Source organism: Brachyistius frenatus, unplaced genomic scaffold (assembly GCF_029030835.1).
Source record: "Brachyistius frenatus isolate BFR_SWC_R1_liver_20210118 unplaced genomic scaffold, ASM2903083v1 Contig_160, whole genome shotgun sequence".
NCBI classification, from domain to species: Eukaryota; Metazoa; Chordata; class Actinopteri; family Embiotocidae; genus Brachyistius; species Brachyistius frenatus.
In genome coordinates, this window is record NW_027210759.1 from 776,735 (window position 1) to 913,922 (window position 137,188).

The 137,188-nt window shown below is 41.4% G+C and overlaps 4 protein-coding genes across 5 annotated transcripts in view; all 4 read right to left on the reverse strand.

Moving 5' to 3' along the window:
* The window catches only part of LOC138631595 (dehydrogenase/reductase SDR family member 13-like), a 5,390-nt gene extending 2,742 nt beyond the window's left edge, over positions 1 to 2,648 (reverse strand). The window contains exons 1-3 of the mRNA XM_069716628.1: positions 2,419 to 2,648; positions 1,148 to 1,998; positions 88 to 206 (exon numbers count right to left, since the gene is read on the reverse strand). Of these exons, the coding sequence (XP_069572729.1) occupies positions 88 to 206; positions 1,148 to 1,274 (246 nt within the window). The 5' untranslated portion in view covers positions 1,275 to 1,998; positions 2,419 to 2,648. The remainder of the gene's footprint in view (positions 1 to 87; positions 207 to 1,147; positions 1,999 to 2,418) is intronic.
* A 10,324-nt stretch (positions 2,649 to 12,972) lies between these two features.
* Positions 12,973 to 15,598, reverse strand: LOC138631600 (dehydrogenase/reductase SDR family member 13-like). The gene is made up of 5 exons (XM_069716636.1): positions 15,426 to 15,598; positions 15,198 to 15,316; positions 14,822 to 14,945; positions 14,117 to 14,443; positions 12,973 to 13,829 (listed from the first exon to the last, which is right to left on the reverse strand). The coding sequence occupies exons 1-5, from the start codon at positions 15,550 to 15,552 to the stop codon at positions 13,570 to 13,572; spliced, it is 957 nt and encodes a 318-aa protein (XP_069572737.1). The 5' UTR covers positions 15,553 to 15,598; the 3' UTR covers positions 12,973 to 13,569.
* Positions 15,599 to 18,386: 2,788 nt separating this feature from the next.
* Positions 18,387 to 30,448, reverse strand: LOC138631592 (PHD finger protein 12-like). 2 transcript variants are annotated; one of them, XM_069716627.1, is made up of 15 exons: positions 29,599 to 30,448; positions 29,104 to 29,285; positions 27,358 to 27,430; positions 26,746 to 27,199; positions 26,400 to 26,520; positions 26,173 to 26,305; positions 25,871 to 26,035; positions 25,259 to 25,402; positions 23,821 to 24,538; positions 22,069 to 22,170; positions 21,837 to 21,983; positions 21,608 to 21,703; positions 21,192 to 21,274; positions 20,922 to 21,060; positions 18,387 to 19,617 (listed from the first exon to the last, which is right to left on the reverse strand). In XM_069716627.1, exons 1-15 carry the CDS (start codon positions 29,662 to 29,664, stop codon positions 19,193 to 19,195), a joined length of 3,048 nt encoding a protein of 1,015 aa, XP_069572728.1. In that variant the 5' UTR covers positions 29,665 to 30,448; the 3' UTR covers positions 18,387 to 19,192. The 2 variants fall into 2 exon arrangements, with proteins under 2 accessions (XP_069572728.1, XP_069572727.1); XM_069716626.1 differs by having other exon boundaries at positions 26,746 to 27,202.
* A 7,023-nt stretch (positions 30,449 to 37,471) lies between these two features.
* On the reverse strand, positions 37,472 to 121,329 carry LOC138631596 (seizure protein 6 homolog). The gene is made up of 15 exons (XM_069716629.1): positions 121,303 to 121,329; positions 121,007 to 121,196; positions 96,778 to 96,963; positions 93,106 to 93,274; positions 83,226 to 83,392; positions 79,003 to 79,197; positions 73,419 to 73,557; positions 57,541 to 57,737; positions 52,775 to 52,969; positions 49,694 to 49,885; positions 46,395 to 46,589; positions 41,483 to 41,518; positions 40,399 to 40,507; positions 39,420 to 39,519; positions 37,472 to 37,513 (listed from the first exon to the last, which is right to left on the reverse strand). The coding sequence occupies exons 1-15, from the start codon at positions 121,327 to 121,329 to the stop codon at positions 37,472 to 37,474; spliced, it is 2,139 nt and encodes a 712-aa protein (XP_069572730.1).
* Between the last annotated feature and the right edge of the window lie 15,859 nt (positions 121,330 to 137,188).

Here is a 137,188-nt window from a genome sequence, read left to right on the forward strand (position 1 = left end):
TCAGTGTACTAATCAGTGTTCTGTGAACTCTCAGTGGTCTTCATGGACTGTAGTACAGCAGTGAGACTGCTGTGAAAGCCTGCTCACCCTGCGGATGTCGTAAACAGCAGCCTCAGCTCTCTCCTTGTTGCGGCAGGCCAGAATCACCCTGGCGCCTCTCTTGGCCAGATCCAGAGCCGTGGACCTGCCGATGCCAGTGTTGCTGCCTGTGAAATGAGTCACAAACATCAAACTTCCACACCAACACACAAACCAAGTCAAAGACACCAACCTGTCAGTCAAAAGCGGAACAGATCAGTGATGCCTTCACTGAACAGCCAACACAGCTTGTAAAACAACAGATTAGTGCAACAGTGTAAACAGAGCGCTGCTCTTCCTGTGAATTTGATAGATAATACAAGTAACATTTGATCTTAATACAAAGCCCAAAATACACAATCAATATCTTCCAACACATTCTAATTTGTAGTAAGATGACATCATGTAAACATTTACTACTATTTAGTCAAATATTCCTTCTGTTGCAGCAGAAGTCAAATCAATGTTACAACGTAACAAACGTAATTAAACGTGCTCACGTGGCTATCAAAACAATACAAATGGATTAGCAATCAGACACTGTGGACTTGCAGCGGAGAGGAATATATTTATCGTAAAGGTCCTATGAAATCTATACTTGAATCTGTTCATGTTTTTCATATTTCAACTTTTATCGCTCAATAAATATTCAATTTTAAAAGTCCATTTTTCTCATGAAATATAGCAGTAAAATAAAACGTTCCGTTGGGTTCAATGAGTGCACAATAATACACACTTCAAAAATATCATCACTTCAGAATATCTGAATCTAAAAGCAAATAAATATCAAGCCTGAAGAGTTCATGTTTTGATTCTTAAGTAGGATGAAATAAATACCACTTAAACGCTGCAGCATTTCATGAGTACTTTTACAGAAGTGTGTATGTATATTTTGTGTTGAAAGAATGTGCTTATGTGCACGTTGTTCTGTGTATCTGTATGTTTAATGTTCTGGGTTTTTCAAACGTCGCCGGTTCGTTTGCTTTTTCACAAAAACACCTGTTAGCTCCGGGACCCCGATGTTCGCTATCACGCACGAGGCCCGTGTGGAGCTTCCGGTCGGAGGTACCTGTAACAGCCGCCGTCTTCCCCTCCAGCTGCACCGAACTGGAGCATCTCGCTCCTCTGAACACGCCGTAGTAAACCAGCACATACAACCAAACAGCTCCTGCTGTAAAGTAAAGCAACGCCGACATCACTGCACCGGACAGAAACCAAACAACGTCAAATTCGCCAGAGTTACCCTCCCCTTCCGGTTACGACTTTCTTTCAAAATAAAGTCTTTGTGTATTGTATATACGGTCTGTGGTGCGAACCAAGCATGTTGTTTTGTTGTTTTTTTGTGATTGTATGATCCGAATATAGCCCAAATAAATAGGTTTAAGGAGAGTGTCGCAAATAGAGCTTTTCTTTAACATGGCAAATTGATGTATTTTGAAAATCGTAAATAATAATGAGGAATTTGCATTAACAGTTTAAGCAGCTTCCGGTACAGCTTCCTGGTTTTATCGGTTTTTTTCCCCTCCATATGGCGACGGGATGATTTGCCTTAAAGTAACTCCCCTGGTATTAATTAAACCCCTAAAACGTATTCTTCTTTCATTAAATGTATATATTACAAAAAAGATGTTTCCCCTCAGGCCTTGAAATGGCCTAAATGTAACTTGGCAGCTTCGCCCCCATTGAGTTGGTAAAGATAGGCAATATGAATATGCAATTGGTCCCCACCTCCGACAACCACATAACAACAATTGTTACGACATAATTTGGAGGATGAATGTTTTGGTTTTTGGTTTTTTTAACAATTAAAACACAGCAAGCTGAAAAAACGCTGTAGGCTACAGTACAAATTTAGAAATAAACAACGCTAAACATAAAGTCCACACTGGGCCCGCCGTGCTGCTGCACCCTCCCCACCACCTGCACCCGCCGTGCTGCTGCACCCTCCCCACCACCTGCACCTGCCGTGCTGCTGCACCCTCCCCACCACCTGCACCCGCTGTGCTGCTGCACCCTCCCCACCACCTGCACCCGCCGTGCTGCTGCACCCTCCCCACCACCTGCACCCGCCGTGCTGCTGCACCCTCCCCACCACCTGCACCTGCTGTGCTGCTGCACCCTCCCCACCACCTGCACCCGCTGTACTGCTGCACCCTCCCCACCACCTGCACCCGCTGTGCTGCTGCACCCTCCCCACCACCTGCACCCGCTGTACTGCTGCACCCTCCCCACCACCTGCACCCGCTGTGCTGCTGCACCCTCCCCACCACCTGCACCTGCTGTACTGCTGCACCCTCCCCACCACCTGCACCCGCCGTGCTGCTGCACCCTCCCCACCACCTGCACCTGCTGTACTGCTGCCTGCCTTGATTTCACTTCCGTCCTGTCCTTACCGCTGGTGCCAACTTCTTCACTACTCCACTCTTGCATTAGCACATTTACATTTCTCTGTTAGGCCCCGTCCAGACGATGCTGCGCTACTGAGGCACCCCCCAACCACTTCCTAGTATGTGAACTAATCAGTCTCTCCAGCCTTTCTGTCTTACAAAGTGAACACTCATATAGTGTCATCGGCCACATCACCGTTGGAAACAGCCCAAACTGTAGAAAGCACAGTTTAAGCTTTCTAAACTTTCAGTAACGTCTCTTCTAAACCGCTCAACCTGCTAAACATCTGTACACACCCACATCTGTACACACCCACAATTACCCTACTTGCTATGTTGTGGGAGGAAATTATTCTCGATAGATGGCAAAATATTTCATCCCCATCCGTGGTTTATGTTCTCCGCCCAAGGAAACCCAATTTGTCTCTCACACACACACACACACACACACACACACACACACACACACACACACACACACACACACACACACACACACACACACACACACACACACACACACACACACACACCTCTTTTGGTTGGCTTATCCTGATATTCTTATTCTGGCAGCCAATCAACCTATTGTTAACAAGTTCCGCTTTCAGTACGAATTGGGAAGTGACGCTAAAGCTTTTGTGAACCAGCAATGTCGCCACATTTCTTTTTCAAAATAAAATGTATGCAGGACATTGTCTTTATTCTTGTTTTAAGTTTTCAAGTCATTATTTGTGGAAGATGGTGTGCTTCAGTTGTGTCCTGCAATATAATTGTTTATACATCATATCTTAATCTTTATCATAACTAAGTTTTTAGTTTAATGATACATTATAGATCATTGTTTTATAGATTATTTATGTTCTGTTGAAATGTATTTTTATTGTTACTTCCATGCAGCTTATTGTTATTCAGCCACCGTTCATGGACTTTGGGCCTTGGATGACAGTTGCCAACTCAAAATGACCAGTGCAAACAGGATAAAACAAGGGAAACATTAAAGCATATTATACAGTGTCCCAGTCAAATAGGAATAAAAAAAATAATAAAAAAAAAAACACAAGGACACCAACAATAAGTGGATGAATACCAGATGTAGCTTTAGTATATTTTATTTATATCTGATCTTTCTTAGCTGAACTTTAGGATGATTTGGGAGCCTTCCAAACAAGCCAGCTGTAAGAGTTAATGACTTGTAATCTAAAGAGCCTCTATGCACACATTCACAGCTCAGCATATGCTGGGTTCAGCTGATACCTGCTGGCCTCTGTTGTCCGATTTGCACATGCATATCTGTAAATATCTACCTTTTGTTAATGTGAGGTGCTCGTGAGATGTTTTTGAAGCACTTTATAACCTTGTGTGTGCTATATACAGTACATGCAGTTATTATTATTAGTATTATTAATGTAGAAGTGATGATTATTATTTTCATGATGGGGATTTATGAATGTCAAGAACAGTAAAAAACAACAACAACTTTGGTATGTTCCCCCTGATTGGGAATATCAGTGCGTAAACAAGTACATGCATATTAATAATTTCCTTAACTGCAAATGTCCAAACCTTTGACTGCTACTGTACATACTAACATCTATTTTTTTTTTTTTTTTTTTTTTTGTGCTTTGAAACTTGTTATTTAAAGTATAATTCATCATGTATGAGGTGCTAGGGTAGTTGGATATCTCCTATTCCACTGCCAGTTACACAGAAACAACTTGAACTATTACACACTTAGGTGATTGTGCAACTTTAGTGTGATATTGGATGGCAATTAGCATTATCTGACCAGAGCTGTAGCACCTCACACTGTCAGCATAATATATTGGATAAAATGAGCATAACCACACATGGCGAAAGCTGCCAAGTCATCATGACTCAAACAACGAGTTTGACTGGTCTTTTATCTTGTTGGGGGGAGAGTGGAGCTGCAGTGAAAGGGAGGGGTGTGATCCATGAAAAAGAAAAAAAAAAAATCATAATGCAATCTGACTAAAGACGAATGCACTGACTTTTTTTTGCCTGTTTTTTTCAGTTTAGTTAGTTTTTAATTACAAATCAGGAAATGCAGTACCCTACACTTCATCTTCAAAACAATAGTTATTGTAGTTTTGTTAGTTTTGTTGCGTACTGTACAAGTAATTTCCAAAGATCCCGCAGTTCATTAAAAGAAGTCCTCAGTAAACCTTGCCATCATTGAACCCCACACAGTGCTCCAATGATTTTATTTATTTATTTATTTATTTTTTATCCATTCCTTCTGGAAGACTTCGTTAGGATTTTTTTAATTTTTTTTTACAGATTGAGCTTTAAGCAGCTTTCTGTTTAGTTTAAAGAGGCAAAAAAATGTATCTTAATTTGAACAATGTTTGCTGGCTTCAATCTAAGCTTCACATTACCAACACTTGAAAACACAGAGTACAGCTCTTGATATTTTCAGATCATTCTGCCAGGCTTGAAGAGAAAGACACCGAACTCTGTTTTAACATGTCAGAATTATGCTGAAAAGCTTTTTATGGTATCTTTCAATTAGACCCCATAGAGTTCCCTCCAGCTGAAGAAGTAGTATTTTCTGAGAGGTTCAGAGAGCACAGTGCCGGTTGGTCTGACCTGCCTTAACAGGATTCCTACTGAAAGGCACTTGACAGATAACATGGCAACCTCACAGTAGTTGTGTGGGTGAGTCAGGCCGTGACAAACCAGCTCGATATGAACATCACTACTGTATTCTTGACATGGAAAGCTGTTGTTTTTTATGTAACTAACTGTTTTACAAAAAAAATAAATTGAAAAAATAAAAATGTCCCAGACATATCTGAACTTACTGAATCTTTAACAAAACACATTTTTGATTCATTCGTTTTATCTGGACAGCTAAAGAGGCAGACAAGAAAGAAGGGGGTTAAAACTGTTATGGTTGTGTGAGTGCCTGAAATATTTAAGAACCTAGACACGCTGGGACTGTATTATTAATTTATACCTTTGCACTTGTAAGACTGATATGTGAGGACATTTAAACTGTGTCAGGGTGCATTAAGGACAAAAGGGGGATTAGCAGATGATCCTTAACCAGTGGAACTGGTCTGTCTCCCTCACTCCTTACCTCACAGGTAAAGGGGCCCAGAGAGAGTGCATTGTTTCTGGGGCCTCTACTTTAACCAATGCCTCTGCAGCATTGTGGAAACATCTGCAGCTCATAACACTGACGATGGGTACGTTTAATTTAGATTTGCTTGTTAGTGAACATGGTAAACAATGCTCCCAAATCAGTCACTTATTTTCCAGTCATCAGCTGCTGCTGTCTTCTCCGTTGCATAAACTCTTTACACAGACTTCTTTCAGAAGCATGAAATAAAAATTGTTACAGCTACATAATGTCACTACAGTCCCTTCTTTGTTTTAGGACTTTTTCTTTCTGCTATATATTTAACTCCAGGGAAATGCGTTGTTGATGCCACATACGTATCATGTGCTGTGGAATTACATCATAGGTCAGTGGCTCATGATTGGCCAATCATGATGTTCTCTGGTGCATCCATGTCCCCATCAAGTCATTGTACTCTTTAGTCACCCAGTCTGTTCCTCTTATACCCCCAAAACACTCCAGTGTTGCAGTAACATTATCCCATCCCAGGACCTGCCATGGCCTCGAACCTTTTCAGCTCATCAGATGATTGTTGTTTTAGCCAACGGCTCAGATTTTCACCTCACGGTTGTCATGCTGTGGGTGGTTTTGTAGATTCACTGAGCCACGTCTGCAGCAGTCCCTGCAAAAAGAGAGGAAAGGAGAAAGTATGCCATGAGATGGTACACAACCCGTGGCTGGTTGAGAATAACAGGATTTCACATAGAGGATGTTGTTCAGTGTGTGATGCATCCTCCAGGGAAAAAGTCTCTTCATTGATATGCTGATTAGAATGATTCTCATTCATGCCACACTCGCAGACATTCACTCACCCAGTGAACACGTGTCAGAAGTCTAATCTGACATGCGATGTGTGCAGTCCCTGATCCCTGATCTGGGTCTGCAGGTCTGCACTGCACACAGTTACAGTACATGCTTGTCAACACCTGCTCACCGCTTGCTGGCTGCTGCTGCAATGTGGAGTTGAGTCCTGTGAAATCTAGCCTCAGTGAATGACCTCAGAGCAGGCAGGAGTCGTAGGACACACTCCCGAAGGCACCATTACAAACTCATTGGAGCACTGTGTGGGACTGTGTGGGGTTCAGTGATGGCAAGGTTTACTGAGGACTTCTTTCATTGAACTGCGGGATCTTTGGAAATTACTTGTACAGTACGCAACAAAACTAACAAAACTACAATAACTATTGTTTTGAAGATGAAGTGTAGGGTACTGCATTTCCTGATTTGTAATTAAAAACTAACTAAACTGAAAAAACAGGCCAAAAAAAAGTCAGTGCATTCGTCTTTAGTCAGATTGCATTATGATTTTTTTTTTTCTTTTTCATGGATCACACCCCTCCCTTTCACTGCAGCTCCACTCTCCCCCCAACAAGATAAAAGACCAGTCAAACTCGTTGTTTGAGTCATGATGACTTGGCAGCTTTCGCCATGTGTGGTTATGCTCATTTTATCCAATATATTATGCTGACAGTGTGAGGTGCTACAGCTCTGGTCAGATAATGCTAATTGCCATCCAATATCACACTAAAGTTGCACAATCACCTAAGTGTGTAATAGTTCAAGTTGTTTCTGTGTAACTGGCAGTGGAATAGGAGATATCCAACTACCCTAGCACCTCATACATGATGAATTATACTTTAAATAACAAGTTTCAAAGCAAATGTGGGCAGTGCATTCTTGGAATCAGGAAATGCAGTACCCTACACTTCATCTTCAAAACAATAGTTATTGTAGTTTTGTTAGTTTTGCTGCGTACTGTACAAGTAATTTCCAAAGATCCCGCAATTCAATGAAAGAAGTCCTCAGTAAACCTTGTCATCACTGTGTAAGATGAAGTGTAGGGTACTGCATTTCCTGATTTGTAATTAAAAACTAACTAAACTGAAAAAAACAGGCCAAAAAAAAGTCAGTGCATTCGTCTTTAGTCAGATTGCATTATGATTTTTTGTCTTTTTTGGATGTCTGCCTTTATTTTTGATAAGACAAACATGATAACTGTGTTTCACAAATCTGTGGATACCTGTTCTGTCAGTCTTCACAGATACTGCAGAGGTTCTGTTGTGCTGTCTTCCACTTTCTGTTAGCTGGGAAACACTTGTTTGGGTCATAGCTTCAACCTTTTTCTCCGGTAAAGCTTGTTGTGCGATTGCTGCGGTGTTTGGGTAAAAACTCAAAGTGCATCTGTAAATGTCCTCCCCTGTAAAGCTTTTACACTCCTGCTGATGACAAACCCACCTCCACTGTTGGCACTCTGCAAACACTGTGGTTCTGACCCGGTCCAAACATGCTTGATGCATCTCCAGACAAATTCCTGACAAATTTATCTGGTGACCAAGAATGCACTGCCCACATTCATCGGGCTTCTTTCCAAGTTCTTTTGGCAAACTTTCCTGTTTTTTGTTTCAGTTTTGTGCCATTGTGGGAACAGTTTCATGCGTCATCACGTGTGGTCTCAGGTAAACTTTAGGGCTTGGACTTGTATCCAACCTGTTTTTACTTGTGCATCAGATCAATCAATATCTTACCCTTTAACTTGAAATAATTTTAAAATAATATTTACAGGGGTGACTAAAAACAGAGAAATTAAGGACCAAACTACCAGTTGTGTGCATCAGGACCAGAAGGTATTGTATGTAATAATTTGGTGATATAATTAAAACTGAAAACAGATTACTTTTCTATGAAACCGTAATTATTTCAATAAGCAAAAATCAGGGTTCATCAACAGCTTTTTCAGGGCCTTTAAAAAAAAAAAAAGAATCGTGCAACAATAGCAACTTACTCAAATTGGGCATCAATGATTAAAGATACAGGCGCACACAAATAAAATCTTGGCTTTTATTACATTTTAACATAGTTACAAATTCAGACACAGCCTAACGCATCCAATCCATCCAATAATCAAAATAATCTTGAATATTTAAACTGTTCTTCAAAAACTCCTGAGTCATGGTGACAGTCCACCTTGTCAGACTGGTTGTTTTGTTTGTTGAAGGAGGAGAGGAGTGGTTGGGCAGTGAGGGATTGGCTCACCTCCCCGGACTCAACAAATCTGGAGCTGCCAACTAAACTCGTTATGAGTCAGGTAAAAACTTCAAGAATATCTGCCTGTAATTGTTATTCAATAGAAACAATAAGCACTCTGCCATTTCCATTTCCTGCCTGGGCGTGGCTGTGCTCTCGCTCATCAGGTGCTCGCTGGTTTTCCACCATGGATCTGGCCAGTGGGTACAACCAGGTTCCAGTGGCTGAGAAAGACAGACCCAAGACAGCATTCTGCACCCCATTTGGCTTGTTTGGGATCTGCAACGCTCCTAACACCTTCCAGAGATTAATGCAGCGTCTATTCAGCGATCAACAGTGCCAGTCATTACCTCTCTATCTTGATGAGATTGTGGTTTTCTCTTCCTCAGTAGAACAACATCTGGAGAGACTGCAGGTGGTGCTGGGTCGAGCTGAGGTCTTTTCTGAGGTTTGCCAGCTATTAGCATTGCTTTGTAGAGGGCTTTGCCAAGCTGGCAGCCCCTCTACACAAGCTTGTAGCAGAGCTGCGAGGCACAAAGGCCAAAAAGAGGGCAGGGCCGGGCATCCTTGGGAAGTGGAGGGGTGCCAGTGTAGCTTTGGCACATTAAAAGCCAATCTCACCACTGCACCTGTCCTGGCCAATGCCGACTTCTCCTTACCCTTCATCCTTGAGGTGGATGCGAGCCATGGTGGGCTAGGGGAGGTGCTTTCACAGGACCACAAAGGTAAAGTTAGACCGATAGCATATGCCAGTCGAGGTCTGAGACCCACTGAGTGCAATATGCAGAACCATAGCTGACATATAGGCTGACCCAATTATCCAGGAAGTCTTGTTGTTCTGAAGACAGAAGCAGTGTCCACCTGTTGGTGCTGCTCTGACAATGGGACCGCCTGGTTGAGCAGAACAGGGTCCTGTGTCGCCAGGTTTTCCGCCCTGATGGTGCAGAGGCAATGTTCCAACTGCTGCTGCCGGCTGTCTTAAAGAAAGAGGTTCAAACTGGGGTTCATCCGGAGCACCGCCATCAAGGTGTGGAGAGAACGTTGGAGCTCCTGCGAGCTCCTTGTTACTGGCCAGGTATGTCCTCTGAGGTGGCAGACTGGTGTCAGGCCTGTGAAGGACGCCGAGTAGCCAAAGACCCAGCCAGCTACTCGTAGCTACTTTGGGCATTTGTTGGCTTTATAGCCGAATGAGATTTTGGCCATTGATTATACTGTGTTGGAACCTGCCCATAATGGATTGGAAAATGTCCTGTGCCCTCTGACAAGGGAGGTTGACTTAGTCATTTTGTTTAAGTAAATTGGGTAACGTGAATTATTTAGGTTGGTTTGTTTTCTCTTTTGCTCTTGATTTATAGCCACAGGTTTATTTCCTTTCAGGTTGATTTTTGTTCTGATCAGAAGTTTATTTGGCTGATTAAGCCTGGCAATTAACACTTTTCTTTCAAAGAAGATTTAGTTTAATTGAGTTAATATTGCTTTGTGTAGTTTATTTTGTGGTTCATATTAAATTCACCCTTTAACAGCCGAGTGTGTGCTGGACAGTCTGCTTAGTTTCTTTTTGCCTTTTCTTATTTTTCTTTCTGTGAAGTGGAGCCTTGTTAATTCTGCTCCCTGTCTCTGTAGGAGCTGCAGGGCCTAAGGTGGTGGGTTGGTGCCTCCTGGAGCTGGTGTCTCCCTTCGTGTGCTGTGTGGTCTGGTGAACCCCTGGTTCTGAACCCTCACGTGTGCATGCGTGCACACTTGTGATCGGGGGTGCCTCTTCAGGACCGTTGCACTCTTCAAGTGCCTGAGTTTTTATTGGCTGGGATGCATGTCAACAACATGACAACATGTCAGGGGGCGTGTAAGGCTCACACTTGCCTAATGGTGGAAGGGACTGGCCAGGTTAATATAGCTGAGATCTTATCAGGGTCAGGTCTTACCCCAGCCTGGTCCACCACACGGCCCAAAAACTTCACTTCATGTTGAAGAAGCTTACACTTGTCCAGCTGCAGTTTCAACCCGTGCTACAGTCTTTGGAACACCTCATGTAAATGCTGCAGGTGGGAGGAGAAATCAGGAGAGTAAATAATAATGTCATCCAAATATACCAATAGGGACTCTGCCACCTGGCCACCTAAGCACTGTTGGATTAGCCGTTGAAATGTCGCAGGCGACCAAAAGGCTTGCGCTCGAACTCAAACAGTCCAAGTGGGGTGGTAAAGGTGGTTTTCTCTGTCTTGGGAGTCCATCTCGACCTGCTAGTAGCCACTAGCCAGGTCAATGGTGGAAAACCACTCCGCTCGGGTCAGGCTGGTCAGTGTCTCTTCGATCCTGGGCAGGGAGAATGCATCTTTATGGGTTACAGCATTAAGATTCCTGTAGTCCACACAGAACCTCCAGCTACCGTCCTTCTTCCTTACCAGGACTATGGGGATTTGATTTCCCTCATCAGTTCCTTGCATCTGGGATTTTTCATTCTCCATGATCTCTCGCTCGAGTGTTTCCTTCCAACTAGCTCCCTGAACTGAAGCGGGGGAGGCACGCGAGTTGTTCACAGAAACGCATGTTACCTCGGGCTGTGTGTTTCCAGTGGACTTCCATGCAGCCACAGCAGCAGCTGTTTCTGTAGAACGGCATGGGAGGGGGCATTGCCCGGGTCATGCTGCCGCAACCTGCAATACAGCTCTCTCAACCGCAATATAAAAGAGGGCACTTTCTCCCCTGATTTCTGTGTACAACTAACAACTGTGACCTTAAAACTGGGGTTAGGGTTCTATCTCCATAGAGGGAGTCTAAATAAAGGAAAATTGTCCAAACCTGGTCTCACTCATTGTCTTCAAGGACACTAACCTGCCGTTTAGCCTCACCTCCTAGCGCTCCCAACACAATAACTGCCTTCTCAGCCTCTGTTAATTCTTGGGAACCCAACAGTCCTTGAATCTGCTCCTTCCAATCCTTATACTTGAAATCATCACCTGACCCTTCAATTTTTAGTAGCCAACGAGCACCAGGATACACAGACATCATCATCACGGTATTCCTTTTGTCTTTAATCACCTCAGCTGCTCTCAAACCCTAACCATCCGATAACGCCAGAAAAGTTCCCCTGTCAGCCCAGTAGGGCAGGGGGTGTGTGTGTGTGTGTGTGGAGGGGGGGGGGAAATTAAATCATTTTAACAGACTAAAAGCTTTAAAATGACATAAATAGTAAATTAATATAAAGTTAAAAGGTTGCCTGACAACACCACCTAGTTTGAGGAGTCTAGGTCTCCATTTGAAACACAGGTTCTTTTAAAATATGGAGGGAGAGCAGCAGGGATCACAAAGACATAACAATTAAGGAATGGTAAAAATGTTTATTTAAAAATATAAAACCCATAAAATAGTAAAAAGTAACTGCACAATTAAGAGGTTAAAAGATTAAAAGTCCAGTGTCATTTCAATAAAAGAAGTTAAAAAAAAAAAAAAAGAGTTGGAAGTCCAGTTTAAAAAGGATCTACAAAAAGATTAAAAAAAACAAAATAAAAAAAGGTTCAACATCAGGTAAAAGCAAACATGCCACCAGGAGGGGAGTCAGGGTCTGGTTGTTACTTCTGGCTCTTCTACCCATCCTCTCCTGAGTTCCTCCAACCACCAGAAACACTGCCACCTGTCATCTTTGTGTCCTCCTCCCATTCCTGGCCACTTTTCTTGTTGCTCCCGTTGTTCCCGTTTCTCCCATTGTTCCCGTTGCTCCCGTTTCTCCCGTTGTTCCTGTTTCTCCCGTTGTTCCCGTTGCTCCCGTTTCTCCCGTTGTTCCCGTTTCTCCCATTGTTCCCGTTGCTCCCGTTTCTCCCGTTGCTCCCGTTTCTCCCGTTGTTCCTGTTTCTCCCGTTGTTCCCGTTGCTCTTGTTGTTCCCATTTCTCCCTTTGCTCCCGTTGTTCCTGTTTCTCCCGTTGTTCCCATTGTTCCCGTTGCTCTTGTTGTTCCCGTTTCTCCCGTTTCTCCTAACCCTTTTCTGATACAACCACTGGGTGGCGCTACAGTCATACTGCCCGCTTTACTCCCAGAAACTCTACTCAGCATGCACCAGTGTTGGAAAAGGTACACAACACATCACTAGGAAGAAACTGCCTTGATAAGTAAGTCAGTGATGTGAAATGACACAAAGACCACAGATAAAAGTGCAGGGACACGTCTGAAATGTCTGGACTCGTTAATCTACTGATTTTCATCCTCATGATAAAACATGTTTCAAGACTGTTTTGAACTGACTGTAAAACTTTGCATGATTTTTAGTCTCTTTAGATTATTGAGAGCTGGTTGCAGTGACTCCTCAGTGCTGAATATAAAAACTACACCAACAGGTCGGATGCTCGTTCACTGTTCCACGATTCTCCGAGCACTTTATTAACATCACCTGTACATTTACATAAACATGCTGTAATTCAGTCAGACAGTTATGTGGCAGCATAAAGTCCTGCAGAAAAAGCTCCGGAGCTTCAGTTAATGATCAGCGGCATAAAAATGTAAATCAAATTTAAAAAATCGACTTCAGTGATGGGTGTGGTAATGTCATTGTTTTTCTTTCAATGGAAATTCGCACTGATGTCAGTTCAACACCTTCCCACTCATCCAACCCCACCAAACCAGTAAAACCAGAAACCTTTCAAATAACCAAACTGGCTGTTTAAGATCGACGGTTTCTTTTTCAGGGCCTTTAAAAAAAAAATCATGCACCAATAGCAACTGCACTGCTTATTCAAAAAATTGGGCATCAATAATTAAAGATACGCAAATGCACAAATCAAATCTTGGATTTTATAACATTTCAACATACAGTTACAAAATCAGACACAGCCTAACGCATACAATACATACAATAATCAAAACTTCAAGAATATCTGCCTGTAATTGTTATTCAATAGAAACAATAAGAACTCTGTCATGAATTTAATGCAATGTTTTGGTTTTTTTTATGCGAGACCACACAGTCTCTCACTGAGCTCCCACAGCTTCTTGGCTGTGGCGTCATCCTTGGCTTTAGCGTAGGCTTCTCTCACAGTGCAGTTGGAGAAGTAACGTCCGCTGAGGGGTTCGATCGCCTCCTGGAGGGCGCAGTGCAGCGTGGTCTGGGCTCCCTGCACCGTGTTCTTGAAGAAAAACACAGTAATGAGCTTCAGGACCAGTTGAAACCATGAGCTGGCGTTCCTCGCCAGCTCAGAGTTGATAGCTCCTGTAAAAACAGAAAATAAAGTGGAATCAGTCTTTAGTTGATGTTGTCAAAATAAACAGGTAAACACAAATTATTGCCATTCTAGCATCCTTTAACAATTCCTGTCCTCCTCCTACTAGCAGGTTGGTATCAGAGGATTAATTAACTCATAAAGACTTTCAGTCTTCAGTTTCCACGTCAATCCTTCCTCAACATCCTCAAAATGCTTCAATGCTCAGGTCGGGTTCAGCATACGCTGCAGAATTCAGTATTTCTTTGCATGAGGTTGGCAGACTCTGACTACTGACCTGGATGGAGGGAGTAGCAGGTGACCATGGTTCCCTGCAGTCTCTTGGCCAGCTCGTGGGTGAAGAGGACATTGCACAGCTTGCTGTCCGAGTAGACCTTCAGGGTCTCATAGAACGAGGTCCCCACTCCCAGAGCTTTGTGGCTGTTCAGGCTGTCAAAATCAATCTTTCCAAAGTTGTGTGCGGTAGACGCCACGTTGACCACCCTGCTCGGTCCACAGTCCTTCAGCCGCTCCAGCAGCAGGTTGGTTAACAGGAAGTGACCGATGTGGTTGACGCCAAACATCATCCCCAGTCCGTCCGCTGTTCGACCCTGCATGTAAATACCTGGAACAAAACACGGGGGAAAGTTTAATCCTGTTTGGAGACACGTTAACATCAAAACAAACGAGGCTTCAAACCATCTCTGTACGAGAAACTTAGTTTCTTTGATGTGCACACAAGCATAAGACAAGATAATCTTCATTCCCCAGATCTCATGTCTTCTGCAGTATTACAGCAGACCTGAGTTGACTGCGACCCACTTTTTGCCCATATAAAATCCTTCTCTGTCATTTAACTGTTCAACGTACCTATGAAATTTAAAATGGCTGCTAAAATTAAACTACAAATGAGCCATGTAGACAGATATGGAGACATTGCTATAAAAAGTGCTTCCTACATCGCATGGGTTTCAGACATTAGGTGGAAACTGAACAATCGAACCTGCGTTGTTGATGAGGATGTCCAGTCTGGGTTCGGTCTTCAGAAAGGTTTCAGCAAAGCTGCGAACAGATTTCAGACTGCCCAGATCCATCTGCATGAAGACCACCTGGCTGCTGCCGCTCTCCTGTGGGACACATGGAGCACTGAATGAATCCTTCAACATGAAAGTAATGCAGATAACCGTCTACCTCTGCTCTAATGGAGCCTGCCATTTATGGAACAAACAAATGGCTAGTATTATAAACTTGTGGCACATAATAACAGGCAGAAAGCATCCGTCTGAGTCCTTAGAAGCTGCTGCAGGACATCAAGTCAGTTTAAACAGAAAACCCTCTCTTGTTCATGGAAGAAACAGACACAATAGATTTTTACTCACTCTCTTGACCTCCTCAAGAGCAGCTTCTCCTCTCTGCTTACTACGACAGGCCAGAATCACTCGGGCTCCTCTTTTAGCCAGATCAATAGCTGTGGTCTTCCCGATGCCCGTGTTGCTGCCTGGAGAGCAAAAGTACATTTTAATTCCACATCATGGATTCTGAATTTGCATCTGCATCAAAACAGACATCATTAAACACGGTCACTGGAAACTAGAAGCTTTACTTACCCGTCACAATCACGGTTTTTCCATGTAGCTTTACTTTGCTAGTGCAACTCTTCCCCTTCACCACAATCTCATGATAAACATAAGCAACTCCAACAATGACACCCACCACCAGCAGAACGGCAAACATTTTCCCAGCCTCACAGCCTCACAGCCGACTGCCTGCATCTAGGAAGTCCAAGCAGTTTGTGCTTTTTAGACTTCAACATTCAAACAAACACACCCATTTCCTGCCTGGGCGTGGCTGTGCTCTCTCTTATCAGGTTTCAGCAGAGCGGAAGAACAGGAATTCAGAAAAGGGCCCAGGACAGACCACGTGACATGTTGACAGGCCAGCTAACTGTGCTGGGGTAGAAACAGCTGGTATGTCTGTTGAAGCAAGTTAGGATGATCTATTTCAACAAATAGAAGAACACAGGCCACATTTTAGGTCAACGTCATGGACACAGAGAAGCTGGCTGTAAAATACTGGTGAGTTTAATCAAAATAAAAACAAGGATGAGCTCTTCTCCTCTGCAACCTCCAGCATGTACCATCCAACAGGATGCTGCACATGCAAAGCATTTCATAAAAAAAAAAAATTAAAAAAAATAGAAACCCCGTATACAGTGTTCTCACTGTCTCAGTATTGTTGTCTATGTTAGCATGCATTAGCTTCCATTAGCTTCTCATTTGCTGCACTTTAAACTTTCTTTCTGTGGTGATGATATTTGACTTTATCATTTTCAAGTCAACACACACACACACACACACACACACACACACACACACACCACCCATCCAGCCTTATCAGTAACAGCGGGGGTAGCAGGAGAGGGCAGAAACATACAAAATGGTGTCTTAGGAGTCCCACCAACTATACACTCTGCAGATACAACTCAGCAGCTTACTGTAGGACAACATGAGCAACAGAAACTAAAGGATGACCGCCCTGGAGGCTCTGGAGAACATCCTTCATCACGACAGTGACATAGAGGAGGATGTGTCTGAAGATGAAGACCATGTTTAGGTCAATTCAGATTATAATGGGACTGATTATGAACCATCAGATGAGGAAAGTGATACACCAGTTCCTCCAAGCGAGACATTCGTGTCAGAAAATCTTGAAATACAGCGGTCATCCTCACCCGATACACATCAGCCGAGACTGTCTGCTGAAAATATTGTAAAGACAGCGCCAGGCCCAACCAGGATGGTAGTGACTCGTGTCACAGACATCAAGTCAGCTTTTGAGCTGGTCATTCCAAACTCAATACAGAAAGTCATTGTAGAAATGACTAATCTAGAAGGGACACGTGTTTTGGGGGAGAAGTGGAAGGAGCTGGATGAAACGCATTTACATGCAAATGTGGGGCTCCTTATCCTTGCTGGGGTCTGACCCTGAACAGCAGAGGTGTCTCATCTCTATTTATCTACATCACCCCATGAAAAAAAGTTTCAAAATGCAAATAACATTTTGGAAAAAATACATGTTATGGTAGACTAATGCAATTTACATGTATGTTTTTCCAGTGTACCTAAAAAATAGTTTGAACATGTATTTTTCATGAAAACGAGTGAGTTATCCTCATTGAACTATGATCTATGGAGGGGTGAATAACTCCATTCCACTAAACACTGATTGAATTGTTAGTAATGGTGTTGGTGATGAGGTACAAGCTATATTTATTAGGATTGTTTGGTTTCTGACAACTTTTGGATGATTAAACATGCATCATTGCTGTACCTAAGAAACGAACATAGCAGGAGGGTCAAACATGCTGTAATTCAGTCAGACAGTTATGTGGCAGCATAAAGTCCTGCAGAAAAAGCTCTGTAGCTTCAGTTAATGATCACATCAAACATCAGAATGAAGGTTGGAATGTTCCTGAAACTGGACAGTTCGAGACTTGAACAACAGCCTGGCCTGATAAATGTTCATTTGTGCAGCGGCTGCTGCTGCTCGGCTGAGTTTTGGGGGTCAATGAACCCAACCTACCTCGTGTCAACAGTGCAGGCTGCTGCTGGTGTTTTTGTGAAGTGGGGAATGTCGCCACGGCACACTTTGGGCCCCTTCATACCGATCAATGACCATCTGAACGCCACAGTCTCTCTGAGCATTGCCTCCGACCGTGTCCATCCCTCTACAGCCAGTTCACCATCTTCTAAAGGCTTCTTCCAGCAGGATAAAACACCTTGTGACGAAGGAGAAGTCATGTAAAACCGGTGTCATGAACATGAGAGTGGGTTCAACAGATGTGAATCCAGTGGAGCATCTTTTGGATGTGGTAGAGCAGGAGGTTGGCAGCACTGAATGTGCAGCTGACAAATCTGCAGAAACGATGTGATGAATCAAGTCAACGTGAATCAGAATCTCAGAGGAAGGTTGACACCGAGAACGGATGCTGTCTGAGTGCAACGGGAGGCCTGGTCCATTAGTGCAGGCTTCAATGTCCTGAGGCATGCAAGAGAAAAGTTTATCATACATGTTCAGGATAAAGTTAAAGGTATCAATATACTGTATACTGCAAATCCTCTAATATGTGCAATATATATAGGATGTTATTCTAAAAACCTTTAAATGAATTATGGTAATCCTTTTTAGTGAGACGGATGTGAGGAGGAGCTGTAAGGAGTTCAACTGTTTGTTTTTCCAAAACTTACTTTAGTGTTGATGTGAAAATGAAACTTATTATTCTAATAACCTTTCATCACGACCTGCAAATCTATCTATTATTAAATCATTCAAGTCATTCTCAGAAGTTTGATACATTAAAGAACAAAATGTAGTCATCTACTGACACCCAGGTCCGATAACATGTAGTCAACATCAGTTTTGTGACCACGGCCGCCGTCAGTGAACTTTTTACAACTGCAATCCTTTCAGAACCACTTCAGGTCGTGGGTTCGAACCTTCACCGCAGCAGTGTGGAAAAAACACCCTACAAAGTCCAGAGGAGCCACAAAAAGGACAAATGCAGTGAGTTTGTTCTTAGAAAATCTTTCTGTATTTACAGGTTTGAACAGACAAGCAGATACAGACAAAGAGTGCTTATATACAGAGCAGCACAAGATGTTAAAATGAGTGCTAAAACTATACGGTATTTACAGATGGACTACGGAGGAAAGTACAGACTAAGAACAGTTTTATCACAAAACTTCTGGTACTCTACACAGTATCACAAATTCCATGAACTGTACAGTTAAAAACCAAAAAATGGTAAATCTACATGAAATCCAATGTTTCTCAAATTGAGAGGCACTGAATTATATATATTTACATGGTATATACATATAGTGTATAAGCATGTATGTTGTCATACATATATAGCTACCTGTGGTGCAAAAGCAGCAAAACAAATTAGAATGTATGGAATTCAATACTACAAAATAAAAGGTTTGTGCTAAATGGGCTGACTGACAAAGAAAGGTTACACCATACATAACTAATATACTGGCAAAAAGAAAAATTGAGCGCAAGTAAATAATGTTGGCTCAAAGTCCTAACGGTGTGAAGTGAACACAAGGTTACTGTCAGTCATTCACAAACAGAAGAGATTGTCAATAATACTTCAAGTTCATGCAAAGATATAAACCATTAAAAATGAAAAAATAAACTTTTCCCTGTTGACCAACCAGCTGTGCAGCTTTCCCTTCATTGTGTCTCAGAAGGTGCAAAACAAAAGGAGGAGGGAGGGGTGTGTGTGTGTGTGTGTGTGTGTGTGTGTGTGTGTGTGTGTGTGTGTGTGTGTGTGTGTGTGGGAAGGGGGGGTGGGGGCTTCCTGTGTGGGTTACGGAACCGAGTTGGAGCGCAGTACCGGCACTTGGTGGGGAGGGACAGTCTCGGTGTCGGCCTCATCCTGGCTGGAAGGGCTGCTCGCCGTGGCAGTGTTGGGCGGTGCTGAGGTGGTGCCGGCGCCGGCCGTGCTGCTGCTGGTGGGCGTGGCTGTCTGCTCCTCTTTGGGCTGCTTACTGGCGAACTCTGTGATGCTGAAGACGAACTGGAGGCAGCCCAGCTTGATGTAGCTGCCGTGGTGGAGCAGCGCCGTGCCCTCCCAGCCGGCCCCGCTGCCTCCGATCAGGCTGGAGCTGCTCGCCTTGCAGCTGCACACCGGCTCAGCGCCGCCCTGCGGCTGGCTGCTCATCACGCCGCCGGCCGGCAGCAAACCCACCACGGAGCTCGGACCCTCGTCCTCCTCCCGCTTCTTACTGCGACCTGCACACAGAACACGGACAGTAAGTTGGAGACGAGCAGGCTGCGACAGGCCGACACTCCAACCAACAACTCCCTCTGCTGCTCAACCTGCTGCACTGCAGTTATTACCATACAGTAACAGTGCATCTGCCAGTTTTGCTCTCCGACATTCTGATATATGGAATTAGAGCAGCGGTATCAAAGCAGCTGAGACAAACAACACACATGCAGGCTGCAGCTGAAAAACAGCAAAACAACCCGATGAGGTGATGAAACATTAACGTCACTTCCTGTTGAATATCTTTCATGCTGCTGCCAGAAGGAACGAGACAGTCGGAGGATTTTTATGACGTGGCTCCAACTAAATTCTCTTCTACATTATTCACGAGAGAAATCACTATTAATGTCATCAACCATTTTGTTTTCACCTCGAGATAAACACAGACAGTACACATGTTTTATTTATTTTTTATCAGTGGGTTTGGTCTACTAACGCTGACTGGGCTCTACAGTGATGGTGGCAGCTGAGGCCTCAATAAGCTTAGAAGATTTTTTTTTTTTTTTTTAAACATGACACTGAAATGTCACCGACAAAAACTAACAGAAATCACACGAGTGGACGAAAACACATTTTCATCAGAAGACTAAATCAGGTACCGACATGAACACCGACTGGAGAAGTTCCACTTTGCTTCAGTGCAGACAGATCGTAGTTTTGCCATTTAATGCACTGCTCGTCATGTTATATGAATTCAGCTGCATCACAAAGTAGAGGACAACGTCTCAAACTTAGGAGGCGCCTGGATATGATGATTAGATATGATATTAGATATGATGATTAGACTGAGTGACAGAAAACAAACAATCTTTTTTGCACTCATTTACTTGATAGAGAAGAAAATCAACAGCAGGTCAGCTGCAGTGATAATAAGGCTTCTAATGTGTATATTTGTTCATATTTATAGTTTTTGAAGCTTATTTTCTAAGTAATGACAAGATTATTTTTAGATGGGCCTCCAAAAATTAATAATAAGAAGTGACTTTCAAAACTTGTGGGGAAAAAAAATGGACTGAATTTCATGAGAAGTTGAATGTCTATGTAGCTGGAGGTTTCTTTGGTGCGACCTCTAGTGGCACTCAGTGGTATTGCAACTTAAGGCCTCGTTATTCAGACCTTCAGCTGCTAACACTTTTATATAAAGTCAATGATCCTGCGCCAGAGTTTGAGTGACAGCTTCCTCGCCGGCCCAAACAAACAGAGCAGAGGTAACGGTGACCAAGCCAAACGCGCTCGCTGGAAAAACACCGAAATAACATGCACTCACGGATGATGCCTTGGACTTTGGCCACCAGGCCACTGGGTGGCGACGGCGAGGCCTTTTCAGAGAAGTCACACGAGTAGAGCACGTTGTCGACCGTGGTGCCGTGCTCGCTGTAGTTCAGCAGCTCGTAATGCTTGGTATTCTAAAAAAACAACAACAACACACAACCCATTTACACCGTGTCCAACAACAGCAGCAGCGCTTTGGAGAATTATACAACAGACCAATAATACATGTACATTTAAGCAGTGCAACAATGCAAAAAGCTCATACCTCATCATAGAAAATGCAGGCATGTTTCCCCGATATAAAGTTGCAGTGACCATAGTTTGTAAGGCACACATCCATGTCAGCACCTTCACAAAAACACGAGGAAGGCAGTGAGTGGCATTGTTCTGGCAATTCTGATGCAATGCTACAAAAACACACATTTCTAATACATCGCTTGGAGTTTCAGTCTAATGTCGGTCCAAATGCTGCAAGATGTTTCTATTGAGAAGTTGGAAACTTAAGCAGGGCGTCTGAACATTTTAGAAAACATCACTTAATGCTTTTTAAGACCTCCACAAGGAACATTTAATACCCTTCGAATGAATCAGCACCCAACCTGCAGGGAGCAAAAGGACCTTTATTCATCTGCAGCTGCAGCAGTGGGACTCGTAGATAAACGTCAACTGTGCACGTCTTACCGGATCCGATGTATAACGTCCTATAGCACATGCTGACAGCTCCTCCTTTTCCTGTGAGCGGGTAGAAGACAGCTCGGGCTTGCACCTTCTTCTGACCTGTGAGGAGGAAGGTGCAGGTCTTAATCCTCAGAAACACAGACAGTGGATTTCCATTCAGCGGGAAAAAAAACACACAAAAAAAACATGCTGACGAACGGATGGAAGTGCGAGAGGTGAGTCGGTGTCTTACTGTCAGGGCGGGGTGACGGGGTTTTGAGGGAAGCGCCGGTGGCCGGGGGAGGGGGAGTGCTGGGAACCTTTGGAGGGAAGAGCTGCTGGATCCTTTGATAGGCCAGGAGCTTGATCATCTCTGCGTCCAGTTTGTCCAGCTCGATCCCTGCACACGCACACTCAACCGTTAGCAGGGAATCACCCAAGTGGTGTAATGTTGTCACATGTCAGTGCTGAGTCAGCACACTCACCCCCGTCCTCCTTCCCCTCCTTCATGCAGCTGGACAGGTTGGTGATGGAGGAGAGGGCGCTGGGCAGCAGTGAGTCCTTCAGTCCAGGACCAGCTTTTATATCTGTGGAGGAGAAACACAGCATGTCATTAACCAGCTGAGGACTGGATGGAAACAATCAGTCATTGAATGAATGACTGATTCATTGACATACTTAACTCCTCAAATGTGTTTTTAAAAACAGACTTGATTTGATACCCTTAAATAAGAAGTATTTGATGTCCTGCAGTATTTAATTTCAATATCTCAACTCTAGAATTCTCCTTTTATTCTGATGAATGCGTTTGGACCAGCTGGTGTCCCTTCGTACTGTTTCAGGTACCTTCCTGTCAGTATATCTGATGGTTGTGTGTGTGGTTTTAGTAACTATTGTGCTCCTTACACGCATAAAATCAAATCAACGGTGTCCCTTTTGCACCAGTTTGACACTGTCCAAACAATGTAATCCCAACCGGCACCCTAACTGACAACCGGTACCTGAAGTCCAGCAGCGCTGACGTCAGCACATCCTCACTAGACCAACGAGCATGAACACCATCTGCTGAACAATGTCTGAATCAACTTGGACGTCTCTGCCAGACCGTTCTCCACCGCATCTATACATCACGGTGCTGCAGGGGAAGAATCACTCGGACTGCTGCTGCACTTTAAACAAACCACAATCTTTGGCCAGAATGCAGCGACAGCACGAAAGAGTGTCGGGGGGGAATTTGCTTTGGTGGTAGGAGAATCAAAATGTCTTCATCCCCATTGAAGACATGAAAGAACGAAGCGGATCCAAATCTTTAAACAAATCTTGCCATTTTCAGTATGTAGGTTGTTGTTGTTTCCTGTTGTCATGGCGACTTTGAAAACAGGAGGAGAGTATCGAGTAAAACACAGCCGGCCAACGACAAGTCTTTACATCTGCAGAGTCAACTCAAAGAAGACTAAATGTTTTTACTGAACTGTAGACCGACCACCTCGGAGCAGTAAGAAGGTGCATGAACTTTCAAAGGATCATTCAACTTTAGAACAAACCCGTGTATGATGCAAGATCAGTTCAGGTGAGCGTGGAGGGTTCGTTAATACTCCTGCTTTCATGACCCGTTTGAGACATGCCGACCTTTCCATGGTGTTGGACAGCACAACATCACGATGTACGTAGGGTTTCTGTGACATCCGGCAGGTTTGAAGCCAAACACGAGGTGCTTTGGCTCTTTTGGATAACAACATAAGAGTTAAGGATTCTGTATCGCCCACATGTACTTTGAGATGTTTTGCTCTGCCTATGTGCTTCCATTGTGCTTCATAACTTTTCACATCAGCGGTTCCTGCAACTTTTTTTTGTTTTCTGTGGCTCCTGCGAGACATTTCTGTGTTACCTGAAATAACTCTTAAGAGAAAAGGGTATTTAATGAAAGCAAGACTAAAGCAGGACAAAGGGGGCGAAGATATAAGATAATACTACTTTGCATTGTTTTGTGGACTACAGTCACGTTCCTTTGCTTTGTCTCACTCTAAGCTCGTGTTTGGAGACACAGGTGGAGGACGAACAATTGGCGCTAGTGACAATTCTAAGTTTCAGTATTTAAAAATAAATCTTTTGTTGACTCACGACGAAGGCATACATCTATCAAAAATGTAATGCATCATAATATGCAGCCCTAGTGTGTGCATAAAGACTGCAGTGATGATATTGCTGCAGTTCCCAGAGAAGGTGAGGATGCGTACCTGGGGCGGGGGATGACGACCCCAGCTTGGTCAGGTCGCGTTCCTGGTTGCCTTTAGGTGCGTCTGAGCGGGAGCTGCTGGTGATGGAGTAGGGAGCTTTTTCATCGCAGCTAACACGCTCCTCCTGGGGCTGTGTCTGGCTCCTGTGGTTCTGCAGGCCGCCGTGGGGCCATATCGTCGGGGCCGAGGGGCAGTTTTTCTGAGCACAGGCCTCTGTAGTGCTCCCGGGCTCCTTTTTAACCGTTTCTGTTCCTATGTGGTTCACCAGCGGGGGGGAGGGAACCGAGTCTGGGGGGGCTGAGCACAGCTTCAGTCTGTGCTGCAGCTCAGCCTGCCTGCAGGAGTCCGAGGCACTGTTACAGTCCACGGGTCCGTTCGCTTTGGGGGGCTGAATCTCTGCTCGAGGTCCGTTGGGTTTCCTGCAGTTCTGACAAGGTGTCACGCTGCATTTACAAACACCCAGCTCTGCTGGGGGGTCCCTGGAGAGTGAGGCCCCCTTGGGGTCGACAGGTGTACTGCAGGGTTTGGAGCAGAGTTGAGGGTGGGAAGTCCTTCCTAAAGAGGCCTGAGTTTTCATGTCTTCAGATGTTATGCATGATTTGGTACTGGCTTTTTGCTCTGACTCCCAGTCTGCTGATGACACTGTGGAGGGGGCCTTCTGCTTGATGGAGATGTGTCGCATGATGCTGCACTGGAGCGCGATGACGTCTTGAAGCCACTGTTGAACACAGAAAAACTCGGATTTACCACCAAGATCAACCATCAGTTCACAGGATTCTAGTTAGTTAGACTGTGTGGGGGTTGGGGGGGGGGGGGGGGGGGCAGCTGTCTGACTAAAAACTAGGCAGTTTCACATCATTTTGCACTATTGTCATTACATCATGGATCGAAAAATAGATGGTCTGCTATGAAAACAATAATCACCAGCCGTTGATAAAACAAAGCTGATAGTAAAGCTATAGCTAGTTAGCTGCTGCGCTGTGTTGTAAAACCCTGTCCTGTCGAATGGACCATATTATAAACCAGAAGAATCATCATCAGGAATTTTCTTTTGTGGCAATGGTTTTAAATCTTAAATCTGGAATCATTTCTGAACACATTTGTGTACCTGAGTCAGGGAAAAGAAAAAAAAAGAAAATCATTATTTCTTGTTATGCCTGTTGATAGTTTTTCTGATAAACACGTCCAGTTTGTGTCAACATACTATTTAGTTGAACCAGTTTAAATCCAACGTGTCCTCAGACATCCATAATAAGAGCAAATGCCACTCGTCATTTAACACGCCAACGAGCTGCGGCGCTCATAATATCACATCTGATCAACTTGGGATGCATATTTTTGACACAGCGCATGCAAGTCAGTGGTGTGAGTGACTGTTATCAGACTAATTGAAGCAACATATCGGAGCAGCTGTGTAAGGTGCTGCTTCTCGTCCTACCTCCTGCTGCTCCGTCTCTGTGGTGAGGTGCTTGGAGGGCTTTCGGTCGGGAATGCCGCTACAAACCAGCTCCAACTGACGCACCCCCGCTGGAAGCAGCATGGGGGGAGGATTCTGGTACTGGGACTTGATGGCATCGGGCACCTGAGTAAAAACAACGATTATTTTAAGATAAGACTTCATTAATCACAGGGCGTCCAGGACACGGTAGAAAGATAAACACAGAAAAAAATACACATCCAATAAAAATAGAGTAGAAGAGGTGATCTAACGGCTGTAAATTTGAATTTTGTCATTTATTCTAATGCCTCTGAACAAACGGGGTATATTTCATACTCCTGATTTTGAGGTAACCTACAAAGGTAGGTTAATATCCGAGTACATTCTTGTTTGAAGTTAATTTCAGATGCAGACAAAGAATTGTTCAGTCAGCATGATATTTAACATGCAAAATTAATGCATAAGAATCCAGTTTTGAAATGCTGAATCAATGCACAACTGTAAAAGGCTCTTAGTTATTCAATGGATCAGTTTCCTTCCCGTCTATCTGTGCTCCAGCAGCCTGGACCAACACAAAAGGCTGACTACAGCGTGCTGCGGCAGCCGGACTACCTTGATGCTCTTCTTGCTGTGCTGGTGAGAGTTGCGCCGGTTCGGTGCGTTCTGCCGATGGACTCGACGCAGGAAGTCCAACTTGACGGCGTGCTGCGACATCCTGTCCTGGAAGTGGTCGAAGAGCTGACAGCGGTTGGACAGACTCAGGCTCCTCTGATTCAGCTGAACGGAACAGAAACAAGCGAGGTGAAAAAAAACCAATCGTTCGTATGCACCGTCAGACGTTTGTTTACGTCTGACGGTGCATACGAACGATTGGTTTTTTCAAACAAACAAACAAAAAACGTTGTTTAGCTTACCACTAAGTGCTCAACATGGTTTGGACACATCCATTTGCCAGCAGGTAAAGCTGTGAGAGGAGGGTCCAGACAGTCCATGTGGAACAGAAGGGGACAATAATCACACTGGATCAGTGGAGCCAACCTGCAACTCCTTCAAGGAGGAAATACAAGCAAATCAGTACAAGATGTGGGACGCTCACGGTCTGAGTGTAACTCTGTCACTGCTGTAAGCTGGCAGTTCTAACCTGTTGCATGAAAAGCAGACTTTGACTGGCAGGGGCACCAGACCATTGGGATCCAATTCGTGCTGAGGCCTCCTGAACGGCTTCCCGAGTAGCTCCTCCTTTCTCCTCCGTTTACTGCTCCCTGCAAATCCATACCGCACCACAACATTTCACAAGAAGTACAACCTGGATGCACTCACACCGTCACGTATCTAAAACTTTAAATGCTTAACAAAGGTACCTTGCGTTACTATGGCAACCTTACGTTATGTTACCTTAAAGTACCCACTCCCACTCACTCACTCTGAATGATGACGTATGAATTCTAGCAGATACAAATACAGCATCATTGGTCATTCGGACTGACCTGGCAGTGCAGTGGTGCAGGTGAGCTCACTGGGCAGCTGGAACTGAGTGGGATTTCTCTCCATAGCAGCTGCTATTAAAAGTTGAAAGGGCCTCTTCAGGAGGCGCGGCGTCGGAGCCGATAGCGTAGCACCCTCCAGCTCGGCGGCCTGAACTTCATCTTCAGGCTCCGCCGCCTCTTCCTCACCGTCGTTCTGCTCCTCTGAGGGCGTCGGGGTGGACGACGTGTTGGACGTTGGAGTCCCGGGCCGACTGCTCGGTCTGCTGCTGGTCCTGCGGTCCAAAAGGCGTACCTGGGCCACTCGAAGGCCGGGCCCCGCGGCACCGGCCCCCGGAGGAAGACCGTCGAGTCGCAGTGGGCCGGCGTTGAGCTCCAGCTCCACGGCCGGGGACGCCGACCGCTTTGACGAGGACCTCTCCGGTAGGCCGTTGGTCTGTTCGGATTTTTGCTCTCGCTTCTGGCAGCAGCAGCAGCAGCAAAAAAAAGAAAAAGAAAAAAAGACCAAAAACACAGATTTCTCAGTCCACACATCACACGGCTCTGCATTTCAACAGCGATGTGACAGGAACCTCGGTTCAGGATCGGGTACGTGACAAAGAAGAGCCGCCTCACCTTTTTTCGAACATTGCAGCGGTGACACATCCACTCCCCCGGAGGAAGCATCTCTTCACTCAGAGGTGGGTTGCTGTAGTGGAAAGATAAAACACCAATCATTAGTGAACAGGTTGATATCTAATGTCAGCAAATCAATTAAACCCATCATTCAACATCTGTCTATGCAGTCATGAAGTGATGTTTCACAATTAACTTGTCTTAATTTCATTCAAAGGACATTTTTGAGGTATTTAGTTCACATACAACATTACAAAAGAAAAACTATTTCTGAGAATAAAAGTAAACTGGCTCCCTCTGCCTCCATCTAGTGGATCAAAAACTGCACTCCAAAATAAAGTCTGCTCAAGGATGTGCAAGACTGTTCATAGTTCTATTAAAACAGCTGATAAGATTTTTTTTGGTATTTATTTCAGTTAATTGAAGATTCAAACTGTTCTAATCAACTGTACTTACCAACAACAATTAAACATTTCCAGTGAAGTGAGCACAGCAAATTCCACCATAATTCAAAGGTAAAACTGCTGAAGTTGAAAGAAATGGTGTAATTATGGTTGGAAGCACCCATGTGGGAAGTAGCTGACAGAACAACACGGAGTCAAAGAGAGCAGTGCAATGACTGATTGATAAAGTACAGAACTTTTATTCACAGCCTAAAATCTCCCATTCACAAGCAAAGACCGTGAAAAGTCCACATCTGCAGAACAAACTCAAACAGGAAACATGGCAGCAGCAATGCGCGCAGTTATTATAAAGATGATACCATCTGCAGGCCTGATCATATTTGGATAAACTATTTCTGTTTGGTGGTTTCCAGGTGACAGTCTGAACTGAACTCTTCCAAATGCCTCAGTTGAAATGATCGTGCAGGCAGATGTTGAGCAGAGCCGCTCCGGCACCGGACGAACGTCTGCGACACGTCCAGCAAACCGTCCCTCCGTGTCTTAAAGAAATCAAACCTGTCCGTGTCGTTTCTGAGCACCTTTCCCCACCGCTCACAGCGGAATATTAAAGCTTGGTAAGATGGCGGTGGAGAAGGGGAAAAAAAAAAAAAAAAGAGCAGGAGGTCGCCATATTGTAAACAGAGGCAGACTCGACTCCATTTTTAGCAGCAGCGGCTCCGCTGGCTGCAGCCGCGGCAGGAGGGGAGGACCGACTGCAGGCTAAATCCAGCCTTTATCAGACAGGCTACACGTATTCACTCCCTTCAGCCCCAGTACCGCGTTTTAAAATCAGTTTATGTTCTTTATAAACCTCCAAATAACGTGATAAAAGAGACACCGCATATATAAATGGCACACTTCCCTCTCAGTGAGGAAACACACCTGTTTTCCACGTTAGATTTAAATCGAGATAACATTTACACCTTGTTGTCTTTCCTCAGCCAATAAACCTCAACTATAAGGCACCGAAACTCAGCCGGAAATATATATAACTGTAAAAATGTGTTAATTGTGCGTACAGGTGAGTTAATATCCAACTGGTCAAAGTGCTGACGAGGCTAATCACCATCCGTTGGCTTGTGTGGGAGAACAATGTCAAAAACAAAGTTGGCATTTAACTGAAATAACCGCGGCTTTGTGTGCTGAATAATAACTGAGCTGGTCAAATATAATTCACATACTTTCCAATATATCTTATTCATTTCTGCACATGCAGCTGAAGGAGCCTCCAAGTTGTTGCATGCATAACTTGCCACTGTGCAACCAAGGCTTTTTTTGTATTATTCAAATGAGTGTAACATACCAGCACTGGAGGTGGAAGGCTGCAGGGCAGTGGTCGCAGCACAGCAGGTCGCCCCCCTCCCGGCAGCTGTCGCAGGTGTCGTGGTTGGTGGCCCTGCCGCTCCTCCGGACGTCTCGCACCAACTTCCGACTCCTCTTCTCCACCTCCTCGGACTTCGGGGGCGCCAGCAGCGTTTGGATTTGCTGTTAAAAAGTTGTTCAGCTGTTTAATGTTGACATTCTGTCTACTGATGTGTAAACTGTGTGCATACATGTTGGAGAACGTGCAGCTTAGTGCCCCGCTATGTCGGTTTCATGCGAAACGGAAAGACGAGCGGGGACGTTAACTTGTGGCCTCCATTACCGACCCGGACTACCGAGCGAGCTAGCGAGGCTAAGTCCTTGGCAGCAGGCTGCAGTGGTGATACATTCAGTTTAAGTTGTGGGAAATACATGAAAGCATCAGCACTGTGAGGATATCTGAATAAGTTAAGGCCCTCGAGCAGAGCAGGCTCACCTCCATTAAGCCCCCAGAGGTATCCAAATCGTACACAATCGTCGGGGTCTCCATTTTGTCCCACATTCATCCAGGAGCAGACGTTGCAAAAAGGAATTCGCAATAGAAGTGCCTTGGGGACACAACACCGGAGGGACGCCTGTGAGAAATGTCTTTTTCCAGAAATGTTTTGACCAGCGGATGGCTGGCCAAGCGGTGCTAGCTGGCGTTAGCTGGCTAAAAGGGGCTAACTACGAAGGCAAGACGTCAACCAGTCAAGGTTGTGAAGCAAGCGGGCTCGCTTAGCCTCCAAACAGACAACAAAAACTCAAAGTAATCGCGTAATTAAAACGCTGGCTCCTGAGCACCACGTTTTGGTGTGCGAGTTTCACGAACACGTACAGGATTTGATATCAAAAGACCGCTCCTCGTCGCTACAAAACCCATCTGCGGCCTAGCTGGCCAGCCATGATTCTTGTTTCTGCTCCTGCGAAAAGGAGCCTTGTAAATGTGCAAACCCCTCCGCTCCCATTGTCAACACAAGATGTAAGCAAACAAATATCGGCGGAAATTCGGCTCGTCGCAGTCCAAAGCACGGTTTCCGATAGCGTCCGGAATGTACAATCCTTAAATCGGGTATGTGGAGATGCAAATTCGGTTGATGTTATTGTTGTGAAAGGCTCTGCATCTACCAGGCTGCTAGCAACATCCTTTACCAGTTGGCGCAACCGCGAACCGCCGGACACGCATGCGCACTATAACGGATATAGATTACGAATATGCATAGATTGTAACGAGGAGCTATTAGCCGGTGTAAACTGCATCCGGCTGCTGTACTTTTCCCGGAATTACCCAAACAGATACCACTTGTCCGGTTACAGTCTGCCTCTTCTACTGCTGTCTGCTTACACCTGCTGCGGAGAGCGACGTGTCCCGCTGCTCGGGCTTTGTTTGGTACCGATAGCTCTTCCTCCGCTAGCAGTTGTGAAGGCAGCAACACGGGAAGCCCTCGCTGCTCCTCACTGCTCCTCGCTGCTAAATCACTCCACCTGCTTTTCTTTTGTTAAAGTTGTACTGCTCCTAAACTGCTCTCCTCCGTCCCAGTACGGCCGTTTTACTTCATCTATTAATCCAGTCTTGAGTAAAAAAACAAACATTTCTCCTCGATCTTTTTTTCTTTTTATTCTTTTTTTTTTTTTTTTTACGGCTGCAGAAAAACCAGGAAAGAAAAGTTGAAGGATGCCATTTAAAGCTTAATGCAAAAATAGTTTGACACATACATAAACAAACAAATAGCAGGCTATATAATGCCCTACTTGAACATTACTCAAGTCAGTGATCTTTTGATGTTGACTGAATGTCACCTGTGTGGAGGCACATACATATCTGTTCACGGCTCTTTCTCAGAAACAGATCTTAATGGTCCTTCTAGCTGACGGAGATATGTTTATGTGCATTTACCAATACACACCAGCAGAAAAACAATAATTTGGTTCATTTGGCTATGCAGCAAACTATACCAGGCTATGTTTCACATGTGGCATGACCACGGGATTTAAAACACCATCAGTTCTCTCAGCTTTTACTGCAGGTCGGTCGTTGGATTCAGGCCGTCTCAGTGTCTTCTGTCTCTTCATGTAAATCCATCACTGACCCCAGATCAGGACTCTGTCGAGGCAAACATCTGTTGTGGAGCTTCTTCTGGATGAAGATAGCTCTTTGTGAGTGGCTGTATAACAAAAGATGAAATTAGTGCACGATGGATGAAATTCTACAGAATTGAAAACATTCCTTGTGTATTAAAAGAAGAAAAAACAACCAGATGCCTCCCTGATTATATTATATGATTGATACAAATTTCAATATCTGAAGTAAGGGAAATGTTCTGCACAGCATGTGTATATAATATAGCTCAATCAGACAAATGGGAGACAGCCTACATCAAGTACAAATCACAAAAATCACTAGCAAATAGCAAAACACCTTGAAGTGTGCATATGAAGGGTGTGCAATTTCCATTCTTTGGGGGAAAAAAAGTAAGGACATTAAAGAGGGCTAATATTGGTGCCTATGGGGGGCGTGTGTGTGTGTGTGTGTGTGTGTGTGTGTGTGTGTGTGTGTGTGTGTGTGTGTGTGTGTGTGTGTGTGTGTGTGTATCTCATCAGGTATGTACTTTACAAACCTTTGAAGTGTATACAAGAACAAGAAAGATGATTAACAATAAGAAAACATTTGTTCCTTAGTCCGATCTTTGAGTCCTCCTGCTCATCAGACAACTAACACACAGTTCCTGGTGGGTTGCATTGCAGTGACAGCAAAACTTTTCCAAGTAAAAATCCCCAAAATGACGGTTTAAATTAAGATTCAATGCCATGTTGGTTCAGATAACACTTCCCTGAATAATCACCAGCAGAGGGAGGCATTGCTCTGTTGTGCTTGGAAGCATAAATGGACACATTTTTATATTTTAATGTTTGTTTTAATTTATTTGAATTCAAAAGTGTTATTAGCCCTCTTACACATGTGTCAAATGAAGGCCCACATACATCAAAGGTTCTCCTATTATAAGAAAAATCTGTTGGAAATACTGTAGATCACACTCTTAATTGAAGAAGGCTTTATGAATTGTTGACATTAATTTCAGTTTAAAGTAGCCCTGTAGAAGAGATAGGATTCACCACAGAGGAAGGGTTTCCGCATCCTACATGCAACATGTCTTTTGGATCCAGTAGTTACACTTTTGACATGAAAATAATTTCCATATTCATAGATTATGGGTTTTTCATTGAGGGAGGAAGCATAGATGTCAGATAACTAAACTTTTTTATTATTTTTTTTTACTAGGGACAAATTTTTACTCAATGCATTGTATTTTTACATTAGGAACTAGATGCAATCTGCACTCTTAATCACACCAATAATAATGCAATTTGCTGGGTTTATTGTCCAGACAGGGAAACATTAATCCACCAGCACAACACCTGACTGTCTTGAATTGTTGAAGAAAACCACTGATGTTGCCACTGATCCAGAGGTCTGGAACCAGGCTGGGCATGTTGAGCCATCTTCTGCTTCAATGCTCCCAACCATGTTCGGTTTGACGAGTGATGAGGTCGTTCACCTGCACAACAGTCAGACCTCCGGGATAATTCATGTTCAAACCGCAGTCATGTGTTCTACTGCAGGTTTACAGAGCATTTCTTTCACTGTTCTCTAAACTCTGTTAGAGACAAACATGGTGCATCATGTTGACCAGCAGATGCATCACCATGTGTTCACGTCACAACTTCATTACATTCATTTATGTTGTGGAGTCACAGAGGAGACTCGGTGAAACTTACTACCTTGGAAAACAGAGGAGTTCATGTTTAATTCTATCAACATTATATTACTTCTAAAATATGAAAGAAAAAGAAAAATCATGCATTATTTTAAATTCATTCATTCATGTGGTGTCTCATACTACTCTACCTTTGTGCACTTGTACCATAGTTTTCTTTTTAAACTTAACAAGTTAATTGTCTAAAGTGTCTTAAAGTATAACAAAATACAATTGTATCGTTCTTGTTATGGTTATTACTACTATTACAGAGCTGAGTAATTCAATATATCACTTTTTGTTAAAGACAAATAATTGTAAATAATTAAAAAATTTCTGTATTTGATTTGCTAATGTCTTCACATCATGCTAGAGGGAAGGAAGAAAAATGAGTGAAACCGAAAACCTGCATTTTTTAAAGTTTTATACAAACGCACACAAACCATTCACTCACAACACACATTGTCAAAGTTTTTTTTTGGAACAATAACCTTTATTGAAGATGTCTGTGAAGTAGCTTAATCCATACTTTATGTACAATGAATCAAAAATAGGTTAATTATTATCATTGTCGTCACACCAGCTTGCATGGATAAGTATTTTCATTGGACAACATATACCGTTTGTTTGAATGACAGTAGTGGTCTCAATCCAAACAGCCAGTGGCAACATGAGCTGCAGTTCCACTCGGTGTGCATGTTCCTTCAGCGTCAGAGAAAGTTTGATGCATGAAATATCAAAGTGTTCAAACTGAATTTGTGAGGCTGATCTAATGCTGACAAATCAAGTAATTCGGCATGTTATATACGAACATGTGGAATCAGTATTGTCATTTTAAAATGCCAATTGGAACATGTGATTTCCCATGGGATCTGCTTGTTGTTGAATGAAGTAACTGATAACATGATATACCGTCTAATCTTCATCTAAATGTTACCACTACTTTTTAAAGAAATGCCTCAACATCCTGTCAAATATGTTGTTTTGTATAGTATTTGATATCTTTGTCAGTGAGATGGACAGGTTGATACTAATTTCATGTCTGTGTTTCAGGTACAGAGCTAGAAACAGTCACGGTGAGCTTAGCTTAGCCTAAACAATTGAAAGCGGTGGGAAACAGCTAGCCTGGCTCTGTTGAAAGTGGCAAAACATGTCTACCAACTACTGTACATGGACAACATGACAGAAACCACTTCTCACTTCTGCTGACTCAGGTTGCAAACGACATCAGCAGTGGAAAATGGCAGCACCCATTTCTACAATATTTGGAGTTCACTTTTGTGAAGTGGGAGGAAGCATTAGCCATCTTTATACTAGATTGGATCATCAGAAGGGTCATTCTGTTTGTGATTGGTTGTGGGAAGTTTTTTTTGGATCATTCTTTTTTTTATCTCAACATAAAACATTGCGGAGTTTTTGTTACTTAACAGTGATGCACAAAGAATTTGGTCTTATTTTAATTGACCTTCACGGTTGCCATATTTTTTTCTTATTCATTATTATCTCTAAATGGGAAGGTTTAGGTTGGGGACAAGTTGACTGAAAGATAAACTGTCAATCAAGCAGTGAATACTTGACAATCAATCGCTGCTGGATAGAATTTTGGAGTCTTCCAGTTGATCCAATGCAGCTCCGACCATGTTCACACAGTGTATTATACTAACCAAGCAATTTGTAGACAATGAAGCCAGATGTGTAACTGGCTTCATATCTAAAAATGCAATTCCAATAAAGGCCACTAAATACTGGCTCCAAAAAAAAAAATCCCTGGCTGTAACTGACCCACCATAAAAAACAAAGAAACAACTTCTCTCATGAAATACTGAGTAAGCTATATTGAAGTAGTGATTATGGTCTTAGTCTGTAAATTCAGGCCTCTAATAAGTGTGCTCGTGGTCGTGTTGGAATTTATTAATCTGTTAATAAGGTGTGACTTTTAACATCTGCAATGTTTCCAGAGTGTGAAAGGCGACACCCCACACAGTGTCTTTGGGAGAGACACTGAGCCCCAAAGTGCTCCTGATGATGAGCACCAAGGGTGTGTGAGTGTGTGTTACAATGGGAAACATTGTAAAATGCTTCATAGACCCTCGAGGTAAAAGGCAGACCACTTACCAGTGAAGACCCACCAGAAGGAATCAGGGAGCTTGCTAGCAAACACTGTATAAAGATGCAACCTACAAACCACAAATTACTGCTTTTAAATTTTTCTGTTCATATAGAAGCAGTGTAAAGAAACAGGATGCCTGCTGCCCGTCATACTAAGCTGGGCTAACTAGTATGTCCTGACTCTATCTCTGTACTGAACATACATGAGAATGATCAATCTAAACACCTCACTCTCAGAGATATTTCTTTTAGGGCCTTTTATTTAAGGCACATTCTGATTCCTTTCTTCAAGAGGTTCGTCAGAAGAGCAACATTTTCAGGCGTAATCTGATGAAAGCTAATGCGGTTATTTTTCTGTGATATCAGATCTTATCTATCAATCCATAAGCATTATTCTTTTAATAGTGGCAGAAGAGATATAGTGTTTAATGTACATAACACAACCTAATGTCTGTGGTTATATGCACTTAATGGCACTAGTTTTGCATCGGTTCCCTCCGCTTTCTGAGATGGTACTTTGCACTGAAAGTTCTCAGGATGCGAGCACAGGATTAAAAACTGTACAAACTGCTGCTGCTGGACCGTTACTGTTGAGCTAGAAAAATAATCCGGTGGTCCCAGCTTCTCCAGGGGTGCTATGGTGTCCTCTGTTGAGTAAATAAAAGGGAGGCTCAAATTCAGTGTGCAGAGAACAGGGTGGAGGCGTCGAGAGAGTCACCAAAGGAGTGAGTGTGAGGGATGTTAAAAAGGCCAGCAGGCTTGTTATCTGTCCAGTCTGAAACACACACACACACACACACACACACACACACACACACACACACACACACACACACACACACACACACACACACACACACACACACACACACACACACACACACACACTGGCGTCTTCAGATTGAAACCTCGTATTCTCTTGTGTCCTGTGAAGACAATAAACACATTGGGATTCAAAACCTGTCAAATATGATCTTAAACCTGAAAATAGAAGGCCCACAAACAATACGACCCGATCTACGTAATAATGAAATGAATAATAGTAAAACTGAGTCATTCTCATTTTTGTAAGGGAGAGTGCACACTGGCACAAACTGACAGCACAGCATGACATATCAATGTCATGTCAAAGGTCATAGAAAAGACATCCTGATAAGAAATGGGACTTATCTTCCAACACAACACAGAAATGTGAATGATAAGACATTTCTGAAATGGTGGATGAAATATTCATATTTACGTCAGTAAAACTGCAAAATGCCACAATAAGTCGTTAGAGGTGAGTCTAGCATTTAAAATGTTACTTAAGTGAACATATGTAACTATAATCAACAATATGTTCTTTTAAGTATTAAAAGTAAAAGTTATTTATTATTATATTATGATTACTCATTCATTAACGTGTAGCTGGTTGCACTTTTATCCCTGAATTAAACGAGGGATTATTTGTATTATGGCTTAATCGGCTAACAATTCAAAGAATAGTAAACCATCGCAATTACTCAGAGCCAGAAGTGACCATAAAAAAATAAAATGAAATGATGACATAAAGCAGTAAATCAAAATGAGATATTTTAGGTAATTTTATGTAAAAAAAAAAAAAAGATACCAATTTACAAATTGTTAGAGCTCTATTTCTTTCTTCAAGTTTTTGTCCTCTGAGCTACTTTGACTAACTGAAAGTGAGTAGCTCTGGGAAACTGTAACATTTATTCACATTGCTGAACTCCACCAAACCAGCTGAACAAGTTTCTTTTATGTGAACAATAACAAAATGATACTCAACACACACATACCCAACAAGTAGCTTGCGAGGTACAGGTTGGAGACCCCTGATCGATAATAAAGCATCATACTTTGTATGTTTTTCATGTATGTTGTGTGAAAAAAAAAAAAATCTGTAAAGTAACTACAGCGGTCAGATAAATGTAGAGGATGAAGAACACCACTACAGGTGCCTTACATTTGTGCTTGAGAAAATGTACTTTGTTCCACACCTTTATCTCTGGGGCTTTCAGTCCTACGCCCACTGAATACATACATATTTATAATAAAAATGTCTAAAATAGCATCATACTGGTTGTCAACAAATTTTACTCAAACAGGAGGACATTTGCTGGGGACAATTTTCAGCAGTGGATTAATCCATAATTGGATTCAGAAATGCAATGTGTGTTCATGATAATAAAGGAACACGTGACCCGGTTTGTCAGTGGGACTCACTGATTTTTTTTTATATGTTTATGAGCTCGATGCTGCAGAGCAATATGATCTATCAGGCTATAACACGCACACACACACGCACGCACGCATGCACGCACGCACACACCCAAACACATATACAAACGCACACCCACCCACACATACAGACACCCCCCCCCCACTGACACCCCCCCCCCCCCCACACACACACACACTTGTATTTTAAGTCCATGACACTTGATACTTGAAAAGCTGTGTAATGGTTCACGTCGAAGTATTGACGACAGGACTACTCACCTCATTGTTCTTCGGGACGGCCAGCATGGAGGATAAAGAAAAAGCATAACTCAGCACACAGAAAGAACGTCATCAGTTGTAATGATGCTGAACTGTTACCAAGACCCACAGATTGGTAGTTAATTCTTAGATTCTTCAGCTTCTGTTCAAATAGTTGCTTTAGAGAACTTGTGCTTTACGGAGGTTGTGATCCAAATAAGATGTTTCCTGAACTTAACATGAAAAGGTTTGAGTGTGACAACATGTCAAAGTAATTTAAAGTAACTTTACTGTGTCCCAACATGCAAAGCTGTAGCTGCTGACAAAGGTACCTTTACTAAGTACTAAGAACAAATGCAAGGGTGCAAATATGGGATTTTACACTTTTTTGAAGATAAACCAGAATTATTGTTATAAATGTATTGTTAGAAGACTGCAGGCCTTAATGCTTCTTGTTGTCTCGTGGGGATTTTGGCCAAATATTGAACAATTAAGATAATTTCTACCTCTAAAAAGCAAAGTTTTGTCAGCAAAACAAGTTTAATGTTTGTCACGAAAGCTGACCTTCACATGGGTCCACCAGGAAAAGCCCCAGGGTTAAATAACTAGGATAATAGAAGGCTGTTGGGCCACTACTGACCATACCAACCTTCATTCCCATAAAGTATGATTCAAACTGCACCCGCTTCCTGACCCAATGTTCACTGTGCGTCAGTTAGTTTCTGGTAAATCTATTAATCACAAATTTGTTGACAAATATATGCCATGGCAGCAAAATATAAACTAAAATATTATTTTAAAACTAGATTTGGTCCCAGTGCCGACCCTGCACTGTAACCACAATGTACTTTAGTGGTGAATATACAGCATCAAATAGCATTTTTGCATGTGATCAGCCGATCAAAAATGCCTCTGGTGCTGGAAGTAAATGTCATTTCTCATGTTATGTGACACAGTTAGAGCATGTCTCTGGCTTGGATTGACAAGGAACCGCCCAAGTCCAATCATTAGTCAAACAGAACAAGTGTTCAAAATATCTGGGGTTTTTTTTATTTAAAAAAAAAAACGACAGTAAAAGCTTGTGTACATAAAATGATCAGACGGAAAATTAACATCCAATCACAGAGCTATAAATTCTGCCATGTGAGCTGCGAATGGCAGGCAAGAGATACATATTAAGTTAAGCAGCTACGGTGCCATGTTTTGTTCACAATGTGAAACAATAAGGTGTTTTGGATTCCAGAACACTCCAGTTACCACCTCAGACTGACTTGAACACTTCCTGAGGCTTATGGGTATTGTAGTATTTAGACTTATTACCAAAATAATGGACAAAGCCTAATTTTTCAGAAACAAAGTTGGATTAATTAAAACACCACATGGTGGATAATTGTGTCGGAGAGTCTGTTGTTTTGGTGGTAAGTGACAATAAAAACATTATTTAAAGAAAATAACTGAAATGGCAAAACAGAACAGAAGAAAAAAAAAAGACGTTTGGAAGCAGCACCTCCTTCACATCACAATTATATTGAGTTCAGTGAGGAAAAACTGGCACGACAAGCGCATCACAACAGGTTCAGCTTTATTAGCTGATCTTGGTCTACCTCCTGGAGAGAATATCTGTGTCAAAGTTGATTTCTCACACTTGCACTGTCTCAGGGCTGCCATGATAAAGAGATGTGTTTCTCTTATATACCCCACCCTCGTTGACATCAAATGGGGTAGACAAAATAATGTAAACATCAATGCGATGCAACAGCCTCAAAAACTGGAGCCTCCACAAATGACCACACAGTTGAACCAACAACTTTCTGAAACACTTCAGCAAAGACTGAACATCAGGACCTTCATGAAGTGAGGATTCATTACAGACTGTTGGATTCATCTGAGGCAGCTTTACCTAACAGGCCGACAACATGAGTGCATGTTGACTCACCGTTGTCTCATAAGCTGAGTTCTCCAGCGTGGATTCTCTGGTGATGTTTTCATATGGTAAGTTGGGGGACAAGGAGAGCCGCAGTGGTTTCCTCTGAAGCCTGAGCACACACCGAGAGCACACATTCACAGAAAATAAGTTGTAAGCAAGAAGGCTTCAGGTCACTGTCACTGTGGACTAATGGCACCAACATTTATTTAATGACTCAAGCTCAGGAGGACAACTCATTCGTGGACTGCACATCTCTGTGACGTCTCTATATGCTGCATGTTGACGCTGAATTACACTCATGCCTTTTATTTATCATCGCTGTGTGTAGAAATCATTGATCCTCATCCTGTCACGGCTATTTTAAAAATACAGTCAGTCCTTTCAGCTAAATATAGTTGCATTTAGCTTTTTCAGTTCATCCCTTTCAGACATAAGCTGTCGAAAACTGTCATGTTGTAACTTAAGGATCACGTGTAGTGGGTGGGAGTCTCAAGAGAGCCAGCAGAGTCAGCAAAACGGGATGTCTATTTATTGAATAGTTTAAAAGCCCGTTCTTTTTCTCACCATTGGACATGTGCACCTGCCGTAACCACTCACAATTATCCTGCTGATGTGGAACTTATATAAAGATGATTAAAACTGCATTGCTTGCAACCTTTACGAAGCATAGTAACAAGACCAAACGCACAAAAACAGGATTTCATTATTTCTGAATTTTTACACTCACTTGTAAAAGTCACAAATCAGTATTTGTTTAAAACAGGATGAATATTTTAGTGTACACTAAAATACCCGAATGTCTTCTTTTTTTTATACATTCTGTTACTTCTGCATATAAGCTTTGATAAGGAAGCTGATCTATAGTGTTGTGTCAGGGATTTATTATTATTTTTTTTTTAAGTACCTGAAGTGACATTATAGTTCTTTATAAAAAAATTAAAATGTCAAAAATTCTTCCGTTCTTCAACCAGAGGGGATTTGAACCTACCTTGAGAAGTAGAGGTAGATCCCAACGATGAGGGTGAGGAGGAGGATGACGGGGATGAAGACAGCAAATGCTACTTGGGCTCCCTCCATCCCAAAGCTTGCAGTATATACTGTTAGAGAAAGAAAGGGAACCGTTAGATACATTATGTACTGACAGGTAAAACGTGTTTACAACTCTTTAACTGTACAGCCAAAAGTCTGGACGTGCCTTCTTAGTCCAGAGGTTTGCTTGTATTTATTTGAAACAGTTGGACCATGAAGAGCTGATAGTCTTCTGCCAACAATTGATGTTGAGGTGTGTCTGTTGAACTCTGGGAAGCACTTCCTCTGCTGCAGAGGGAAGTCTTGGTGTTTCTTTCCCACAGCAGTCCTCAAGAGAGCCACTGTCATTACAGAGTTTGATGGTTTTTCATTTTTCTGGACTGACTGAACTTCATGTTTTAAATTAATGATGGACTGTTGTTTATGTTTTACTGAGGTGAGCGGTTCTTGTCATTTTTTGGATCACAATAGTTGTTGAATAAGGTTATTTTCTGTGTACTAGCTAATGCAGATGGTCTCAAACATATTAATAAGGCATGAGAATCCAGCAGTTATCTTATGACAGCCTGTTAACTGGACACTTTTCCAGGTGATGACCTGATGAAGCTGGTTACTGCCAACAGTCACATGGCTGTCATCAAGGCAAACAATGACAACTGAGACATCTAAGATATACTTATTCACTGCATTATTCAATATGTGTTATTCAATGTGGTAATGTGTTCATTTTTTGTTCTTCACTTTAGACAATAGTAAAAAAAAAAAAAAAAAAAAAAAAAACTTGAATGAGTGGGTAAATCCAGTTGTTGTTTTGACTATTGTACTGTATGCTTATCTTGGTTTTTACAAAAATAATTTCACTCCTCTTCATCAATTTTAAACAGGCAAAATGAAGTAAGTAAGTAAAGCTTTTAGCAATTGCTGAGATACTTTCTGGAAATTTGTCTTTCAGCAGCAACAAATACTGTCAGCACAAATCATCCATTAGAAGCTTGTGCTGATGCAGTTGGTACATTTATAATTACCATCTTGGCAAAACCTACTGTCTAATCTGTGCTCATCGTACTCTGCTGGGTGAGCTGAGGAGAAGACAAAGAGAGGATATGTTAAACACAATGACAGCTTGATAAAGAACATGTATGAAAACAAAAGAGAGAAAACTGTTTAAACCTCAGTTAAAACCATTTTGACTCTTTTAATTTGATTTAATTTAACCTAATCTGCTACTATCTGTGATAGCAAACTTCATCTCATGGATTTATTAAATGACCGCAATAAAGTATGATGTTAAAGTAATGTACAACTCCAGTCTCCAATATACTGAGTGAATATGAAGCATTTTCAGGACAGGAAAAGCCTTTAGAAGCAAATCAAATATATATTGTTGGGAAATGATCATGCATGTAACCCGTCCCACAGATCCACCTCCTACCTTTGTTCCGCTGTCCTGTTTTCCAAGAACCTGAAGTTCCCTGGTTCCTATTATCCCCAGCTACATATATATATATAATATATATACTCTCCCAGCTTCCTATGTTCCAAAGATCTGATGTTTCCAGAGTCCTATATCCCACCACTCAATATAGCACATATTGGAAACCTAGAAAAGTTGTTCAACAGCTGTGTTCACTTACAACCCTATTTCCAAAAAAGTTGTGACACTGTAAAATGAAAATAAATGATTTGGAAATCATGTAAACCCATATTTAATTGAAGATAGACCAAAGACAACATATCAGACGTTGAAACTGAGAAATGTAGTTTTATGAAAAATATATGCTCATTTTGAATTTGATGCCAGCAACATGTTTCAAAAAAAGTTGGGACAGGATCATGTTTACCACTGTGCTGCATCACCTCTTCTTTTTCTGCTCTTTAACCTGGAGGATGCAGCTTCCAAACAGAACCTCAGATTGTGATCCATCAGACCTCAGGACAGTTGTCCACTTCACCTCAGTCCATCTTTAATGATCTCGGTCCAGAGAAGGCGGCGGTGTTTCTGGATCATGTTTCTATCTGGTTTCTTCTTTGGAGAGTTTTAACAACATTTGTGGACGCAACGATGAACTGTGTTCACAGACGATGGTTTTCAGAAGTGTTCCTGAGCCCATGCAGTGATTTCCACTCCAGAATAGTGTGTTTTTAATGCAGTGCTGCCTGAGGGCCTGAAGATCACCACCATCCAATATTGGTTTCCAGCCGTGTCCCTTGTGTTCAGAGATTTCTCCAGATTCTCTGAATCATTTAATGATATCATACATTGATGAACATTATTGTTTATTGTTGCACTATTTTCCCACACAGTTTTTTACAGTGATAAACATCTCCCCATCTTCACTGCTGAGAGACTATTCCTCTCTGGGATGTTCTTTAAACCCAATCATGTTACTGATCTGTTGCCAAAGAACCTAATTAGTGGTGAGATTTTGATGAGGTGTTATTTGTTTGCTTTAAAAAACTTTTCCTGTCTTTTGTTGACACCAGCCCAACTTTTTTGATACGTGGTGCTGACATGAAAGTCAAAATAAGCATATACGGTATTTTTCATAAAATAATACAATTTCTCCATTTCAACATTTGATATGTTGTCTTTGGTCTATTTTCAATTAAATATGGGTTTATGTGATTTGCTCGTTGCATTCTGTTTTTAATTACATTTTACACAGTGTCCCAACTTTTTGGTAAACAGGGTTGTAATATGACACAGGCATTTGTGAGTTACGGTTGAACAGGGTAAGAAGGATGCGCTCCCCTAATAAAATGTGATGTACCACACTATCCAATGAAATGATATCTTCTGTTGACATGGCTGCATTGCTGGAGCCATAAGTTAGCTAACAATCAAACTACTGAGAGTGTTTACATGCCCACTGGTTGTAATAGACAGTGACATCCAGTGGAAGTGAAATGCGTCTCTTTAAAAACATTTTTTGTGTGTGTGAGATCACTGTGCTGATGCACGGTTGGGATGGACCTGTCATCGCTGCTATTCTGTCACATTTGTCCAATTGTCAAATGTCTAAGTGCTGTGATTCATTTCCTTTCTGCCGTTATTGAGTGGGAGATGTGAGCTATGAGGTCGACCACGGACATCATCCCTGCACACGATAATTTGTAGCGTTTCATGAACTCACTGTTATTGTTTGAAGAATATTTCTCCTACCACGTTGTACATCTGAAATTTTCTTCTCTACTTTAAATTAAAGGGGAAACTCTGAGAAAATGTCATAACTCCAAAATCGTTCTCAGATATTCATCACCAGGAGTAACTTTTTGTCCTGGGAAGCTTCATGAGTGTGTACCCTGATAGTTTCTGAACATTCTTTGTTGGTGGAGAAATAAAAACATGTGTACACAGATGACCAGGAACCTGCTTGTTCATGTAGAGGAATATAAATATCTGGATTTCAATGTAACCCCCATAAACCAGAATGAGACTCAAAACGACGACACTGAAATGCATGTATACACAGAGTGTTTAGATAGGTATGTTGCAACCTAATTCATAAAACTGGGGATGTTACTACAATGTTAGAAACTATTTAGGTGTGGTGTGCCTTTTCTCTCCCAGTACTTACTTATGTCCCCCCCAAAAAAAATCATTGTCAAGCTGAATGCAGGCAAAGCAGTGTATCAAAAATCCTCTATTCCAGTTTTAGAATTAACTGGTATTGTGGGACAGTGTAACAACAGGCAAGAATGCTCTTGGCTTTACAAGCACACAGCAAAAATATTGAGACAATTTTTTAACTTTGAGAAAATCTTTGTTGCTGTTTTTTATCCAATCTAATTTTCCGCTGCACGATTGTTTTCTCTACAAAACAAGTTACATACTAGCAGATCAACTTCCTGGCTTGAAATGTCCCATGATGCATTCAGGAACCAGTTGTGTTGTTTATGTTGGGATGCAGAGCAAAGCTCAAACAAAAGCACATTTCAAATGCAGAGCCCTGACAGGTGTCCCCTCCAGTCTGCTTGTTTTTCTGATGTGTCCTTGCTGCACCTCGTCTCCCTGAGGTGCCTCAATCAGGGTGCATGCTCAAACTAAAGGCCACTCTTTGTTATTTTAGCCTCTAGACAGGAACAACCTTCTTCAAAGTGTCAGGACAACCAAATCTATTATAAACCTTGAGCCTTTCACTTTGACTGATGTGTTACTCCTGCTTTTTTGAAACATGCTCAGTCATTCTTTCTTTTGCTTTTTATCTTGTTCTGTTAAATTAGCCTTTTCACTAAATAATAAATAAGGTTTGGGGAACCATGTGAATGTCCAAATAAGCCAAAAATCCAGATGTGTAGAGCTGTCAGGGCAGACTGGAATGACACACAGAAATAAAATGTTCGCAGTTCTCTTGATCTGCTCTCGTTTCCCCCCCTTGAGTTACTGAACTACACTATTAATAAAAACAAAACAAAAAAAACCACTGCTTTTCAGCAGACAGTAAACGTATGCATATTGTGGTAAAAATCCTCATCTCCCTCCACCTTTCCAAAAAACATATTTGAAAATTTATAAAATAGTTTTTCAAGCAGTTTTTCTAAACAAAGAAATTAGCCCGAAACTGACATTTTGCTAACTGCATTAGATAGATCGATCGATAGATCGATAGATCGATAGATCGATAGATAGATAGATCGATAGATAGATAGATAGATAGATAGATAGATAGATAGATAGATAGATAGATAGATAGATAGATAGATAGATAGATAGATAGATAGATAGATAGATAGATAGATAGATAGATAGATAGATAGATAGATAGATAGATAGATAGATAGATAGATAGATAGATAGATAGATAGATAGATAGATAGATAGATAGATAGATAGATAGATAGATAGATAGATAGATAGATAGATAGATAGATAGATAGATAGATAGATAGATAGATAGATAGATAGATAGATAGATAGATAGATAGATAGATAGATAGATAGATAGATAGATAGATAGATAGATAGATAGATAGTTACTTTATTAATCCACAAGGGGGAATTTTTTCGCTACAGCAGCATTTATAGATACAGGAAAGAAATAAAATAACAGTAATTAAGGATCCCAAACTACAACAACAGAATTTATGGCTTTGATAATAATTGCCATCCTGGAGATGGCACTTTCCAGTAAAAAAGCACAAGTGATTGTTTCCGTTCTGCCTGTAAGCAAAATTATAAAAACCATCAATTTCGTAGTTAAAGAATTGGCTCGATATCAAGCGAGGTATTGGTTTGCCTGGTGTCCCTAATGAAGAAGGGGAACTCCTCTCACTTGGTGTCTGTGTGTGGTGCATCAGTCAGTATCGGCGGCTCTGAAAACAGGGGCCTTTACAAAATAATGTAAATCTGTTGTAAAATGTCGACACCAAGAAGGTCACAGCTGTGCATCAACTGCCTGAGAGCTGCTGGGACGGCACAGAGGAGTGTTGAAGACGACCATCCTGACCAAAATGAAATGTTCATTCTGAACCCATTCAGTCGAGATGAAAGTGGGCATCTGCTCCCAGACATCAGGACCCAGAACCAGAACACTGGAGGCCCATGGCTGCTTAATCTAACCATGAATTACTACAATGAATCATTGAAACTCAACTCTCTGTAATAGTTTAGCATTTTCCTATTTCAGATTTTATTTCAGAATGGTAAAGTTCATAAGGTAATTTTTTGTTTGAGCAACTGGAACTGTTTAAAGAGTGAACTTTAATATTGTTCCAGATGGATGATGGTATTTGAATTCCAACATTAAGTATTCTGAACTGCAACCTGGCATTTGTGTGTTTATAAAATTAAAAATATCATGACCTTTTTGTTTCTAATACTTTCTTTAAACACTCCTCAATCAATTCAATGATGTACCGGATGTAAATGTATGTTAAAAAGCAGACCCTTGGACACTGTTTATAACTAATGTTGACTTGATAATGCAGAAATGAGATGCAGCTGCAGTTCCTTACCTTTACAGACAGGTGGCAGCCCACTCCACTGGGATGGGTGTCCAGGGACACAGTGGAGAACAGACTCACCCAGGAGCTGGTGGCCAGACAGGCAGGAATAGTGCAGGGTCTCTCCAGCCTGGAAGTTGAGCTTGTTGGAGCTGGGGATCCCGTAGGTTGGGGTTCCTGGGTGACTGCAGGGCACGAAGGTCTCGGCTAGAGGTAAAGAAAAATAGTTTATACTGACAAGTCTGCTGTCAATTAATATGTCTGAACAAAATGCTTTTTTCTGTCAGTGGAGTCAGTGGAAGATATTAACTGTCCACACTGTCATCGCACTAGGTTAGATATATGAGATCTGCAGAGAAGGAGTCCATCTTTCATCTTTCTAATAGCATGAATGTCCAATGAAAGTTAAAAGTGTCAAGAGTCATTAAAGGTGCTGAACACGCATCATGAGACGACGAACGTGGGCCAGTCAAATTTAAAACTCGGGAAATGATGTCCAGTGATAATTTAAAATATCGTGGTTTTCAGTACTTCATTGGAAACAGGTGAAAATATGTGATTGTACACCAAATGTCAGATTCAGATAACAAAACTGTAAAACTCCTGTCAATTGAAGTTCAGTGCCACACGCAATGAGTGCCTACTTTAACATCTTCACACATTAGCCTCTGCATACACTGGCTGTAATTGGTCACAGAGTGTGTATTAGTTTCAAACTGTGGCAGACCTGATCTACCCATTGAAAAATAGTCATGGAGAGACTGTTCAAACAATGTCAGAGGCCATGTATGAGGTGGCTTATGCAGTAGACAGGGACTACATGAAACAATTAGTAAGATTAGCAAACTAAAATGAAAAATTATTATAAAAATGATAATTTTATAAAAAAGCATATCCATATATGAGTGAACCTGAACACTATGATTAGAAATAGTTACATTAGTAAAGCAAAACTACCAGAATAATGGTTAAATAGCTAAAATGATTGTGTAAATGGTCGAAGTAGGTCAAAGTCATATAATTGATTAAATGCGTATGTGTATGTGTGTGCGTGTGTGTGTGTGTGTGTGTGTGTGTGTGTGTGTGTGTGTGTGTGTGTGTGTGTGTGTGTGTGTGTGTGTGTGTGTGTGTGTGTGTGTGTGTGTGTGGGACGGTTGGGGGGAGAAGGGGTGGGGGGTGGAGGATATGGAACCACTGGTCTGGATGTAATAAACTAGCTTTTCAGGCACATTAGCACAGTTTTAACTCATAAATCTTTGACCTGCCAAATCGCTGTAACCTATTATGAAGCTTCATTATTAAATCTACTTGTCAGAATCGGGATCTCAATTACAACAGCAATACGCCTGGAGGAAAATGAAATAATGTCATGTGTAGGCTACTTTAGGAGTGGAGAAAAAAATTGCATTAGAAAAGAAACCATGTCGGTGAAACAGTTCCACTTTCACTTCATGGCACATCTTTCTTTGCAGTCCTTCAGTCTTAAAGTTAAGGAGGATTTTAAGGAAATACAGTTTTCTTTATTTTTTACATGTCTTTTGCTGATTATTGTCTTTGTCTCATGCATAACAATGAACCGGCTTGTATCCTCCAAAGTAATTTCCGTTGGCCAGTTAAATTAATTATCAGTCATTGTCAGAGTACAGTATGTCTCCAACCAAAAAAAGTAGGTGAGGCAGAGGGTTAGACAATCTTGCAAATGAGGTTAATGCCTTCAAGGCTTTTTGAACCGGAAATTATATTTTAATCAGACTGATGTACTTCTAGCTTGTCAGCTTTATCAGGAATAAAGAAGTGGAAGGACATCATGCAATAGCAGATGGTAACTATTACCTTAAAATCACCAAAAGACAGAACATGTCTCCATCATAGTTACAGATTAAATCATAATCTGCAACATAATTACACAAACATTACCAAATAAATCTCAAACATTATGAAATTATAAAATCTCAGATCTTAGGTCGAAAAAAAATGTTTACACACAAGAATGTACAGTATATACTGAGATTTCTGTATTTGTTCACACATAGCTGAAGATAATAACAGCACAGGTTTGAACTGATATTCTATATATTTTAAGGTGAACATTGTATAATAAAACAAAGTTAAATTGCATGTGTTTAAAGTCACTTTATGTCATCTCATTTTGCATGTTAAAATGCTGTTAATGGGTTTTTAAATGTTTTTTTTTAATAGTTTTTTTTTATTATAAAAGAAAAAAAAAGAAGGTATTTTGGAAGTAAGTGTCTGCCTGGGTTTGATTGACAGCAGAAAGGCTGCAGGATTGTTGGTTTAACATCCACGTTGCCAAAGACATAAACAAAAAAAACAAAAATAACTGGTCCTGAAAAATCCGGAGCGCAGCAGCATCAAACCGGACCGAGTGGCATTTAACACCACATTTACATGCTGTTTCATGTGCTGCAGTGAGGACACTAATTTGTGACTATATTATAATAATATAAAATAATATTGTGACTGGAGTAAGAATACTTTTTTTGACATGCTCTTAGTGAAAGTGACACTTATAATGGCTGTCCAGAAGGCTTGAGCTCTTTTTCCAGTAATTCATTTGGGAACCGTCATCCACACATTTGGAGAATGTTTCAAGCTGTTTAGCAGAAAATCTGCACATTTCACACACGGCTCGCTCACCTGATTTGCAAACAATTAATCACTCTATTTTTGTACAATCCAGCATTGAAGTACCTGAAGTTCTCTTTGGCCACACGATCTACCAGTCTCTCTCTTGTTTTGTCTATAAGCAGATATGTTCCAACAAAACCTCTCCAAACCGTTGAATCCAGCAGGAGCACAGAGTGGCTGCTTTGGGGTTCTTCTGGCTCTGCTGGTTGCAGCATGTACAGAGTTGTCAGGGATGGAACATCTAATGTTTGCCTGCTTTATTTCACCGAAAGGGCCTTATTTTCATTACCGGCGCAGCGCAAATCCAGATGCATAGATATTTTGGTGCCATATAACGGGCTTGTTTCTGTGATAGTGCCACTTTGCAACGCTGAAAAAAAACGAGCTCAAACCAGGTCTAAGTCCGGCGCAGCCAGCGTAGAGCTGCTTTTGTAGCTTCAGTGTCTTTGTGAAGCCTCAGTGTTGTTTTAACTTTTACACACTTTTTCAGACATTGTCCTCATTAAAGGTGTCACAAGCACAGCAGTCGGGTAAAGAATGAAAAGAAAGAGCTTGTGAAAGAAGTAGAAACTTCTCTCACACCGCTGCACACCTGGCCATCCACTGCATAACATCCGACCAACAAATAAAGTGAGGAGTTAAAGAAACAGTTTGTTACGCACGCAGGCATCTCGGCAGCTTCTGGTTCCACCTGGGGCCTGAGGACCCGCGGTTGAAGCAGGTGAGCAGGCTGTTTCCAGACAGCGTGAAGCCCTCTTTGCAGATGTACTGGATGGTTGAACCCGCTGTGAAATGCGGACCTGACAGAACCCTCCGGCTGTGCTCCACCTTCCCAGGGTCAGCGCAAGACACCACTGGACAGCAAGAGAGAGAGAGACAGAGAGCTGATTACTGTCAACAGAAATGTTCTGTATTCTTTTATCTCACCTTCACAGAGAGACATTACTTTAAACTTACAACAATAAACTGCAGCTGTGGTGCAGTTGCTTTGCAATTTACAAAAGAAGTGAACATGTACCAGATTTTAAATATGCAGATAAGTATGGATGAGAGCAAACACGTGAGCATTATGAAGTATAAGGTAGGCTTGACTTTAATTTGAATAGTTTTACATCAGGAACTGTGTGGGTTATTCTGTATAGAGCCCAAAGTTTAGGTGTCCAAAATAATCACACATCATGTCTAACAAAACACTTTGTGGAAAACCATTTGCAGTCAGTGTCTCTCAGACATCAGCAGACACTTTTCCCACATTTCCACTGCAGACAGCTGCAGCTCTTGGTTGTTTTCAGCTCAGTCATATTGATTTCCGCTGAATTAATAAATGTAGTCCGTTGAGTTGACGATGCATTTGTGTGAATGCTCCTGTACACCTCTGCATTCATCCTGCTGCTTCATCAGTGGGAAATCATGAAGAAATGTTAGTGTGACAGTTCCATTGGCAGCCAAGCAGACGCAAACCGTTACAGATGCACCGCCATGTTTGACGGATGCAGTGGTACTCTGGGTCATGAGTTTCTTCCCTTTCCTGCACACCTTCCTCATGACACCATTTTGAAAGTTGATGATTTTATTTGTATCATTCCAGAGAACTTTGTTCCACAACTCTAGTGTTTTATTTAATTTACATTTTTTGGAAGTTTTTGTTAACTGCAGCCTGACCTCTGTTCTTCAGTTTTAGCAGCGATGTGCTGAATCCTCTTCTTTTACGAAGAAACATGCTTGACATGACTCTGTGCAGTCATGAAGGGCCTTTTCTTCACTGTGCTCATCCAGACTCCTGCTCCACACTCACCAGCTCATTGGGCATTTTCTAGTTTTCTTGTAAGCACCTGCTTTTGAATGAAAGCACACAACTGTTGATTTTGGCAAACCAACAACCTTCAATATGTCTGTGATTGGCTTTTGCTTTTTAAGTTTCATTATCTTGATTTGAAGACACCGCCACCTCAATCTGAATGAACTAACAGTGAAACGACACACACTTGTGGCACTACGTGTTGATAGGGCTTTATCTCCCACATAGTTCTTTGGATATGCATTTAAATTTACTCAAATTAAAGCACAGACTCTCACACGCTTTAAAGGACCACATCACACACATTCACCTTTTAGTGCAGTTACTAATAGTGATGTCTAGAAGTTATTTTAGTATGTCTTTAATGACACCGCTTGTAGTATATCTTGGTGCTTGTAGTATATCTTGGTGCTTACAGTGAAAGCATGGTGTGACCATATGCAGATTTTTTTTAAAGCATGCTGCAGCATTGATGATATTTTAATTACGTTGTTCCTCCCCTCCAGAATTTTTTTTTTTGTTCAATCCCATCGAACATATAAACTCACACCGTGAAGACTTAACAAGTGTCTGGGTGAGGAAAACATGCTGCAATATATTTAGCTTGTTTTTCTTTTTTCTTTTCTGTTTCCTCTTTGCCCTTCATGAAATCCTTGTTGAAACTATAAAGGGTCAGATGCCAAAAAATGCATCATATACTGTATGCTGAATGTGTATCATCTGACTAAGCTGATCTGAGTAGACAAAATACAAATTCTATAAACCAAGGGGACTGTGGGTAATATTTGTATACAACATGTAGATTTGGATCTTACATGGGAGCTTACCCGAAGTCAGTTCAGATCATTAAAATCCTTCCACTCTCTGTTTTTAAAGAGAATAACAGTCCCTCTGCTCCAGATTACAGGAGCCCACAGAAGCAGAATTTACAAATGAGTTGTGACTGTGCCGGCATCCAGTCAGCCTGGTTCTGGGCCCAGCCGTACAGGGGCCAGCTAGCCCAGAAACACAGGGTGGAAGTAAGCCATGCTGGAGCTGAGGCCTCCGTCTGCTCCCAGCGGGGCTGATTACTGGCACCACGGCAGAACTGCATGATGCTCCTGTATAATAGCTTAATGAAAAATGTTTTTTACTGTTCCAGTGAGGCCTGTTTTTCTGTTAGCTCTGTGTATCTATAAAATGTGATGCATTTTATTATCGAGTGCATGCTAAGGGGATTTTGGAAGGGACTGTGTCGTGGATGTAATTTATAATGATAATTTTTATAGTCTCAAAGGGTAAAAATGGCGTGCCAGCGAGCATAAAATTTATTACACACAGACTGCATCAAAAAGTCTGCATTGCATTTTCACCATTCCTGTCTTAGTTACTTGCGCAGGGTCAATTTGAAACTACATATATAATACAAAGCTCAAATCTGACATGGCTTTTCCACCAATCCATGAACTCTTCTCACTTATTCACTTCATAATCAGTTTTAGTTGAACTCTAAATATAGCACAACATCCAAGAGAGGGGACAGTGACCAAGACACATGAGTGGAGTGGGACGGACCATTATTTGTCATTTATCAAAATCAAAACTTAAAACACAATCACTATATTCAGTTAATATATATTTTGTGATATTTTAAAGTCTGTACAATCACTGGTGGATCAGATTTGATATATATTTGCAACCATACTGAATTGTTAAATTTTGACCTGGACTGGTACTATTTGCATGAGGAATTCTCCTGGTTTAATGTTTACATGTTGGAATCCCAGGTTATTGTAAAGACTAACTGACATGTGGTAGAAACCTCACAAATAAAGTTTGAATTTAGATTGACCTCCTGTGTTGGTGCTGAAAGCGAGGTGGACGCTGGTGCTGTGCTTGTTCCTCCTCTCTTCCCCATCTGAAGTGGATTGTGCAGTGGTGGTGGTGGTAATGCTTCTGTTCTCACCTCTTTCACAGCTCGGGAGGTCCCCGCTCCAGGTGAGGTCCCACTGGCACATGAGCAGCTCCGAGCCCATCACCTGGTAACCGGGGTAACACTGGTAGGTCACCACGGTGCCCTGAACCAGCTCAGGGTGAGAGGTGCTCTTCCAGCCATTAGAGATCTCCGGGAGCTCAGGGCAGGTGTCGTTACGAGCTACCTCTGCAGGAGTGGAAGCAGTGATCAGAGAGAGTGAGGGGAAAAGGACAACAAGAAATTAGATCAATGAGCTTTGAGTGATATGAGCTTAAAAAGGCAGATACAATTCTCTGGAGAGCTCATTAATATACTACTAATAATAATACATACATCAATAAGTATCTGTTTGTTCTACACTTTGGTTTGGAAAAAGACATCTTAACAGCTGGCTACCTGTGTAGGTTGTGTGTGAAGGAAATGTGATGTGGAGATGAAGAGAGAGAGACAGACTGAGGGAGGATGCTTGTGTTTGATCAGGCTGACCTCCGGACACATGAGCAGAGTTTGAAGTTCATAGTATATCTGTGCGAACGCAGCATTGCAGCATTTCTACACTTTAGGCTGCCGCTCAGGGGTCAATATGTTACAGCTTCTTAAACACCCAAGTCAAGCTTGCCACCAGCTGATTAAAGTTGTTGGGTTAACCCCAAAGTAAGAACCAGTTTGTTAGTCTAACGCTCACTTGAGGTGGACTGACCAGATATTCTGATTTGAAAGGTAATCTCAGTTAAGAAACGTCCAGCAGCTGAGTTCAGGTTAGTTTTTAATGTATGTTAAAACTGATCACATTCTTGTAAACTGTCACTGTGATGGTGACTGTCTTTGGTCTTCATAGTTTATTCTGACTTTGCTGTTGTAAACATTACGGTGCTGTTGTAGAAACTATATTTTGTCACATTATCACATTTATCCTTTCTAAAATGATGATACAACATTTGTTAGTAATGAAAAAGAGCCGATAAGAGCACTGACAAAACTGAGCAGATAAGAGTATGGACAAGATAAAAACACAATTTATTTATACCCGTTCCTTCAGCTGGGTAGTAAATACAGACTGACTACAGGGGGATTCGAAAACCGCAGTCAAAATCCATTCAGCTTTGTTTTACAAATGTTTTGTAATTAATGTTTTTATGGCACAGAGTGCTTTTTTAAATTATATGAGGTAATGATAAAAGTCCATAATTATGGGAAAATCAACCGTCTTTAAAATAATAACTGCCCACCACACAGCACCAAAGACAAGCCTCCTCTCAACCAGTTTATTCTGAACCATGATATCTTCCACTACTGTTATGCAGTCGGTCCCATAAATTCTCCAAGCTTACTTCACAGTAAGCTCGGCTGTCTGACCAAAAACACTGAGCGACCTGCCAGAAATCTTCCACTTATTTTGGATTCAGAACTTTGTTTTGATGCTCAAGTGAAAAATGTTATACTTTAATAATTACATGCATTTATTTTCTCCCACCTTCACTATTGTAATATACTTCATGCTGCCACCATTCAGCACTTCCTTCACTGACTCCTGGTAAACAATGCTGCTGTACAGATTCTAACGGGCACTAAAGAGACCGACCTATTACTCCAGTTCTTGCTCACTAACACTGGCTGCCGGTTACAATCCATTTTGACTCATAAAAGTCTATTTGTGTGCTATTACTATTTAAAGCATTTACTAGACTTGCTCCAAATTACATCAAGGCCTTATTAACCTGCTATGTGGCTATGCGTTCACTGAGATTGGTGGATGGGGCTCTGCTGGCCTTGAAAATGATGGAACAGTTTGCCTGAAGAGACGACACGACATCGTAGGTGTCTCTTCGCTGAACATTCTGTTATCGGAAAGCTTTCATGAAGGTCTGATATGTTGCAGTCTTTTATTATTGCACTTTTGACGGTTTATATTTTTGTGGTTCATTTGATCTATTCTGTTTAATGATGTCTGTTTGTTTTTCTTTTCCTTTTAAAAGCTATTTTTAGGTTATTTTTTCTTTCTCTTAAGGACGTTGTGACTTTGTTAAGAAAAGTGCTATATGAATGTTTTTTATATTATTTGTTTGTACATAATTAATAGCTTCATACAAGTGCCTCACAAGGTCTATTTCAACTGCTGGAACTTTACTGAGGGAGGAACCAGGGTCAAAATGAAGCTCTACCCGACAAAATTTCCCTGCACAGCAGCCTTAAGACATTTCATCAAAGATGTACCAAAGATAACATCCAGCCTCTGTTGTCATTTTTGCAGAGGATGTCATTTCTGGAAAATTTAGGACCATCTGATTGCAGCCATGGCCCTGCTGTGAAACCCCAAATCACAAAGTGCTGGAGGAACTTTTACCCCTGGTACATTTATTCGTTGGAAATAGAAGTGCGAGAGTGAATATTGGACTGCCGTCGCCAAAGGTCAAACTCGGCTGTTGGTCGACATGTCTCTGGATCACTGGTGCAGATTAAAGACCAGAGATTGGCCCACGTTACGGTTGTCGTCATTCTGGGTCAGTCTAAAAATCTTATGTAACAGGTTCTCGATGACTAAAAATGTCAAATGTAATACAGCAATAAGACATTAAAGAGAGCACAAGTTATCCATAGCCGTACATATGAAACCGAAGGATGCCGAAGCGATTCAAATGAGCTCTACTGTAGGGACAACGTAACCTGCCCGGCTCTTTGGCTCAGCTCAGCTCATTTCCAGGCAGGCAGCAGTGGGTTCAGGGCCTCTGCTTGGGAGTCTAATTTGGACAAACACACCAAAGTAATTGCGCCAGGGCACTAGACAAGCAAAACTCTCCAACACCTGCCCACGTTGCTGTCTTGTGTTTACATTCCACCAATGAGATTCATGAAGAGACTGTAATAAAAGCTATCCCTCTTTTTATCCCTCTTTGCTGATCATCTGTATTCTGTAGCCTTCCCTTCCCTCTGAATTCATTAGCTCTTATCAGATATTGTGTGCTGGATGTGGCGTGGTGCTTCGCTGATTGAAAGTCCCTGCCAACACTGGGGACAGCTTCTTATTGCTTCCATTTTTAAGTCTCATACCAGCAAAAACAAATGCCCTCCTCCTCTCTTTCATTTTACCTGACTTCTCTCCAATCTGCTGCTTTGCTGCCATTTTTCTTGTCTTCTCTGTAGCTGGTTATCAATGTTATTTTTCCTTTTTGTAATTTTGGGGTTTCTGACCCATCAGGACATTGTTAGACTATTTATTTTAGTATTAAAGATAAATGCTTTTCCCAGTGTGCTACATTTGTTTAATGTCTGAAAGCACAGTAGAGCTACAGAACTATGGGTCTGGATGTGGTTCTCCTGGCTCCGTTCGATGGACAGTGAGCTCCAGAAGTCGGAGACTACATTGAAAATCCATCCTATTTTCATGTATTCTTCAAAATTCAATTGCTATGATGAAGAATAGAGTGAATGAAGTGGGTTGAGAGAGCAGCAACACGCTTGCAGTCTGTTATTGATGTTGAGAACAACTGAAGGAACATTTTCAGAGAAAGACCTATTTTTATGTAATGTAGGCTATTAATTATACATAATTTTGCATTACATGTTTAGGAGCTGTATATTTTTAAACGGGGAGGAAACCCTGTTTTTGTATTTGACTTTGATCACGATCTGTTTTAATAAAAAGGGCTTGTGACATCTCACATGTGGCTTTAAATGAATGCTAAGCCCACTTCAGTCAGGATAAACAGGCTGGTCCAAAGGGCAGCTCTGTCCTGGACAGTCCTCTGGACTCCATAGAGGAGGTGGGTGAGAGGAGGATGTTCGCCAAGCTGACATCAATCATGGACAACACCTCTTACCCCTCCATGAGGCTGTGGGAGCTTTAAGCAGCTCCTTCAGACTGCTGCACCCTCAGAGCAGGAAAGAGCGCCACCTGCGGGTCGTTTGTTCCGGCTGTCAGACTGTTCAACACCAGCCTGTAATATCGTTGCACTGTTGATCTCATTTAGTTTCATAGCACCTGACACTTTTTTCCATTCATCCAAAACTGTATTTGCTTATTTTTATTTTATTTTATTTTATTTTTGTGTATATAGTCTGTGTGTGTGTATTTATTAATTGCTCTTATTTTTTCTTCTAAAATAATAATTTTGTATCTATCTTATTTCTTATATCTTATACGTATTTGTAAATGTTTTCATATTGTGTTCACTTTTTGGTTTTCTTTGCTGCTGTGACGACCAAATGTCCCCACTGTGGGATTAATAAAGTCTAATCTAATCTAATCTAATCTAATCTAATCTAATCTAATCTAATTTAATCTAATCTAATCTAATCTAATCTAATCTAATCTAATCTAATCTAATCTAATCTAATCTAATCTAATCTAATCTAATCTAATCTAATCTAATCTAATCTGATATAATTTTTGGGTTACCCAACTCTAATTCCAGTGAAGCTGCATTCAGAGGACGCTCAGCTGGACATGACTGATTTATCAGTGGTTCGTTCAAGTAAATCAACCTGCAGCCATTGTTCACCTGTGCATCACGTTTCCAGTGGAACATTGCTGATTAATTAGCATTGTGATAGCGGGAAACATCATAAGTGAAAGTGTTGAAAGTCAGATTGCAATTTTGAGCCAAGGGGAAATGTGTGTAAATATGCTCTCAGGACAGCTATAGGCATCTATCATTTAAATCACAATATATTTTTGATAATTGATAACATCCATTTATCAAAGCAGACCATGCCAAACATGAAGACTATAGAGCATGGCAGTGAGGTGTAAATCTTACCAAAGAAGTGGACGACGAAGCCATTGCCATAGCCGTAGACGTTGGTGGCCGGGTCCGACTGGAACTGGATGGTGACATCTGCAGTGGAGGTGTAGAGCTTAAAGCGGGACTTTGATCCTCCATACTGACCCAGAACTTTGGCTGTGAGGTCGTCTCCATCGTAAAAGGTCAACAGGTCATTTTTCCAGATGTTCAACCTGAAATAGGGAGCACACAGAATAGAGCTTGTATCGGGGTTTTACCTCAACAGGTAAATGGTGGTATTTGGGTTTTTCCCGTTTGTTAATCAGGTGGGAAATACTGTTGAAGCACTTCACTCCCTACTGTCTGCCACTGGCCTCACCTTTAAACCTTTCCCTGCTGTGAGGGTTGTGGTCACAACCCCTATATTATTGCGACAGCTCAAAACGTGTTCTTGAATTTTTAAAATGACAGATTAAAATTCGTAGAGGAACATAAATCAGACCAAGGTTACACATTACTAAGAGCCACTGTTACATCCTTTATGAGGGGCAGCATAGTTCCTGTTTCCTTGCTGCCGAGGGACGACATTATCAGGATATAAAAAGTCAGATCTGGGGATTACATGATTTTGTCTTTATGGAAAACAAGTTTGTTTTTCTGGCTTTTACTCAGATCGTTTTGTCTAATATACTGTAGCTCGTGGTCATAAACAGTTTTACTGGAGGTCTTTGGTGTAAGAAATCTCAGTTCAACAGAAAAAGTCTTTCCAACAACACAACTAAAAAGATTTGTGATACATTTTCACACTTCAAGCTTTTAACTGAATCTAAGGACTGAGAAGTAGAAATAACTACATTTCACAGTGCATTTAAATTACATTTATGCTTGCTACAATAAAAATGAACTTGCACCACCTCATTCCTGTTTTTGAAAAACTGTGAGGAGTGCAATGGGACAGAGACTCTGAGTGGACTGGCTACATTTATTGGGAGAATGAACTATTACAGATGTTGAACCTGGAGCAGATGGGTGCTTCGTGGGATGCGAGACTCATAGAACGATTGAATGACAAACAATATTCATCAATAACAGATGGTTGCCTAGCAAAGTAGACTTTTGAGTGGGCTAATGTTTGTTTGTGGGCAGCAGCTCGGGAGTTTATATTTTTTTAATACTTTTCACAAGTTTTGCTTTACTGACACTTTCTGTAATGAAACGGATGTTGATGTGTAAAATCACAGGAGTGATCTTTTACAATACAAATTCTGTTGCATGTAGGGTAGTCGGAGGCTATGCTTGCCTATACTTTCCCCACGTGAGCCCCTAATCAATACAAGAAAAGTATTAACCCTCGTGTTGTCCTTGGGTCAAAATGACCCGCAGCTGTGTTCAACCAAGTTCTATTTTATTTTCATATTTTTTGGGATCATTGGTGACAAGGAGGCTGTGAGGGTTTCTTTAAAGAATGATGACCAATGATCCCAAAACATATACAAATATAGAAATAAAATAGAACTTGGTTGAACACAGCTGTGGGTCATTTTGACCCAAGGACAACACGAGGGTTAAGTAGAATGTAAACATGACCAACAGTCAGAAAGGACAAACAAAACATTGTGATTTGGTGCTATATAAATAAATTAAATGAACATAAGAGAATCATTACATCACGTGAAAAAAAAGTGTAATTTCCTATATTTATATTAACATAATGATCCAGTTTACAGGTAATTCAGCTTGACGAGGAGCTCAAGAATCATGATGATAATAGTGATTAGTATATATTTCCCTCTATGAGGAGAATGACTTAATGTCATGCTGAATAACCACACTAAATGGTCACAGCTCATTGGCAAATGGCCATGCATATATGCCGATTTGGCCTACACAGCTGGATCTCTTGTGCACCCAGGGCTGTTTGAAAGTGTCACCTGGGGCTAAGCTATCTCTTTGTAGAGAGAAGATTTAGAGCATGAAAGAAATAGCTTAGCCAGAATAAAGCAGTGACATGCTCTTTGCTGTCGCTAATTAATCACCAGCGGCTCCTGATAAAACTCATTAGCCAGCCGGAGATTGAGCTATTAATCACTATGGGAATGCTGGAAAATCAAAGGTTCAAGAGGCGTAGAATGTATCGATACATGGCAAAGCCTGACAAAAGATAAAAAAAAATGTATTTTGGATTTTATTTCCTTTCCTTATCTTTTTTTCAAAAATGGAGAAAAAGAGGGAAATATGGGCGAGTTTGTGAATAGATGCGAACTAGAGTGGGGAGTGTTTGTTTTTCCAAAGGAGGAACCATTTATCTTCTGACAGCTGTACACACATTTAGCTACACACACGCTAACACTTCTAGTGGAAAAATGTGATTCTTAAACCCAACCTGCAACCCTCTTATCTGAGTGTATCCTCTTCATGGCCAAGGGCCCTATTTTCAACTGCCTGGACGCAGCGAATAGACCAAATAAACTCAAATACTTCAAAGTAAAATATGGATCACATCTCAAAAAAGTTGGGACAGGTGCATGTTTTGCATCACTTCTTTTTACAACATGTTGTAAATGTCTGGGAACTGAGGAGACCAGTTGTTGGAGTTTTGAAAGGGAAATGTGGTCCCATTGGCTCATTAAATGCAACCAAATTACAGGAATATGAAGGATTGACAGTATGGGCCCTATTTTCATCTGCCTGGATGGAGCGCAGTGTAAAACCCATTTGTTTGATATTTTGGTGAACACAAATGAAACGCACATCTGGTGCAACCCGGCACAGTGGGAACGTATGAGGAAGAGATCATTATAAGGTGTGTCACAGTCGACTTCAATCATGGCCAATCAAATTGGCTTCTTTCATTTCATTCAGGACTGCCGTGACACAACGGACTGTCAGTTTCCAATGAATGAAGGAGCCAACGGACAACCACCCAAACTTTACACTGAAGGAAAGTGACATAATTACCTGCAGGTTGAGCTTGTGAAGAAGTAACTAATTCTATAAATAACCCTTCTCCTTTCACTTTTTTGCTTCTGCTTCGTTCTTTAATGTCTATTTTTTTTCCCGTTTAAACTTTACAAATATGAATTCAAAAAGTAACTTGAGCAAATGGAGAACCTAGCAAGAGCCACCAGAGGGCAGTAAAAAGCTTGTTCTGTATTACATAGACTGCATGTAAATGTCCCTGGCCTCTGATTGGATCAATTCAGAGCTCCTTGCTGTTATCTGTAAATTAAATATATTCATTTTGATGAGGTGGCATTTTAGTTCTCCAGTTTCTTATAATTAAACATGCAGCAGTTAAAGTAAATGATGGAAAAAAATGCAAACAGAAGTCCTGCTAACGGTAGCTAGCTTATACGTTTTCTAAACTTGTGTGGGTTTTATGATAAGGACTTCTGTGTGAAAACAATGATCCCACAATGACATAAAATGAAACCATAACAGCCTTTTAGTTTGCTCTTTTCTGTCCAGCCTGAAATACATTTCATCCAAACTTCAGCCTTTGTGAGACAGATTGGAACTGCACAGCACAAAGCACTGACATACTGTATATCAGGATATACATCCAATACATTTTGCCTTTCATTTTCTTATGTGACAATTAAAGGAGTGTATCAATTTAAGAGTTGTTATTTCTGTGGCCATGTCTTTGTTGCTATTGTTCACTGATGTATCTGGAGAGCTGCCTGGTTGTAACATAAAAAGAAGACTTCTATCTTACAAAGCTCTGATTGCTGAACTGTTTCTTAGATCAGGGAAAACAGAAGTCGTTGTGCACAATGCCAGGTCTTTTCGACCCACTCAGCACATTGCAGATCTGAGTGGTGATTCTGAGTTCTGGACCAATAATGAATGCATTTTTCAGTGCAGAATAATTACTGGGAAATGCTTACTGTTGAAAAATGAGGAAAAATGATTCAAGTTTGACCTTTATAATTTCCTGTAAATACACACGGTCTTAATTCCTCCATTTGATTTACTTTGTAGTGTCACAAATGATCTAAATCAGTGTCCTTGTGGTTTTATTGTGCTCATTTCACAGTGACTCATGAAAAACTGAGATTTCTCCAACTAAATTCAATCTGATAGTTATTTTCTTTCTGAGTGTAAATGTTCCCCTCCCCCCTTTATAAATAACTCATTCATTCCTGTGAGACTAAAACTATTCCCACCCACAAACGTCTGTGCAAAGTGGGTGCTTGATGAAAGGAATCTGAAAATCAGACTTCACATGAACAGCTTGAACTCAATGTAAACCTGAAATCCCACTCTTCAACTCAGCATGAAAAAGTGAGACTGGCCTTAATAAAGCTCTCAATGTGCTCTTGAAGATGTACAGGTGGTCTTCACATCCTTAGTAAAACAAGTCTGCCTGCCTCCCAAACTCACAGTGATCCATGTTTATTTGATTAGGAGCAGATAAAGCCTCTCACCTGCTCGGAGAGAGAAGCAGATTGAGAAATATTGTTAGCTGGCGTCAAATTTGTTGTGATTAAGCAAAACAAGGCTTTGTGCGGCTCCGCGGTGCATCTGTGGAGAAAAATCAATCACAGCCTCTATTCCCTGACACTAATTTGATTTAGTTCAATTTGAAAAAACAGAGCTGAGCTTGGCCAGGCCCCCGGGAGAAGCTGCTTACACATTTCACCCCAACTATTCACTCCTGGTGTTTCTATTCCTCCAGAAGTCTGAAACACAGGTAGAAATCTGACGTACAACACCCATAGATGTATCATATAATGATACTAATATTCTAAGGTCATTGATATCAACTGGTTTTTAATAAGATTGCACATATACATTGGACAGATATTGTAAAACTCTGACTTATTTAAAGTGAAATTGTGTAAATCAGAGCTTTGTCCTGCAAAATAATCTTCATAATCAATCTTAATTTTCACGTTGCAATGAATGTGGAAATACAAAATCCGTTCTCAAGCAAAGGGATGGTGGTGTCACTTGAAATAGAATAAAAGAAAAGAAACTGTCATCAGCAAAGTGATCTTCATTTAATCCTCAAAAGGTCACATTGGACAAAGCTACTTGTTGAGTTTTTTGCTCAGTGATTTGTTGCTAGATGTCATGATCAGTTGTAAAATCAGTTCTAATCAAATATAAGGTCACTTTTAATTTTGGCTGCATTATAAGAGCAGTCGATTTAGCAATTTAGGCCTTCTAAGAGCGTCAGACTCCAGAAGGACTGTAAAATAAAGGATCAAAATCAGTGCAGCAGAGTCAAGGAGGTTACCTTTTTTGTTTCACTTCTTCCTTTACAAAACCCTCTCTCCATATTGCCCACAATGCAACTGGACTGCCAACAGCTCAGTCTGAGACTGAGACTCAGTAGTCAATAGCCAGTGATTGTAAAGTGTTTTTGCAGAACATTTTGATTTCACAAGTTGACATTTGAGTATAAAATGTCATCACTTCACCATGTTTTCTTATTAACCATTTATGTGAAATTTAGTTCTGATTACCTAACAAATTCTTAAGTTATGACCACAAATAAACTTTGTGAGGTATCAGTGACCTTTGACTTCACTTTATTTGAATCAAAGTGAATATTTATGTCAGATTTGAAGAAATTCCCTGAAAGATGTTCCTGACGGATCAAATTCACAACATTGGAACAGATGTAAGGTCGTAGCGAACTTGACCTTTGACCCACAATATCTAATCAATTCATCCTTTAGACTGGAAAGTTAACATATGTGCCAAATTTGAAGAAATTTCCTGAAAGCGTTCGAGAGATATTACAACACAAGAATGGGACAGATGTGAGGTAACAGTGACTTTGAGCTTTGACCCCCACCATCTAATCAGTTCATCCTTAAAGCCAAGTAAAGGTTTACGCCAAAATTCATGAAACCCTCTGAAAACATTTTTGGTAACGTGTTTCTGAAAGTGGGACAGATGGATAATAATATATTTATATTGCTTTGATTTAATAAAGTTAACAAGAGAATTGTGTTATTTCCAATGGCTGTTTTGCATTATGTATATATACATTTATCTAAATTTGTACTTCGCTGTGGTCTGCTGGGGGAGCAGCATTGGAGCCGGCGACACCAACAGACTTAACAAACTGGTTAAGAAGGCCGGCTCCATCATCGGCTACAAACTGGACAGTCTGGAAAAGGTGGTGGAGAGGAGGACACTGAACAAACTATTATTCATATTGGATAATCCTGACCACCCTCTCCACCACCTGCTGCAGGGACAGAGGAGGACGTTCTCCAAAAGACTCCTCCAGCTCTGCTGTCACAAGGACAGATACAGGAGATCATTCCAGATACAGGAGATCATTCCTGATACAGGAGATAGTTCCTGATACAGGAGATCATTCCTGATACAGGAGATCATTCCTGATACAGGAGATCATTCCTGATACAGGAGATAGTTCCTGATACAGGAGATCATTCCTGATACAGGAGATCATTCCAGATGCAGGAGATCATTCCTGATACAGGAGATCATTCCTGATACATGAGATCATTCCTGATACAGGAGATCATTCCTGATACAGGAGATCATTCCTGATACAGGAGATCATTCCTGATACAGGAGATCATTCCTGATACAGGAGATGGTTCCTGATACAGGAGATCATTCCTGATACAGGAGATCATTCCTGATACAGGAGATCATTCCTGATACAGGAGATCATTCCTGCCCACTGCAATAAGACTGTACAATAACTCACCTCTGGCAAAATCCATCACACAACAATAACACTGTTGTCTGTTGTCTGTTTTTCTTGGTTGTTTAAATAAAAAAAATAAAAAACAACAACAACAACTTTGCACTATTGTTTAGTTAGTTTTAATTTAATTATTCTATTTCATTTTATTCTATTTTATTGTATATACTGTGCATTTTTATATTTAATATTTTTTACTGTTATTTTATTTATTTCCTGTATCTATAAATGCTGCTGTAGCGAAAAAAAATGTCCCCTTGGGGATTAATAAAGTATCTATCTATCTATCTATCTATCTATCTATCTATCTATCTATCTATCTATCTATCTATCTATCTATCTATCTATCTATCTATCTATCTATCTATCTATCTATCTATCTATCTATCTATCTATCTATCTATCTATCTATCTATCTATCTATCTATCTATCTATCTATCTATCTATCTATCTATCTATCTATCTATCTATCTATCTATCTATCTATCTATCTATCTATCTATCTAAAGTGTGATTGTCCAACTTCAGTCACAACACGTTTCTGCAAATCTTTCACAATAAAAGCCTTTTTAAGATTTAAGGGGTTTCAGTCTAATATAACGCTAAAAGGCATTTCATTTGAAATAATACAGGAAGTGGTGAGTTTGTGTTGTCGCGTAAATGGAAGCGCATCAGAACAAGGCTTCAGGTTGATGTCGAGAATCAATTAATACATCTTAAATGTAATTATAACAAATTTGACCGTTCCATTTGTTTTCATTCGCTCTCTTGAATGATACGCTTTAGATTTTTAAACAATTAAAACATGTAAACAAATTTCAATCAGCTAAAAAAATATATAATTTTATTTCTTCACTTGAGGGAGCGTCGTTGCGATGCGCTCCGGCAGCACTACACCCCCGGGAGGGATGCCAGGTCATGGTATAAAAGAGGACATTCTGGTGTCCTGGAGAAGTGACACAGTTCAGATGATGTCTGCAACTATAATTTATGTTTTTCCTTGTTAGGAGGAGGCAGGTTGGGTGGATGGTTCAATACGACTGTGGATTTAGGTGCAGGAGACTGGTGTTTGTTTCTTGTTTCCAACCACATTTAGACAAATGATGGCAAGAGTTGCCAAACTTTAAGAAAGTGAAACTCTAAAACACAACATGGTTCATGTCACCATTCTACCCCGAACCGTTATTTGACTCTAATCTTAGCCAAGTGGTTCGGATTAAACATATTCAGTAATTCATGAGACTCCTGTGGGTCATATTTCAGGGTACGAACAAACAACCTCTAAGGTTTGGAGCACATCTTGAAAACTTCTGTGTGGCTGTGTGGGAGCTTTAGAGATCCACAATGACAATCATGAAGGACTTGTTAGAGTCACTTTTTTTCATATTTACAAAAACTTTTTCAGTTATGTGAATGGTTTTTGCCATCCCTGACACTTTAAGAGATATTATCATAAGCAGATGAGGCAGGTTAGACAGAAGAAGATAAAACAGCATATGAATGCACTCAAAATCAAACACTGACCTAATCTGAGGTGGATTATTTGCTTAATGAGGAGGTTTAATTAACACTTCAAAAGTTACTGTCATTTAAAAAGAAGCAGTGGACAGTGGTCGACATTTTGTTGGAGCGACGGTGGTTTCATTCATTTTACATCCCTCGAGTTCACTTTAATCACACCTTTCACTGCCTCCTCTTTCATTTGAAGGCCATCCATAAAAGTCATTTGATACAGCCTGGTGATAATGTCCCTCCTGCCATTACTCAGATGGAGCTGGAGATATGTATATACGCTGGTGTCCATGCAATGTGAGGAAGCAATACCCAGGGACCTTGTTAGAGGCTTCATACTATATATCTCTGTACACCGTCTAACCCCGAGGGCTCAGGGAGAACAGCTGCTATTGATAGGCATCACATAAATGCTCAGACACCTGCGAGGCACATGTTCAGACAATAAGGAGCTTTGTGCTCGATTAGAAGGCTTCTGTCCGTGGAAATCTCTGTTTTGGTATATTCCCTTGAGCACTTTCTGAGAATCTGGACTACAGTATGTGCTGACACCAAAGGTTTACTTTGAGCAACAGACTTTTTTCCAGCTTATCGAAGGGAACACACAGAGGTTTGCACACACAAGACTTATATTCAAAATCCCCACTAACAATCTCAAAGGATGCAATGTTTATTACATACCACTAAACAAAAATGAACAGCACACTGCTGACTTTACATTTATTTGTGCCTTTTCTCCAGGAAGGCTAATAATTAAATTTTGACCTCATGATGGTACAGAACAGACTGCACTAAGGCATAGGTTTAGCCCCAGAAGAGGAGGGGGAAAACAGGGTTTTGACATGTGTATATTCTTTACACTTGCCAGTACTTCAGCTTACATTTTATGTGCCGGGAAAAGCAAAGAGACAAACTGATTAAAACTGGCTGGTAAACATGGATGTAAAAATATTCTATCCTCCCAAAACATAAAGCTGGAGGATTAAAGCTGATAAATGTATTATTTATTTATTTAATTTTGCTTAACTTGTCTGTGTTGTTGAGTTTTATTTTTATCTTTTTACCTTGACAATTCATATATTCTGTATATCAACTGCATCACAGCAGGTGCAGGCACAAGAAATTATCTAGAAACAATGAAAGTAATGAAATCAAGATGCACAACTATTCACACTAGCAGACACCAAAACTCGAGTGACTTAACCAAACTGCAGCAGAGCTGGAAGTAGTGTTTATATTTCACATTGGAATTTCAAGGCGATAAGTGCAGGAATTAATATGGAAAACGATATTCATGAAAGCATGACACGATTTCAGGAGACAATTTAAAATATGAAACTTTCAACTCTCTAAGAAAACACTACCAGGTTTTTGTTTTCTCCAAGATTAGGAGCAATAAAAATATCACAAAGGTCACCAGCTCTGAGCAGGACACTACGATTGAGAGAATTTATATTAGAAAAGTAATTAGCATTTTAGCATTGCAATGTAAGATGACTTCAACTACAGTCAATATTATAATTTTAGATTTGCTTTCTTTCATTTGTGCTCACTTCCTTTTGATTTAACAGGTTGGCTAATTGAGGCAGGGAGCATTTTTCAAGATAGTTTTTTAAGTCTGAGATGAGCAAATCCAACCCCAAAAATAGCCAGACAGAAGTGTTTAAGACTCCAGATAATCAGGTGAGAAAAAGGGGGTGCATCTGAGCTCAACTGATGGCTAGAAATGTGTTTTACTGGAGTATTTGATGTGTACAGCCTTGTTGGACCAGGGACATGCTGAGTAAAATTAAAAGCACTCACCAATTCTAAAATCCCTGGCCCATGGCACTTTCAGCAAACTAAATATAAATCCTGAAACCTGCAGAGATACTACGCTGGGCAGATGTGACTGTAATCAAGGATAATATTTCAGAAAACTCACAGAGACAAAATGGGGTAATTTCTGTTCAAAGAGAAGGCCGGGAATTTGACAGAGCTAAAATTGCTGCAGAGATCAGTAGTTTTGTAGTCAGTGGAGCAAACTGAACAGAAATATTCCAAACCTTCTCAAACAGGCTGAGTAGTGCCGGATGAAATACACAATTTACCAAAGGTCTCAATGACTAAAATTGAATTTGATGTCCTTGATATCAGATTATTGTGGCTGAGTTCACAGTAAAAGAGCGAACAGACGAGTCAGGATGTGATGACAGTTGCTTTATGAACAGAAAAGCAGTGTCTATTGTGGGAGATGCAGAAAATGTGACACATCTGATAAGAGTCACTGAGTGTCATAATCTCCGCCTGTGTGTTGTGACATCCCTCATCATATGTAGTCAGGTATTAAGGAAAGTTAATGGCTACCTAATGGCAGAGTGAGCACACAGCCATGCTTGCTGGCCTGCATGGAGCTTCATTTCCCCACAAGCCCAAAACAAAGTGACGCGATCCACTGGTTTGTGATCTGCTGTTTTGTGGCCTCAAGTCTGGTATTTTGGCCGTTGTCATCTTGCATATTTGGAGCCAAATCGGACAATATTTGGACGAGTTTAGGAGGAACCTGTCTTGGTCTCAGAGGACGCTATTCCCAACTACCTACTGCAGAAACCTGACTGCACCACAGGGCTGCCATTCAAGCAGACGTGACGGCTTTCAGGCCTAATATCTAATTAATGATAAAATAATTTTCAGATGGACTGCCAGAAAATTAATTAGATGGAATGACTTTTTCAAGTTACATAATAATAACTTGTGGAAAACATTTATTGACTTTGTGTTTAATAAGAGTAATATAGGTCTATGAAGCAGCCAATCTCTATTGGCCCTCAGTGGTATTGCACTTTAAGACTTTTCCACACTGGCCTTGTTTTCCAGACCAGCAGGCGACGTCCACTTTTTTTATATAAAGTCTGTCCCCACCGGGAGTATTTAGAAGTAGAGCATTTTGTTGACTTCCTGATTTGGTTATTTTTTTTAGCCTTTAACCTCGTATACCCACTATGCAGCACTGGGTCTTTAAAAAAAAAAATATTGTCAGATTCTCTCTGCCAGTTTTCGGTCTGAACTCCTGTGGCTTGACGCGATCCTACACCGGTGTCAACTAGACTCCGTGCCCATTTTTAACAAAGCGCTGAACTGCCTCTGGAATGCTGCTGACACCACCACAGCGTGTCTGATGGAGTAACAGGCATCGTCTAGATGGCCGCAATTAGCTGTAGTGGCCCTGTCGGAGCCATAACACGACGCAGCCAATTCCGCTGAATAATTGCCTCGGGGCGGGTGAGAAGGTGAAGTGCTGGACTCAAACGCAGGAGTTGAGGAACTGAACTCTCTGGGATCATTTGTTCTTGGGTCTCCTGGGAACTGTGACAGATGCACTGTCCAGGAGACCAGCGGGTTTCTCAGAAGTATGTGATCGTCAGGGCTGAACAGTGGAATCTTAATCCTTCTTTTTATGGCTGCAACTGTATCTCCAAATGGTTTGTGGGCTCACTTTGGCCCGGACGGACGCTAGCTGTGACTCGGAGATCACTGAGTTTTTGAATAGACTGCAGCTCTAAGGTGACACAGGATGGTTGTTGTTTGTGTGACCCTAGCAGCGGTAACAACAAGACAGGTTGGTAAGACGTGTGCAGACTGTTATGAACGCAGCACTCATTCAGAAAGTGAGTGGCTGGTAGCTAACAGCAGCTAAAAGACAGATCAACTTAATGGAAGTCTGATCCACAGTGCATCCAGACACAGGGTGAGTTTGATCAGAACAAAATTACACAGACAGTCTCATTCAAAAAGTGGATTTCATCAAACCGAAGGCTGATGTGTTGATGATAAAAGTGAAAAAGGCAGAATTTGGGAATAGGTTTGAAAAATGAAAAATAATTGTGTCTCATCTCTTTATGTGCTTATGTTCACATTTTGTCCAATGAAATCACCAAAAACCAAGAGGATCCTCCTCTCGAAATGTGAATACACTGAGAAAATTGCGTTACATAGTATCTGATGTTGTCATGGTAACAGGATGTCATTTGTCATTTTTGATTGGTTGCCAAGCTTTGAGAGGTCTTTACCTAATAGGAGCCTGTCAGAGGACCGACGCCGGGATGAGAGAAGAGAAAAGGATGTAAGATAACAGGAGCAACTTTCTGTTGACACTGTGATGGACAATCGATGATTATATTTGAAGTGTTTTAGTTTCTCTCATCTTCTGTGTTTTTGTTTTGTCTTTTGTCCGTTTTTCACCTTTGTTTGACAGCAGATAATAAAGCTAAGAGTTGTAGCCTGTAATAACGAACTGTTCACAATGCAGCGATGTGGCATGCGTTGGAACCACTCGGCTAACCGAGACGCCGCAGCTTAAATCACTTTCCAAACTTAAATCATTTTCCAAAGGGACTACATTCAGAATGTAAAAATACTTTGAGCCTACTACGCCTTCTGACATACTTTTGAACTATAATAATCACATCAAATGCACCGTACTCTTTAATTTCATTTTCATTGAATTAACAATTGGCAATTTATTCAAATGGCAGAGCAGCCAAATGTAAGCCACTGAGGTGTGAACAGCTCTCTTTAAAACAATTCAGACTTTCTTTCACGTCTTGAAATTACAAAGGAACAAGCATTCGGGAATCCTTAATGGTTCCCTGAAGCTTAGAAATGTCTATTTACCCCAGGTTCACTTTACCCAAGACTTATGGATAAAGCAATAACGGCTGCTAACAATTACGTTCAAAATATATTTGATCCTTTTAAACTGGATGTGCATGGAATAGCTAACTACAAACCTGCTCAGGTCATTCACGGCCTGTTATACTGCACATTTCTTTGTGTCACATCTACAAGCACATAACACTAATAGGTCAATCTTATTTAAAAGCTCAGTATATTTAAAAGTTCGATACATTTAGTGCCTTTTGTCTAAAGTCATCAAGTTATGAATGTGTGTGTGAATGTTTTGACTTTTAAGCATTCCTCATAACAAATGTTAGCTTTTGAAAAAGTGACAGCTACACATGAAATCCAGTTAGTATTGATTACTTAACATGGAGCAGATCACAGAGACCTATTCTAAATATATTCAGGTTGTTAATAGGCTATCAACACAGCAGGGACCTATTTCACCAAAGTGATTTGCGAGCACTGCTTACATGCAGATCACACATTGTGCCAGCATCCTGTTTCAGAGATGACTGTCACTCCCAATTCTGGGAACTTTATTCCATCCAGCTGCTATTAAAGGTTCACGAGAGAGATGCTGATGTCGGCAGCTCAGTGTGCTCCAGCTGCAGCTGATGCGTGGTGTAATCAGGGTTCAGGGAGACGAGAGCAGCACAATCCTGTGTCTGTTAAACTCTGCAGAGACATGTGATGGCTGCTGCATGACTCATTTGTGTGCCAATATTGTTCCAGTGGAAAACTGCCCCTTTTGACAAGTGTCTTTGGAAAAGCTGGCGCTTGGTCCCGAAGGCCTTGATGTGTGCATACAGCAGCCTTGCCAAGGCATTCTCCCCATGCAGGCTACGCTTTGTTATGTCAACCAAAAAAGAAAAGTCTGCCAGCCGTACAGGATCTGACAGTTCTCGTATCAGTTGTCCCTTTTTTAGACAAACCAACGTCCCCTTGGAAGAGGAAACGCGATGCAGTGTGGACCGGCTGAACTGTCTCACGTTGCTACGTTGGACAACATCATCATCCACCTGGAGGTTTAACTGAAGTAGCAGCGGTACAAGGCTTTAGAGCGAATCAAGTTAACGGTCTGTAACACCAGTTTCACAACAAACTTCCAATGTTTGGACTTTATGGGAGATTATACAATGCAGTTCAGTGGTTTTGATTCCCTGTCCTAAGACTTTGTTGTCTGTGTGGATATTTAATTTCACTCACTATTCTTGCTTTCACTAACTTTAGTCCATAGCAGTTCACATCATCAGCAGTTGAACCGAGACAAATAAATCCACAATACATCTCTGACCTTTTAGACTTTGGAGGTCAACTATCTTCTGTAATGTCTAAGTCATCATCAGCTCCTCTCAAAGATAAGTAACTGAGCAGTGCCAGATTTATCTGTGCTTTCATGGCAAGCTAAAGAACAAAAATCCTCCCTCCTTCTTACCATCTTTCCTTCTCTGGGCCACAGTGATGTCAGCCGTACAACCGTACGACACGCAAAACTACAAGCAAACTTGTTTCTTTTTGGGGGCATTTGTTCTCCTCATTGTCTTAATCACATATATATATATAGATAGATAGATAGATAGATAGATAGATAGATAGATAGATAGATACTTTATTAATCCCGCAAGAGGACATTTTTTGATGCAGCAGCATTATAGATACAGGTACGATACAGTTCCATTAATCTATAAACAAAACAACCACAGAAGCTCAGGCGAAAAAACACAGTATTTTGTCTGGCTTGATGAAATAAAGTAACTGAACTGGAGGTACTAGCATTTGTTGTGACCTACTTTCTATATGATCACTTCACAATGCATAATGTTGATGAACAACAATGCATGTCGAGGTCTGCAATATTTCAGACAGTAAACAGTTGGTTTTCCTTGTCGACATGTTGGATATGAGGCAAACAGACACGTCTAAAGACCGAAGTGACTTTGACAAGGATCAAACTGTTTTAGCGGGATGTCTGGGTCGGGGCAATTTTTAAATTGCGCTTTGTTGGGTGTTTGAGATGGAGCTACAAACCACGAACACGGGACAGGATGTAAGGGCAGGTGCTAATGCTAACGTGTTGGTGCTGAAAACCACAGGGCATCTACGGAGGTCTGGTAGCATCAGTGCCTCCGCATGTCATAATTATGTGTATAATTTTACTTCCATTTTGGCACTACTTTTTAATGATAACATTACAAAAGATTGTAGAAGTTGTGAAGTCAAATTATAAAAGGTAAAACATTTTTCACACACGTTACTACTCTTTAATTTTGCTTCTATATTTACCCATGTTTTTAGGCTGTGAGGGTACCTCCACTTCTACTGACATCACCTACTCTGCTGAGTGAACAGCAGCAATTACTTATGTTGACAAACTTCCTTTCAAAAACCAGAGGAAGCCATTAATCAATGCCTCTCAGAGTACAACAGCAACACAGGTGCTGTTCAGAGAGAGACGACAAGGTGAGAAAGACAGAGCTGAAGATGCAACCTATGCAAATGAGCCCTCCTTAATTTGCTTGCAAATGGCAAATGATTTTGTACGGCTGACTGACTTATCGGGCTCTGACACGGCAGGGTGCGTTGTTCTGTGTCTTCACCTTGGCACTGCAATCACTAGAAACACACACTCCCACACTGTACACTTGCACCCTCTCCTTCACTCTGCAGCCATTACAGGAATTTGGGGTAGAGGCTCCCAAACAAAACCTCCCTGATATAATTAGTTTTCTCCGCTGCACCTAATTAACCTTTGCCTGTGTGGCACTTACACATCTCATTCACAAGCTGAGCGCTCTTTCATTAGAAGCATGTTGTGTTTTTGATGTGTTTCAGCAGTCATGGTGAGATAGCTCATTGTAATCTTCAGACTACTTCTGTGGGTGTGTTTGAAGCCGGTGTGTGTATGAGCACCGGAGATGAAACAGATTTAGTGATAATTAGATTCAAAGACGAAAATGGTTTGTTGCTGCGATTTCATACAAATCAAAGGGCAAAGGGACGAGAAGGCGGATCAAACTGCACATGTGGACGGTGGATACGTACACTTTAATGTCCAGCATGATCCTCTTGTCCTCCTCGACGTGGATTCCCCAGATGCAGTCCTGGCCTCTATCGTAGGCTTCAGGCCAGTTAGGAGAGAGCACGACTCCAGCTGAGTCGGTGATCTCGCCACTACAAACAGCTGGAACACACACACACACACACACACACACACACACACACACACACACACACACACACACACACACACACACACACACACACACACACACACACACACACACACACACACACACACACACACACACACAATTTAAGCTCATTGTACAATTTGTTTCAAAATGAGCAATATGTAGACATTTTCTAAAATGATGAAAGCAAAGGAAAGACAAACAGTTTAAAGTGAATTTTTGATTGTCTGTTTGAGCATGGGAGGATTACTGAGCTGGCTAACAGGGCACAGAGTCTTTCCTGGGACTGACAGTTGTTGGAAAGGTAATCAAATGACAACAAAGGGACACAAAAACCCAACAAACAGAAATAAGACAATGAAAAGGACGTAGACGTAGAATGAATTTCAATTGCTTCAAAACCACCATGAAGAGATGCAAAATGAATAGAAAATGATGGACGGTGACCAGAAAGAGTCGTGGTTTGGGTCGGTCTGCTTCTCTTGTGTGTTTCTTGTGTTACTGTCTTACTCTACCCATCAGAGATCTCCTGTGTGTGCCCCCCCCCCACCCCCCCCACAGTCTCTCTCCATACCTCCCGCCTCACCTCTTTTTTTTTCGTCTTGGGCAGGCTGCGATAGCCGCAGTCTTGTCTACCTGAGGGCGCACCTGCCCACCGCCCAAGTGGTACCCCAGATACCGTACTTCCCTCCGCCCAACTGCACATTTCCCTGGGTTGGCGGTGAGCCCAGCCTGCTTCAGGGACTCCAGCACTGCGTCCACCCGCTGCACATGCTCTGCCCAGGTGGTGCTGTGGATGATGGCATCATCCAGGCAGGCAGCAGCATATGCAGCATGCGGACGCAGCACCCGGTCCGTGAGGTGTTGGAACGTGGCCAGGGCACCAAACAACCCAAAGGGAAGTGTGGTGAATTGGTATAATCCAAACAGAGTAGAGAAGGCCGTTTTCTCCTTGGACTCTGGCGAGAGAGGAATCTGCCAGTAGCCCTTAGTTAAATCCAGTGCCGTGAAGAAACGTGCAGTGCCCAGTCGGTCCAGGAGTTCGTCGACCCGGGGCATTGGGTACGCATCAAATCGTGACACATCATTCACCCTGCGATAGTCCACACAGAACCGTATAGATCCATCCTTCTTGACAACAAGAACAATGGGGCTACAACAGGCACTGTTGGACTCTTCTATTACCCACATCTCCAGCATAGCCGCCAATTCCCTCTGAACAATTTTTCTCTTGTGTTCAGGTAGCCTGTGGGGTCGCGACCGCACCATCACGCCCGGAGACGTCTCAGTGTTGTGCACTATGAGGTTCGTGCATCCTGGCCGGAGGGAGAACACGTCAGCAAACTGCTTCTGCAACTAGGCCACGTCTGTTCTCTGGGTCCCGAAGAGATGGGCGTCGAAAGGGAGCGAGGCAGGATTGGTGGACTTTGGAACCTCTGGCCCCAGCTCCTCTCTCTCAGATACCGCAGACACCAGGGAAACAGGCTCCGCCTCTCTCCATGCTTTTAAGAGGTTGAGGTGGTAGAGCTGTGTAGCTCCGCTCCTGTCAGACCGCACCACCTCATAGTCGACGACACCTACTCGCCGTGTGACCACAAAGGGCCCTTGCCACTTGGCGAGGAGTTTTGAGCTGGAAGAAGGAAGCAATACAAGTACCTTTTCTCCCGGTGCGAATTGTCTCAGCTTGGCCCCTCTGTTGTACATCCATTGTTGATGTTCCTGGGCCTGGAGCAAATTCTCACGTGACATCCGACCCAGTGTGTGGAGTTTTGCTCACAGGTCCATGATGTACTGAATTTCATTCTTTCCGGGGCTCGGACCTTCCTCCCAGTTTTCCTTAAGCAGGTCGAGCACCCTTCGTGGTTTCCTGCCAAACAGCAGTTCAAAGGAAGAAAATCCTGTCGAGGCCTGGGGGACCTCCCGCACTGCAAACAACAGAGGATCAAGCCATTTATCCCAATTATGTCCATCGTCATGTATAAATTTACGAATCATGGACTTTAAAGTCTTATTCAGAGGCTCCACAAGCCCGTCAGTCTGTGGGTGATAACACTGGTCCGAATAGACTTAATACCCAGTAATTCATAAAGTTCTCTCAGTGTTCGTGACATGAACTGGGTGCCCTGGTCAGTCAGAATCTCTTTCGGGATTCTGACTCGGGAGATGACCTGAAACAGAGCCTGTGCAACACTCTTTGCCAAAATGCTGCGCAACGGCACTGTCTCGGGATATCGTGTTGCGTAATCCACCAGGACTAACACAAAGCGATATCCATGTGCACTCCGATGAAATGGCCCGATGAGGTCCATGCCAATACTGTCAAATGGGACCTCCATCAAGGGTAGCGGATGTAAAGGCGCCCTCGGAATGGCCGGCTGGTTTACCAGCTGACACTCTGGGCACGATGCACACCAACAGTGCACATCCCCCCAGATGCCCAGCCAGTAAAACCGGGCCATTATCCGGTCCAGAGTTTTCTCATATCCCATGTGGCCAGCCATCGGGTTATAGTGAGCCGCCTGGAAAATCATTTCCCGATAGCTTTTTGACACCAACAACTGGGTGTTTTCTTGACCTGTTTTAGTGTCACGACTCACTCTATATAGTCTGTCCCTAATCAATGAAAAGTGCGGGTATGACGGCGCTGCGCCAGGGCACACCAGCTGACCATCAATTTTTATCAAGACTGCTCAAGTGGAAAATCCTCCATGGAGCGTAATTCGGGAACCGGTGGAGTCTCCACCGGAGTCTCCGCCGGTTCCCTCTCCCTCTCCCTTTCTGCAGCGTCGGACAACCTCGCGTCGCCACTGAGCGCAGCACACATCCCGCATGTCCCTGCCGGTCGTGAACGCACCCCCGCACTCTGGCCCATTAACTTATGAAACCCAGGCCAATCTGTCCCCAAGATTAGGGGGGAGGCGGGAGCTAAACGCTACCTTCACTTTATGCTTTTTCCCCATATCTAATTTTTACGGCCACCACCGGATAATCGTGAATATCCCCATGCACACACTTAATCCTCACCCACGATGCCTCCACCAATGCCCCGGGCCAAACCAGGCTCTGGTGGATCAGCGACTGCATGCAGCCCGAATCCACCATCGCCTGGTGTGTACCCCCTGGATCCTTACCGGAACGCGATACGTCGCTCCTGGACTGGGGGAGGATGTTGGAGGCCCGGCAACCCGAACCGTCTGTCCCACCTCCATCAATGGACACTCCCTCCGGTAGTGTCCGGGCTGCCCAAACCTCCAACATTCCTGCCCTGGTGGTTGAGGCCCCCCTGTCGGGAGGGAAGTGTGCCAGGGCTGGCCGCTCCCGAGGAATCGGGGAACCAGGGGGGTTGTTAGTGCCCGTGGCACCGGCAGGGCCTGGGCTGCCCCCGGCTGTAGGATTCCCCTCCGCGGCGCGGGAATCGATCAGGCTGCCGCCAGCGGCCGACCCCCATCCCCCTGCCCGCTGGGATGGACCATGAGGTGGTCTTCGGCCAGGGTGATGGCAGCCTCCAGCGTCGCCGGGAGGTGGCAGTGGACCCATGCCGCGGTCCTGGCCGGCAGCCCTCTCGTGAATTGCTCCCTCACGATCTTGTCCACCACCGCTGGCGCTCCTCCGGCGTTCCCCGGCTGCAGCCACCGGGTCGCCGAGTCCCTCAGCCGCAGAGCGTTGGCGAATGGCCGGTCCCCAGCCCCCAGCTTAGCCTCCCGGAAGTTCCTCTGGTGGTCTTCAGGGGACAAGCCTAGCCGGTCCATAATGGCCCTCTTTACATCCCCATAAATGTGTCGGGCCCCAGGTGGCAGCCCCAGGGCCGCCATCTGCGCCTCCCCTGCCAGGAGAGGAAGGAGCCGCACTGCCCACTCCGCCACCGGCCAGCCACACGCCTCCGCCGTTACCTCGAACATTTCGAGGAAGGACTGTACCTCGTCCGCCGTCATCATTTTATGCATCACCACCCCCGAAAAGGGCGCCGGCGCCGATGGGGCCCCTGCAGCCCGGCCCGCGAGCTGTTCCAAGGCGCGGGTCTGCCGCTCTGCTTATGCCCGTAGCGTCCCCAGAAGCTGGCGGTTTGCCTCCGCCTGATTGTGCTGCATTGCCGCAATCCCGCTTAGCATCTGTCCCAGCGCCACAATCGACTACATCAGCGTCTCGCTCTGTTGTCCGCCTGTCTCCATGCCCCACGTTGGGTGCCAGTGTAGCACGTCTGAGCTACCGTGGGGGTTCTTTTGAGACAGATGACACACGCTGAGCCACAAAGTTTGGTTTATGGTTTCGCTTTATTGGGTGATCCACACTGCGGCACACACTCTGTTACACCCGGTGTCGGCGCTCTCCTGCCCAGCCTCCGAGCGTCCGTCTCCAGGCTGCTTCCTCCTCCCCCCTCACCAGGTCCTGCTCACTTATATCAGGGAAGAAAGCAATCCCCCCCCATTCAGTTCAGCTGCGCCAATTATCCTCCTCCGGGCACCGTTCCCTGAACCACTCCCTCACTCTCTCCCCCCTGCAGCCGAGCTAACCACGCCCCGCCACCACAATTACGTTCACAAACAAAAAAAACACACTTTGCAATCACAGTCAATACATATACTCCCCTCCAGTAACCACTAGCTGCTGGATGGTAAAATGAGTTTCCTTTGGGTCAAAACAACTTTTTCATGAAACAGTCTCAGTCTGTTTTTTGGTTCCTTTAAGTTCTGATTATTTTACCCTGCATGAACTTTTGGGCTTTTTGTTTGTACTCTGCTGCCTGGATTTTGTTATCCCCTAATCTTAGTAAGCAAAGTCTTTTGGTTGCCTCATTCTCGTGTCTGTGTCGTGCGTCAGGGTCCTTATTCTTGACAAAAATGTGACAGGAAGCAATGCAAACTTGCGTATGATACTGATACTTGTGGTGAGTAGTGGAGTAAACTGCAGCTGTTGAAATGGAAGAATGATGGCAGGATATTGGTAGGTGTTAACTGATTAAATTATCATCATTGGTTATTTTGTATATCCATTTAAATTGACAGTAATAGTGAATATCATCTTTGGTACACATTGTATGAATTTGGTACATTTGTTTCATTACTTCAAGTGTTCAGTTCTCCTGAAGAAACATACGTACTTTTGGTGTCATAAAGCGTGAAATAAAAACTGTCCAAGGTGGATTTAACTTCAACAGTGAACTGAAAGAATTGCTGCATGGTATCCACAAATGTGTGTGTGAACTATAGAGTCGCCCTAAAAGTAAAGAATATTGCTTGTGTGGTTATAAAATCCAACATCTATAATAAGTAAAGTTGGCTTTGACCCAAAAATGAAAAACCCTGCTCATATGTCCCAAAATGAAATGCTATCCATTCATTTAAAGTGCAGCATGCCAGCTAAATGTCAGAAATAAAACATGTAATGTAAAAACTCTTAATGGGTTTTATTCTTCTACACAGCGCTTGGATACAGACCTCTGCAGGCAGGTTCGGTCTCATTCCATTGTGGATTGTCGGGGTCCATGCATTCAATGGTGACAGATCCCTGTTCCAAAGTATAGCCGGGGTCACAGGCAAACTCCACTACGGCTCCCACTGCCCAAGTGTTGTCGCTGCTGGTAAGGTTTCCATATTTCACGTAGGGTTCGTAGCAATGGACTGCTGCAAAGGCTGCAGAGAGAAGGTGCAAGTTATGTATTAAATCCTTTTAGTGATTAGAAAACACTCAATTTATCAGAAACAAGTAGGAAGCCATACCTGCCAGCTGAGTTAGCATACGTTAGCATCTCCATATACGGTCTACATTTCCATAATTAACTTTTTTCTTGTAATCACACTGCATTTGGAAAAAAATGTCTGACAGAAATACGTTAGATAACAAATATGCCACGCCATGTTGCAGGGAGTGTTTAACAACTGATGCACAAAACATTCAATGTAGTACAATTTTTTTTCAATTTCTATTCTGATACAGAATGAAAATGCAGATAAATAAAGTGTCTCTCCAGGTGTTCGGACCAACTGATGGAAAACTTCTACTGGCTGCAGTGAAGATGGTTTGTAAATGTTTTGTATTTGTGATGTATTTCAATGGGATTTGAGGATTTTCCCATTAGCTACATTTGTTGATTGTGTTCAGTTCTAAATAGCAAAAGTTCAAATGCTAACACTGACTTAAAATGGTAACATTTTATGATGCCATTAATTGCATAACATTAGCATAAACGTTGTCATTGTGGGCATGCTAGCGTGCTTGTGTTAGCATTTCACTGTTGCTACATAAAGAATTCTAAGAATGATTAAAACCTGTGCTTATGTAAGTATATCAGTTAAACGAGCTGACAGTGAGCTGAATATTTATTTTAAAAGCAACTCCAATGATGGTAACTTTGGAGGCATTTTGAGACGTTTTGTTGATGTGTTTTGTAATTCCACATCTGAGTTCTAACAGTAATGCAATAATGTAAATATGCAAAAAGATGCCAACAGTGTTACTTAAATCCTTCACAGACGTGACATGTAGCTGAGTTGTTGTATTGTCATGGAGCATCAACAGAAACTGCCTTTCAGTTATTTTGTATCTTTTTTAATGTAAGTTTTTACAAAACAAAATACATTTCAAATTAAAGAAGCAGCTCAGAATTTAAACTAATGTTACTTCTACTTTGTAGAAAAGGATCACAATCCTCCACTGTTTCAAACATGTTATTCCGATTTTAGAACTGGAACCTTTAACTTAACTTGCTTCATTGACAGGTTATTTTGCAGATGGTGCCAAAAAGTAGAAAAAGGAGCAACAGCAGAATTTCAGTTAGTCGTGGTTGAATGAATGTTCTCGAATGAGGTTATCTGGTTCACCATGATGGGGAATGTCAGGATAAAAGTGAGACCCTCAAATTTGCTATAGACGAGCTGAACAGCATTACGCCCTGTTAATGGCCATAACGAGGTCCGTTAGAAATATGCATGGCTGCTCCCTTTGGACTTAATCCCATTTTTGGCAGTGAAGCGGAGGCCTAAGCAGATTACATTGATTGTATTTCCAAGTAGTCCTTACGGGCTAGAGACAAGTCGTCTATCTGATGGGGAGTGCTGAGACAAATGTGGAAAGAAAAGATAAGCGAAGCTCAGTGATACTGTATCTCACACTCACCAAGAAATGAATCCCTGACAGTGTAGCTTAAAACTTACTGTAAAATGCATCATTTGGGTTCTAATTTATAGAGCTGAGGTGCCCAAATTGCTTCAAATGAAGGGCCAAACATTAATCTGGATGGTCGCAAAGAAATGTTGTCATTATGTTAAAATATATTATACTATGTGATATATATTTTACAGAAAATTAACATCCTAAATCTCAAATAAAGTTTTAGAATAATTAAAACCCAACTCTTTAATCTGTGTGATAGTAATTTAATTATTTTCCAACAATTATTTTTGAAGAAAGGCTTCTTGCCAATTTCACTTTATTTTTTAATGTTCCCTTGTCAGTGTGCTACTGCCTCGATCTCTCATCTTGACTGGCAGCCAAAAGTCAGGGACATAGGACACATGAACAGCATTAGCAAGGGAGAGAGAGAATACTATCATTCTTGGCAGATAAGACATATGCCAATGGAATTTAACAAGGAAGCTTACCAACACTGTGCTGTACACGGCTGTAAAAGTCATCCTGTACTTTTTAGCTTTGCAAAATGTACAGCTCGTCCTCAGTATGTTTAGGATTTTACAGCACTTAAAAATTGGGAGAATAAGCACGAGTATGCCAAAACAAACAAGGTGCAGGCCAAACTTGTCCAGTGGGCCCCAAATTGGGCAGCTCTGGTATATCATTGAGCTGTTTGAAACTGCGAGTTTATGTTGCATCCTTGAAAAACTGTCCTTGATCGTGGTTTTCCTAAGTACTAACGAGAAGCAAAGGGAATGCACAACTTTAAGATTTAGGTTGTTCCCCAAGAGGGAGCCTGCGTTTGCTAACGTTGCAGTGTACTACCAGTACTAGTAGCTCTCGGGTGAATACCCATCCTTTTTCCTGTATTTGTATCATCTGGCTGCTTGTAGTTTTGTGGTTAGTGGGCACTGTAGGAGAAGAGACTTGAATATCACACCTTAAATGTTTGGGGTGTGTTTGGGCTCATTATCCTGCTGCAGTATGAATCCTTCTCAACAAAAAACAAAAGCTGCAGCATGTCTGTATGTCACGGTGAACCATGAAGCCCTATGGCTCACTGTGGGTTTGATCCACTGTGGTATCATCCTGTCCCCTGTGTGTCTCCTTACATCCACCCTTCTGTGGCTTTTTTTTTTCTATCATCCACTGTAAGATGATGGTATGTCTCAGCCCATGTAGAGACAAATGAACAAGGGTTGCATGTCTTACAAAACCTAATGTTTTTGAAGGAGACTTCAGAAGATGGAGAAGGGTTGATCATGTTACCATTAGAAGGAAATGCTTTATATCATTTTGCTGACAAGAAAGTATGACTGAATTTATATGAATCATACATGTTTATACTGTTATTATTGTTATTATACTGTCTTTAACAGTGGAATCATTAAAACCAAGAAGTCGAAAATCTTATAAATGAGACCAGTGCTCATATCACATCTGTTCTCTGAAGCTGTTCTGTGTTTTACAACGAAAATGTTGGCTGGCCTGATAACCTCCTTTAAAAAAGAATTAGAAAAATAAACTGTACCCAAACTAATTGGTTGATTTGAATTTAAAGTTATGGATTACTGAGGGTGGCTGATGTTACATAAATCCATGACTGTAACCCCGGTTTTAGCAGAACTGTAGATGACCATAAGATGTTTTGTAGCATTGGAGAAAGCTTGAGTTGAGGTTATTCAAGCAAAGAGTTCCCATATGGTCATAAGCAACTGAATATAAATATGTTTAATTGCATTGTTATTATGTAGCACTCATTTCAAAGCAACACATTATATTTGACCTAAAAAAACACATCGTATGACATTTCCCTTCTTAAGGTATTTTCTAGATGTGCAATTTCTCAAACTTGCATTAAAGTTCCAGAGAACTACATTCATATAATCAAATCAAAACTGTATTTGTTCATATTCTGACACCAAAATGTGACTGCCAGGTTATGGTCCACATCACACAAGAAAAAGCAGAAAAAGGATACCCAGACACTTTTCTGTCAAAAATTATGGAACAAACAGATGAATTTGAATACATTTTAGCGCGTTTATTTTACATGAACTAATGTTAAAATCCAGAACCCTCATCAGCCCGATTTCCTGAGTGATACTATAAGAGATGAGACCTTTATAATTACACTTCCAACTTTCGCCAACCCGCTTTTATTTTCACCATTAGAAAAGAAGGTTTCACTGCTTTGATACAGACAGCGCAGCACTTATTTTGGTGGTGGAAAGCCATTGATTATCAGAATTTCATCATCACTGCAAGCACTGGCCTTCATTCAAGCAGCACCTCCTGCCATTCATTCTGCAGTCAGCTTTTACACTATATTCTGTTGTTGCTTTGTGACCTGGGGCAATTTGTGAACACAACACAGTTTATATGAAGTTTTTAGAATGAGTGCTTTCTGATGAGTTTTGCTGCCATGTTTTCACTACGTTTACTTTTTTGTGTTTATAACATCAAGCAGGAGCCCCCATGACATGTCACCACATGCTAAACTTCAGCTATCCATCGCTACAGTGCTTACCTTGGTACCTGATGGCAATGCCAGTGGATGTGCCAGTAGCATCTGTAGTCAGCTCAATGAAGAGATGCCTGGATGTGCTGAGAAGACCCTCATTAGGCAAATATTCCACCTCATACGAATCATAGAGAGCAGCTGCATCTATGCTGTTGCCATTTTTGATCAGCAGTCTGGAAGACAGGGAACAAAAATCAATTTAGCAAGACTCCAACTACTCATGAAATCAATACCTGTGCTAGCTACTTTGGAATATTTTGTTTAACTTATGGATATCAAACTGTACACTTTGTCTGAAAGCTTAACTAATAAATATTTGCGTTAATAATTTGTGACTGTGTAATATGAAAGGCTTTGCTCATAGTGATGAACCCATAGAGAATTATCACCAAGTCTGCACAACTACTAAGCTGGTTTGGCTCTTTTCCCTTCTTGTTTTAGATTCAGTCATCAACCTTGTTTTCAGCAGCAGGCAGCTGTATTCAATAAATATGCTAAAAAAAAAAAATGACCGTACACTACCGGCTGGCCACCAAACAGTTATTATTGACTAGCTAGTTAACATAGCAGATCTGGCAGCTAAAAATGCCAGCCATTTTTGGAGGAGATAATATCAGACCTGCACAGGTCTAAATGAATATCAATGTTGCTTTTTGTGTAGCTGAAATAAACTCACTTGATGCAGATCACAATGACAACAGTGGTAGAGTTTCAACAAATGCTTTATGGTGGTCAATATGTATTATAATAGTGACTGTTGAACACTAATGGTTTTAAAATAACCGTTAAAATGCCTGAAAAACAATCTTCAGTGGTGCGTGCCAGACCCACATAGTCACGTAATGAATTTGGGGCTCGTAATACTAACCGCCACATACTCTGTTTGGACCTAGTCCTGCACAATGAAACAGCAGCCTTTTAGTCAAGGAGTGGACCAATGTATGACTTTGGTGGTTGGGGCCGCACACACACACACACACACACACACACACACACACACACACACACACACACACACACACACACACACACACACACACACACACACACACACACACACACACACACACACACACACACACACACAGTGAGAAAAAAAATCAACCACAAAACAAACCAATACATCTGTTAGAACACAGTCTCAATATAAAAATAAAGGTTTCATTGTTTCAAAAGGTTGCTTCAGTGGTTCAATGTTTAAAAAAATACAACCCAGTTTCTGAAAAAGTTGGGACGCAGAGTAAAATGTAAATACAAACAGAATGCAATGATTTTGAAAATCCCATAAACCCATATTTAATTGCAAATAAACCAAAGAAAACATATCAAATGTGGAAATAGAGAAATTGTACTGTTTTATCAAAACGTTTTGCTTATTTTGAATTTCATGCCGGCAACATGTCTCAAAAAAAGTTGGGACAGGGGCAACAAAGGACTTAGTTGCACCTTACACCTTACACCTGGTGGAACATCACACAACTAATTAGATCAATTGGCAAAACGTCAGTAACATGATTGATTATAAAAAGATAATTTCAGCAAGGCAGAGTCTCAGCACTGAAGATGGGCTCATGTTCATCACTCTCCGAAAGACTGTGTGGGAAAATAGTGCAACAATTAAGGAATAATGTTCCTCAATGTAAAACTGCAAAGAATTTGGAGATTTAATCATTTATGGTTCATAATATCATTAAAAGATTTAAGGGACAATGCTGAAAACCAACATTGGATGGTCATGACCTTAGGTCCCTCAGGCAGCACTGTGTTACAAACAGACACAATTCTGTAGTGGAAATCACTGCATGGGCTCAGGAACACTTCTGAAAACCATCGTCTGTGAACACAGTTCATCGCTGCACCCACAAATGCAGGTTAAAACTCTCCAAAGAAGAAACCAGATATAAACATAATCCAGAAACACCGCCGCCTTCTCTGTACCGAGATCATTGAAGATGGACTGAGGTGAAATGGAAAACTGTCCTGTGGTCTGATGAAATTAAAAAAAAGCAAAAAAGCAAAAAAGGGGGCAATCATGGACGCTGCATCTTTCAGGCTAAAGAGGTGAAATACCTCTTTAGCGGTGAAAGACCACCTCTGATTGCCCCTTTTTTTTGTGTTATCAGCACTCAGCTAAAAAGCATCTGTGATGGTACAGGGATGCATTAGTGCACATGTCATGGGTATCTTATACATCTGGAAGGAACCATTAATGCTGACTGATATATTCAGGTTTTGGAGCAACATATGCTGCCATCCAGACAAGGGCTTGCTTATTTCAGCAAAAGCATGCCAAACTGCATTCTGCACATAACGCAACTGTAGTTTCCCGTCTTTGTTTTAGCTGCAGCTCCTCATCTCTGGTAGTTTCATCATATTCTGACAAAATTTGCATAGTTTTTATGACTTTTCTACTTGCCTTTTCCATGTTGGGTGTAACTGTGATAGACCCACCTGCACTTGACCCACAATTGCAGTTTGATTGACATCAGTCACAGCCCAATGCTGACAGCCTTCCCTGCTTTATTCAGAGCCATTGGATAAAAGACAGATTTTAGAGAAGCCATTCAAAATGTGACATTGTGCCAATATGTGGGATGCAGAAAAAGGAACGAAAATGCTGTGCAGTCCTGCCCAAAGTGGGACATCTGGTCACCCTAACTGCGTCTCAGATTGAACCTTACATCTTTGAACAAATGTGTCCAAAATAACAAACTAATAAATAAGTGCTAAATAAGTAACAGAAAATGCACATTTTTGTTTAAAGCCTGTCTGATCATGTTTCCAATGGTGAATACAATGTTGTTATAACAGAAGGAAATGAAGGCTACAATTACGGAAATGAAACCCAAATTGAAGTAGAAAGTACAGTTATCTTTTAAGAACCCTTTTATAACCCCACGAAGGTGTCAGGCTCATAAAGAATCACTCATCAGAATTTTAGCTGATGTAAAATCTTGTGGCAGACAATAGTTGCCCAGCTGATGCTTCACGATGTATTATCATCTGCAGTTGGGAGGACTATTTATGCAGTCAGACTCTGTGTTCATCGTCTCTGCCTGTGACTCTCTTTCTTCATGGTTCCCCATTGAGGTCTGCATTGATTTTTCCCTACTCTGCCTGAAATTATTCTCCTCAGGTAGAACGAAGAATGTGTAACAGAGTGCACTGCAGCCTTGGTGTCAAAAAAATAAATAAATCTATATTTACATGTATTCTTTATGTTTCTATTCACACAGACTCAACTAAACTCAATGTGAAAATGTTCTTCCTTTTTAGTTTATTTCTGTGATGTGGTTCACCACATCTGTCTTGTTTCCTCCACAGTTGGGTTGAGAACCATTTTGTGCCCTGAATATAAAGAGTGTAAAAAAATAAATAAAATATATATATATATATATATATATATATATATATATATATATATATATATATATATATATATATATATATATATAACAGGTTCTACTACATTCTACATAAGTGATACATCAGTGAAATTCTTTGCTCTTCCCCAAAAAGACCCACAGATCTGGTGAAACTCCCTGATATTGTCTTGACCAAAACCCACTTCAAAAGGACTAACTACTCTTTTATTTCAGTACCAACAAATAAAGTGAATACAGGCTTTCAGGTTTTAAATGTATCTAATTATTTATGGGCAGCATCACTCTGATATAATAATGTAACTTTGAGACAAATGAAAGGTAACCTGTGGAATAATTGACTTCTGTTGAGCTGTTTATTTATGAGCCGGTCTTGCTCGGTATGTAAACTTCCCATTACACTGACGTCACACAAATAACACCCTGTTTACAGTTAACGGTGTCCTATAAAGCTGTTTTACAGATGTCTTGTTTATAATGTATTTATGTCACTTTGAAAATGCGTGAACAGAGATGTATTAGTTAGTGTACCTCTAAACGACTGCAAGCTGAGAAACATAAATACAAACGATTCAGGATTTTAAATGTAAAAATAAAAAAATAATTAAAAAAAAATCAGCATTCACTGTTTTTTGTTCATTGGAATGAAACAGTACTTTTCTGTGAATAACAGTGGATGTAACATAACTTTTTTCAATCCTTTAATGTTGCCTTGCTTATCAATATCAACAATTTCACAAATCATATAATTTTAATGAGTGACCTATTTGATTTCCTTACTAAGCAGAAATTATTGAAATCAAATGACTGCTTGCAATCTGGGGAGGGTAGGGAAATATATACACATGTATCTAAACCCACCATGATAAATATAACTTCAGACTGCTTTCACATCCAACCCATTTGGTGTGGTTCAATTCAACTGTGGTATGTATTACAGGTCAGGTTGGTTTGAGCTGGTGTGAAAAACGCCAGTCAAACTCTAGTGAAGACCAAGACCAAGACTAATGGAGAAGAGGGGTCTGCTGTCAAGTAAACCCAACCCTGTTGTGGTTAGTACACAAAACAGAAATTAAGTATTATTTGTGGTTTCAAGTGGATGTAGCTTCCAGGTGTGAAAAGCTCGGCCAATGCGGAAGTATGTTATCACCAAGGGCTGCTAGAGGTTGGCTCCAAAAAGGTTGTGGCTCAATAGACTCCCATTTAACTTCTCTCATTTAAGTCAATGACATTTTCACAAGTCATAATGGTGTCCTTCACTAAAGTGACTCCTTGTTATTAGTTTTATTGCAGTTCAGCTGAAAATGAACCCATAATTAATCAGATATCAGGCCTCAAAAAGCAGTATCTTTGGGGGGGTGTCTGTTTGATTGACAGGCCTGTGGTGCAGCCAGGTTTCCACTATAGGTGGGTGGTCCTAGATCCACCCCAGCTCCTCTGGAGCTTGTCCAAATATGGCCACTTCAGGGCTCCAAAATAGCAAATCATTTACAGCCAAAATCTGAACTCGAAGATTGATGTTACGATTGGTAGCTACCTGGTTAAAACTCCCTCATTATTAAGATTGACAACCAACTCCGGGAGAGAGAGAGAGCCAGGCGCTCATCTCGTCCGCTGACCACCAGGGGAGGCTCCTCACTGCCTCTCCGTGTCCCTGCTCCAACTCCACCCATGCCCCTTGCCGCTGTGGAGGAACCCATGCAGCTGGTTAGAGCTTCATTGTGGAAGGAAGGTGCATCTGCTGCAGTCAGCATGGAAATGTTTTCTCTCCGTGTCCGGTAAGAGACCAGGCTCGCCAGCCAGAAGGAGGTTGCTGGTCAGCCAAACATTGTCCTCCTCTCTCGTGCCACGTATCCTCACGCCCCTTGGATTGAGAGGCTTAAGCTCAGATCCATCCATTACCACAGATCCTGCAGGCTATTGCGCTGGATGGGAAGCTTCTGTGTCAGGTAACTCAGAACTGAGACCGTTAAATTAAATATGGAGCATGAACATTCGGAAAGCATCAGTTTTCATCTTTTTTCCTGACCTCTTTGCTGGTACTAGGCTTCCCTTGGCTCTACATATCCACTGGGCCTCTGGGAAGATACTCTCTCTCTGACCTGGAGGAGGTGATGCAGAAATACATTGATGACTCCCTTGCCGCTGGGATTATTCGCCCTTCTTTTTATCCCGCCGGAGCTGGCTTCTTTTTTGTTGAGAAGAAAGATAAGACTCTTAGAACTTGTATTGACTATTAGGGTATATATGACATGATCGTTAAAAAAACGCGACACCCTTCCTCTGATCTCCTCTGCTTTCGAGCTGTTTCAAGTGGACATGTCTTTTACCAAGCTGGATCTATGAAAACACCTATCATTTGGTGAGAATTCATGAGGGTGATGAGTGGAAGACAGCTTTTATAAATCCAGTAGACATTACGAGTACTTTGTGATGCCATTCGGCCTCACCAACACTCCAGCTCCTCCAGGCTCTTGTTAATGGCGTTCTGAGAGAGATATTGAACATTTTCGTATTGGTCTACCTCGACGACATTTACATTTTTTCCTCGGATCCCCAGTTCCACAGCACCTTTTGGATAACCAACTCATCGTCAAAGTGGAAAAGTGTGAGTTTCACACCTCTACTGTCTCTTTCCTGGGGTTCATGATCTCTGGAGCTAGCATCCAGATGAACCCCAGAAGGCCAGCGCTGTCTCTAAGTGGCCCACACCCGGCTCTCGCAAGGAGTTGCATTTACTTGGATTTGCTAACTTCTACAGACGTTTCATCTGAAACTACAGTTCTGTGGCCTCACCCCTACATGCCTTAACCTCTGCCGCCCCCAAGTTTGCCTGGACTCCCCCAGGTTGATGACAGCTTCCAGAAGCTCAGGACCTTTTTCTCCTCAGCTTCCATCCTCAGTCTGCCTAATCCCAAGCACAGTTCATCGTCAAGGTCGATGGTTCGGATTTGGGGGTGGGTGCGGTGTTGTCACAACATTCTCCCAAGGATCACAAGCTTCACCCCAGTGTCTTCTTATCTAAGAAGCTATTCCCGGCTGAGAGAAACTAAAATCAAGGGGCAATCGAGAGTTGTTAGTGATTAAGGTTGCTCTAAAGGAATGACAACATTGGCTGGAGGGGACGGAGCTTCCGTTCCTGGTCTGGTCCGATCACAAGAACCAAGAATATGGCTCATTGGGCTCTTTTCTTCACGAGGTTCACCTTCTCCCTCTCCTGCTGCCCCAGGGTCCAAGAATACTAAGCCTGATACTCTCTCTCGTCTCCATGACGATGACCCAGGCCCTAACTGGACAGCCTGGAAAAGGTGGTGGAGAGGAGGACGCTGAACAAACTGTTATCCATATTGGATAATCCTGTCCACCCTCTCCACCACCTGCTGCAGGGACAGAGGAGGACGTTCTCCAAAAGACTCCTCCAGCTCCACTGTCACAAGGACAGATACAGGAGATCATTCCTGCCCACTGCAATAAGACTGTACAATAACTCACCTCTGGCAAAATCCATCACACAACAATAACGCTGTTGTCTGTGTTTCTTGGTTGTTTGTATATAATATGTATAGATATATACTGTACTGAATATACTGTATATACTGTGCATTTTATATTTAATATTTTTTACTGCTATTTTACTGCTATTTTATTGCTTTCTATTATTCTATTATTATCTTATTGCTTCCGGTATGCTGCTGTAGCAAAAAAAAATTCCCCTCGGGGATTAATAAAGTAACTACCTAACCTAAGGAACCCACCTGTATCCTGCCTCCATCCTGTTTAGTTGGAGCAGTCACCTGGGACATAGAACAGAAAGTCACCCAAGCGGTCCAAGGTCTCGAGATTCCTGGCGGCTGCCCTGTGAATTGCCTCTTTGTTCCAGAAGATCTTCGCTCTCAGGTGATCCAGTGGGCACACTGCAACCACCTAGCCTATCATCCTGGGGGATCCCGTTCTCTATTTTTGGTCAAGCACCGCTTTTGGTAGCCCTTGATGGATATGGATGTCCGGGAGTTTGTGGCTGCCTGTCCCACCTGCGTTCGCTCACCTGCTGTGGGGGCTTTGTCACGGGCCTACCACTCTCTACAGCAACACCACTGTGCAAACGGCCGTAGACAGATTTTCAAAGTGATGCTTCCTGTGTGTGGAGTTTGCATGTTCTCCCTGTGCCTGTGTGGGTTCTCTCAGGGTGCTCTGGCTTCCTCCCATTGTCCAAAGAAATGCACGTCAGGTTAATTGGTGATTCTACAAAGTGCCCTTAGGTATAAATGAGAGCATGAATAGTCTTTGTTTTTTGTCAGTCTATAAGTGTTGGCCCTGTGATAGACTAGCGGTCTGTCCAGAGTGTACCCTGCCTTTGCCCAAAGTATGCTGGGATAGGCTCCAACTCCCCATGAGTTGTTCAAGACACTGTTCAAGATAAAGCGGGTATAGATAATGGATGATGGTTTCCCTCAGGACATTGTCTCTGACCCACAGTTTATCTCCCGTTTTTGAAAGGCTTTTTGCTCCCTCCTTGGGGCCAATGTCAGCCTGGCCTCAGGTTATCATTCCCAGTCAAATGGACAAATGGAACACCTTAACCAGATTCTGGAAACTGCTCTACATTGTCTGACCTCCCAGAGCCCCTTCTCCTGGAGCCAACACCTCATCTGGGTACAATACATGCACAACATTCTCCCAAACACATCTTCTGGTCTATTGCCATTTCAATGTGTATGGATAACAACCTCCTCTGTTCCCAGCCTTGGAGGCCAAAGTCAATGTCCCTTCTGCACACACCCTGAGAAGATACCATCGCATTTGAGCTCCAGCTCGCCAGAACCTCCTCAGGAGCTCCACACGCAACAAACGTCTGTCGACGGACGCCCGCTCCACCCTATGGTCTGGCTTTCCACCTGGGACCTTCCTCTTAGAGGGGAATCGAAGAAATTCCAAAGTGATTAATCCTGTGGCTGTCAAGTTCAAGTTTCCCGCCCTACTTTTCATGTCAGCCAGATTAAACCAGTTGTCGAGAGTCCTCTGGTCACACCGTCCAAGTCCCCTCCTCCTCCTGAGATCGTTGATGGCGAAGCAGTCTTTAGCTCCTGGCTGTTTGTCGTTGAGGTCACCAATATCCCGTCGACTAGGAGGGCTATGGTCCAGAAGAAAGGTCGTGGGTGTCTGCTACCAACATTTTGGACCCTGACTTAATCCGTGACTTCCTTCACCAAACTCCAGACCGACCTGAGTCGTCTGGTGCTGTCCCGCCCTGATTTTCTCCACCTGCGTCCAATTGTCTTTGCGTCCTCAAGTGTATATATACCTGTGTCTTTCCCCTTCCCCCTTAACTGATTTACTGTCTGAGAGTCATGCTTTTGAGGCCACACCTGTCTGCACACGTGACCTTAGGGGGTCGTTCTATTCTCTGATGAAATGCAGCTGGAAGCTCTGAAACTGCTGGTGAGGGGATGTTTCAGCTTTGATCATTTTGTTGCATTCACTCCAGTTTTGCTAGGCAGTGATCTGGTTTGAAAAAAAAATCAACAACTACAACAACAAACAACCTAAAAAATTAATCATATCTGTGGTAAACTGGCTTATCTGTTGATGGAGCTGTCAGCCATCAAACACATGCTTATGAATTTGGTGTTCTTTGTTTATCTGATCAAGCTTGGAATGTACATTACCAAACGTACAGAACAACCAGATGGTATTTAATAAGAACAAAAGACCTCAGCTCATTACACTAATATTTTTTACACTCTTGCCAATCCTCTATCGTCTTCACATCATCACTTGTTTCTGATCTTTCCAGCTTCCTCTGTGCTGTCCAGATGCCTCCTCATATCTTTGAGGTCTACATCTTTGACGGGAGTGTAAGAGCAGCTGGAAGCAGCTATTGGCTGGAAGACAAAATGTATTATTCAGCTAATTTCCCCCCTGTGGCTCTTCCTTTCAGTCCTCTGTAATGAGAGCCCCATGCTGCTAAAATGACACTCTGCTGTCACTGCAATGCGCTGCTCTGACAGCCAATTGTTACCCCGTGGAGTCCTCAGAAACCGCGTTCTTACAATGACAAAGACACGTACAAAGCTCGAGAGGCCTGCTTATTGAACATAAGTGAAAGGCCGTCCACGAGTAAAGAGGAAGGTAATACATCACAGTCAATGGGGCATGCACCAGTAGATAATAGTTACAGTGGCCTGCAAGCTGCTCACATTTTCAGACATTATTCAGTGTCATCAATTTTGACAATTTCAATGTCTAAACGGAAGGAATTCGATTTTTGTCAGGCTGTCAGGCTCGGAAGTAAAGTATAGAAATCTTTAAACTTAAACTAACTATATATATATATATATATAAACAGATATTTGATTGTTCTTCATCCCCTGCTACACAGGTGTGGGAAGGGGCAGGTGGACTAAAAAAGGATGAAATGGGCCTGTACTCTTTGATTGAATTTTGATAGAATAGATATTTTTGTAGAATTTCATGGCATGTCCAGTCATAGTATAAATGCTTACCGGTCATCATCCTCGGCCAGGGCCACCTTCTCAAAGTGGATGTGCAGTCTCTGGTCCTCAGGGGCCTCCAGCAACCAGTGGCAGGTCAAATTGTTGCTGTAGTTACTGGGAAAACCAGGAGAGACGATCCGACCGACTGTGACATTCCTGATCAAACCCCCACAGGCAGCTGAGAGAGGAGGAGAAGGAGGGAAAGTGAGGATAAAATAAAACTGTGCTGGACATTTCACATTTAAAATACACTGAATCTCAAATGGTTGTTTCACACATAAGATTACCAAAAGACATTTCCCTTTAATCATTTAACTTTATGAGCATATTTTCAGTAAAATATATCTTCCTGCAGTATGGCCTGATAATTGTTGTCTCTCTCTCTGGGTTTCGTAATGAAATCATCAAATTCAGTTGCACAAACTCTCCAATAAAGCCAGGAGAACAACAGTCATTATCATCTTCACTATTCTTCATCATCAGTAGCAAGTAAAACCTACTGCAGACGTTACACATTAACAAGCAGGTACACTAGCGATTGTGTCATTTCAGCTGCTTGAAAGGTATTTTATGTAATAGCAATAATTAATGATAATACAGTGTACAAATTGACAACAGTGGAAATTAGAAATGCCTCTGACATAAGCCTTGTTCTCTCTGCCTTTGAGACAAAAATGCCTTAAAAAACAAAACCATAATGTGAGATGTGTGTGTAATCTCACATTCTCCTTTTGATTCCATTGTGCCTAACTCCCCAAGTACCCAGAATAATGCTCAAGGACATGACCTTATCCAGATAATTACTGCACACTGTAATTTGTGAGGGAGAGGATTTTAAAGTGCAGATTTATCAGTTCTTCATCACCTTGGAAATGGAACTGAAAAGTAAAAGAGGAGAAGGGTCAAACAGAAAGCATCCTGATAATCATCTGTTTACTTTTCATGGAGGGGACCAAGCAATGAAGAGAGGAGAAAAATATCAGATTTATTAATATACATAGAAGATTGTGTGTGTGTGCGTGTGTGTGTGTGTGTGTGTGTGTGTGTTGTTTCCCAGCTGATCAGGTGAAGGTTACGTATACCGACAAAGCTTAATTAAGGCAGAGCAGGAAGAATAAACCCAGTGGCATCCAGCCCAGCCTTCAGTAATCACACCTTCCTACATCTGCTCTGCACACACGCACACCTGAATGCAAGAGCGAGCACAAACACACACATACACACACACACACAGACTCACACACACACACACACACACACACACACACACACACACACACACACACACACACACACACACACAATCAAGATGGCAGAGATATAGATGCACAACCACACAAACTCCCTCTTTGAAATTGCTTTCAGAAAACATTCACTGTGAGAATCAAAGTTGATCAGAGTGGTCAGGACTAAACTGGTCACTTATTATTCATCAGCCAGCCTCATCGGGGCAAGAAAAGAAAAACATTCATCATCCACACATGCCGGTGGGAGAGCAGGTCTGTCTGTTTCTATGCCTGCCGGTCATGCCAAAGGACCAGAAGGTCCAATAGATAACTCAAGGCTCCAAAGCCCTAAGAATATAATCCAAAAGGCTGTGGATGTTGAAGGGAATTGTGTTAAAAGCTGGCAGAGAATGACTAAAACACAGTAAACAATCATTCTGAGAAAACCAATAGAGAAAGGTTATGGTAACACTGCTAAGTCAACAGACCAAATAATTTATCACAACAATGGCATGCCGCACATACAGATGCAAAGTAGTGCCAATAATAATAGAAGGCAGTTTGTCCTCCCTGGCTTTACTACATGGGTTGTTTGTTGCTAAATATAGTGATTTGATTAGTTCGTTTTTCATGCATGATGGTGTCATGACAAAACAAAACTCCATAAAGCGGTGCTCATGGCTCATCGCACAGAGCTTACTGGATGTTCCCGAGCGCACAATGAAACATATAAACGGCTGTATGTTCTGTACTTGCCGTCTGAAGTTAAGTAAAGTTCATAAACAGAAGATTGCTTGTCGTGTGAAATGATTTCCACCCACACACATCCAGATGAAGCAGCCGAGCTTCCTTCAAAAGGCCAAAGCACGACAACAGTCATGTGTTTGTGTTTCTCACCGTTCCTCCAATCCTCTCTAAATGTGACCCAAAACAAGTTTCAAGGGGCAGCTCTTTGCACACAGGCTTTTTAATGTTTTCTTTTGTTTTTATCATTTTATTTAATTTGGAACTTTAAATACATTGTAATTGTGAGTTTTGCATTTACTTTTGATTGGTGCACAGAAGCAAACTCTCCATAAAGTCAGCTATAAATGCTGTTGTATATTATTGACTGACTTTTAGGCATTAGAATGCTAATATAGAAAAAACTGGCAATAAATTAAACCTATAGTTTAGAGCTTGTTTATCTCACCATAGTTGCAAGAAAACAATCAGATCAAAACCATATACAGTATAGATGATATGTAGAATGTTTTTTTGTACAGTATATGTTTCCATTAGCTACACTAATAAGCCATTTTAAACAAGGTCAGAATGCCTGGTTTGTTTGCTCGGCCCTAGTAAAAAAGGCTTCAGTTTGAAGAAATTGTTTCAGTTTGGTCGATATTTTTCAAGGCATTTTGTTAAGTTTAATTTAAAAAAAATAAGAAATTACAGAGGTGACCTTATTTATTCAAAGAGAACAACAACAAAAAACCTCTTCTTTTGGTCCAACTTTGAAAAGTCTACTGACGGCTGCATCTGTACAACATAACATGTGATCCAAACAACTGGAGCTAATACAGGAAATGCTGCAAATGAGAAACATATAAAGGATAGCCTTTCTACTCAAACAGATGGCGACAATAGTGACCAAACGTTTTATAATTTTAACAATAGGGTTCTACCACTGTTGGTGTTGGACCGATAATTAACCACACGATGAAAATCCTACCACGGAAACAGGTGATGCCACCACCTACCTTCCTAAACAAACTATGCCATTGTTTGTTGTTAATTTAAGTTGACAGAATTGTGAAAGAAGTTTTTCTCAGTTAACACATATTGTTATTCACTGCAGAATAATTGTTGCCAAGAATTTGTGACGCTTCTCCTCATTCCAAAGCAGGCATGCCATTGTTTCAGTTTTTAATTCAGGGAATTGTTTTGGATAATTTCTAAGTTGAACTTTCTATGCTGATGAAAGTGAACATAATGCATTTAAGTTGAAGTTCAAAAAGATAACATTATTGATGCAAACCAACTTGTATCCCTGCTATTTATTTTGATGTTTAAAAAAAAAAAGTAAGGCACCTATAGTAGCTCTTTAAACTGACTCCCTGATGCCAGGGGAAACTTTTGTGCACTTCTGTGTACTCATTTTTCCCTTTGTGCCTTGAGCAATGACAACAATATGTGAAGAACACTGATTCATACAATTAAATGTAAAAAGAGCTGTGTCATTACTGTAGCTGGAATTGTGTTGATCGATAAATGTAGACAGATAATTACAAAACAAGCCTTTGCAATATATCGATTTAACGTGTAATTAGTTGAGTGAAATATGTTGTGATACTTTAAGAAATACACTGACATTTTTATAATAATTTAAATTGCCTGTAATCGTATGGTTGTCCTTTCTGTTCGTGGCGGGCGGATAAAGAGCGGGAAACTTGACCACATGTGTTGACCTTACCTAGGCAGTGGGGTTCCTTGCCACTCCAGTAGGGGGTGGTAGCATTGCGGCAGGTTAGCACACCAGGGCCTTGCAACTGGTAGCCCGTCAAACAAGAGAAGAACGCCTCTCCTCCAGAGTGGAGACTGCTCACTGACACTTCACCGTAGAGAGGCTGCCGGGGGAAGACACAGCTCAACACGAAGGCTGCAGACACAGACACAGAAATGAAGATTGATCGAGACAGACATAGAGAGACATAAAGACAAATAGTAGAAGAGACGAAAAGGCTGAAGGAATTAAGCTGACGAGGAGTGAAATGACATTTCAGCCAGAGCAGAAGTTTTATTTTAGAGAATGAAACAAATGTGAGCTAGTGGCTAGTGGCTAGTGCTTCCTACTCAGGCTCCAATAAGATCCAACAATAAAATGATCTCGTTCGGGATATAAATGGTTGTGAAAACCACAAACCTTGGATTTGTTTAAAGCATCGCCAGGGACTGTGAAATATCTGCACTGGAAATGTTTCACTGACAGTGTCTTAATATCAACTAAAATAATTAGGTCATGCCCTGCCAACTTCCAAAATCATTAAAAAAAAAAACACTTTGCACACCATGATACCACTATCTGTTTTAAGAGAGGGGAGGAGCACAGACTATAAAAGAAAAAAAGAAATCTGCGATGTGAGAAAAAATAAAACTCTTCCAACTTTGGCAAAATATGGTGTTTCCATGTAGAATACCCCAAGACATATATAGGAGGAACTGGATAGAGAAAAAAGGTTTTCAGATGCTTTAACCTCTGAAACCCGAGGCTTTAATCCCCAAATTTATTCAGCACCAGCTGCACAACTATGAGGCTAAAATGAACAACCATGAGCTCTGTGGATCAGAAACACCATTTAGAATTTTAAAATACAAGTCTTCTTCTAAAAAAGAAGAAGACATAATTCTGCCATAATTTAAACCCTAATTGAGCGAGTTAATACCAGCCTTATTGTTATTGATCATGTTCTAAAAATTCTGAACTGCAACTTGATTTAAGTCCTCGTAGCACAAGACATCCTTTTCATTAAAAGTGCTGCAGCCTGTGATACAGCCTGGTCCTGGACTCTACGAAGGACTCCAGGGTGGAAGGGGTTAAATAAAGAAGCCTCAGAGCAGCACAACAGTGACTATGACATGGAAATGTACCTTGTAATGAACTTATGGAAACAATAAATCAGCTTGAAAGAGGAAATGAGTTTGCATCAACAACAAATTAAAAGAGAACCAGACAAGAAGAAAGGAAAGCTTCTTAAAAACACTGTTAAAATGAGAATAAACTACAGTATGAAATCACCTCCTGTATGGTTCCATAAGAAAAGCCTGACCAATACTGTATGTAAAGATCTCTTATTTATAAAGTAACAAACTACTGTTTCTGTGGCGTTCGTTGGTATCTTCAACCGTGTTGGTGTTTGTGAGGCTTTGTGCCTCATCTTTGCGTATTTCTGCATTCTCCCTTAATATGGGATGCTCTGCCCTAAGGATACAGGTCCTGCAGTTCCCCATACACACCTCCTGCAGTGTCTGGTTACTGGATACAGACTGGGTCTTTGTCCCTACAGATCATTTGCATTTCAGAGTTTGCTCACTGAGTGCGATTCTTTAACAATGTTCAACTATAGTTTGAAGTCAAATCTCCTCCTGTATGTATTCTCCTACTGTATTTACAGAAGCTTATTTCTGTAAGTGTGACAGCACCCCCGCAGGCTCTGACGTTTAATTAAGCTGTCTGTTTAAAGGGCGGTAAATAAAGCCACAAATGTCCACTGTAAAATACACAGCAGCACCACAGTGACATTTAATGTACTAGTGTCCCCCTGTGGCTACCACCTGCTGGATCTGTGAGCCAGCATTTACACACACACACACACACACACACACACACACACACACACACACACACACACACACACACACACACACACACACACACACACACACACACACACACACACACACACACACACACACACACACACACACACACCGGTCACATCGCTGACAACATGTGGGCAACGTGTCTTGGCTGGCCTCAGGTGACCAGTTAACTAACTAGCATCTTTATTGCCACTGATCTGTCTTCCTGCAGCCTCCTGGAGTTCGGCCAAACATATTAATAATATATTTCTGCTAAAGACTCTGATCCATCTCGCTGTAATTGTCCTAGTTTTATTGTTAGCCTTCGGACGGCTTGGCGGTAGCACTGCTATTGATTCTGTCTGTTGGGAACAGCACTGTGCCTCCGAGGAGGAAATATGTAGGAAGATTATATAGGCCAATAAATGACAACCTACGACCTCGGCCGCTTCCAACACTCTGTTAGCACTGAGGGATGTTCGCCAGCTCTACAGTGTCTCACAGAAACGGAGATAAGAGGAGCAGTGTTGGTCTTTATAGTATTTCTCATTAAAGCAACATCCCAGGCTTGTGCTGCCATAGCAGCTGCTGGAGCTGTGTCTTATCACTCCCTGGGCTAGTCATTACCGTGGTCAGCTGTAGCTATTAATATCCAGGCCAAACAAAAACTATGAAACTCCCGGGCTCACTAGAGGAAGCTCAAACTTGATGAGAAAAAAAAAGATAAAAGCCATCATGAGAGCATTGTGGCATCTTAACACTGCTGCAAACAGGGAGCTTTCATAGAGACAAATTACTTCAGAGCAGTAAAAACTCACTTTGTTGTGACGTCTTAGACCGCATGGCCATTTGTCATGTTTTGGCTATCATGGAAGGTTATTGATAAGTACTGCTTTTCTTTTTTCATTCATACTATATAGTATAAGTTGACCCACAGTGTGGTGTTCAGCTCCATGGATAGTCTGTGTCTTCAAAAAAGAGAAATGAACATATGCACAGAGCAAAGGCCATGGAAATGCAAAAATAAAAAAAATATTAAAGTTATTTGGATTGTTAGAGTCTTGGACATAAAGTTCTAAACAGGGTTTCTGTTGAAAATGACTATATTGAGTGAAAAGGAAAGAATCCAATCTGTACACATACTATTTTATGCAGCTAACAATAGCAGGACCTGGGAATAGTAACTACAGTCTACATCGTGCAAACCATCCCAGAGGTGGCCTGCTGGCTGGAGAAAGGTTCAAAACATATTAAGAAAAAGCAGGACCATCAGTAAAAGTAGTCAAATTATTCATATGAAAGAGAGTCAATATATTAATAAGATGTAAAAACAGATACAGGTCGAGCTGGAATCAACGTGGGGCATTCAGATTACAGATTGTCCAACTGAAAACTGTCCAACTGGACTCGCCTAACTCTGGGCTGCTCGGGCCACTCAGAATAACTAATCATAGCTTGATTAAAATAATAATAATAATAATCATAATTTTGTGTCAATACACACATTTTGGAAGAGCTGTTGTATTGTCATGGACTGTGCCTTTATGTTAAGACTACATATTTCAGCTGAATGTGCCTTTAATGTAGATTATCATGTTGCAGCACCAGATTGTGTTTCCTTTTTGTTGGCATATGTCAGCGACTCTAGTGATGACTGTGAGTGTCATTTGAGTGTTTGTGTAAAGTTTTATTCCTTTATGTTAACATGGGGGTTGGTGTTGGGTTTGACAATAGAGCTGTCTGTTGTAAATATCAGGGACAACTCTAATAGTCCAACCAGATCATACTAAATACCTGAAAAACAGGTGTTTTTAAACTGGCAAGTTTGATTTTTTATACTGTCATAAAACTTACATCTTTGGCTATATTGGTCCCAAGTTCCAGTTTATTCTGGGTCCTGTGCATTATCACTTGGTCACACTCAAAAGGATGGTGCTGGTCTAACTATAAAAGCATGGATTATAAAGTGTGAGACGTGATAAATTTATGAACTGAAGACACTGTGTGTGCAGGGGTGATCACATTAGTAAAGATTCAAAAGTCAACCTGTTTCCTTTTACTGACCGGGGGAGCAAACTGAGCAAACTGTAACATTTGAAACTGAAACATGCATCACTGATTTGGCTATTATGGTTCATGTACACTGTGCACTCTCTAAATCTATTTAAAATATTTTGGGAAATAGGGAGTCACACAAAACTGTGTACTGTACATCGTGTCAACGAGCGCTAGCATTCCATTTCTTTCTAAAAACAAATAATAATTTTATTTTATAAAACATTTTTTTTAGAGTCTGACCAAAGTTTCAACGGAAGTGAGCTGCTTGTAACAGCCATTTTGCTAAGTGCATTAGAGATCTCCATCTGAGGATCCTTGCTGGATGCAAAGCACTTTGTTTACATGTGAGGCAACAATCTGAGAGGGCTGAAATAAATAGACTTGTAAGTAAAGTAATAATCATTTTAAAAAAAACCAAAAAAAAAAACTTAGATGACAAAAGTAAAACCCTCTCCTGCTCTAAAAGCATCAGACTACCCTAATGGTGCAAAATCTAAAATTATGATATCCACAAATTCGTTCCACTTACCCAGTTCAGTATCCAAACTAACCAGGACATGTTGCTGTTAAATGCTTTTTATGTTAATGTTCAATGTTCTGAGTGACATAAATGAAGTCTCATTTATCATTAAAGACTGAAACAAACTGCTCAAGGAGCCAATGAGATGACTGAAACTAGAGTTACTGTGTCCTGTTGGATCTGTGAGAAGTCTGACTGCAGCAAACTGAGCTGACATGAAATGGAAAGAAAAACAGTGAATATGAGAGGCTCATTTTCAATAAAGCTACATGAGAACACCCAAATTAAAACTGTATCCCGAACGACGGGGAGTCATGAGTAAATGCAATATCTGATATCCTACTTAGTTCAACTACTGTATGTTTTTCATATTGACTTGATATAGTGGTTGTTACAGTAGTAATTACTGCTAGAATAGAGAAATCTCTGCAGAGCCATCAGTGCTTGTACTTCTGTGAAGTGTATGTTTCCTCTGCTGCTCTTTTGCTGCCAAACCAACACATGAGCCCCAGACTGGCCATAAACTGGCTTTATACAACTGCTGTGAGAAAATGTTGGCCTCCACTCTGTCTAATCAGGCCTTGTGGCCACAGTGCAGATCACAGGGGAAGTGCAATAATTTGAGATGTTTAGTGGTCCCCTGTAGCTAGCAGATGTAAATTGAATTTATTTATTTTGTGCTTGCATTGTAATACAACTTTGATGTGGAATAGCTCCGCTTGCATCAAACTTCATGTCTAATCTTATTTGCTCCCTCAGAGCGTTTATTTCTTTCTGCTGGCCGTTGGCCTTGTGTAACTGAGGAGCTGACAAACTCTGCAGAGATTAATGCGTCTCACAGCTCTGTTTCATATGAAGCAGCTGTGCTGTAGAGTCTGCGTGCAAAAGAGACCGGGCGTGATTCTCTGAGTGCATCACGCTTCATTTACCATACATATGCTATGATTATGTGAAAAGGTCACGCAGTCACAGAGGCAAATGCCATGTTGTATCACCTTCGCTCAGCTATTAACACCATAACAAAAATAGATTTAATTTATCAAGTTCATCACTTGAGCCCTAAGCGAGATATTTCCACAGCAAATGACTGACTAATTCTCTGCGGATTGTTCTGTCCCCCAGAAAGACCAATCCAGATTTTATTTTTACAGCTATTCAGCCACGTTTTGTGTGACAGGCAGTGACAGTGTGACCGACTGATTCTTCTTTCCTTACTATCAATACTCCAGTACAGTTAGAAGAACATTACAAACATTTTATTCAAGCAACCCCCTCCACAGATACTGTTGCCAATATGTACAGATCATTATCACCGAGTGTCTATCACTCCAGCTTCATTACAGAGCCACAGTATGACACGGCCACTAGACTTTTCAAGGCTGAGGATTTTCCAGACCAGTGGTGGCGTGGTCGTGGGAGCAGAAGCTCTTTCATTCAGGAGTACTCAAAAGTGGGATTTCTTCTCTCACAAATTAAATCTTGAACGTCATTTTCTGGTTTGCCACATCAGTTCAAGGAGAAGCCAGGGACAGCATCGACTGAAGTTCATCGCAGGCAGGCGTCCGTGCGTGTGCTGCTGAATGCTGCTGTCAGCTGTCCCTTCCGCTGCTCAGAGGTTTCGACGCAGACGAATATCTCAATCAGAAACGGAGTTGGTGAGATAAAATGTGGAGGATGACGAATGTGAGACAGCAAAAAATAAGAACATGTATTTCCTATAACTGCTCAAATATTCATAGTAGGATTGTTTACGTCGGTGCTCATCGATACGAAGCTCCAGCACTGCTTTGAAACCGGTTCCATTTGGAATTGAATTCCGATGCCCATCTCTAACCACTACAGTCTGTTTCAGAGTAAAATCCTCTGCTAGACTGAAACAATTTCTCAGCTCTGATATCTAATCATAATAATGACAAGGCAACGAGATGTATTCAAGGAAGAGTTACTTCAATATGAGAACAAAAACACATTCTCTTCTTCTGCTGTTGCAACTCGATTCCAGAGATTTTCTGCACTGTCCTATATTCCACAGAGATCCACTGGGAGGGAAGTCTGAGCCTTGACAGGGAGAACAGCAGAGAAAAACAAAGAGAAAGATGGAGAAGACTGACAATAACTGCTCTGGGGAGAATCGGCTGTGGCTGCACCCTTCTTTGCTCCCCCCCCCCTCAAGAGGCCATCAGCGATGATAAATAGCCAGCAGGAAAGAGAAGATGAACGCACAGAAACACTAACAGAGAGATCATAAAGCAGAGGACCACAGATGATGCAGGATGACATGAATAGAAAAGAACAAGGAGACTGCGGTCTAATCTATGTTGCAGTGAAAATGGAGCTCTCTTCTTTATTCCCCCACTCCCTTAGAGTCAAAGAACCAACGAGGGGGCTTCAAACATGCAGTACGTCCACCATCCACCCCAGCAATCCTTTTTATTTTTGCTTTATTGAAGCAGCATCTCAGCTCAGAGGGGGGCTGTAGCTGTGGGATGTGGACATGTTGTAACAGCAAGATCACACTGCTGATTCTCTTTCAATTAGCCTAAACTAGTATGGAGCACTGGACCACCCACCCAGAAGTAAATCAGCCAGTCGCAGCTAGAGCTGTAGACCTCTGATGGCCAGCTGCTCTCGGGCCCAAGGGAAAGATGTACAAGCTCAGTAATGACAGGGACCATGCAAAATCTCAGGAGGTGAACCAGCCGATGTTAATGCCTTTACTGCAGCCCACCATTATGAAATCTGACATAATGCAGAAGTCCTCTAACGGACACCATTATTTTATGTCAAAATTCTGTACGTTTCTGCCTTTGATCTGCTGACAATAATGTCAGTGTGTCAGTCCAACAATCATAATATGTCCAGAAAGCTGGGACTCAAATAACAGCAGAGTCAAATAATAGCCAGAACCAATAAAGAAGTGTTGTATTAGTCGTTCACGAGCGTTTTGCTTGGTCAATTTTTTTAACTTCTTACTTGCTAACTGAGATCAATAAATTGCAACACTTCCTGATGGATTTTCACTTTAAAAGCCCACTCGCTCTGCCTTTGAGCAACTAGAACACTTTTAATGTGAAATATATGCACATGAAGTCATGAGTTATGTCTTGTGTCCACACACATCCACAAATACACTTAATTTGTTCTGCTATAACGATCTCAAATGTCTGCTGTGAAACATGTCTTCATAATACCTTTAACAGTCACAATAAACCTGGAAACACTGTTCTTAGTGTCACCATTTCTTTAAAATAGGTTAGGTTAGGTTAGGTTAGGTAGTTACTTTAAAATAAGAAGGGGCAGGAAGTGTGTGCAGTCTTCCTGATGCTTAAAATTGTTTTATTTTTGATCAAACAGATGAAAATCAGACTCCTCTGAGACGCACCACCAATAAACATACACTGAAGCTCCTTTATCATTTTTTGGGGGAAAAAGTTGCAACTCAATGGAAGTGATGCTCAGAAGTTTATACAAATAAGGAAACACCTTTTCTAAATAACTTGATTTGAGGAGTTAAATAAATTACCCATTGAAAATGTTGTCAATAAAACTGAAGATTTGAAGCTTTGAAACAGAAACGTTTGTCTAATTACATTATATATGTAATAAATATATAACTCGCTGAGATTCTACAAAACAAATAGTAATTGTTTTTTTTTTTTCCCAATGAAAGAACACAAGTTAATCAAACTTACTTCATGAAGAGTCACGCATTACGATTTAAAGTTGACTCGTTTGTTGGCCATTTTTATACAAAAGGTAAAGGAACAAATAAAAGCTTTGAGCTGGACATTCAGATTTTGTTTAGTTTTCCAAAACAGTGGATAAACACTGATACACTGTTGAATTAGCATTTTCAGAAAAATAAAACCAATGAATTGTGATGACTAAAATATGATGAACTGTGGGTATGGATTTTGAGATTTGAAGCCCAGATTCAATCTGCAACTGAGGTAAATAAAGGCTCCAGTCAGAGATGGATTTCCTGCCCAGATCCCCAGAGGATGATCCCTCATGCTTTCTGTGACCTCCACCAGGTCAAGTCAGTCAGATTACATGACAAGGTATCTGGGAAAATAATGACTAGATTTAAGTTGAAGTAATGGAACTAATCTGTATTTACTGATTGAGAGGAAATTGTGTCTGTGAGGAAGAGTGGAGGTAGAGCGAGAACAAATAAATAAGTTTGGTCCCTTGTTTTATCAATATTTTATTCATAACTATATGAGAACCACAACAGGGAAGTTGCAGACAGAAAGTAAAACAATTAGCTGAAAGTCACTTACAAAGTCAGCTTTGTAAAGCAAAGCAGAGCTGCAGATTCTTTGTTTATAACTACCAAATGCAGCTCAACGATGGCTGAATGATCAGTGTTGGCATGTAGCTAAATTAAAAATATATTACCAGGGAAATTCTGCGGCTCTGTAATATCAACAGTCTGCACTTTAGACTCATACAATTTTTACAAGATATACATTTTTAAGTAGATTAGTGTGTTACAAGCTCGGGTGCACTTAAATGTGAAATGACAATTTTGAACTTGTGAATGTTACAATCCTGTTTCTAAAAAAGTTGAGATGCTGTGTAAAATATGAATTAAAAACCATATTGTGATGTGCAAATCATTTAAACCCATAAAACACTGAAAATAAAACGAAGACAACATATCAAATGTTGAAACAACAAACAACATATCTTTGATATATGATACAACATATCATAACTTTGAATTTGATGCCAACAACACATTTCAAAATGGTTAGTACTGGGGCATGTTTACCACTGTATTGCATCACCTCTTCTTCTAACAACTTGCTCTTAAACATTTGGGAGCTGAAGAGACCAGTTTCTGGAGTTTTAAAAGTGAAATGTTATCCCATTCTTGCCTGATATAGGATTTCAGCTGCTCAACAGTTCTGGGTCACTTGTGTGGTATTTTTCTTTTCAAAAGTCTGGACTGCAGGAGGCCAGTTTATCAGCGGACTCTTCTACTAGAGAACCATGCTGTTGGAATACGTGCAGAATGTGGTTGGACGTTGTTCTGCTGAAATAAACAAGACCTTCCCTGAAAGAGACGTTGTCTGGATGGCAGCATATGTTGCTCCAAAACCTGAATATATCATTCAGCATTAATGCTTCCTTCCCAGATGTTCAAGCTACCCATGCCATGTGCACTAATGCACCCCCATACCATCTCCTTTTTTTTATGACTGTTTTCTTATACAAAGAAAAAGTATCAGTTGTTTTTGCTGACATCACACCAATTTCCAGTCCCCTCCATTTAAAAAAAAAAAAAAAAGGTGCACCTTCAGTTTACCAGTGACCTGCTTCCTGACAGCCCTGGAGATGTTCTCAGTGCCGTGAAATTTCCTTTTGCTAACAGAGACAAATGGTCTATTAGCAGTCTTGCATTTTACATGGACTGATGAAAAATAGATACATCTTCCTCCATGCCTGGACATCAATAAAGAAACTGACAGGGGATTCATTTACGCCTCGCTCATCAGAGCTCATTGAGGATAATTGGGCGTGACAGGCTTATACAGGACATGCCACTGTGGGTGGGAAACATCCTTCAGTGAGGAGATTCAATTTCACACAAAGTCATAACCTCTGTGATGACTGAAGGGTCTGGGCTTTGAAATATGGAGTTTGAATGGAGGAAGTACAGTGAAATGTGAATTGGAAAAAGATGCACAGAGTTAAGATATTATGACACCCATCTGGGTGGGTGAGGAACAACATAAGATATAGTGGCAGATGACCTACATATAATTTATATCTGGTGGCTTAAATTGACACGTCACTATTTATATGTTTACTTCATTCTTGTGAAACATTTGTCATAATGTTGCTAAATGAACAATGAGACAATCATGTAGCAAACTGCTAGTTATTCCTGTATTTCTTCAGATCTGTTATATAAGATTTACGCCTGCTATAATGAAAAATGAACTAAGTCTTTGTGAGTTTTTGTGGAAATCACTTACTTTTCATTGACCTTGTTTTCACGAGTGCTTAACAGAGAATCTATAAATAAGCCGCCTCTCGACTGCTGTCACCTGTTATCATATTGTTCCCGACCAATTAAGTAAAGATCTACTGGCATGAAAACTTCGAGTTGTGAAATGTAAGTTTTTTCCCAGTGAAGAAATGTTACTGAATGTGTCTGTATGTCCAGGCTTGATAACAGACTACCTGAAATAAGCTTCACCATGATATCAGGGTCAGATTGGTGCGTACCATTTAACTGGTGACCAATCACAGGGGTGACAGCATTACAAAATAGTAGGAAGAGAAAGAGCCTAACAGGTGGGAAAATCCATGTTCAAACACAAACGATACACTTAGATATTGTATTTGTCTGGCTGTTTATTTACAGACTGGCTGCATCCCTGCTGGGAGCAACACCTGACACTGATTACCTGCAGAGAGCAAAATGTTTAACAGGGCAGTATTTTTTTTATTGGATTGTAGCATCCGATTATTCGTACAGAAGAAGTTTCTACTTGTTGAAAATTAGGAATCCTGGTGAATAGCAGTGCAACCTACACATACTTTCATCCCCAGCATGCACTGCTGTCAGCCACTAAGAGGATTTTAACCTGCACTTAAAAACAACAATGAGCAATAGCTCAAATTACTGTGTCAAATGGTTGTTCTTGGCAACATAACTACAACAAATGTGCCTATATACTGCCAAATAGGTTGAGTATAAAAGGCAGGAGTGTTGCTGGTGGATGTACCAAGCAGAGCTCCGAGGAGATCGAGGCACGTGATTACGTCTGAGCAACACGAATACTTTCTATACAGCTGTTCAGTGTCTTAAAACTTATTCCAATTGTTTTCTGATCTACAAACTCTGCTTCTATTAACATTGCTTCCTGCTGCAGGAGGCAGCTGTCTGCAATGAAAAGGCTCTGATAAAATCAGTGTGCTTGACATAAGTGGTGTTGTGGTTTTTGGCACTATAAATAAAACTGAATTAAACTGAATTGAATTGTGCATCTTTTTCAGATACAATTTCACACACAGTTGGAGAAGAGCCGCATATAATCTCTGGAGAGACAAAACCACAATTAAAAGGACAGTGATTTCTGGTGTTAGATTCTTCAGGGGGACAGGAGCACAAATCCCAGTGAATGTTAATATATCTCTGTTGACTGGAAAACTCCACTTTTTTTGAAAAAGTTCACCATAGAAAATCTATACAGTGATAATATGTACAATGTTGTGTTTTCAGCTTTTCCTGCAGCTCCCAAAGTAAAATAAAATAAAATCAACTGATGTTAATTTATTCATGTTTGCACTTTTGTTGTCATACGTACCTGTTTTTCCTTGTTTAGATGCAAATGGAAATGAATAAACAAATGTTTGATTGACCTCTGATCTGTTGTTGCCAAACAATTTCCAAAAGACAAAGGAAGCTTGTTTTTTCAAAATTAACTCTTCCGTGCTTCTTCTGTTTGGAAGTACACACATGTACCCACATTCCAAAAAGACCAACGTTCAATCACTGAAGTTTGTTTGCTACCATCTCATTTATTCCACAGAATAACAACTTCCTATGGCAAGATAAGATGTCAAAAGCTCAGATTCTGGTCACACCTCCATTGTTTCCTGCAAATTCTCTTAGTTAGAACACAAAGTCCGAAGTCTATGCAGTGATATAAACACTTGTTTTCTTCCCGCTGCAGCTCAACACTGTTTAATTTGAAATTGAAGAGATCACCACATGTCTTTTGTATGCTTGACAGACTTAATTGAATGCGTGTACTGTTGTTCATACTAATGTCTGATATGGCAGCAATTTAATGCAGACAAATAAATCTATTTGACTTTCACTCATAATTCATTAATGGAAAAAAGTCCGGTTGCAATTACATCTTCATAATAACCAAAAGTATATCAGATACATGCCCATTTTATATTAATTTGTCAGCATGTCAATGGTTTATAATAAGCTGGCCCAGTCACCACTCCACATTTAGCTCAATAACCCAGCAGTGCTCCTGTGATATGAGTCAAATAGAAAATTACTGGATGCTGTCAGTCAAGCAATTAGATGGAGCATGCAGCTCTTAAAATCACTTTACATCCTTTACATTCAATGTATTCTCATTTACAATTAGTAGGGTTTTGCAAAGGATGAGTAATTTTGATTTGAAACATTCCATCGCTGGTACTTTGTGCTCATATTTGATATCAGCATTTGATCCATTTAATGGAGATGTGTATGAAGCAGTTTTGTTTTCTTATACATTGAGTACAGTGCTGGGTCCTCTGGAACAGCTTTAATACAACGTACATCCAAAGGTTATTACAGTCCATCAGCTAGATCTGTACAGCCGCATGGTGTCACACATCTCTGAATAAAGTTAATGAGATTCGGACAAAATCAAAGCTTTTTTATAATTATAATTTTTATATTCCCCTAGAAAAATCCCCCTTATTCACATGTGTGTGTAGCATAAGGGAGCTTTTGTCACTCTCTGGGCCTTGGTGTCATCCCTTAATTACAAGGCCATCACTAGCCAATCACGGTGGGCGGGCATCATATAAATGCGGTGGAGATTCCCTCAGCTCCCCCTGATGTCAAACGCGTGTCCCGCTTCCGGTCTACCTGACTTCCACCGCTGTCGCAGGTATGCAAGAGTGCCGCTGTGTTGTTTCTGTCAGTCGTGCTTTTCTGGTGTTACATTGGCTGTCTGTGATTTTGTAGACGATCTCTTGGGCTCCCCTCATCCTGCACAGGTGACTCACCTGCGGATCACCGTCGGTAGGTCCCGATTACTCCTGATTTGATTTTATTATGGTGTCACGTTGGTAACCGAACTTGTTTCCATAGCTGCGCTACATGCCCTCCTCCTCATCCTCCTCCCCCCCCCCTCCCCTTCTGGAGCGGACAAACGTTGCCTGATCGGTAGGTGATTTTATTGTGCTAGTTTATATACTTTGGTTTTAATTATTATTATTCCATTAATTTGATGTTCATCCTGTATTCAAAGGGACTTTTGGCGGGTTGGCGTGGAACTTTGTCAGAAAGTGTCTCCAGCTCACCTGCTCACATTTAAGAACGCTGCTGTTTTGCCTACCGGGCTTCGCCACCCTGCGCTGCTGTTGTCTCCGGTGCCCGACGCTGCTCAACCACCGGGCTTTGCTTGCTCTCGGCAGCACTGCTCCCCTGCTTCGTGCTGTTTCATGTCAGCATCATGGAGAAAACTCCTTTTAGCTTGAGCTGTTTTAACTGTGCGTGTACTCTGACAAGAGATGTTTAGGTCCACCGTGGTATTTTGTTTAAATAAATTGGGTATCTGATCATCCCTCCTGGATGATCAGCTAACTGGAGTTATTTTGTTTGTTTGGTTTTCTCTTTTGTTATTTGTCTTTCTGTGAAGTGGAGCCTTGTTAATTCTGCTCCCTGTCTCTGTAGGAGCTGCAGGGCCTAAGGTGGTGGGTTTGGTGCCTCTGGTTGTTGGTGTCTCCCTTTGTGTGCTGTGTGGTTTGGTGCACCCCTGGTTCTGAACCCTCACGTGTGTGTGAGCGATTTTGTGCCCACGTGTGATCGGGGTGCCTCCTCTTTTTGGGGTCCTCACCTTTAATGGTCCATCGCTCCACTGGTAGGCTGCAGCCCTGAACATGTCTTTTAAATAACTGTATAGGGCTCTTTTATCAGTAGTTGGTGTTTAAAATTATCTGATTGAACCACTGTTTTGAATATTGAATGTCATAATAAAGAATAATTGTTTGTAATGGAACCACATCTCCTGCTCACCAGTATAACGGACCTGAGTGCCTTCTGAGTTCTTGATACTGTGTGGGCAAAATGTATTCTTTAGGTAAAATTCCTAAGGTGGCGTTGTCATGCTCTTACTAATACTATTGATTAATGTCCTCGAAACTCTAACCACATCCTTCTCCCGCCACATGTGGAAAAAGGTTTTGTTGGCTCACATAGCCTGAGAGATTTTTTTGTGTATCTGCTGCCACCACATTGGCTGTTAAGGCCTAAATACATACTGTATATTACAGCTCACACCTTGACAACACCAAGCGTAGCTAACACATGTTTTGTTGTTGTGAATGGGGGTGTCAATTACACACAGCGCTTTATAGGAAAACCAAGTGCGTCCTGTCTACCATATCCACTTAGTGTTCTGCCATGGATATGCTTTAACTTTTGGACACAGTTCAAATATGTTTTTATTGTCAATGCATATATGGGTGTGGTACTTTTAACACTTGTAATGACAGCGGAAGCAGGAAGTTGGAAGAGCTGTAAACTGCAGGAAACTTGGGGTGCAAACAAATAGTCAAATATATGATATCCTGTGTCCTTATAGGCTCTTTTCCTTGACCTTGGTGGGAAACATCATGAGGTCAAAGAAAATAAAATGCGAAAGTCATAAGGATTTAGGAAAAAAGAACCCGTGTTCAGAGAATCCGACTCCACGTTCACTAGGCTGTGTAATTATGGTATAGATGGTCATGACGTGGATCTGCCTGGTGAAACTACAAAGTCCACGGATGAACTACACTCATCTTAGACACTTTGTCCCGACCGTGTTGTATAAACGTGGACAACTTCAGCACTAAATTCCACAAACACAATAACAGGCCTCAAATAAATAACAATCTTAATCAGCTCAGATCTGCTGTATAATAATATCCGTCAATGATCCAGCTGTGAAACTGCAAAAGGGAAATCTGTCCATAATATAACACTTGACATGACAGAAATATGTTGGACATTAAACAGATCTGATTTCTATTAACAGTAAAATAAATATATCCCTACAGCGGTGATTAATTCTCAGCCTCACTGTGAGGACGGACGGACAGTGGATCCGTAATTTACCTGTAGCTGATAAACTGTGACTGACAGCTCACCTGCCTGACGTGACAGAGAGAAGCTCCACGTTATCATTTCGCCTCCCACCACACGGATCTGCTGCTGCTGTTGTTGTTACTGTTGTGGTGCCTCGTGAGTAAAAACACACAACTCAACAACCTGGATCCTGCTGCTGTATGAAGCTGCAGGGATTTAATAAACTCAGGAAAGACTCCTACAAACAGCTGACGTTAACGTTTAGTCTAAACTCAGATGACATCCATCACTGGTGAGTCCCATTAATCCAACCTGTCATATCAGTTTATTGTACATTATCTTGTAACCATAACTTCTCTTTGTCATTAAAGGTCTTTTGTCACAATTAGGAGACAGTAAGTCATAATTGAGTAAATATGACCTTCCAAATGACGTGTTTCTTCAATACAAATACCTCCCTACTAGTTATGTTTTGAGATCATACAATTTCAATCCATCAGTTACCTGTTTAGTTGTACATGCACATAAAAACAGTTGGCTGGTGAAAGTGTCTTTTGCGTGACAATGACAAAATCATTTACTGCATATGGGCTCATAAACTGAGTTATACAATGAGATTTCTTATGAAGCCTACATCCATTTAGGTGTTATCGTAGCTTCCTGATAAGGAAGAATATTGTCTCAGGATATCGTTAGACTATCCCAGAAGTATGTTGTATGAATGTCAGAAGTCACATATTGCAAACTGATGCGAGCATGTTCATACAATACAACCTGGTATCCATGCTGGCTGTCAGTCATTCTCCTCCACTAGTGCCTGGCCTGCATTTTCCTTTCTCTGCCTGGGAACAATGAGAGTCACCAGCGACTCTGTGATGAATCTTATCTCAGCCAACACACTCGCCTCTTCACCGCACTGCAATCCAATATCACTGAATGTTTTGATCAACAACCTTTTTTTGGGGTGGTATTTCTGACAACAGCCAGGGAGAGCAGAAAGCAAGTTGAATGGTGAAGCACAGAATGGAGTTATCTGCAGTGTACATCTGTGGGAAGTTTTCATTCAAGTTATGGTAAATGGATGCAGAGAGACAGATGAGGCACAGGTAAACTCTTTCTGTCATTACTGGTTTAAAGCTTGAAACCAATAACTATCATCCACAGCTACAGCTTCCAAAAGTTTTGGAAAATTTCCAAAAACCTGCAAATACCACACTGTACTACTATATGTCTCAACACGGTCGGGGATGGTTCTGTAAGGCCTGTTAGCTGGAGCTTTTCACAGGGCCGAGCCAAGAAGACTGATTCAGAAGAAAAAATAGAATTTAACAAAGAAATATGTGCGATAATGGCAGTGAGGGGGAGAGAGGACTATCAATATTTGAGGGTGGGAGGATTGACTTGTTGAAATCCTCATTCCCACTTTTAGATCAATCTCCCCTGCAAACACACACATTCGTACAGAGACAAGGCATTTGAAATTGTTGTATCTACCAGTGTTCAAACAATATGTGATGATGCTGCGTTTGTATTGTTAAAGACGTGGCCTGGTTTACTCGCTTAGTTACTCCTTACTATGATTTGTCAGTGGCCAGGGCCTTTAATTACCTCAACTACAAAAACAGCCATTTTTTTCCTGTGTTTCCCTTTACTGGTCAGTTGATTATTCCCAATGTCAGCTGTGGCTCTTTTCATTTCACTTTAGAGGCTAGTTTCCACCGTCTCATTACGTTGGCTACCGGTGATCGCTGCTGTTCTAGACAATGCTTTTTTTCTTCTACAGCAGATGAGAAAAGAGTCGCTTTTGTCCTACTGTGTCGAGCTGAACAGAGCAGATCAGCTGTACAGGAAGTCAGAGAGAGGAACAGCTTATAGAACCCAAACAATTTTCAAAATAAAACACCGCGATTGTACATCACATCACTACATCAACGTCGACACCATGTTCTTTTTAAGTAGACAAGATATGTATGATGCTCCTGCCCCAGGCAAGGATGGACGTATTTTTAAAACACAGCAAACTATATTAAGGCTGTCTGTAGACTACAGCACAAAGTAGGAAATAACAGAACCCGGCTGAAACCTTCTGCCTCTACTAGTTGTGAGTGGAGAGGGGGAAAGAAAAGAAGAGCATAGAGATCCAATACAATCAACTTTTGGTGGGGCCAATGATAACAGCCCAGAAACATGCAGCTGCAGGGCTAAGGATTCCTGCAAAGAAAAGCACAACGCTACGCAAGCAAGGCGAACTGCATGGAGAGATAACAAACAAATCCCCAATTTATATATGTGATCTGTTTCCTATTAGAACACTGGCTTGTGGTGTAATGTTATCAAGACAAACGTGATCTAAGATTGAGGGTCACCTATTAATCAAATGTACATCAGGAGAGATGGCTGCTCTTATTGTGGTGAGAAGGAGACACAGGAAACTAAAGGCTTTCAGTGACCAATTATGTTGAATCTCTTGTAAATTTTTCTTGTGCATGCACATAACTTGACTGAATTTATTTTTGCACATACCTGGTGCTGCACGGCATGCTTTAAGCACTGCTGCAATGATGCTGAATGTGAACATTTAGCAGTGGAGGCAGGAAATTTGTCCCTTCAATATCTCCTGCATGATAATTGAGTGGTAAGTGAGTTACAGCTATGATTTATTAGTTAATCATGTGACTGACTGAAGCACCAATCATTGCAGCCACAAACAACACATTAAGTCAACAAGTGATAACACACTCAGCTGCACGTTGGTTACAGTCTGCCAGGAATACAAGACAGGTAACTATTACATGCTTAATTGCACATGAGATGAATAAAGTCTATTTCCAGAGCAGCAAAGAACTCCGGTCCACAGAATACGCTGAAATATGAGACAATATTTTTTATATTCCACCTGTGATTCAATTTGCTCGCCTTGTAAAATAAATTGGAGCGGCAAGTTCAATCTGAGTAGATTTTCAAAAACATTTGTTAAATATGGTCACATTTTTTTTTAAACATTACAATATGCTTCATGACTCACCTTGAGTTCAATCAGAAAATGCATAAATTAATTAACTTTTGCGGTGACCAGCGATAGTATCTGACAGTATCGCCATCCCTTAGTTATGCTAATGGTTGGAATTACGGGGGAGTTAAGTGGAGCTCAGCTCCCTAAAAAGGACACAAGGTTCCCTGAAAGCATACTTTGAGGCATTTAGGGGGAGCTGTAAATCATTGTCCATTTTTGTAGCTGTGGGTTGACTGTCTGTAGAATAAAGGAAAAAAAAACAATACATGTGTTCATCCCAGAGAACACAGGCTGCAGAGATAGAGATGATAACAAGCACTCTTGGTCAATTGCTTCAGTTTTCTCACTATGATGTGTTGATGTTTTTTTTTTTATCAGATTGACATGGCTGTCCATGTTACTGAAACATATCTGAGGAGACGGATGACAGACAGACCGTCATTTAGTTCAGTTGACTGATTGCTTTTAGTGACTATAAACAGATATTTGGCCTGAATGAAAGCAATGACATTGAAGAGACACAACAACAGAGAGTTTTTCTCAGTGACCCTGTAATTGACTGGACTGCCATACACCTCCATGTGCTTGTGACATGTTTAATCAACTTCTCCTATCTCCACCATAACCAGACTGGTTTCAACAGACCACTCCACAGAGACGGTCCTCCTTCTGTCTCTGAGCAGCTTCACACTGCTAGAGCAGCCTCTCTCTCCTCTGTCTTGATCCTTCTAGAACTTCTGCTGCATTTGACACAGTGAACCACCAGATCCTTCTTTCCTCCTTCAGGACCTCGGTGTCTCAGGCTCTGCTCTCTCCCTGTTCTCATCCTACCTCAACGACCTCACTTACCGGGTAACTTAGAGAGGATCTGTGTCTGAACCTTGTCCTCTCACTACTGGTGTCCCTCAAGGCTCTGTCCCAGGTCCCCTCCTCTTCTCTCTACACCAACTCTCTCGGCTCTGTCATTCACTCGCATAGCTTTTCCTACCACAGCTATGCTGATGACACCCAACTGATCCTCTCTTTTCCCTGAAACACAGGTAGCAGCACGAATCTCTGCCTGTCTGACTGACATCTCTCAGTGGATGTCCTCACACCACCTGAAAATCAACCTCGACAAGACCGAACTGCTCTTCCTTCCAGGGAAAGACTCTCCCACCCTCGACCTGACTACTACCTTCAACAACTCTGTTATCCCGACCCTGACTGCTAAGAACCTCTGTGACACTCGACAGTCAATTCTCTCTTTCTGCCAACATCACTGTAACAACACGTTCCTGTAGATACATGCTGCACAACATCAGGAGAATACGTCCTCTTCTCACTCAGAAGGCGGTGCAGGTTCTGGTCCAGATTCTGGTCCAGGTTCTGGTCCAGGCTCTGGTCCAGGCTCTGGTCATCTCACACCTAGACTACTGCAACTCCCTCCTGGCAGGTCTACCTGTTATTGCCATCCGACTTCTGCATTTCATCCAGAATGCAGCAGCTCGACTGGTCTTTAACCTCCTAAATACACTCACACTACTCCGCTCCTTCTCCTCCTCCTCCTGCTCCTTCTCCTCTTCCTCTCCCTTTACTGGTTACCAGGAGCTGCCTGCATCCATTTCAAAACATTGGTACTTGCGTACCGCGCTGCGAACAGATTGGGTCCAGTCTACATCCAGGACATGGTCAAACCTTACACCCCAGCCTGTTCACACCGCTCTGCTTCTACCAATCGGCTTGTTGCTCCTCACTGAGTTAAACACTCAACAAAATCACCACTGTTTGCTGTCCTGGCTCCTAAATGGTGGAGTGAGCTCCCCAATGACATCAGGACAGCAGAAACTCTGTACATCTTCCACCACAAACTAAAAACACACCTCTTCAAACTTTACCTTGAATAGGAAAAAAAAGAAAGAAAAGCAGCACTTTAGTAGCGCTTAAAATGGCACTTACTGATAGCACTTTGTAGTTTGGCTTTCTTGAAGAAATTGCATTTTCTTGATTGTTGTTCTGGGTTTGTACCCTCATGGTTGAAATGCACTTATTGTAAGTCACTTTGGATAAAAGTGTCAGCTAAATGTAATGTAATGTAATAGCTCCTTTAAAAGCCACTATTCAAACACTGGTTTTGCTGAACTCAAACACTGAAACGTACAGCTGTGACGTCAGACAGGGTTTAGGGTTGATCTGACCTTTGCTGTCTCTCTATGCAGTTCTCCTTGCTCAGGTGGTCTTGTGCTTTTTTTTGCAAGTATCCCTGTTTTGTTTTTTTCTTGGATCTCTACGTTGTGTTTTTTTTCACTCTCCTTCTCCCCTCACCCCAACCGGTTTAGAAAGATGGCCGTCGACCTCTGAGTCTTGTTCGGTCTGAGGTTTATTCCTGTTATAAGACAGTTGTTTTTTTGTTTTTTTTTGGGCTGTTGCTCATGTGGCAGTTGTTAAATTGTTGGGCTCCTCCCCATAATGTTGTGGGTCTGTTGTAAGGTCTTTACTGTGTTAAGTGATTTGAGATAACCTGTGTTGTGATTTGGCACCATATGTAATATAATTCTTTGAACTAAATTGAAGGACGCTTTTAACATCTAATACACCAATAGAAAGATCTAAACTGGGGTCTGTTGATGAGATATCAATATCCCTGCTGACAGTGAGGACAAGGATGAAAGTCCAGCGGTGAAGCGCAGCACCTTGTCGATTTGAATCCGTCTTACACCTGCCAACTCCATCAATAAGCTAAAGAGATTAACGCCCCGCCGGAGCTGGATGTTGCTAAATTTGAAGTGACACGGGCCAGGCTGTCTGACCCCCCCCAACAACATTTAAAAAGTTTAAAGAGGGGCTCCAGCAGCCTAAGAGAGAAAACCAAGCCTTGGCCTTTGAACCTGATGAAGCGTGGAGGGATTGAAACAGGAGAACAGTGTGCTCTGTGCTCAACTAGCTTTGATGAAGGAGGATGCTGCGAATAGAAAAAAAATTAGCTTTACCAGCAACCAACACTTCACAGACCAACTCTCACCCCTGCTTTGTCTCTGTCACCCTCCTCCCCCCATACCCAGCCCATCAATATGCTGCCCCCTTTGTGATAGTAGAGGAACACCTTCCCTCTTGAACAACAGAACTAAAATGCGCTAGTGTATTGTAGGTGGTCATGTTAGTGAAAATAGTAGTTGGTTGCCTCCATGGAATTCACATTAAATGAACAGTATTGAGTATAGATACTGCAGTTTTAGGTTCTTTGTTATTTGTCTCACTGTACAGCCTCATTTGGATTGTTTCTTTAAATGTGTTCATTTGATGTAAGCGGCTGGGATATTCAGGGTTTTCACTTTTCAACTTTTGAGCTGAAGAGTGGAAACCTTGAATTCCTAAAATCTATCAAAGATGTTGGTGTAATTGTGCTGACGGAAACATGGTGTCAAAAGGATCTCCTCCAGCCCCTTATGAAATAAAATAAAACCAGGCCAGAACAAGGCCAGAACATCAGGGGGAATCTTGGTTTGATATGAAGGAGATGTTTGCTGTCAGATCTCACCAGTAAAGCAGAGTAAATCCCACTAAACCCTGAGGATAACTGATAGGGATCTACTACATATCCCGGTGCTATTCCTATACCCGCGGTAGATTGTCCTTATTTTGAAGAAGACATGTTCGAAACTCTTTATATTTCCAAACCGAGGGAAACATGCTTTTAATTAGAGATCTGAATGTACGAACAGGAATTGAACCTGCTGGAACGGACCCGCAGGGTAATAGCCATGTGTTTGGTCAGTCTCCCCTGTTTACCACAGCAGACATCACATACCAGAACAACCTTGACTATGGAATAAATCAAAGTGGCAGGCAGGTAATATATCTGTGTCGGGCCTCAGGTCTGTACATATAGTTAACAGTTGGTTCAGAGGAACTCATTAGGAAGATTCACATACTCCTCAGCTTTTGGGTCTCCAGCAGCACTGTCAGACAGCAGTCATCCCTTTCAGACCACAGCCAAACAAATGTGTTCCTTAAAACTCTCAGGTCAAATCAGTGACACAAATCAAGAGCCCACTAAACTGTCTGAATTTAATCTGACCTACAGATGTGCCCCAGGCAGTGGAGACAAATTCATCACAACCATGAACTAACCTGACATTAACAGACTGTATGTCCAAGATCAATATGTCACTATCAAAGATGGTGTAAACAAGGACATTGATGGTATCAATTTAATATTCCATGGAGCAACTTTTAAAGTTGACCTTAAAAAGAAAAAAAAATAGAAGCTTACTAAAAGACAAAATGCTAAAAAATGTGGTGTGAAAATTTGGGCAAAGATTCAAGCCCATCCGAAAAAACTTGAGAAAAAAAGAAAATGAAAAACATCGGCATCCTACCCGCAGGAAACTAAAAGATATTCACAATGCCGTCAACCAAAACCTATTTTGGGATATGTTGAACTGCTTCAACACAAACTCAGACTTGTTTCGATCAATGTATTATAATACAATTAGACAACAAACACAACCTTGGGAAGGATTAGAAGAATTTGCCAAACAAATGAAATCACTCCAGCCAAAGAAAACAGAAATAAAAATGAAAAAATGCACCACACCAGAGATGCAGAGTGGAGTACAAGCTGTTTAATATCACATTACAGTTACAATATGGAACAAAGCCCTTATTTTCCATTTCCAAAGAGTGGACACCAGTAAGTAGCTCAGCATGTTTGCTAGTCGTTATACAAGTAAATTATTCTATAGTGCTGTTAATAAAAAAAACACTAGACTGTTGATGTGAACCCCATCTTGATTCAAAATCACATAGGTTTCCTCCCACAACACCGCAAGGGATTAGATCCTTCACACTTTAAAGGTGAACGCTATGTTTTAGTTTAAAATATTTTAAGATCAATCATAGCTATCCACAAAATTTGAAGAAATGCATATGTTGACATTGTGTCAACGACTTGTGTGTATTGGAGGCTATGTAAACAGATCAGCTGGTAAGGTTTGGCTCATAGCTTATAAGGGTAACTCACTGTATAAAGGCAGTGGTGTACTGACCGTTGGGCATACTGGAACAAACTCAAACAAAATAAAAAAAAATTAGTCAGTCAAATATTGTGTGCATACAATCTAACTTTGTAACTATCAGTTAAAGAAAAACAATTTCAGCGCTTTCCATAGATGTTTGATAGGATTCAGATCAGGACTCTAAGAAGGCCACTTCAGAAAAACCCAATGTTTAGTTTCATTTCATTCTGGCTTAATTTTGGCTTTGTGTTTTGGAGTGGAGTTTTTACAGTGGTGCATCCAGCCAGTTTGACTACAGTCCCATGAACCTTAAACGTATTAATAATATTTGCAACTGTAGTAACGGGGACATCAAGCTGCTTGGAGATGGTCGTTCTGCCTTTGCTTTTACATGCTATAATTTTCTTTCAGATCTTGTCATTCAGTGTGGTGAACACTGAATAACAGCAGAGTCACAGCAGACTGACCAATTTTCTCCTTTTTAGGCCGAATGACTGATTACAAGATTAAAGACGTCTGATACTAATTAAAGAAAACAGTACGTTTTATAATCCAATTCCTTCACATTTCTTTCCGTCGGTTACAACAAATCTGTCGAAGCCATTTAAGAATAATCTTTGTGGAAGAAGCAATAATTGATCTTTTTTTTCACACATTCTTTGCTTTACTCTGTGACAGACCAAAGGCAGGTACACACGAGAAACATTTCTATTTGATTTCTTTCACCAAAGCCTTAAAGCCAATTATTTCTGCATCTGAACAAATGGCCAAAACAAGGCCTTAAGACGAGGTCCCAGTTATAAGGGACACTTGACACCAGTTATAAACATGTTCATTACCACTGCATGCCGTGTATATCAACGACCGGGCTTTGACTCGAGATATGCATCAACAAAAATCAACAAGAAGCAAAATGTGATTCAGACTTACCTTGGTATCTGAGCAGGACTGACGCAGCCTGGGACCTCTGGCTGTGAAAGTGGATAGAGATCTGATTGCTGTGACTTCGTACTACCAACCCCCTCATCAGAATGGACTCATTGGCCAGCATGGTGTTCTCCCCGTGACCGACGTCTTCAAACACCACCTTGTCTCCCTCAGAAAGATTTACACTCATCACCTGACAAAAAACAGAGTAGGGTTTGGATTAGATTTATACATCAATCCGGATCTCGGCTATAATGTCTCTCAAGACCTGAAGCAGAAAATTAACAAAGACTGTGTACCAGGTGACGGTGATCGCCCTCCCTCATGAGCGAATAACCCTGTTTTGCTTTGCAATCACTCTTCCTTTTCACATGATTTACAATAAATCTGAAAGTCAATAAGAGTTAGGTTGTTGGCTCCACATACCCATAAAATACTGGATGTAGAGGATACTCTGTATTATTAACATATTAGCTTGTATCATAAGTAACTGCACTGTAAGGCTTGGGTATAAATCAAAAGTAAAAAATATGGGAAAACCTAAAAGGACAATGTTGAGCCTCGTGATTGTGGTGTTCATAAGCAAGATACTTGTCAGCTTGTCTCTTTCACTGGCAGCATATCTGTTGAAAAATTATATTTTTATCACAGCAGGTATATCTTTATTCAGGCGTTAAAACCGAGGCAGCGTCTTGTCTTCATGTGGCCCTCCATAGATCATATCAACTGCATCCTGTCTCACCGAGTTGGGAGATGAATCTCCTGAGAAAAGCTGATGAGGGACTCTGGAGAGATGTATTCCCACTGACAGGACACACGTGTCAGTTAACAGCATGTTCATACTATGTGAACATAAAAACTGGGTGTCAGACTATTGACAAAAATGAAGTGAAAAATGTTGGCCTACATGTAATCTGAATATGTTTTATAACTACAATGTAAATTGTAGGCTTCACGTAAAATACAGCACAGCAAAGGTATGTTGAATGGGTCAACGCTTCTACATTAAACACATCATGTGGAGGTCTATATCAAGACATGATAAAAATGATATGTCTTGAAACCTGTTCAGAGCATAGTTCAGCAATTGCAAAATTATTTGTAATTTTTGTTTTGTTCCTTTTCAGTGTCCAAAAATGCATTTATTTTAAATTGATCAATGATTGTCTCGAATTATATATTTCATTTTCTACTGTCTAATCTTCCACACAGCGTGTTATAACTTATAATAGGGAGACATCTACCTAACCCAAATTAGTCAGTACAATAATCACAAAAGTCATGCTAAATGGTTGTTTTGCACTCAAACATGAATAGACAGATGAGACATGTTCAGCATTTTGTGGAGACTAGCAGAGTTTTTTTTTCTTTGAAGCGGTTTGGATTCTGGACACTTTTAGCATTTGGACCTTCTGGCACCAGGTTCCTTTTCTCCAGCCATGGCCACAGCAGCTAACGGCTCGTGTTGCATAGCCAGACCTATCTCCACTGTGCTGTCAACACTGGATAATCTTCTAGCTGCACCCATAAAGAATAGCTTTCTGTTAAAGGTTATAAATGCTCAGGTTTGTTTGTATTTCTTTAAAGGTGAAACGTGTAAGAATCTATCTCTCTATCTCGTAATACTACTTTGTACATTAGAGGGTGGAAGTGAGTCATTGAATCTTCCAGGCAGTCTACTTGGTTTGACAAATTCCTTCCCTACCATTAGTAGTTGGCTATCAGTTAAGCCTATAGTTTATGTTGTAGATGGGGAGATATAATAGCAGGAAAACAGCCACAGTGAAACCATATATTGACGTCATTTAGAGTGTTTTTCGGTACAGGTATATTGTCATTACCTGCACTAAAAGTTTGTTTTCAGTTCACTGAACAAGGTCAGTAAGCTTGGTTTGTTTGTTACATAAAGTTTCCTCCGTTTGGTACATATCTTGATAACAAGCTATTTGAGCTCATCACATGGCCTACAGCTATTTTAACGGCTCTGAACTGTGTATCAACAAACATCCCACTAAATGCATTAATAATGTGAGTTATTCAGCGATTTACTGTGTTAAGGATTGCTCGCCGTGCATTCACAGAGAAAGGACCCACTGCCAACCAACAGATCTGACTTCTCCCAGCACGGCCGACGTTCAGAACGTTCAGAAGAAATCAACACCAACATTCATTCCTCTTCACCTTCTGTTTCACAAAAGTATAAGCCATCATAATGATGAATCTACCATTCATCATTACGATGGGTTACAATACGATGTCTTCTTCCTCTTTGTTTAGCTGAAAGCGGACTGGACATTACGGAGACTCACTATCCCATCTTGTGGTACAACACTTTGTACCACGGTATTACAAGAGAGGACTAGCTAATTAGCACGCTGGGTTGAGTAGATGTTTCTTCACTGCGATTTCTTCATGTTCTATGGATTATTTTTAAACCAATCACAATTGCCTTGGGCGGAGCTAAGCCATGTTCAGCTTGTAGCTGCGAGCTTGAAGGTTGTTGTTGGGTCCCAATGTAATTTGGAAAAAGGTAACACATAACGGAAGAGGAGGATATTGTTTATTTTAATCTGCCATTGGCCAACTAACATCTGGTGAGTAATAGATGCTGAAGGCCAATGTTTTGATGAGATGTTCTGGTTTCCCAGGTTGGAAAAATACATGTGTACTTAAAGATCAAGGCAGTTGAGGTAACTGCCTTATAATTAGGGTTATTTTGACTTAGCGCTTAGTGCTCTGAATGGCTTTGTTATTGTCATGCTCTGCTTCTGCTTTTAAATCATCTGATTCATGAAGGGTATAAAATTGAATTACTCATCGGCAGCAGCAGCCTCAGGTACATTTTAATCTGCAGGGTGTTGGCATCAAAACGTTCCAAGATAAAAGGAAAAGCTACTTTGAACTAAACCTTCAAGCACCTGCAGCTTCAATGTGTTATTGTGACAATAAGCTATTATTACAGGCTTCTTCATCATTTGGTCTATAGTTATTCAAATAAAAAGTACGATGACACCAACACATTATCAATAACAAGCCGTTAGAGGACTACCTGAGTTCTAGTCCCTGGTTACCAAAGACCATAGGTGTGTATTTAATTGTTAATACATTTATTTATTACAGCTACAATAGTCTCTTTCTATCTCTCGATAGATAGATAGATAGATAGATAGATAGATAGATAGATAGATAGATAGATAGATAGATAGATAGATAGATAGATAGATAGATAGATAGATAGATAGATAGATAGATGGATGGATGGATGGATGGATGGATGGATGGATGGATGGATGGATGGATGGATGGATGGATGGATGGATGGATGGATGGATGGATGGATGGATGGATGGATGGATGGATGGATGGATGGATGGATGGATGGATGGATGGATGGATAGATAGATAGATAGATAGATAGATAGATAGATAGATAGATAGATAGATAGATAGATAGATAGATAGATAGATAGATAGATAGATAGATAGATAGATAGATAGATAGATAGATAGATAGATAGATAGACAGACAGACAGACAGACAGACAGATAATAGATAGATAGATAGATAGATAGATAGATAGATAGATAGATAGATAGATAGATAGATAGATAGATAGATAGATAGATAGATAGATAGATAGATAGATAGATAGATAGATATGGATATAGATATAGTATAATTCGATAGTCATCCTCGCTCTACATACTATGACTCTTGCCATTGGTAGGTAGTTAATATAAAATGTGAAATAAAGGAGGAATTGATGAATGTTCTCACTTAAATCCGTTCCCTATATAATATACTGCACAGTCCATTATTCAATTACAGTGCGCTTGTTTCAAGTGAAACTTTACTTGCAGTCCACGTACTCATATTGTACGAGCTCAGCAGCGCGCCTGTGTATAACAAGTCATAATGTGCCATTAATGAACTCATGGACACAGCATCAGGATAATAGTGCTGAGAACAAAGGGCATCACCAAGTAATCACATTATGCCTTCAGCAAGGGATAATAAAACACTTGAGGCAACAATGGGAGATGTAATCCAATTTTACCTGGCACCAGTCCAGCTTCTATAGAACTGTACCTCGCAAACATGGTCATGAGGGGTGAACCCACATATGAAGAAAGAGTTATTAATCTGTCAACATAATATATTGCAATACACTTTCAAATGGTAATTGCTGGCTGCAGTAAATTCAACTCCAGGAAATTGAGACATGTCAACAAGTTCCAACAGTAAAATCTATTACAAGCAACAGCAGCAGTTTTGGAAGCTGATTGATTAAGTTAAGATTGCTGCATACAATAGGGAAATAATTGCGGCTGACATGTATGTCTATACTACACCATCCTGGACTCTTCTGAAATTGTCGACTCCATTTCCTGCATTTGTTTTGCTTCAATATAAAATTAGTGGACATAGTAAAACAAAACTGTGGCAGGCCCAGGGTATGTCACACCAGCTAAAAGCTCTCTGTTGAAATACATTCCATCAAGTAACTTACACATTTCCATGCTGAATAAATAGATCATCATAAGAAACCTCTTATCTCATGCAGCGACACAGCAGAGAAGAGAGAACACTGAGCGCTGTGGTGTTAAGAGAAAAGCCTCTCTGACATCCATTTACTTTATAAAAGAAACAAATGACAGCTGAATAATTCAACTGACACTCCCTCATTAAATATAAGCTGACAACTTTGGGGTACGGCATGGAGGATGAGAGCAAAACAGGGACAGATGGAACCCTGGGATAAGGCGTTGACTAATGGATCAAAGTCTATGTGTGTGTGTGTTGTGCAAGCGTGTGCGGGAAAACAAACTCAGCAACACAAAGGAGAAGACAGGGAGCAGTGGAGAAATGAGGAGGAGATCTAGTGAAATGCAAAATCGTGTTGAATCTTGTAGCGATTGTATGTATTTCTGTGGCGTCTCCTGTTTTCCTCTGAGACTCTTTTCCTCAGAGCAAACACAGACAGAAACCCAGACCCGACAAAAAAAAAGAAAGAAAGATTATTTACCCCTAATTGGGTCCCTCCTCCAAAACATTACATTTTCTCCCTTCATCTGAAATGACAACTCTATAAACGACTGAACATGCATCAAGTTGTGTTTTAGAAATTCGAGCAGTACCACGGCCACTATCATGGAAATGAAAATGTGTAATTGGTGTGTTTCCTGTGAGGAGACGTGTGTGTCTGAGTGTGTGTGTTTGCTAATTAACGGCAGTAATTAAGAGGGAGGTGAGTAATTGATGGAGTCGAGGGAACATCTGTTCCAGCAGGAGAAGTGGGTCACAGTGAGAGAGAGAACAGACAGACGGAGGCGTCTCACAGCCTGTCAGTAAAGGCCACAGATGATAAAAATACTTTTTTTTTTTCCTGTTCCTCACTAACTGTCTAAAATGTGTCATGGAAATACAGACCACAGCCAAGAAGAAAATTAAAAATAAAAAAATAACAGGCAGCGCTTCACTTTGCAGGAAAACTACATTTATAGCACCTTCCAGTTACACTATTACATAGACACAGATGGTTATAACCTCATCGTATCTTCAGTATTCAGACATATCTCCATTTTAGTTATCGTGTATTTAATCAAAGCATGCTCTACGTTGCTCTGAGGGTTGCGTGGTCCTTCATTACTATGAACATACACAGTGCAGTTCATTAGTCTCAGATACACCTTCCTGCTGCTAGAAATGCTCACTAGAGCGCTGAATGTGGATTAATCACACACTGAAACCAGTCCGTCCTCCTAGTTGAGTAACATTTTTTTTTCATAAAGGTTTTGTTCCTGCTCTGTTCCAGAGGAAGCTTTTACTTGCTCCATCGTCCTCTTGCATACCACACCAGCCAGCGTTGAGTTCAAAGTGCTCGACCCCCTGAGTTTTTTTTATTTTGTTTGTGTAACAGCATTGAAGTCCCTGAGTTTTTAAGAAACGTCTTTGCTTGTGTGGTTCGGCTCGTCTTTCTCTCATGAAATGTAACATTCTGATTCTGAACATTCTTTGAAGGCACAGAACATAGAGGCTGAACTGAGACATCAAGACACACCTGTACACACCTGACCACAGACCTCCTGTTATGATTATCTGAAGTGTGAATTATCAGGTATCTCAAATCACTTCTCAAAATTTTTTAAGCGGTTTACAAAAAAAGCTTGTTTTATCAATGTAAGCTCAGAGAGGTGGGATCTATCAGGCAGAAAGTCAACAATCAGCACCTAAAGTTGATGTGCTGGAAGCAGGAAAAACAGGCAAGCATAAGTATCTTGGTCTTTGTCAAAGTAACAACGTTGAGATGGCTGGATGGGAAATGTTCTGATGGGAAACCTTGGGTCCTGGCATTCATGTGGAAGTTACTTTGACATGTACCACCAACATAAACATGGTTGCAGACCGTGTACACACAGTGGTGTCTTTTAACAGGATGATGTATCCCGACGAAATGCAAAGAGTGTTCGGAAATGTCAGGAAAGACGTCAAGGTCTTGACTTAGCTTCCAAATTCACCAGGTCTCAGTCTGATCAAGCATCTGCAGAATGTGCTGGGGAGAAAAAGTCTGATCCACGGAGGCTCCACTAAGAGGCCTGAAAGGATCTGCTGCTAACGTCTTGGTGCCTGATGCCACAGGACATCTTCAGAGGCCTTGTGGAGTCCACACCTCAACGGGTCAGAGCTGTTTTGGAGGCGTAAGGGGGACCTACACAATATTAGGAAGGCAGTTTTAATGTTGTGGCCGATTGGAGTATCTTATCAGAAATACAATAATAAATGGAATATTTCCAGGTCACTTCTCCTCCAGCAATAAGAAAGGCCTTCCATCAACTCATAAGTAGCATCAATAATGAATAAACTCCACTGTTGCATATTAAGCTCTGGAATTATTTAATCATTTTCCTGAGAGTGAATGATGCAATAGATTGCGCCCATGTTCCTGTTTCTTCAGCATGGAAATCTTCTCAGAGCCTCAGTGGGAGACACGCCAGTGTTTCAGTTCAAAGAGTCATTAAGCACTCTGCATTAATGACCAGACAGATATAAAACTATATTCACTATCTGCAAGCATTGTCCACTCATCCACTTTAATAGCAACATAGTTACCTTTAATTGTAGTGATTATATTTTCTCACTGTATGTCTTCCCATTATAGCATTTTTCATAAGGATATAAATTTGAACCGCTTAATCCATTATTTACCATATTTAGCTTTATTGAATTTACCATACTCAATAAAAAAATCATTCAAATTGCCATCATTATATATATTTTTTTTGAAAGCCAGAATCAGCCAAATTTTAATTACTTTCAAAAACCCTGAAAACAACAGAAAGGAACAGAATTATATTCGCCATGGATGAGCTGTACATTAATGAAATCTCATGGAACTGCCGCTGCAAAATTTTAGGTCTGCTGTGAGTTTCAGAGTATTGTGTGCCCTCCAGCAGCAGGTAAATCAGCTGAAATTGATGATCTTTAACTGACTTCCACCCAGGAACATGAATTAGAAAGGACAGCAGGTGAACGCTGCAGACTAGCACTGCACATTAGCTACATTTTCAAACTGAACAAATCTTCATATAGAACATGTCTTTGTGAGTCCTCACATTTTGATATGTATTGAGTATATAGCACAGACAGTATATAGGTACCTGTAGATGTTGTTAAAGCATGTGTTCAGCACCAGATTCAGCAGCACGGACAGCGAGATGCAACATGCACTCATTCTGAAGAGTTACTCTGTGAACCATGTCGAAATTTAAGAGGGTGTATATGCTTCTTAAAAAAATGCTCTAAACTGATTTAGTGTTTTTGATCTTTTGCTGCCTTGGTCTTTAGTTTGGACATCTTTGACGGGACAAGGGGTTGTAGTGGAAAACAACAGACTGAGTAATCCTTGGCCCTTTGACTACTGAGGCAAGAGGCTGATAACACCAATCTCATCTGACTGATGTGCTGCACATTTTACAAATAATATTCAGCATTATGCAGAGAGCAGTGAAGCGCATACTTGAGGTCATTCTAAAAAAAAAAAGCTCTGGCACACATTGCTTTTATGGAAAGTATTAACACTTTGTTATTTAGGTTCATAGAATGGCATGACAGATAAAAAGTGTTTCCCAGTTTAGCTTTTAGCTGATGTACAATACAAAAATCATGTGTTGTCCAAAATGTCCAGTTTCACTGAAAAAGACAAAGGATAGAGATGTTGGGCCTTACAAGTGCAAAGAGGTATGTCTTGTATGGACATGCACTTTTAAGGGTTCATAAATATGCTGCAGCACAAAGTGCAGAAAGACAGAGTGAAGTTGACTGACTTACATTTAAAGAATAAAACATGAAACACGGTTGCAAAAAGTAAAAATTTGAAAAGAAATAATTTTTAATGTCTTTCACATAAAGAGGCAGAATGCTGAGACTGGTCTGTGAGAGGTGTGTGTGATTATTGAGCCTGGTGTCATTAGCATGTGATTTAATGAAGGTAAATACTGTGGACAGCCATGGTAATGACAATGCACTCTGGCAAGGCACCTCTCAAATCAGATGCTGCAGATTTTATAACATATGTTTCCCCTGCTGGCTTCAGCCCATTACAGAGATTTTTCATGTGGTATAAGAAAGCTGTGGGCTGACAAAAGATTATCTAAGAATCACACATAATAATTTCTGAATAAAAGAAAATTATATGTCAAAGGTTTTTTTTAATGCAGATTTCCTCCAATTATTCCAACTACAGTACTTTATTTGTGCTGAGTTATTTAAAAAAAAAAACTCAGTGCACAATGTATCGGGTACCAACATACCACATGGGCAGACAAAGAGAATTTCAAGGTCAGAAAAATTCCCAAATGTCAGAGTACTGCTTGAGCTGGCCATTATGCTACCATGGAATAAGATTCTCTGTTCAACACAAAGAGGAATATGCTTTAATATGGCATACATTACACAAGGAAGAAAAGCACTACAGTAAATGTAATTGTAAATTCCAATGACATTTTGGCATTATTTCATATAGCAAAATTGTTTATAATAATCCTAATATTCTGACCTAAGAGGTTTCCCTATTTATAGTTTTGAAAGATTTTCGACTTGTGGGTTTTCGGCTGTAGAACAAACTGTTTTCCACTCTGCGTACAAATAAGTGGAGTCGCAATAGAGAGAGCATGAGGTGAACGTGGCCTTCTCCTTGTGCATAAAGGAATAAGTGCAGAAATTATCCTGCCTGTTTCCACAGCCTTGTCCTTGAGCCTCCTCCAATCCTCTGCCACACAAGCTGAGATTAGTCTGGCTCTTTAAAAGGAAATTGAACATTGTGTCACAGTGACCAGACAGGAATGTTTTCTCTCTGTTTTATTATTTTTTTCCCTGAGGACACCGAGGTAATCATTATTTCATGGACAGTTTGAATGCAGATGGGTAGAACGTTGCCTGAACAGAGGAGTGGACCTCTGAAGGTCAAACCTGGAGAGCTTGTAAAATCGGCCCTCCATGCTCAAGAGGAACCCTGCATGGTTCCACAAATGATGAAGGACATTTAAAAAGACAAGAATTAATTTCAAACTCTCTCATATAACTGTATTTTCAGGACATAAGTGCCCATTGTGAGCTACAGTGCATTCGGAAAGTATTCACAGCGCTTCACGTTTTACACATTTTGTTATGTTACAGCCTTATTCCAAAATGGATTAAATTCATTTTTTCCCCTCAACATTCTACACGCAATACCCCATAATGACAACATGATTTTTTTTTTTTTAATTTTTGCAAATCTATTAAAAATCAAAAATGAAAAAAATCACACGTACACAAGTATTCAGCCTTTGCTCAATACTTTGTTGAAGCATCTTTGGCAGAAATTACAGCCTCAAGTCTTTTTGAGTATGATGCTATAATGATGATGATGCACACCTATTCTTGGGCAGTTTCTCCCATTCTTCTTTGCAGGACCTCTCAAGCTCCATCAGGTTGGAGTTCAACCTGATGGATGATGGAGGCCACTGTGCTCATTGGGACCTTCAATGCGGCAGAACTTTTTCTGTACCCTTCCCCAGATCAGGTTCAAGTCTGGGCTCTGGCTGGGCCTCTCAAAGACATTCACAGAGTTGCCCTGAAGCCATTCGTTTGTTATCTTGGCTGTGTGCTTCGGGTCGTTGTCCTGTTGGAAGATGAACCTTCGCCCCAGTCTGAGGTCCAGAGCGCTCTGGAGAAGGTTTTCATCAAGGATGTCTCTGTACATTGCTGCATTCATCTTTCCCTCCATCCTGACTAGTCTCCCAGTTCCTGCCGCTGAAAAACATCCCCACAGCATGATGCTGCCACCACCATGCTTCACCGTAGAGATGGTATTGGTCAGGTGATGAGCGGTGCCTGGTTTCCTCCAAACATGACGCTTGGCATTCAGGCCAAAGAGTTCAATCTTTGTTTCATCAGACCAGAGCATTTAGTTTCTCATGGTCTGACAGTCCTTCAGGTTCCTTTTGGTAAACTCCAGGTGGGCTGTCATGAGCCTTTTACTGAGGAGTGTCTTCCGTCTGTCCACTCTACCATACAGGCCTGCTTGGTGGAGTGCTGCAGAGATGGTTGTCCTTCTGGAAGGTTCTCCTCTCTTCACAGAGCAACGCTGGAGCTCTGTCAGAGTGACCATCGGGTTCTTGGTCACCTCCCTGACTAAGGCCCTTCTCCCCCGATCGCTCAGTTTGGCCGGGCGGCCGACTCCAGGAAGAGTCCTGGTGGTTCCAAACTTCTTCCATTTACAGATGATGGAGGCCACTGTGCTCATTGGGACCTTCAATGCTGCAGAAATGTTTCTGTACCCTTCCCCAGATCTGAGCCTCAATACAATCCTGTCTCGGAGGTCTACAGACAATTCTTTGGACTTCATGTCTTGGTTTGTGCTCTGACATGCACTGTCAACTGTGGGACCTTATATAGACGGTGTGTGTCTTTCCAAATCATGTCCAATCAACTGAATTTACCACAGGTGGACTCCAATCAAGTTGTAGAAACATCTCAAGGATGATCAGTGGAAACAGGATGCACCTGAGCTCAATTTTGAGTATAATGGCAAAGGTTGTGAATACGTGTACGTGCTTTTTTTTGTTTTTGATTTTTAATAGATTTGCACAAATTTCAAATATTTTTATTTCACATTGTCATTATGGGGTATTGTGTGTAGAATTTTGAGGGAAAAAATGAACGTAATCCATTTTGGAATAAGGCTGTAATATAACAAAATGTGGAAAAAGTGAAGCGTGGTGAATACTTTCCGGATGCACTGTTTCTTTGTATTGAAGGGAGTGATGTATCGGTGTATTGAAGGGAGTGATGTATCTTTGTATTGAAGGGAGTGATGTATCTGTGTATTGAAGGGAGTGATGTATCTGTGTATTGAAGGGAGTGATGTATCTGTGTATTGACGGGAGTGATGTATCGATGTATTGAAGGGAGTGATGTATCTGTGTATTGAAGGGAGTGATGTATCTGTGTATTGAAGGGAGTGATGTATCTGTATATGTATCTGTGTATTGAAGGGAGTGATGTATCTGTATATTGACGGGAGTGATGTATCTTTGTATTGAAGGGAGTGATGTATCTGTGTATTGAAGGGAGTGATGTATCAGTGTATTGAAGGGAGTGATGTATCTGTGTATTGAAGGGAGTGATGTATCTGTGTATTGAAGGGAGTGATGTATCTGTGTATTGAAGGGAGTGATGTATCGATGTATTGAAGGGAGTGATGTATCTTTGTATTGAAGGGAGTGATGTATCGGTGTATTGAAGGGAGTGATGTATCTTTGTATTGAAGGGAGTGATGTATCTGTGTATTGAAGGGAGTGATGTATCTGTGTATTGAAGGGAGTGATGTATCTGTGTATTGACGGGAGTGATGTATCGATGTATTGAAGGGAGTGATGTATCTGTGTATTGAAGGGAGTGATGTATCTGTGTATTGAAGGGAGTGATGTATCTTTGTATTGAAGGGAGTGATGTATCGATGTATTGAAGGGAGTGATGTATCTGTGTATTGAAGGGAGTGATGTATCTTTGTATTGAAGGGAGTGATGTATCAATGTATTGAAGGGAGTGATGTATCAGTGTATTGAAGGGAGTGATGTATCTGTGTATTGAAGGGAGTGATGTATCAGTGTATTGAAGGGAGTGATGTATCGATGTATTGAAGGGAGTGATGTATCTGTGTATTGAAGGGAGTGATGTATCAATGTATTGAAGGGAGTGATGTATCAGTGTATTGAAGGGAGTGATGTATCTGTGTATTAAAGGGAGTGATGTATCAGTGTATTGAAGGGAGTGATGTATCGATGAATTGAAGGGAGTGATGTATCTGTGTATTGAAGGGAGTGATGTATCAGTGTATTGAAGGGAGTGATGTATCGATGTATGAAGTGATGTATCTGTGTATTGAAGGGAGTGATGTATCTGATGTGTATTGAAGGGAGTGATGTATGAAGGGAGTGATGTATGTGTATTGAAGGGAGTGATGTGTATTTAAAGGGAGTGATGTATCAGTGTATTGAAGGGAGTGATGTATCTGTGTATTGAAGGGAGTGATGTATCGATGAATTGAAGGGAGTGATGTATCTGTGTATTGAAGGGAGTGATGTATCTGTGTATTTGTGATGTATCAGTGTATTGAAGGAGTGATGTATCAGTGTATTGAAGGGAGTGATGTATGATGAATTGAAGGGAGTGATGTATCTGTGTATTGAAGGGAGTGATGTATCTGTGTATTGAAGGGAGTGATGTATCTGTGTATTGAAGGGAGTGATGTATCTGTGTATTGAAGGGAGTGATGTATCGATGAATTGAAGGGAGTGATGTATCTGTGTATTGAAGGGAGTGATGTATCTGTGTATTGATGGGAGTGATGTATCAATGTATTGAAGGGAGTGATGTATCAGTGTATTGAAGGGAGTGATGTATCTGTGTATTGAAGGGAGTGATGTATCTGTGTATTGAAGGGAGTGATGTATCAGTGTATTGAAGGGAGTGATGTATCAGTGTATTGAAGGGAGTGATGTATCTGTGTATTGAAGGGAGTGATGTATCGGTGTATTGAAGGGAGTGATGTATCTGTGTGTATTGAGTGTATTGGGAGTGATGTATCAGTGTATTGAAGGGAGTGATGTATCTGTGTATTGAAGGGAGTGATGTATCAGTGTATTGAAGGGAGTGATGTATCAGTGTATTGAAGGGAGTGATGTATCTGTGTATTGAAGGGAGTGATGTATCTGTGTATTGACGGGAGTGATGTATCAGTGTATTGAAGGGAGTGATGTATCTGTGTATTGAAGGGAGTGATGTATCGATGAATTGAAGGGAGTGATGTATCTGTGTATTGAAGGGAGTGATGTATCAGTGTATTGAAGGGAGTGATGTATCTGTGTATTGAAGGGAGTGATGTATCAGTGTATTGAAGGGAGTGATGTATCTGTGTATTGAAGGGAGTGATGTATCAGTGTATTGAAGGGAGTGATGTATCTGTGTATTGAAGGGAGTGATGTATCTGTGTATTGATGGGAGTGATGTATCAGTGTATTGAAGGGAGTGATGTATCAGTGTATTGAAGGGAGTGATGTATCGATGAATTGAAGGGAGTGATGTATCTGTGTATTGAAGGGAGTGATGTATCTGTGTATTGAAGGGAGTGATGTATCTGTGTATTGAAGGGAGTGATGTATCTGTGTATTGAAGGGAGTGATGTATCTGTGTATTGAAGGGAGTGATGTATCGATGAATTGAAGGGAGTGATGTATCTGTGTATTGAAGGGAGTGATGTATCTGTGTATTGATGGGAGTGATGTATCGATACATCACTCACTGTCCCACAGATACATGTAAAAGCCCATTGTCGATACATGCTCGCTCACTCGCTCACTGTGCATCGCCCGTCATGCATGCATCATACATCAACATGTACACTGATACATCACTCACTCATCCTTGTGCATCACTCACACTGTCTACAGATACATCTTTCTTCCTTCTGCTGGTATCATTCAATACACTGATACATCTTCCTGCACCGTTTTCATACGCATCACTCACTCAATACACTGATACATCCTCCCTTCAATACACAGATGCATCACTCCCTTGTCCTCCTTATCTGATATTTATCACTCCCATCAATACAGATACATCACTCCCTTCAATGCAAGATGCATCACTCCCTTCAATTCATCGATACATCACTCCCTTCAATACAGATCCCTTCAGCATCACTCCCTTCAATACACAGATACATCACTCCCTTCAAATACACAAATACATGCTTTCCTTCAATTCATCGATACATCACTCCTTCCAATACACTGATACATCACTTATCAATACACTGATACATCACTCCATCCACTTGGATACACTCCACGAATACATCGCCATGCCAGTGACATCGCTTCAATACCTGAATGCATGCTCCACTTCAACCCACTGATACATCCTCCTTATCACAAGATGCATCACTCCCTTCAATGCATTGTGCATCACTCCCGTGTACAGATACATCACTTCAGTGTCAACCATCCTCCTTCAATGCACTGATGCATGCATTCATCGATCACTTCGCTCCTGCACTGATCGCTGCATGCTGGTGCATCCTCCTTCAATACACTGATACATCACTTCCCTTCAATACCGCTCAATACACCCAGATGCATCACTCCCTTCAATTCATCGATACATCGCATTCAATACGTGCATCATATACACAGATACATCATACGCACTAAATACATGACCATCACCCTTCAATGCATTGATCGTCCTCCCTTCAATGCAAAGACGCAGCAGATGCATCCTCCCCAACCATGTGCCCGTCAATACTGTATCCTTCCTTCCGGCGCACGTGCATCACTCCCTTCCAGTACGCATCACCCCTTCAATGCAATCGATACATCTTCCCGTCCCGCCCCTGCAGATCGCCCTTCAATACACAGTACACCATGCACATCATCGCTCAGTGCACGTGCATCGCCATCGATACAAAGATCACTCCCTTCAATACCGCGTGCATGCTCCAGCTGAAATGCAGAGATCCATCACTCCCTTCCATACAGCCGATAAAATCGCCAGCGGCCATAAATACATACCGCGATACATCCGTCTGTACACAGATGCATCATTTTTCAATATACAGAAATTCCCGTCAATATACAGATGCATCACTCCCTTCAATACACACTCCCTTCCTGCATCACTCCCTTCAATGCACCTGCACTCCCTTCAATGACGACATCACTCCGTCCCAAATACACGAGACACGCCCTTCCCTTCAATACACAGATACACATCACTCCAGCTTCAATACACTTTGGGCCTTCCTTCATGCAAGTACATCACTCCCACTCCTGCACCGATACAGCACTCCCTTCAATACAAAGAAACAGTGCATCCGGAAAGTATTCACCACGCTTCACTTTTTCCACATTTTGTTATATTACAGCCTTATTCCAAAATGGATTACGTTCATTTTTTTCCCTCAAAATTCTACACACAATACCCCATAATGACAATGTAGAAATAAAAAATATTTGAAATTTGTACAGAATCTATTAAAAATCAAAAACAAAAAAGCACGTACACGTATTCACAACCTTTGCCATTATACTCAAAATTGAGCTCAGAGTTGCTCTGTTTCCACTGATCATCACGAGATGTTTCTACAACTTGATTGGAGTCCACCTGTGGTAAATTCAGTTGATTGGACATGATTTGAAAGACACACACCGTCTATATAAGGTCCCACAGTTGACAGTGCATGTCCAGGCACAAACCAAGACATGAGAGTCAAAGAATTGTCTGTAGACCTCCGAGACAGGTGAGGCTGGGAAGGGTACAGAAACATTTCTGCAGCATTGAAGATTTAATGAGTACAGTGGCCTCCATCATCTGTAAATGGAAGAAGTTTGGAACCACCAGGACTCTTCCTGGAGTCGGCCCGCGGCCAAACTGAGCGATCGGGGGAGAAGGGCCTTGCCCAGTCAGGAGGTGACCAAGAACCCGATGGTCACTCTGACAGAGCTCCGTTGCTCCTGTGAAGAGAAGGGAGAACCTTCCAGAAGGACAACCATCTCTGCAGCACTCCACCAAGCAGGCCTGTATGGTAGAGTGGACAGGCCAGGCCTCCTCAGTAAGGCTCATGACAGCCCACCTGG

What these genes read in the sequence shown, in the direction of transcription:
- LOC138631596 (XM_069716629.1), bottom strand. Translation starts at nt 121,329, where the DNA reads ATGAGGGAGGGCGATCACCGTCACCTG. An exon ending in AGTCCTGCTCAGATACCAAG is followed by an intron (nt 96,964 to 121,006) that starts GTAAGTCTGAAT and finishes CTGTGTCTGCAG; the next exon opens with CCTTCGTGTTGAGCTGTGTC. An exon ending in CAAGGAACCCCACTGCCTAG is followed by an intron (nt 93,275 to 96,777) that starts GTAAGGTCAACA and finishes CTCCTCTCTCAG; the next exon opens with CTGCCTGTGGGGGTTTGATC.
- LOC138631592 (XM_069716626.1), bottom strand. Translation starts at nt 29,664, where the DNA reads ATGTGGGACAAAATGGAGACCCCGACGATTGTGTACGATTTGGATACC. An exon ending in CCTCTGGGGGCTTAATGGAG is followed by an intron (nt 29,286 to 29,598) that starts GTGAGCCTGCTC and finishes ACTTTTTAACAG; the next exon opens with CAAATCCAAACGCTGCTGGC. An exon ending in GTCTGCTTTTCATGCAACAG is followed by an intron (nt 26,306 to 26,399) that starts GTTAGAACTGCC and finishes TCCTCCTTGAAG; the next exon opens with GAGTTGCAGGTTGGCTCCAC.
- LOC138631600 (XM_069716636.1), bottom strand. Translation starts at nt 15,552, where the DNA reads ATGTTTGCCGTTCTGCTGGTGGTGGGTGTCATTGTTGGAGTTGCTTAT. An exon ending in CATCCTCATCAACAACGCAG is followed by an intron (nt 14,444 to 14,821) that starts GTTCGATTGTTC and finishes GTTTTGTTCCAG; the next exon opens with GTATTTACATGCAGGGTCGA. An exon ending in CTGCTACTCCCTCCATCCAG is followed by an intron (nt 13,830 to 14,116) that starts GTCAGTAGTCAG and finishes CTGTTTTTACAG; the next exon opens with GAGCTATCAACTCTGAGCTG.